Genomic DNA, 144,179 nt, shown 5'->3' with positions numbered 1-144,179 from the left:
TCTACTCAGATGTATTTCTTTATTTCTGTTTACTTTAATTTTATTAATGAAGTTATTTTTTTTATCCAATAAATTATTCAAGATCCAGTGACGTACATTTTTTGCAGGGATTTTTTTCTGACAGTGAAGAATAAAAAAAAAAAAACTTTTTTCATTGCAGCATATGGGTACATGGTCAAAATGGAGCCATCCTCTTGACCCATGTAGTTTAATCCCTTATCTAAAGACATAAATTATGGGGATATGAAATGTACTGAATACTAGGAATGATCACTATCTGTATTCACTATATTTTTTCTCAGGTACCAGTCTTGATGTGACAATGGACGCTTCACATAATTTCTTCTTACTCTTGATGTTTTTGCACTATGTCATAGGTAAGCCTTGTCACTAGTCATTTACTCCCAATTAACAGTTTCTTAATTGTTCTCTTGTGATACTTAGTTTAATGTTTTGTCCATACAGTTTCCAGTGATGACTTTATAAAAATTGTCCCGAACTCCATCGGTAAGATTCCTGTTGAGGTGGGAACAAACTTCACAGCGACATGTCACCTGCTGGAGGGATCTGGTTCCACCTCAGATGACATTGAATGGATTTGGGGAAACGTCAGCATTGAAAAGCAGTATTATCATAAAATAAACGAAAGGTCCGTCAGTGTTACTGTTAACATCACCAGTGACATGAAGGGTTGGTTGCGTTGCCAAGTCACCCTGAAGACCTTGCCAGTCAAACGTACCCATGGAATCTTTCTCGAAGCTGGATGTGAGTGTCTTTTTGTCCCAATCGCATCATGTGTTACTTTCAAATTAAAATTAAAAGTGTTTTAGTTTTGTATGTATTGTAGGGAATAGGGATAGTACGGAGTCCCTAAAGCAGGGGTGCACTTAACAGGTGTGCATGCATTTTAAAAATAAACGATACACAGCAGAAAACGTGGAGGGAAGCGTTTTTTTGAGTACCAACATTTTGGAGACAGGGGCACATTTACTTACTTAAGAAGTATTTTTCTCCATCTCTGGTAAGATAGCAATCATGATGATAAGTGTGTTCATTAATTATTAGGGATGCAACCAGGGCTTGACATTACCCCCTGCCAACCTGCCATTTGTGGGTGTATTTCAGCTGTGGCGTATAACAGTCACTCACACTAGCCACTTTTGCGGGTTAAATTTTAATGTAGTCTTCTCTAAAGGCTTCTCTTATAATCGCTTTGTGCATTATAACCAGTCACACGTGTTTCTTTTGCACTTATGAACACAATGTTTACTACTCAGAAACGTTTAGATTTGTCATCGCTCAAACGGCAGAGTTTTGTTCAGACTCAGAGAGCTCTCTCACTGAAATCTGCACTCTCAACATAAACAAAGCAGAGATGTAGCCTACGTGCGATGAACGTAGGAGATTCATTCATCATACAGTGATTGACTGTTTTGTTCAGCAGCGAAAATAGTTTAAGAAAAAGATCACAGCAGAACCAAAGTGCATCTGATGTGATGTGACTGGCATACATTTTAATTGACACTGAACGTTTGATATTCGTGAATTTAGGGACCACGTCTAAAGATAGACATGACATTGGTACATGTTTATGATTTCAATAGCAGTTGAAGAAAATGACTTATTCATAAAACCAGCTGTAAAGTGTTCATCTAGGTGTCAGGTATGATGCACACCTTTTCAGTTTTTGATATGTAATCAAAATCACAGGAAAATATGGATATGTATTTCAGCAGGCTACTGTATGGGCTTATACACAAAATATGCTAGATTTAAATTGGCTTATGTCATAGCTAATCCAACACTTATGAGAATATTGCTTGAGAATAAATATCATATTTAATATATTTACACCAATTTTTAAAATATTTTTCAGACAAACAGTTTTCTCTGTCTAGATTAAGGAGCTCTACACACAACCTAATCAGAGCTAAATAGGCCTATTTGATGAGATGTCATGTTAAACATTTCATGAAAACTTGACCATGTAGAGTTGTGTGTACAGTGATCATTTACATATAGCAAACAAGAAATTTCCAAACAAAATTTTGGCCAGTGTAAATGCTGAATGGCTAGTAACTTTGGGAAAGCACTAGCCATAGCCCTGGGTGCAACGTATCGCAGTTGATCCGTGATCCGTATGGACCAGGCCCCGCTGTATTAAAGTGGCAGCAGTCTAATATTCCTGTTGTGTGTGTCATTAATGTTAATAAAATAAACAAATACAGCTTTAACAAAGATTAACCTATATTTAATTTCTACTGTGAAAAAATAGTGGAATTTTACATTTAGGCCTAACTATTAATTTCTGTACCTGAATATATTGTTAGACTTTGTTATACAGCATTCATCTCTATTTGTAATTCGTGCATTTGTGCTTATTTAATTATTGACTGGTCACTTGTCTTTAATAATGTTTGAACTTTTTCTGTGGTATTAAAGTACTTGAAGTGACTTTAAGTGTGCCACGTGCAGTGTGAGCATGTCCAGGTGCTCCCTTGAGAACCAGACCCAAAACTTTATGAGCACCCCTGCCCTAAAGGGACACGTTGAAGGAAAAAATAAAGATGAGATGGGAGGGAAATGTTTTATGTCAATTATATGCCAATGCAAACTGTCGAATATCCACTTATCCAGTGTATTTTAAGACGTTTCTGTCAGGAAAAGACAGACATTTCAGCCGTTATAAGCTTTCCCATCACCTTAGATTTAAAATTTTGATCGGGTTAACTGGCACGACAACTTTGAAACAAACCCTATTTGAATTAAATGAGATTTCAAAGATATTTTTCAGCAAATAACTTAATCATACTGAAAGCTCTTGTATGACTTCAGAACATTAGGTTAATAATGACAATATATTTAGTTTTCAATTAACTGACCCTTTAAGAATATTTCATTCGTTTGTTTTATTAAAAATGTTGGAGAAAAGCAGTCTTTCTGTTGTGGGGAATTCCAGAAATGTTTTTCTCTTTCAGATGTTCTCATTATTTAAAAGCTAATGTATTATTTACCCTTTACTTCATTATGTATTCTATGTGTTTCTGTTTATGACCTCCAGACCTTCCATTGAAACCAAAGAATCTGACGTGCATTGCTGTGCAGGAGGGCAATGATATTTCCCCTAACTTAAAATGTTATTGGGAGCCAGGATCACGGGAGCCGCTGCTTGACACCAATTATACCCTTAATGCTGACGAGTACGTGTGTTTAGTAGCTGTTGTACCTGATAACACAGTATCAGTTTTTACAGAATATTTTGTTTTGTTTTTATCAAATTATTTATTTCCTCTTCTTTTGTCTTTTTAAAGAGGAGTCAACACATATAAAGGCATCTGTAATCAGAAGCTTGCAAAAAGTTGCACCGTCAACCTGGGCACTTTTCCAAATCATATGTCTATAAGGGTGTGGGTTGAAGTAAATAACGCACTGGGGTCAGTGCAGTCAGATGACCTTACATGCTCTGATGCTTTGTGTTTTGGTAAGTTTTCAGCTTTCGCAATAGGAAATAATGCATTTTACACTTTATATTGATGTGGAGCTTTAACTATCTTCTTTGCTTTTATTTGTTTTGTAGTGAAACTTAATCCACCATTGGATGTCCAAGCTGTCGCTGAAGTTAACTTCCCCTCATCTCTTATGGTGACTTGGAAACGTCCCATTGACATCTTACAGAAAATCACTTATGTCATCAGATACTGCCAAGTAGACTCCGATGTTTGGCTAGAGGTATGATTTTTTTTATACGTGAATAATGATCGTTAGTAAAAAACCTGATGTGAGCTTATGTTTTGACCTATCAAACATTTTATTTACCTACCAAAGCATTTCATTATGGTTCAATGGGGTTTCTTATTTCAAACAATACCCGGTTTTAAAACATTTTTACCTTGAATTGTTGCCATGTAGTCCTCACTTTAAAAAAGGCACATCCTGTTTTATTAATGAATTTGAACCCTCTTTTAGGTGCCTGAGAGCTTCACCCAAGCGCACACAGATTCATTTAGGCTGCAGTCTCTGGAGCCTTTCACTGAATACGTGGTACAGATGCGATGCACTCAAGAAGGGCTTCAAAGCTACTGGAGTGACTGGAGCGCCAATACTACAATTCGCACGGCAGAAGACAGTATGACCTGTATTATTTCTAAAGTTATTTCAATTTTATAAAGGGGTTGGTTTTATTTAGACAGTATAATGTTTTGAGGACTTAAAGGGGCTATATGTAAGGCTATATGGCTATATGTATAATGACGATTGTTTCAAAGCAGATTCATAGTGTTAAACAGGACACTATTGCAACAAAATTTGATTTGGCTGTACTGTCATTCTGGAGAAAACAGTGATGTTATCAGCTTATCTTAATTTATCATATAGCGACAATGTTGTCAGATCAGTATTATAGTTTATAGAATTAAATAAGACCTAATTAATCCATTTTATATGTATATTTAGTTGAATATCTTAGATTTTAATAATAATAATTTTATTATAATAATAATAATAATAATAATAATTTTAGTGTCCCCAACTGAGCAAGCCAAGCCAAAGGCGGCAAGGACCCAAAACTCCATCAGGGTATGATGGAGAAAAATAAACCTTGGGAGAAACCAGACTCAGTCGGGGTGCCAGTTCTCCTCTGGACTATTATCAAATTATTAGACTGATTTTTTTATGTGAGGGACTCAAAAGGATAGAGAATCAAAAAGAATGTGATTTTTTTTTTTTTTGCTTGTTTATGACGTCATGAAATGGATTCTTATACAATGTTCAGGATAATGCCAAAAGAGCAATTCTGTAGTCAAGTCGTCACCTTTATTTATATAGTGCTTTTTACAATGCAGCTTCACAGTGATAATAGGAAAAACAAAGCAACAAAGTAGGGTTGTGCCGATAGACGATAGTATCGTGTATCGACGATAGGCAGAGAGATCGCCGAAAGCTGAACCTGTTGGCGATTTCAAGGCGATATTTGGCTCGCTCCCCATGAATATAATAAATGAAAAAAAATCATTATTAAATGAAAATATTATGATCATAGTTATTATTATTATTATTATCATCATCATTACATTAATTGTACTTATTCTGCTTAGCCTTACTATTCACATCAACATCAAAGCGCGTGGTGTTGCACTCATAGGCTACGTGCCGCATATATACTACTGCGAGTGCAACACCACGTGCTTTTAAAATGTAAAAATGAGTTGCTCTTCAGTGAAAAAAATGTTTTTTTAAAAACGAAAAAACTACATAGTTTCAGAATTTAATTGCAAGGTGATCAACCTAGCCCTATATTCACAAATTCACATAAGCCACGGCGAAAACGGCATCATCATCATCAGGCTAAAGCATTTTTTTTTTCATAAATGTACATTTATTTTATACTTATAATAATACAATAACAAATTGCTATAATATAATTATAGGCTATAGCCTATACATTTGAACAGAGCAATCAGTCAAAAAGTAAAAGCAGCTTTATTTCAAACGACTTAACGACGGAACAACAATGAACAAAAAATATTGCACTGGCCGTTAAGCTAAGATTTCTTGTTAAAGTGCAGTGAAATACTTAAATGTCAGCAGACAATGTATTTTCTAATAATGTGTTTTAGCCCTTGCCCGATGGGCTACAGAAATAAATAGTCCATTAAAATAGACAGGCTGCGACACCAGGTTGACGGTAGCCTAAAAATAATAAATAACGAAATAGGCTTTAATGAATAAAAACACAATGAAAGAACTCAAATAAAACGGCAAAACAATTAAATCACCTCAAATGTATAGGCTACTCGAATGAACTTATTGCTAAAACAAACACAAGGCCAGAAACAATTAAGACAACAATTATTGTTATGCAATTCAGTTATCTATTCCCAAAAATGTTTTGTATAAAGAAAACCAGCTGGTTTGAGAAGGTTGCGGTGGGGAGTTATGTTGCCCGCTGCACTGAACACGCGTTCCGATGGAGCCCGTTTCACACACACGCCCGTTTCACACACACTCCGTCTGCAGTGCGTGTGCGGTGCGTATTTTTTTCCGTACCCATGTTAACGGATGACAGCTGTCACACTGCACGCGGGTGCTGTCCGTCAGTCCGTTCCAGGAGCGGTGCGTCTGCAGGAGTGCACGGATCGTTTTCGTACCGAGGCTATTTTTTGCTGCGCTGCGTTGCTGCATTAAAACGACAGAACATTGTTCGCATTAAAATAAACAGGTAGGCTATTGACGCGAAAATCTAGTAATTTAACCACAGATGCGTATAACTTAAAATAGCCTATAGGCCTACTCTTGTTTCAAAGTCAACACATGGCTTTTTTTCTCAAGTTAAGCAAGGAAACGAGACTGCAGGATTTCCTTTAAAAGGTTTAAAAACGAGAGAAAAGACGAGAGTCGGCTGTTTTTGAATAGCCTATTGTAAGTTTCTAATTTAAAATGTTTGTGATTTAGGCTATAACCTATGTTTAAATGTTTTGCCACTTGTGTGAGCTAAATCTAAATATGAATAAATTAATTGAATAAAATGCTGTTTATGTAGGCTAGTGACGAGCCATGTTCAGTAAAAACTTTTGGATTTTAAATAAAAAATAATGAATAAATGCTGTGTTTGTGGTATACAACAGCGGACCAGTTGCACACGGATTGCTTCACGGATGAACCTAAATAATACAAACACAACACATCTGGTTAACTAGAAGAGCATCATTTCGATTGTTAAATAAGAGGCGATCTGGCGCTCGTTGCCGCTGTTTTCAGTGCTGCAGATTTCTCTCGTGGCTCGTGCATGTGCAGAGCACTTTAATCTTACTTTTGTATTCGTTCCGGTAAAATCACGAAACAAAATGCACAAAAACTGTCCCTGCTCTTCATGTACAATCAATGATGATATTCGGTTTTAATGAGAAAAAATACGAGGATTTAAAGTGTGCAAATCTATGCCTTTATTCACGTGAAAAATCTGGACACTAACGCTATATTGTGTTTAGATGCATCCCCTTACAATACGCCATAAAGTGTGTATCATATGCACACAAAAAACTGCGTAGCCTACCATTTGTAATTCCACGAGATTGCACACTCGTACTATACGCATTTTCGTGAGACTGTCCCACCCACTTTTTAAAACAAAGTTATGCCACTGAATGCTCCACCCCGACGCGATAAGATCGCGTATCGGCGATCTCACAGGCTGACGATATGACGATTGGAAAATTAGGCATATCGCCCAACACTACAACAAAGTTTGTTTTGGTTGTACATCAGATGGTGTACAGTGTCATTGTACAGTGTCATTGGCCAGTTTAAAGTTCCCTTATTATGCTATTTTATAGTTTTCTGATTTTGTTTTGTTGGTTCCAACAACAGGTTTACATCCATCAAAGGCCCAGTCTGTTGTGATTGGTCTTTGCACTTGTCGGAAGTTTATACAGCCATTACCATAACTGTACTTCAGCTCTGGAGACTTTCTCAGTCCTCAGCGTACACACTGTAAAGACAGTAATGTGACATCGATTTTTACTATATCAATCCGAGTGCGAGTCCGAAGATAAAACATTGTAAGAATTAGTTATTTAACCCAAACCTCCATATTATGTTATCCACATTAAGCTACACTATGTGATGTTGCAACTGTAATTTCTCACTATCAGCATTAGCAAGAGTATGTCCATCAACAAACCCATGAGTATATTTCTAATTTATTGCGGGGCGCATGCGGGAACTGTATCAATAACAGAGCATACATTAACCGAGCACTAATGTGAATGACTGATGTAACAAATGTTTGTAAAACAAATCTGACTCCATCTTTTATCTTTACTCAAAGTAAGAACAACAGACAATCTACATTAATAGACAGTTTAAGGTAATAGGGGCCCACAGCTGCTTGGCAGAAGTATTTCAGTAAGACAGTAATAACATGAGTTAGCCAGAAACGTACACAATATTAACACAAAGACTCCTATTTTGAACACCTGGTATAAAATATATACATCAATAATTAATCATACTTACAGGTTGTGATTTGCTGAAGAGCAAACTGGTCCAAATAAACTGAGTAGTTTCCCATCTTTCAAGAGCAAGCGTTTTGCAAATTCCACATTGAATTCAGAGATTTGAGAAGCAGTCGTCAGTAAAATGGCTTTTTTAAGGGCGGACCGAGTTGTTCACGAGCGGACAATGTACAACACAGGCAGGCATTAGAACCAAATTCGTATTACAGACGACTTGTTTAAGCAGATCAGAGACGACTCTTTCTTTTGGTATACAACAACTTTATTTGTTGTGTACTTTCCACTTTGCAGAACATTTACTTTCACAAACAGTTATATTACACACTGCATGACATGACATATAGTTGGTTCATGTCTGTTGTAAAAGTCATTAGTTATTAGTTTAGTTACTTGGAGAAAACAGTGATGTCATCCAGCTCAGTTCAGTTCTCATACATTGTGTCAATTTAGTACTGTAATGTCAATGTGTCATGCAAAGAAAATAAATTAATTCATACTGTAGTCTCACATGGCCAGATCTTAATAGTCTATAGTCTTAAAAATACTTTATAATCAAACTATTATAATAGTGTAATTTTAATTACCTCATCTGTCAAAGTAATGCTAGTGAAACGCACATCACTATGATCAAATGCTTTCTTAACTGCTGTTTTCTCACCTCTGTCATTTTTTTATTTAAAAAAAATTGTGAGGAAAGCATGCAGCACATGTTTTTATATTCAAATGTATTTACAACTTCTTTTACTTCTATGCAAAGAATGAAATCTTCGCTATGAGTATATCAGGGCCTTGAATCACATTCAGTTTCTTGCGAGTTATGTGTGCACGAGTGCGAGCACAAGCAATAAGCTGCTGGCTGCAGTTCATTTAACAGCCACCGGTGTCGCTAACTAGGGTTTATGAATTCTACATATAGCCCCTTCAAGCTACCATTTTAAAAACTAGTTAGCTACTCTACAAGGTACTAACAAAAATTGTGTACCAATAAGCGGAGATTGAATCTAAACATACCATTGTACTTAACTCAATAATGACTTGGAGGAGATCATTTACAGGACTAACCAATTCAATGGAATGAATAAGACTTGTCAATGCAATATACTAGCGAGTACGTTTGTTTATTCTTAAGTTGCTTGACAGTAAAGAGTGTGCTAACAGAAAAGCATGCGCAAATAACATGACATTAAAAAGTTGTACAAAAAAGCAGCTGAAGTTAGTTGCATCTCTGCTTAATTATTTAAGCAGTATTAGTTAACACTGCTTTAATAATGCGATATTAAGTATTGCTTAATTTTAATCTATTATATAATTGAACATGCATTTGCATTAATATTCATAAGTCAATTTTTACACTATCTTATTTTCTCAGAGCCAGCAAGTGCACCAGATCTGTGGAGAATCATCCAGCCCACTTCTGATAATAGAAATGTCACATTAGTATGGAAGGTATATTCAATTTTTTTCCACCTGCCAAACTAAATCTTTGTTAGTGTAATATTCAGTTGATCTTTAACAATTTATTAAATTGCTACGTTAATATTGTCTCCTATTACAGCCTCCTGTGAAAGCTAATGGAATAATACTTAATTATTCCCTGGGAATCGCTCAAGAACCCAGGATGTATGAAAGACACGTTGTAAAAGCAGATAATGCAACGTTTTTGGTGGAGTTGCCACCAGGAAAAATGGCCAATATTGAAATAACTGCAGTCAATTCAGTTGGAGAGTCTCCTAAAGCAACTTTATTTATTCCAAGATCAGAACAAGGTATATTGAAGACTTTTTTTATTTAGTTACAAATTTTCAAAACTAATCTATCTGACTGACTGACTGACTGACTGACTGATAAAACTGCATCAAAGATGGTCATTGGCCAGAAAAGAGAAAATGGCCATATATGACGTGTGATGATTTTTGTGATTCATCAGAGCTTCCTGGTGTGAATAGTCTGAGCTGGTCGGTTCATGATAAAGAGCTGCAGGTGGAGTGGGATAGAGTTTCTCCTTTTCCTATCGGTGTTCTGCTTTCTGGATACCTGCTGGAGTGGATGTATGTGCATAAAAGCGTGCTTTATCAACAATGGAAGAGAGTTCCTCACAATGTCACCACCACCACACTAACCGGTACCAGCTCTATATTTTCTAAAGCTGATTGTCAGTGCTATAGCTGAGGTATAGATTAAAAAATACTAAATTTGTTGACTTGATCCATGTGTATTACATTGCTCAGTTTGTCCCGTTTATTAGAACAACATTAATTCAGTCCTTAAGTTTGTGTGTAGATATGATGAGGTATAATATTGTCAGTAAACAACTTGCTTAATACTTATTAGACCTGTTTCATGCAACTTGTGTCTGTAGCGTGTTTGTCTGCAGTTATTGCTGTTAACCACTGTGATTTTGACTCTCAAGGGGAAGTCACTGTTTCACTCTGGGTTACTTGGTGTTATAGAACATTCTAGAGCTGCATGATTCTGGATAAATTGAGAATCATATATATATTTTTTTTGGTTAGTTTAAAATAAAGATCTTGATTCTCCCACAATTCTGCAAAGTTCTGACAAAATGTTAATTGCTTGAGTCATTTAAAGGGTACATAACACACCGTTTCTGCCAGTCCGATGTTAATCTTGAGTATTGCATCATTCTTATTTCTCTGAAGAGTCTCTAGTTTTATCAGATTTATAAAAGACAGATATGCTGTACCGATTCTTTCGTGAATTATTCTGAATTCGTGAAAGCGCGCAGTGGGCAGAGCTAAAGAGACACACACATACACACACACACAATACATCATGGCATTATCCCTAGATAACTTTGGATTCACTATACGTTTGTGTGGTTCATTTATATGCACTTGCACGCTGATTGCCAACAAAAGTTTCGACTGACCGATAACAAACAAACACTGATTCCTTAACGCTGAGTTATTTGGAAAGCGGAACAAGGTTTTCTTTCCCTCACAACCAAAAATACACTTCTTTAGTGACATTGTTGGTTTTGGTCTAAAAACAAAATGACAGCACTGCCGACAGTTTTCGTAACCTGTATGAAGATTGTTGATGGGCTCATCCAGGAGAGGTGATTATTAAAGGGATTTTGCCCTTTATGATGTCATACAGAGTCATGCTCGAAAAAAACTTTCCGAAACTTGTTTGAATCCGGAAGAGTGTATTTGGCACAGAAATACTTTGTCATATGTCTAACTAATTTTTCGAAATTTTAGCCATGTTTAGCAACTCTTTAGCAGTGTAAATAAGTCAGAATGCATTAAATAGCATTAGACTCCCTCTTTAAAATGTTTAGTTCATCTGAATTATTTAAAAAAAAAAAAAACTTTGAATGAATGATTAAATGACTCGCTCCTAAACAAGTTTCACTGGTTTCATTACTAGATGAATTAGCGTTTGGAACAAATCTCTCTGATTCAATGACAAATACAGTTTTGGCGCCACCTACTGGCATTATGTAATTGATACAATTATCATTTGAAGCGCCAAGATACTTTCAAAAGATGATTTGCTCTATTTTGACATTAGTGTTTATATCTGAAATATAAACTTTTATCCCTGTACTTCTGTATAATATGAATGATTGTTAAACAGAGATAATAATACTGTGTGGTTGAAAAGACTGCTAGTGAAGCTGTTTCATCCTATAATGACAAATGCTCTCTTTTGATGAGAACGCAGATCTGAATGTTCAATTTATGATTGAGATTGCATGGGGGTTTGAATCAAGATTGCAAACTTTTAACGATTAATCATGCAGCTCTACAACATTCTCAAATACATTAAAGGTGTGTGTGTATTTATAATATGGCACTTGACCATTAAAGGGGTACTTCAGCGCTGGGAAGATGAATCTGTATTTAAACTGGGTCATTAATGTAGTAGAAATGTGAAATTATTTTTGAATTTGGTGCCTTCTAGACTGAGAAAAGACAGAAAATGTATTTTTGTCTCATGGGGATGAAAGACTACAATTCCCAGAATGCTTCGCTACCCTGTGAGGCCATTCTCAAAGCCACCAACTTGATTACTGTGACTGAGTTGGAGAAGACACTACAATTAAAAACTGAACGTGTCTGTTCAATATAACGATTGAGTCACCGCACGAGTATCACAGCACTGAGCACTGACTGCAGGAGTCAGATAAATGAGCTGAATGAGCTCTCATGATGAGAGCTGAGGTAACCGCGACTATACTCGCGGCATACATTCACAACGCGAGTTCAGTCTGATGCGTTTCAGTTCATGCCTTTGCAAGCTTAACTTTCGTAGAAATTAATTTGAGAAGTTAAGACTTACATTGCTCACCATAGCTCCGTTTAAATGAGTGCCTGTAGCTGTGAGCTGAGCTATGAGTGTGATCTCCATCCCCCATGTGTGGTTCAAAACATGCGGAAATGGCTCGCTCTGCTGGCTGTAGTCTTTAGCCTTTGGCCAAACATTCCTCCTATAATGCATATATCGTCAATTTGCGTCATAGGAGGAATTTTTCCAGAAATAAAATGCAATAAATCTCTTGTCTCAGGGGATATGAGGGGGGAAAGCACAATCATTTGAATATAATCCAGGGTTTCTACTGATACAAAGCCAAATGCTAATCGCTGAAGTAACCCTTTAATAGAATCATATTCTAAACACACACACACACACACACACACACACACACACACACACACACACACACAGACACAGACATTCCATAGGCGTAATGGTTTTTGTACAAACTGTATTTTCTATCTGATTGTCTTCACTGCCCCTGTGCCTAAACCTACCCATCACAGGAAACTTTTACTTTCTCAAAAAAAAAACTAATTCTGTATGATTTATAAGCCTTTTGAAAAGTGGGGACATGGGTAATGCCCTAATATTTCACTCTGTCCTTGTAATACCTGTCATACCCATGTCATTATACACATTTGTGTCCTGATATTTCACAAAAACAAGTACACACACACACACACACACACACACACACACACACACACACACACACACACACACACACACACACACACACACAGAGAGAGACACTTCAGTTTGAGTGTTTTTGAGAGCAATGTAGCTACTATTTAAGGTGACCAAAGTCTTTGTCCCTTTCCCAAGGTTTTATAGCAAAGAAAAGGTACAATGTATCAGTGTATCCAATTTACAAGCGTTCTCAATCCATATGGCACATCCAAGCAGGAAGACCAGTAACCGTTGCAGCCTACATTCAACAAGGATGTATGTATTTCAAATATGTCACAAATTTAAATTTCACAGTCAAAGTTAATGCAGTTTTCTCATAAAGGACACATTACTGAACTATACTTTTATAACAGCTTTGTGGTGTGGTTTCTTTTTTCTAGCTCCAGATCAGGGCCCCGTTGCAAATCCAAAAGCCAAGAAAAATAGTGCTGAGGTGACATGGAAGGAAATTCCCCTGGACAGTCAGTGTGGGTTCATCACAAACTACACCATATTCTATAGGACCAAGAACACTGAGCACTGGCAATGTATGTTAAAACATGATGGTTTTGTAATGTGTGATAAAATGAATGTGATGATTTCACAAGCAGATTTGTATTGAATTTTTTTGGCAGCTGAGACGGTGAAAGCCAACATTTACTCGCATGTACTGACTGATCTGGCCAGTGACACAGATTATGTGGTTCACGTCATGGCATCAACAGTAGCAGGCTCCAAGAATGGAACGGACTACAATTTCAAAACAATGAAGTATGGTATGTGTCTTATCCTCATTTTTTAAATGTCATATTAAATGCTTATTGACGCCAGACTTTTATTGTATGGGTGTAACATATACGTATTCACACAATCTATAATCGTATAATCTGAAAACCACGGCCACTGTGAGGAAAAAAAAATCTAACCGTCTCCATTGACTGTGTATTTGTGTGTATTTGTGAAGTGTCCTCCTTGTCATTTTTGATTATAGCAAAAAAAAAAGAACAATGTCTACAAGCTGATATGTGACAAGGTGTACAGAAAACAAACTAAAAAACCCAGAACCAAAAACTCAGATTTTAATAAGCTGTTGACCAAAAAAAACTAGTGTTTAAGGACACAAAAGTGGATACAGGCAATTGAGCGCGACATGTTATATTACACTGAGAACTACGCCCATTGGAGGGGAGTGTAATCAGCGACAGGAAATATATGATATATAAAACTGACATTTGGATATTTGACCCAACAGTGACAAAATGTTTACTGCTCAAGTAGGCATACTGAGTGTCAGGATCAGAAAATATATCCATTCTTCCTGCTTAGGTTTCATATCGTGATGTTTTATTTACAAATTTCGGGAGGAGCACGTCAGATAATTAAAGCTAATTAAGTACTCTGGGTTCGGGGCAAAAATGTGGGCCCTCCCCCAGACAGCACGCCAAATACGCGTAATCTTTACTCTATTTAATTTGATGTAAGAGTGAACTTGTGAATTTTTTATCTCCTTAAACACTTTTTTTTTTTGGCTCGACAGCTTATTAAACTTATTTCTGTGTTTTTTTTAGCTTATTTGCTGTACACCGTCACTTAGTAGCTTTTAGACAATTGCTGTGTTTTTGTTCTATGCCAGAAATGACAAGGAGGCCGTGTCATGCAATACAAAGTCAATTGAGAGCGTTGGATTGCCCCCCCGTGGGCGTGGCCTAAATGCACTCTGTCACTATTGGCGGGGTTAACACGATGACGAATAGAGAATCGTTGGTCTGATTGGTTGAAGGACTATCCAATTGCGTACAGAGTCATTTGAACTATACCTGTTGATCACGCCTCTTATCCAGTAGAAAATACAGAGCAGACTCCCCAGACCAATGTTCAATCTTAAAAGATTGAGCTTGATCTGATGATAGCCAAACAAGGTTAGCTTACTAGTGAAATGAACTCTTTTACTAATTATATGCACTATATTAGCCTATATATATTGATTATATTCTACTTAACCTGTTAGTGATGTTTTGTTTATTTAATATATGTTTAAATAAATGTCATGAATGACAGACGCTGTGTATAAATGGTTATATTTCAACACCAAATTGGAGAAAAAACATGAACACATTTTTTTTATGATTAGATTTAGAAGTTAATGCAAAAACTCCCTTATGTAAATTTGATATGTTTCCATACAATGTTATTTGAGTGTTGATTATTATATCTAAAAATAAATAGCTACTGAATTTAGGCTAATATTTTGGGCTCTGTTGTAACCTTTAATATTATAATCTTCATGTAATAGACACTTTTTTCAGTAAACCACTGTTTAATAAAAAATAAATAAAAAGGAATTTTGGAAAAATGCTGTACCGAACCGTGACTTCCAAACCAAGGTACATACCGAACCATCAGTTTTGTGTACCGCTACACCCCTATTTTGTTGTGATTTTAACAAGAAAAATGCTTGAGCTACAAAAGGATGTGACATGCGTTGATGATTTGTTTCTTGACTGTAGGAGATGGAGAGGTGGAGGTGATTGTAGTTGTGGTTTGCCTCAGCTTCCTGTTCCTGACCGTCTTTATCATAATGTTCTGCCTTCGCAAAAGAGAAGTGTGAGTCATGACTTTTCAGCACTCAGAATGAAACCCAAAGCAAGACTTCAACTTTAACTCTTAACTTCAGTTCAGTTCAGAAAACCCTTAGTCTGGAAATGCGTATGAGATTGCCTAATTGCTTAAACAGTCTTTGTAAACTGTGTACAGACTTTAGAAGTATATTTCAAATGATTAATTCAAAAGTAAATACAGTAAAAAAAAAAAAAAAAAAAAGTCATGTTTTTAACTCATTTAAAATTTTCACTTAATGAAAACAAGAAAGTATTTTATCATTTATTTATATTTCTCGATGGGAGTTACTACTTCCCATTATTACTGACACATCTTTAGGCAGCCTTTATTCCCTACAACGACCACATCTGTCAAGTTCCAAAAAGGACTAAAAAATCTGTTGTGAAACCCAAAAGAGATGTTTAGCAGAATGTTTACTCCAATTTTCTTTCTATATAATGAAAGTAAATTATGACCAGGTGCTGTTAGGCATTCAAAAAAGACAAAAAGGCAGCACTAAAGCACCATAAAGCTAGTGAGTTTATTTAATAGTCCAAACCTTCATGTGCCTTATGTAGGAAAATAAGTGAAATTAAAATGGTTATTCACTGATAATCTTCTCTGGCACAGCTCGTAATTCTCATTCTTGTATATATTTAAACAAGGCGAGTTTAATTTGAATAATGCCACACATGATTGATTCCGACTGTGTGTGTCTTGTTATGGATCACCAGTTTTTACATATTCAAATAGCTTGCATGAGAGTTGGGAGTTATGACGCTGAGGTATATTTTAATGCAAGTGTCCTGAAAAGTACTTTGTGATACTTTTAATAGTGCTTTTTGACATTTGGAGCTGGACAGTTTACCTCATTTAATCAAATAAATCCCACAAGACATAGAAGGACTGTAAAACTAGTCTAATGATATGCCCTTTAGGTAACTTAAAAAAGCACCAAATAAAAAATTAACTAAAATTATGATAGCATTTATGACATTGCTTATAGCCATAAATTGATAATTGCCAAATAGATGTGGAAGTGAATATTAGATATATCACCTAGCATTAATTATAACAGATGTAATTAAATGTTTCTTGGTGCTGTGTGGTGTTGAAGGTCATTATTTCCTCCTCTCTGTTCAGGATTAAGCAGCTGTTGTGGCCGCAGGTCCCAGACCCGTCTGACAGCTCTATTGCCCACTGGTCACCTGATTTCCCTATAAAGGTCAGTGAACTAGAAAACATAAAAATTTCGTATGGGTGAATCTCACAAAAATGTTATATTTTGCACTTGGAAAATGAAACCTTTTGTTTATATCTCCCGGATCTCGTATACAGCTGCAAGAAAAAGCATGTCAACCGCTTGCAGAAACTGTGAAAATGTGAATAATTTGAATAAAATATGTGAGTCTTACAAAATGCATGTTATTTATTATTTAGTACTGTCCTGAATAAGATATTTTACATAAAAGATGTTTACATGTAGTCCAAAAGACAAAAAAATAGCTGAACATTAAAATGACCCCATTCAAAAGCTGATGTACTCTTGATTCTTAATACCTGGAGGATCCACGGCATGTTTTTGTGTTTTGTGATGGTTGTTAGTGAGTCCCTTGTTTGTCCTGGGCAGTTAAACTGCCCAATGTTCTTCAGAAAAGTCCTCCAGGTCCAGAAAATTCTTTAGGTTTCTTGCATCACCATGCACAATCAAGGGACTCAAGCACGACTATTAAAAAAGGTTCAAACATTGTCTCGTTGCGATTAGAACCCTGGTTTCCTGAGGAAATGAGATGCTGCATATGATGAAGATGTGTAATCACACATTGGTGGAGTGTCATCATGTGATGCTTACATTGTAACCAGCGGCGTAGCACCAAATTTTGGGCCCTGGGTATAAACCATCTTGCTGGGCCCCCGTACCAAATACCATAGTGATACAAATGGGTGGGGTATTGCATTTTTACATTTTTATTGAATTTTATTGCAACTATAAAATGACAGGGTACCCTAACCCAAACTAGACATTCAGTCTTTGAATTACTTTTTAAAATAAGTCATTTTCAATCATAAAGATGTGCATTAAACTGAGAACAATCCTGTACTTAATGTAAGAGCGTGTGCAAGCTTTTGCATAACAATGTGGTAAAATAGGTGCTAACTGTTTTCGCGGGGGTTAGATTTTGACAATGGAGGGAAATATACAGTGTTTTCATGTAAACTTCTGACTCTGGGGAGAACTGCAGCAGAACAGCTGCCTGGAGTGGCAGTGTGTTGAGCTCCCAGCTCCCCCTCCGTCTGCCTCTCACAGTTATTTACCCAGAAATATTGTTTGCTCGCTATGTAGGGTGTGATACTATAAAGTATTGGTATATTATTCAAATAGAGTACGAACATAAATGTATGCTATTCTACCTGGAGTAGATATTTATGTTAAAACAATGTCAATGCTCGATGCATTTGGAGCTCACCTTTTTTTCCCAAAAAACTGAGTGAGCAACTGCTTGCCCTCTCATTTGCCTTTTTCTCTTTAATCTTCTTTTATTTTTGTTCTTTGAGCCCCTGATTTTCCTCCCTGTCTTCCTAGTTCGTATCGCGGCTAAAGGCTGCAACATACTCCACAAGAACAGAGAAAAAAGTTCTCACTCCCAGGGCTGCGAGAACAAAATGACGTCATGGTGTGGTGGGGCCCTGCACAGCATGAAAATTACAAGTGTAGTTTTGCATATGGAACTTTTTTATTTGTACATAAATGTTAGTGCATGTATACGTATGTATAGAAAACTGACTTCTAAGCCCCCACCCCCACCCACCCAATGGGTACCACCCCCACCCCCCCACCCCCAGTCTGACCCTGATTGTAACTAGGAAGCTGTAAAGGACACCTGGACCCAAACATCATCAGCTTCTGATTGGCTGAAGGAAGTTTCTGCGACGCGTCACAGCATCTCATTCCCTTCTCAGGGAACCAGTGTTACAGTTGTATCCAAGACATTCCTCTTCCCAACTCTACACTGCGTCTGATGACACTATGGGAATGTCATTACCCACTGTGCCATACTGACAAGTGCCTGTCCTAGTAGTCCCCCTTCGAGGGGTAGTCTCTTTGTGTGGGGAGCTCTAGAATTTAAGATGGTCTCAACAAACTAAGTTGAGAGACCAGAGTTTACAAGTTGGTCCCCAACAGGGGCCAAACCCACAGTTTTCACAACTCCAGCAGGGGGTGAAAGATTGTGCCCCCTGCCTGGGAAAGGAGATCTCTCCTGAGAGGAATCTCCCAAGGGGAGCCGTCGAGGAGTCATTAGGTACGAGAACCGTAATACTGTTCTTGCAAACTCTCTAGGCTTCCCGGAAGCACAAATGACTGCACCATGAGATCCAACCCTAGTGGCGCTGGATGCATGAGAAAGAACCAAAGCGGACAGTACATTGTTTTCACTGCTGCAAACAGACACATACACAAGGCCGAACCTTCCTCAAATCAACTCCACTGTCTTGGAGTGGAGTCTCTATTCCCCGGGCCTTGGTGAATGTCTGCTCCCTGATTCAGATGCCTAGGGATTAGGGATGTCACAGTACCAAAATTACAATAGTCGGTACCAATACCATCAAAATTTGACAGCATTCTGTACCAGTTTTGGTACCACAGCAAAAAAAAAAATGCCATTAAAAAAAGATGATGGCCTCTCCACAGACCCAGAGTTGAGTATCCGTCTAGAGTCGCTCCCCAGCCTGTGAGGGAAGGGTCTGCCCTAAGCATTTAGCGATGACAAGGCACCCCCAGCAACGATAACAAATCTTGTTATTTGGCATGAGATTTAGTTTGGTGGCGTGTGATAGATCCCAAAAGCGTGGTGCTCATGCCAAATGCTTGAATGCTGGCAAGCCTGCTAATACAGTTATTTTAATTTATATAAGTATAAAGGCAGAGTACAACAGTTTTAACCATTATATGTTAAAGGACAACTCCGGTGGAAAATGAACCTAGGGGTAATTAACACATGGCTACCAAGTAGATCGTTCTCTGGGATACGCATGAAAATCGAATATTAGCACAGCGTTCGTGGCTCGACTTCTTGGGACTGTTTTCCAAGATGGCTGCTGTCCGTAAACACGTAATGTACTGTCTTTATAAAGTATCTTCTTATTAAACTGTTTGTACACGTACAAAGTTCTCAATGCTTCGGTTTGCATGTAGGGACCCTCATTATGCTATTGTGTTAGTGTGGGGCTATTTTGAGCCTTGTTAGTGGTATTAACTAGCAATTTAATTTTACTTACCCTTTGCCTCATAGACAAGCGTTATAAGCTAATCTGTTTTTAGAGATAAAACTCTTTACATACACATCCCACAGATCGATACTACTTGGTAACCATCTGTTAATTACCCCTAGGTTCATTTCTCACCAGAGTTATCCTTTAAGGGGGAAATTAATAACATCATTATTTTGAATATTGTGGTCAATTATAACCTGGGCATGTACATATTTAGTTTTGCGAGATTCACCCTTATATAAAGGTCGTCCCTAAATGATGTAACACAAGTAATGGCATAATGCTCAAAACTGCATTTACAGTGTTGGGACGTATTTAAGTAGTCTGGTACACAAAGGTAACGCCTTGTCAACCTCTCAACAGGCCAATATGCCCAAAGAAGACGTTAGTGTGGTGGAAGTGGACGTGTTTGATGGAAAGTCTTTATGCGAGGAAGACAAAGTCGTGCTGCCTCTGAAGAAGGACAAGTATCTCTCTGAGGAGCACAGCAGCGGCATCGGAGGCTCGTCCTGCATGTCGTCCCCCCGCCACAGCGTGTCTGACAGCGACGAGAGCGACTCGGGCCAGACGACGGCCAGCACCGTCCAGTACTCCTCTGTGGTGGCAAGCGGGTACATGGGCCAAACGCCCAACCACCAGCCTCCTGTGTTTGCACGCTCCGAGTCCACACAGCCGCTCCTGGACTGCGAGGAACATCCAGACCTTCTCAACGAGAGTGGTGGCCAATCTAGGAACTCTTACTTCAGACGAGGCAGAGAACTTGAGCCGGGCGCCCTCGAACAGGATTGCGACAAGCCGAATGGAATCTCTCTTGCTTTCTGTCCAGTGCAGGAGGAAGACACGTCTCCTTCCGTAGAGGATTCGCCCCCCTCCGGCGTATGTTACATGCCGCAGCAGAACGGCTATCGACCTCAGTAAAGTTAAACGTTCTTACGGACGCCGGCGCTTTGGAGACAGCCCCAAGCTATTTAGTATCTTTTTTTTTGTCATGAACTTTCATTTAATGGGATTGGTTGATGAACTTAAGTTTCACAATTTAACGGGGTTTGTTGATGAACTTAAGTTTTACTTTTTAATGGGATTGCATAGCTTATGTCAGAAATGTATGGTAACACTAGACCTCTTCCCAATGACGCTGTCTGCACTTCAAGACGTCACACTGCCATGTGCCTTTTATGGACAACCGCTCGTTGCTTTTTTGTGCTTTCTTGTCTAATTGAATTAAGATGTTGCTGTTGTTTTGAACCACATGGATATTTAGTTGTAGCGCTTTTGCTGGCAAGGCGATTGCGAGCCTCAAGTTTCAATTTAGACAGTGTTAATTAGAAAATAATGAACACTTTGTGCCATGGAGCATTATGTTATTGACATGTATTATTGATTTATAGTATAGCGAATATTCAAATTTTTACAACATGCAACAGAATGTCAACCCTAGCTTGAGTTAACCCTGCTTCCATGTTCTCGTCATCATTTTCTCTTGGAAAAAACTAACACTACATTTAAATGTCAGTTATGAAATGCAAGTATTTCATTGTATTCCTTGTCAAATGTATCCATGTATCGGAGTGATTTATGTGTTTATATCATTGCATCACTGGTATATATCACGTATACTAGATTAAACAAAGACTTATTCAAATGTTTTGTAGTCTTATGGTTCTCTAGCGTTACCAAGAATCACTTCCCAAACAGCAACCAAGTCGGACCCCAGATCCGGCCCACATCTGGTACACGTGGGCAGGGGCGTAGCACCAAATTTTGGGCCCTGGGTACAAACCATCTTGCTGGGCCCCCGTACCATGTATGTGTATGTATAGAAAACTGACTTCTAAGGCCCCCCCCCCTGCCTCGGGCCCTGGTTACTCAGTACCCTTTATCCCCCCAGTCCCACGCCCCTGCACGTGGGCCTGATCTATGGCTGTCTGGGCCCTGACCCGTCGACTCCTCCAGACCCCTGAAGGTGTGCTGTGGTATCTGGAACCAAGATGTTAGCCGCAGATCCTTTAAGTCCTGAAAGTTGCTAGGTGGGACCTCCATGGATCACTTTTTTGTTCAGCACATCCCACAATTGCTCGATTGGATTGCGATCTAGGGAATTTGGAGGCTAGATCAACACCTCAAACTTGTGCTGCTCAAACCATTGAAACAGTGCATTATCCTGCTGAAAGAGACCACAGCCACGTACGTGTCAAGGTAACATCCACATGGATGGCAGGACACAAGGTTTCCCAGCAGAACATTGCCCAAAGCATCACACTGCCTCTGCCGGCTAGACTTCTTCCCATAGTGATGCCATGTGTTCCCCAGGTAAGCGACACACACGCACCCGGCCATCCACGTGATGTAAAAGAAATGTGATTCATCAGACCAGGTCACCTTTTTCTATTGCTCCGTGGTCAAGTTCTGGGCTCATGTGCCCACTGTTGGCCAAGTTTTTGGCTCATGTGCCCACTGTTCCTTATTTTGAGCACGTTTGATTGATACGACTGCACACCAGGAACACCACACAAGAGCAGCAGTTTTGGAGATGCTCTGACCCAGTTGTCTAACCATCATAAATTGGCCCTTATCAAACTCGCTCAAATCTTTCCCATTTTTCATCAGCTTTGATCACATGTATACTTGCTGCCTAATATATCCCACACACTTACAGGTTCCATGATGAAGATTTAGTCTGTGTTATTTACTTCACCTGTCAGTGCTCAATGTTATGCCTGATTGGCAGACATAGGTAGATAATAGACATTCTGTTACTTATCGCTAATATTGCATGTCAATTAGCTCTGTCTCATTAAAGTACTAGTTAAGTATTAGTATACAGTTAGGGTTAGTAGAATAAGTTACTGATACGCAGTAGAATGTCTGTTGGGGAGCATCAAAAAGTGTCAGCAGATATTAAGCAGATAGTGTACTAATACTGTAATGACTGATAGGTAACATGTATGTAAAATGTTACTTACAGTTAACATGTCTAAAGGAAACCATCAAAATAAAGTGTTACCATATTTATTATAATTGAGGGAGCTATTATTTATTCTTTCACTAATAGGCTATAAAAAAAGAGCATAATGCTATTTTTTTTTTTTTAAGTACACATTAACATAGAATATCTCATTCAGTATTTTACAAGTCAATCGACAGCTGGGATGTGTTCAGCCCAGGGGCCCTTTTGCCCTGGCTGCCCCCAAGTAGTGGGACAAGACGGAACCCTTTCTTTCAAGGTAAATTAGCAAATGTTTCCATTTATCTCCTTTATCAATATACTGAATGATGCACCGTTATCATCCTGTGCCTGTTGTTTTTAATAGGGGCATTAAAATGATTAGCAGTAGTGCAGCGCAGCGCGATTCTCAATATACATTTAGGAAACTTCATACGACTGCTAGCAAGAAGTGATGCTTTGCAGACACTTTATTACACAAATAACATTGTTACTGAAAATAGTTTTCTTGCAATAAAACCTCATTATCACAACAAATATCAGACATCTCACATTAGCTTTGAAAATGTAGTAAATACAGCTTTAAATATGTAGTATCTTTTTTTCTTATTCTTTTATCAATGCAAAAAAATAACTGAACTCAAATCACAGGTGACAGTAGCAGCTCTTAAATATGTGGCACATTTGTAGTAATATATAGGTGCTGCAGAAGGCGAAATACATAAAAGGCACAAACATACAGAAAATGTTATGACACAAAATGCCTGGATCAATTATATATTAATTGCACTGTTATCAGATTGATAAATTATTGGAAGAGTTTGACTAGCTGTTCATCATTAAAACTAAATAAATAATCTATCTTTACCCTCCTGTTAAAAATAATAATCAAATGTCTTTATACTCAAAATGACCAGTGCTTGGTATCTCCACATGGTCCCTTAAAATCATAAATTAAAGTGGCAGTCGTAGGTCTCAAAGAGAACATTTTCACACAAAAGATAAAATGTTTCAGCAGCTGATACAAACAATTACAGGGATGCTTAAAGTACATCCTGACAGCTCTAGCAGAAGGACTGGCAAGCGACACTCATTAGGACGAGGACACGGGGGGCGGCGGAGCGGAGTATTCTTCGTTCTCAGAGTCGGTACCATCCTCGTCGTCCTTCTCCAGGTCGCTTCCTTCGGTGCTGAGCCTGTCAAAGCCGTGCCGAGTGTAGCCTTTGTGGGAGGCGAAGAAATTCCCTAAGTTCAGGCTTCCTGCAGCTTTGCCTGTGGATGAGAAAGAGGTTTACACAAAACCCCTGCAGCACCTAAACACAAAAACTACTGTAGAACACACACAAAATATACTGTAGAATACACACAAACTATACTGGAGAACACACACAAACTATACTGGAGAACACACACAAACTATACTGGAGAATACACACAAACTATACTGGAGAACACACACAAACTATACTGGAGAACACACACAAACTATACTGGAGAATACACACAAACTATACTGGAGAATACACACAAACTATACTGGAGAATACACACAAACTATACTGGAGAACACACACAAACTATACTGGAGAACACACACAAACTATACTGGAGAACACACACAAACTATACTGGAGAACACACACAAACTATACTGGAGAATACACACAAACTATACTGGAGAATACACACAAACTATACTGGAGAATACACACAAACTATACTGGAGAACACACACAAACTATACTGGAGAACACACACAAACTATACTGGAGAACACACACAAACTATACTGGAGAATACACACAAACTATACTGGAGAATACACACAAACTATACTGGAGAACACACACAAACTATACTGGAGAACACACACAAACTATACTGGAGAACACACACAAACTATACTGGAGAACACACACAAACTATACTGGAGAACACACACAAACTATACTGGAGAACACACACAAACTATACTGGAGAACACACACAAACTATACTGGAGAACACACACAAACTATACTGGAGAACACACACAAACTATACCGGAGAACACACACAAACTATACCGGAGAACACACACAAACTATACCGGAGAACACACACAAACTATACCGGAGAACACACAAACTATACCGGAGAACACACAAACTATACTGGAGAACACACACAAACTATACTGGAGAACACACACAAACTATACCGGAGAACACACACAAACTATACCGGAGAACACACACAAACTATACCGGAGAACACACACAAACTATACCGGAGAACACACACAAACTATACCGGAGAACACACACAAACTATACCGGAGAACACACACAAACTATACCGGAGAACACACACAAACTATACTGGAGAACACACACAAACTATACTGGAGAACACACACAAACTATACTGGAGAACACACACAAACTATACTGGAGAACACACACAAACTATACTGGAGAATACACACAAACTATACTGGAGAATACACACAAACTATACTGGAGAACACACACAAACTATACTGGAGAACACACACAAACTATACTGGAGAACACACACAAACTATACTGGAGAATACACACAAACTATACTGGAGAATACACACAAACTATACTGGAGAACACACACAAACTATACTGGAGAATACACACAAACTATACTGGAGAATACACACAAACTATACTGGAGAACACACACAAACTATACTGGAGAACACACACAAACTATACTGGAGAACACACACAAACTATACTGGAGAATACACACAAACTATACTGGAGAATACACACAAACTATACTGGAGAACACACACAAACTATACTGGAGAATAAGAACTACATTAACTACCGGATGCACAAGAACAACATTGGTTCTTATGTGTCAAGCATGTTTAAACTTCCATTTCAGAGACACACAATCTTTAGATTGAACTATCCCTTTAATAATTCTGTAAAGTTATCACAAATCCGCTTTTTGTTTTGTCATTATGTGGTATGGAGTGTAGATGGCAAGAAGGATTTTAGCATAAGGCTGCAATATAACAAAAATGAAAGGGTCTGAATATTTTCTGACTTTCACAAACTATAATTCTTCGAATCGTGGCAGTACAAATATGATTGTAAAAGTAGACCGAAGACACGCACACACACAATTTATAATCAAAGCCTTAATCAATATTTATCCTCCTTTATTATTAATAATAATAAAAAAAATCCAGTTATGATATTACCTAATTCATAGAACCACTGATTGTTTCTTGTTTTCTTAAGTGTGTATTCGGTCTCTGAGGAGTGACTGAGGGTCTGGCCTAGAGACTGATAGCAACATGTCGTTGTGTGTTTGGATTTTGGAGGCATCGCACACACTCCTAACATGCCAGGAGGACAGAAACAGCGTTTACTTACTTAGCCTGGCTTCAGATATGAAATATGTATTTGTCTTCCATTTAATATATTTTATTCATTTTATATTTCCTTTTACTGAAACACTAAAGAACTATGGTGAATACTGTCTGTACCTCTTACTGAGAGAAAGCACGTTATCAGTATGTTTTGGGCAACTTTTTGGTCAGAACTCAAGCTTAATCAGCTCCAGCCTTGGAGAGACCTTGTGTATCTGTGTATGTGCACAAAATTCTGTGTTACAGATCAGTGTTGAAGGTGTAAAACAGGCATCTTAGGGAGAGAGATAGTATGTTGTTCTGGATAAGCTCCAGATCTGGAAGGTCACTATGTGCCTAATTCTGGGTTGAAAGCGTCAACAAGTGATCTATGGACACGTGCATCTGATTAACTGACAAAGTGTGGAAATTTACCATGACTATTTATTCCACGGACAACTGTTAGTGGTATTATAAAAAAGTGGAAGCAATTGGGAACAACAGAAACTTAACCACAAAGTGGTTAGTCGCCAACTTTCTGCCAATAGCTACAGACCTCCAAACTTCATGTGGCCTTCAGATTAGCTCAAGAACAGTGCATAGAGAGCTTTATGGAATGGGTTTTCATGGCAGAGCAGCTGCAGCCAAGCCTTATATCACCAAATGCTATGGAAAGTGTTAGATGCAGTGGTGTAAAGCCCCGCCACTGAACTCTAGAGCAGTAGAGACGTGTTCTCTGGAGTGATGACTCACACTCCTCTGTCTGGAAATCCGTGGTGTGGGGTTGTTTTTCAGGGGTTGAACTTTCACTAGTTCTAGTGAAAGAAACTCTTAATGCAGCATACCAAGACATTTTGGACAATCTCATGCTCCCAACTTTGTGGAAACAGTTTTGGGATGGCCCCTTTCTGCTCCAAAACATCTGTGCGTCAGTGCGCAAAGCTAAGTCCATAAAGACATAAATGAGCAAGTTTGGTGTGAAGGAACTTGACTGGCCTGCACAAGAGTCCTGACCTCAACCTGACAGAGGGCCCAAACATTTCTGCTTAACCATTGGTTCTCTTTTCTGAGAATCTATAAAAAATAATACCTTACCTCTGATTTTACCCAAGATTCCACCTGTTGATCCTGATGGCTCCAACTTCACTTGACAATCTTCTTAAAAGTAGAAATCGATCAAAAACAATCCAACATGCAACAAGACCGCATTAACAAGGCTGTCATAAACAAATTCCACAATTACCACTGTACATCCTGCCCTTTTTCCAGCGGATAAAGACACCGATGGCGATAACAACTGCCAATGGGATTAGCAGTAGAGTGGTGATGACAGCAGGTGATATGCCCTGAGCGCTCTGATTGGCCACGGTCTGGGGTTTCTTCTCTTTCTCCTTCTCTTCAGGAGCTGCCAGCGGCTGCTGGTGCTGTTTCTGTGGCGGTTCCTCGATCTTCTGCACAGCGGCCACCGGAACCTGGGCTGGAAACTTTGGTAATGACTTCAGCTTAGCCTGCACAAAGGCTTCTGTTTCTAAAACAAAGATAAGAAACCATGAAATATTGATTACGGATTTGATGGAATGCTAAATTGTTATAAAAACAGGTGAAATATGAATGAAATATGTGTTTATAACAAGTTTTTAATGACATTCTAAGGTCCTTATTTCAAGAGCAGCAATAAAGCCATCACAAAGAGCATAGTGTGCCTTCAACCATAAATTATAGGGCAAGTACACTGAACTTCATAACCCTTTTTTTTGCATTATTTTATTTGTCAAAAGGCAAATTTAGGGCACACACACAAGATGCTGTCATGTTACATTTATTACTTTTGTCTGTATCAAACAATGTGATGTTTATAACCATTTATATAAGAATAAATTTTTTATTCCATAAAGTCAAGGTAAAAGGTAAAATGTTTCTTGGGTCAGTCTGGGCCAATAAAGCTTGCTGTCATAAAAATTAAGACAATCCAAGCCGGGTTTAGACTACTCGATATATGCCCGATTTTAGCATGGTGCATTTGACATAGGCTGTTGTGGGGATTCGTAAAAAACAATGGGTGTCGGGACACAAGAAATCTTTTTTTTTTTTTTTTTAATCTTAGTGTGTCGTGTGAGCGACAACCGACGCTGTGTCTGTGTGTGTGTGTGTGTGTGTGTGTGTGTGTGTGTGTGTGTGTGTGTGAGAGTGAGAGAGAGAGTGAGTGAGTGAGTGAGTGAGTGAGTGAGTGAGTGAGAGAGAGAGAGAGAGAGAGAGAGAGAGAGAGAGAGAGAGAGAGAGAGAGAGAGAGAGAGAGAGAGAGAGAGAGAGAGAGAGAGAGAGAGAGAGAGAGAGAGAGAGAGAGAGAGAGAGAGAGAGAGAGAGAGAGAGAGAGAGAGAGAGAGAGATATGGTATTGGTGGTAGTGTCGACGTATCTCGGAAAATAAAATGCATTTGGGGGGTAAAATGTGTGTTATTTTGGCAAGATTGCCTGCTAAAATTTGCATTCCTGGGTCTATATATCAAACTGCTCCATTGGGTTGTGATTATAGGGCGTTTCAACTGAACCAGAAAAGACATCAATTGGATAGACTTACAACCAATCAGAGCAACGGAGCGACGCATTACGTTGTCAAATGTCAACAGAGCTCAGCTGCACTGTGTTGCTAAGTCCACGTTTTTTTTTCCTGCGGGTTGTTTTTCATGTTTGCGGGTTGAAGCGACTATGATTGGGGCGGCAGTGGCTCAGTGGTTCTCAGGTAGGTTGTCTACAAACCGAAAGGTTGGTGGTTCAATCCCCGGTTCCACCTGACCAAGTGTCGAAGTGTCCATGAGCAAGATACCTAACCCCAGCTGCTCCCGACGAGCTGGATGGCGCCTTACATGGCTGACATCGCCGTCGGTGTATGAATGGGTGAATGTGAGGCAAAATGTAAAGCGCTTTGGATGGCCATAGGGTCTGTTAAAAGCGCTATATAAATGCAGTCCATTTACCATTTACCATTATGTAATATATAGACCTATGAGTCCGAATTTTAACAAGCAACCTTGCCAAAATAACACACATTTTACCCCCCAAACACCCTTTTTGTCCAGAGAACTCCCCCGAGAAGCTATCGTTTAGGGCTAGTAGTTGGCGTGTTTTGTTGTAAAAACTTGGCAACCCTGTCTGCAAGCACCCCGGAATATAAACAATCTTTGCCGGTGTTGCAAAAAAAGAATTCAAGGCATTTATTCAAGGCAAGAATTCATAGCACTTACTAACATGATCATCATTTTAGAGAAATAGTGAAGGTGAATGCGTATACGAACAAGCTCTCCAGATTTGAACAAATACAATCCAAGCGCCTTTGGACATGGACGTGCAAAATTACGTTACTGTTGATCATCTGTCCATCATCGTCTAAAGCCCGCCCTGATAATTTCATTAGTCCGAACAGTTTCTGTTCGGGCATGATCACTCCTCTATGGATCGAGGCCAGACCGAACCGCCCGAGCTCAAATGTTGTGGGCGGGGCTGAGTTCAGCTGGCATCCAGGCTAATATATCATATAATTGAGGTCGCTTCAAACCACGGACATGGAAAACAACCCGCGGGAAAAAAACGCAGACTAGGCAACACAGTGCAGATGAGCTCTGTTGACATTTGACAACTAACATCACTAGCATCACTACGTTGCTCTGATTGGTTGTAGGTCTATCCAATTGATGTCTTTCCAGGTTCGGTTTAAACACACCCCATAATTACAGCCAAGTGGAGCAGTATCAGACTCATATTCTGACTAGAATTGAGAATGACCACGTCAGAATAGTGTTATTACGCAATAGAGGAAAGTTTCGTGAAGCAATATGAAAGGTTAGAATGTTTTGTTTTGAAGTGTCTGTTTTTGTAATAAAGTCACCTAAATATACATATATTTAACTAAAATGCCACTAAAAAAAACAACTTAAGAGTATCCAAGATTGTATTGACAAATTATTTATTTCAAACCAAATGTAAAAAAAAAGCACAAACATTAGAATAAGAAAATATATGAAAAAAATGTAAGTAAAACCAATAGCAATAAGGAGAAATGAACAGGAGTTGTGTGTGAAAATCTTTGTGTGTGTGCATGTTTTCGGGTTCACCGCTTCATATCTTGATTTTTTTTCTGCATTTGCCAAATTCTATACACATGGTGTCTGTTGCAATCACACCTTTGTGTGTGGGTGTGTGAAAGTTCGTTTCACAATGCAATTGTTATTTTTTGATTTTGTGACACTCATTTTTTTTAAACTTATGCTGTATTTAAATGATTTTATTGAAAAATTTAAAAATTCATTCATGTTCAATGTTGGGTCGGTTTGGAGTGGACCCCAAAAACCCTGAGTGTGACTTTTTTTTTTTTTTTTTTTTTCATACCTTCAAAACAACCTAATTAAGCCCAGGTTATGATGTGTGTTTAGACAGATGTAACAAAAGTCACAAAAACCAAATGGACCCCAAAGATGGTTAAATGCTGTTGAACAGAGGCAGAGACGCTTCAGCAACTTGGTGAGTACTGGAATTAGCATTTGGCTAGTACAACCATTGTTTGTTTAGACTAATTTCCAGAAGTCAGTCACTAGTTCCGCTTTCTCGATTACATCACACGTAATTTAAGACCGCAAGCGATGATTGGTCAGGAAAGAACGCGTTTCTTTGCATTCATGTCACAAGAAGCATGTATTAGTCAAAAATCGCATAATCATACACATTACCTTCAATTTCTTGGACCTCGATTCCACCTTTTTTAACGGAACGATGTTCTGCTTCTGAAATGTGGAGAAACAAAAAACCTTCAAGCTTATTTTTCCAGACAAAAAGCATTTTGGACACTGATGAACAGTGACAGAAGCACGATAGAATAAGCAACTTTTTCTTCAGATTACCAAACACATGATGATTGCCAAAATAATTGATGATTGCCGGTGAGTAAAACTGTTTCAAATGTCTCTGCTATTGGCTACCGTCGCATGAGTAAACATCAATAAACGACACGATCGCGTGCTTCGTCATTCAAATGCGCTAACGGTTACTCCATTGCTGTTCTATGTATAACGTTACACTAGTCTGACGTGCAAAACCGTTTTGCTTGCTACTGCTAAGGTTTAGTAGCTTACAATAGTCCATAAACCGAATCGTGTCCTCATAAACTGCGAGTAAACAAGCGCAAATGTTGACAGGCCACTAAATACAGTACATACCACAGAGACGGGTGTCCTGCTGTTGCTGTTTCTCCTGTTCAATTTATTTCAGCCTCCGAATGATTCTGGATCATATATCTATTAGCTGGGATAGCCATGGGTTTCTCCACGCTTGAGGACGTCACCGCTTTGTTCGCGATAGTCATTTAGCTCCGCCCACACGATACGCCTCCAGGTGCTCGTTTTTTTCCGGAAAGACTTGGTACAGCCTATATTTCTTTTATAAATATAATAAAACTAAAGACTTTTCGGAGCTATGAAGGTAGAGTACTACTCTATAGGTACTCAAGATTGACATGAGATGTTTCACCCCCCCTTTTAAAAAAAAAAGATGGTACCATTAGTTTAGGGTCCAATTCTCATTTCTCACTATTAAATAGTTGCTTATTAGCATGCATATTATTGGCTGTTTATTACTACTAATAAATCACATATGCCTTATTCTGCATGACCATATTCTATATCCCTTAATCCTGCCCAATACCTAAACTTAACAACTACATTACTAACTATTAATAAGCAGTAATTAGGAGTTTGAGGCAAAAGTAATGGTTAATAGTTATTTAGCTATTTATGTGACCAACAATATGTGCATTCTGTGCAGTGTGTGTATATGTGTGGTGAATGTTGCTCCTGGTAAAGTCTGTGGAGGCAAATTTCACCTACTGAGGACAATAAAGAATAAATCTGCAATCTGATCTAATAGTGAGAATTGTGACCAAACATTTTTCATGTTCATACTTTTATTTTAAATGTTACACACAAGTATGTTGACATATTAGTATATTATAACTTACTTGCAGATTGAACAAACTTCATTACAGAATCTGATGCTGCGTCTCCAACAAAGACACTCCCATCTGCTGTAACAACAATATCATGTGGTATTTTAAATTCCTGCAGGGGAAAAAAACAGACAGGAAAGACTTTAGATATCGGAATAAAATATAAGAATGGGTAATGAGTCGTCAGCATGATATTTTGTGTTGCTGCAATATGGAATATTGCTAATATTGCTTGTATTTTTCCTCATTTGGCAAATCTGTACGACCACAAGCATCTATTAAATTAATAAATGTGAATGTAAGATGTAAAGAGCTGGGAAAACTTGCTTATTGGCAAGAAAATAAACCCTAAAGAAAGATGTGATCATCTTCACATCATTATCACTCAAGACAAGCTTTAAGGTGCAGTAAGCTATTTCTGAGTAATGCTGTTGATATTTAAAAATCACCAAAAGATTATGTGCTGTTAACAACTAGCATACAACTCTCAAGATATCATCATGAGCGCCCCTTCTTGCATGTTTTGGGAGAATGTTGTGTTGTGCTCAGAAGGATATTGTAAATATTTATGAATCAGCACCTGTATATCTGGACTGAAGGAATCCAGGATTTCCTTGGTTGAATAACTGATAACAAACCCTTGAAGAGGAGCAGCCTGTCCATATGGACGCTCTCCATTCACCGCGTAGATGAGACCGCCTGAAACAACACAGTAACACCATTACATTATTAGGCTTGAGATGCTCAGGAGGGCTTGAGCTTTAAAAAAAATATTACATGACATGAATTTATGAAGTCATTATATCAAAGTTTGTTAATTCTTTATTTACTCATACCAAAACCAATGACTCTTTCTTCTGCTGAACACAAAAGGAAAAATATAGCAGCAAGCAGCAGCTACAGGTGAAGCATGATAGTAGCAGATCAGTTACAAGTACATTTAAATCGGAAATGGCATCTCTGGTGATAATCCATTAAAATCCCAATATAGAATTATGACATAATACAACTGCTAATAACTGCGATAACCTGTATTATCACCAAAATAATAGGAAATTGTAAGGGATTGTGAAAATTCCACATATAGGGCAAGATTTACTAAACGGAAAATTGGCATGAACGCATTTCCATAAAAGCGCAGATGGGAGTGGAAAGTTCTGCGCGGAAGATGCAAATTAAAGAACAAAGATACAGCCAGAATATCTCCATAATGACCATCAAGAGAGGCGCAAATTAGCATCTGGTTTAAGACATGCTTTTTTGGGGTGGTAAATAATGGCGCAAATACAAATAAATTCACTAATGCAACCTTGTGTGATTCATTTAAATATTAAATAAAAGCTATTGCCAAAATGTGTGTTATTTTGGCAAGGTTGCCTGCTAAAATTCCCATTCGATGTCATAGATCACAAAATTGAGGTCGCTTCAACCCGCGGAAAAAACGCAGACTTTGCAACACAGTGCAGTTGAGTTCTGTTGACATTTGACAACTAACGTTATGAGTCGCTCCGTTGCTATGATTGGTTGTAGGTCTATCCAATTGATGTCTTTCCTCGTTCGGTTGAAACACGGCCCAATAAGGCTATCTGGGCCCCATCCAGCAGCCCACAATCATGGTGGTGGATCCAGTCAAAGGACGAGTGATCAGAGCTTCAGGCAGATATATGTAAGTCTATGAGATTCTGTTATTGCTCTGTGTCTACAGTTCAGGCAAGCGGCGCAAAGCAATTTGACAGACTAGAATTCTCCTGTTTATAATCGATGAAGCTAAAGTGGAGTTAGACTTATACTGTTTTAGTGAGTTGACTCGTGACAGTAGTAAAACTATTTGTTTTGTCAGTTTTATCATTTATGTTGAGGTTACATTGTATTTTCAATGTCTTTATTTTACATTTTGAATGCTTTTGTAGTTTAATCTTTTAATATTTACTTTGTGTGAAATTGTATTCCTATTTTTGGTTTTTATGCTTGTGAAGAACTTTGAGATGCATATCATGTATGAAAAGTGCTATACAAATAAACATTTATAATTATTAATATATTCAATTCAGCATCAGCCAAGGAATCAATGGAAAATATGTTTGGAGACCACAGTTCAAAAGTTAAAGGCAAAAATATAAATGCAACTTTGACAGTTTGGTAGCACGATAGTTTGACATTTTATATTTAAATGACAACGTAATGATAGAATAAATCAAAAACAGACGTATGCTCTCTTCATGCATACCTTGGATAGGCGAGTATGCGATGGCAAACACTTCTCCTCCAAACATGTCTTTTTTAATCTCCTTCACAAACTCGCCAGTATCTGCCATGAAGCACTGAATCCGTCCATTGTCACGATCAGCCACACACAGCTCCCGTTTATCCGGCAGGAAGGCCAGGCTGTGCGGGATCCAGAACGGGACACGGCGCTTTCTGTCCGAGGAGCCTTTCAGCAAAAATTGATTGTTAATAAAATCTTTAATTTATGCAAACTGCATTGTGAAATATCACCCATGTTTTGGATGTACTGCCTCATTATAAGGCTGTATCATACTTTGCAGCAATATCAAATTATTAATTGCAAAATTTTTGTACTGCTGTAATATCATGTCTGACGAAAAATGTAATAAGAAATAGATTGTACATTTACCTGCTCCCCAGTGTGAGATATATTTGCCCTCTGGTGAGAATTTGAGGATCCTGGAATTGCAATAGCCATCTGAGACATAGACGTTTCCAGTCACAGGGTCCACGGCCACATCTGTAGGTTGGCAGAAATGATTCTTGTCACTTCCTGGTTCAAAAGCTTCTCCCAAGACCAGAAGCTGCTGATCTGTACCGCTACTGCTCAGCTTGAATACCTATATATGGAGAAAGAATACTTCTATCACATCAACTTTATTACAGTTGTAGAAGTCAAATACTGCATTTTGCTTGACTATGATGATGTGTTAATTATTACAAGGATGCACGATATATAGGCTAGCATATCGGTATCAGCTGTTATGTTTATTTTTATTGTTATCATTATTAACCCGATAAGTACATTTAATTTGGCATATATATTTTAAAGCCAAAAGATTGTTTCCGTCAGCTGAGACACAGTCTGATAAGACTGGTTGCCATGACGATTTTGAATTGCAGGAAATATGACTGGAATCCCTTCAAAAAGGAAAATACAATTAAGTGCAATGCAAGTCTATCATATAGGCTATATAAAATTGTTATGAGAAGAAATGTTGTCACTTCTTTGTGTGCCCGTGTTTCAGTGCATTGTTGTGGAAAAAACGTCCACGGATTTATGCTGCCTTCACGTGCTATCGGAAGTTTCCTACTTCCCACTTCAGAAGTCGTGATTACAAGCTTGTTGTGTTCAGGTGCATTGTTGTCGGAAAATATGGAGGACGCCAGGTTCATACTTTTGGCAAACATAGCAGCACAACATGAAAGCATATTGTTTATAATCACATTCACAATAAAGGCATAATGTAGACAATAAAGGCTGCTTAAAGACTAAAATGGCAATAGTTTTCAACCATACATGATCCTATTGTGTAGCTACTTTTACCACACTATCTAGATAGTCAGCTTGCTCACTATTATGGAATGATGGCCAACTAGATGCGATTTTTGATGTGTTTAAAATACACAATATGCTTCAAATGATTATTAATTTATGTAAAAATGTATTACTTTAACGACAAGACAAGACAATTAAATTGTTGTGGGGAAAAAACTAATAAAACACCTGCCACAGCAGAAATTCGTCTCCCATCTGCCATTTTTAACAGTATGCCACGCCCATCTCGGGAACTTGGGTATCAAAATTATTTCTGAACTTCCCAGTGGTAAACACGACATCAGAGGGCGTTCATGTGCAATTTTTACCTCGAAAGCTCGTATAATTACGATACGATAATTCCGATAGCACGTGAAGGCAGCATTACACAATGACTAGCACGGTCTAGTTCACTTGTGCTTTCACAACCTTTTGTGCCATTGTAAGTTGTAATATTAAGTTTATTTTGTGTGTATATATATAGTGGTGGCCAAAATTATTAGAACAATTTGTATATTTAAGAGGTTTCAAATTGTTGTGGTGATACGAATGAAATATGTACAAAGTCATGATTATAGTCTAGAAACCATAAAATAGAGCCATCATAAGGAGATTTAGGTCATTTTCGTTATAAAAAAACAAGCTAGGCTTATTTCATTGTCAATACCACATAATGTTCCTTCACAGAAGAAGCTAAATTACTTGTGTAATCATTGTGTGGTGTGATCGTGGTCCCTAATTATTACATATTATTTATCACACAAATACATTTCCTTTGCCATTCTGAGCAACCTTTTTATGTCCACTGACATATCTGCCTTTTTTATGGACCTCTAGTTAAGTTTGAGACAGAATTTTAACAATACAGCTGAATAATACACTGTGAGAACAGATTGGAGCAGGCGTGATGCTAAAACCTGAAAATCGAATTCCCAGTGGTTGCCTCGAGATTTTCCAGTGAGGTTTTATAATAGGCTTTTCTATTTATGTGTAAAACAATGCTTGAGGTAAACTCGCTAAGTTATGTTTACCAAAGGCTTTATTTCAGTAATATATATAAAAAAGAAAATAAAGTATTATAAAACCCTATAGTAAAATCTTAAAGGAACCAGCCAAAACTTTTATTGTGTAGATACCAACACCAAGCTGACTGACGCTGAAAGAGAGCTCACAGTAATGCTGGTAATACACAAACCTTTACTTTTGTATAGTGCCAGTACACAATCCTAGTAAACTAAGAGCTTCCCAAACTTGAATATGACTTAGCTAAATCACCAACCCAATTAAACCTATATTCTCTTTCCCCCGTTGCCATTTGTATATTAAGATATCTAGTAGTGGGGGTTTCTTATGTTTAACTGAGTGTCTTTACCTGATGAAGTGCTACATCGGTCACCCAGTAATTATCGTCCTTGTCAGTAGTTATTCCATGAGGCAAATAGAAACTGTTCAAACAAACATCTCATTATTAACAACACAATGAATCAAAGACAGAAAAAAATAGCTGTACAGTGTCTACACTGCATAAGAAAACTTAAACACTCTCATTATAATCAATCTCTCAAATGCCTAACTCCACTTCATTGATTATAAACCGGAGAATTCTAGTCTGTCAAATTGCTTTGCGCCGCTTGCCTGAACTGTAGACACAGAGCAATAACAGAATCTCATAGACTTACATATTTCTGCCTGAAGCTCTGATCACTCGTCCTTTGACTGGATCCACCACCATGATTGTGGGCTGCTGGATGGGGCCCAAATCCTTCTGCTGGTAGATGCCATTCATATTAAAGGAGCTGCAGGAGAAAATGACTTGATTATACTATTGCAATTTATTGTTTATCAGCAGTATTTGCACCTTTAGAGAAATAGTTCACCCAAAAATAAAAACCTGTCATGATTTCTTCGTGATGTCCAATGTTTTTCACAAACCTAAAGTAACTTCTTTCTACTTTGGATCAAAAGAAACGGAAATAATCTCTGCTCTTTTCATAAAATCACAATAAATGCGGACGGGTGCTGTATAGCTCCAAAATTTGTAAAAATATGGCTGTCGAATGACATCAGCCCTGCTGAAATATAGCACACAAATCATATGAACCACTTAAATGTTACTTGCGTGTTACAATTGGTACTCAAACTGGAAAATAGAAAATTGGACATTCGGGTGAAAATTTCCCTCTCAGAAAGGACAAAGCAATGAGATTAAATCTTAAGGTTGAGTAAATGATGAAAGATTTTTTTTTTTCTGGATGAATTACTATAATCATAATTCAGTGTGCACAAATTGTAAGGGATAGTTCATCCAAAAATGAACATTCAGTCATCATATGCACCCTAATGTCATTCCAACCACCGTCAGAAGATCCTTATGGAATTATTTTACAATCTCTTCAGAAACATTTTGAAGCTTTAATATTTTGTTTGCATGGATTTTCAATGGCTGGACAAAAAAATATATATATTACTTTGTGTTCTGAAGATGAACAAACTTCTTAAGGATTTTAAAGCACATGAGGGTGAGTAAATGATGACAGATTTTTGGTTGAACTCTCTTTAAGCAACACAATGCAAAAGTAGCATTTCCTTTAAAAGTCCCATGTCATTAATTTTTTTTTCAACATGAATATATGTTCCCCTAGCCTGAATATTATCCCCAAGTGGCTAGAAATTTGGATCGGTGTAAACCGAGTTCTGGCTGTCTTTCTCTGCCTTCGAGAGAATGAGAGCTCAGAAGAGCTGATTTTGAATTCTCCTGTAATGACGTCATACCAGGAAAGGTTTCTTCCCCTTCCTCTGCTTTGCCCGCCCAGAGAATTAGTAGAGAATGGATTCAGTTTATCAGTCGCGATGTCAGCAGCACAGGCTTTACCATATGGATTCGACAGCACAGCCACAAACAGTGAGTAACAGTGTTCATTAATACCTGATCTGGGATCAGTGATGTGTAGATAATCATTCAAGTTCACACAGACTTTCTTTCTAAATTGTTTAATATTGTCAGTCTGGCCATCTTGATTTATCAGTGAATCAAGCCAGTGACTAAAACAATCAACTTCACGTTGTTTCTGTTAGTAGCATGAAACCAATCTGCTATTTAAATGATTAAACTACAGAGAGCAATCAAAGAACACTCTTTATGATGTTCGGATCTGTCAATCACGTATATCTGCAGTCCACTTGTCCAAACTGCTGTTCAGCTGCTCAACAGAAGCTCTTACTGTATTCATGTCGATGTCGTGTTTGTTGTTAGTTGTGGTGAAAGCATTTTGTGAGAGAGCTATCAGATACAAACAAAATCAATTTGTGCACGCACAGCGCTCTCAACAACTCGGTACAATAACACTTTCTAAGCAATCTTTCCCCAGCTCCGTCTCTCTCTCTGGACTGGCAGTGCTGCTGCTGCTGCTGCTCTGACTTAACCACGCCCCCTCCGGCACATAATCTCATTTCAAATGCAAAGATGTCAGCCAATCACAACAGTGGGTGTTTTCACTGAGGTCTCACAGCAGGCACACCCCTTGAAACAGAGCATTCATGCCAGAGGGCTAATATCAGTATAGAAAAAAATCATTTTATTTCTAAATGATGAATTTTCTTTTATGTAAAAACCATACTAACAATATAAGTACACATCAGGAAACATTATAAAATAATAAAAAAATCCATGCCATGGGACCTTTAAATAACCATTCATCAGAGAGAGTTACACTATGCAATAGTGTAAGAGTCAATGATGACTTCATGAGCTCAGTGTTCATTACATTTCTAGATAGAGCTTAATTCTACAACAGCACCGTTTATCACTTAATTTGCACACATTCCCTTAAAAGGTTTTGTTCCTCCAGAGCCTTAGGGTGGAGAATGTTAAAATGTATAGAGTGGCTTTATATTCCAGAACGTACTCCCTTCCCCATATGTGATCTCCTCTGTGGAAGATGATCAGGTCACCATTAGAGTTCAGAGCCAGACCAGACACCTGCCCAAGCTGCAGCTCCGCCTCAGGCCAGTCGGACACCTCCACCAGATGGGCACCTGTGCACACACACACACACACACAAAATAGAATTTTGGTTTGAATTTGAATGTGGAATGAATAAAGAAAGAAAAAAATAACATTTAAAATCCAAACTGAGTTTTCTAGTTTAAAACAACACAGACATCTATCAAAGTTCTTAATAGTTTTGAGCACCCTTGATTTACACAGCTGCAGAGTACAGAGAGAACAGGCTTGTGTCTAAAAATAAAAAGATTGTATAAAAAAAATGTCATTTATTATTGATCCACCATGTATAAATAATAACAATGGCAGACTAATGAAAACAGCCCCAGAATAAGTTTGTCATGTAAAGCGGAATAATGACCACATCAGACTGATGCATCGCTGCATCATAATCACACCGTGTTCATTCGCTGGCCAGAGGAGAACTGCTCCCCATGACTGAGCCGGGTTTCTCCCAAGGTTGTTTTCTCCATTCTGTCACCGGATGGAGTTTGGGTTCTTGCCAGTCGGCTGTGGCTTGCTTAGTTGGGGACACTTAATATTCAGCAATATTACTGATCTGACTGCACTAATGCTGTTGTATGGGAACTGAACTGAGCTGGACGATGACAAGTTTTTTTTGCAGAAATGCTTTAAAGATTATATTATATAATTTAATAATAGATGATCTTTACAATAGAGCTGAATCAAAACTGAAGTAACTTCAGCTGAACGATGCATAATTTTCCTGTTATCACTGTAAAGCTGCTTTGAAACCATCTGTATTGTATAAAGCGCTGTATAAATAAAGGTGACTTGACTTTTACACAGCTAGACGCAACATAACAGAGACATTCTTAATGTGAAACATCATAAGTCAACCTGTACTCGACTTCTGTTCTCTAGTGGGAAATGAGAAATTCATGGGGAATGTAATGCTAAAATTGGATGCTTTGAATGACATACCAGACAACAGTAAGCAAGAGGTGTGTGTTTCTCAAATAACAAACATACACTATGCACTTATACTATACACTATGTCAGCGGTCGGCAACCCTACAGAGGAATAATCCCTGGCACGTGACCATAGCTAAAGAGGTGTTTGTATTTAATTTAAATAAATAAAATCCCTAGAACTTGCATACAGATGTACATTTTAAGGTAATCATTCCTCATTATCACACAAACTAGAACTATAAATATCAAACTAAGAGATTATAACCTGTGCTAGTATACATATCTGACAAACCATTCGTGTGACCAGAGGTGCGTACTCCTGTGATTATCCCTTCGTGTGCCATAGATTGCTGACCAGTGCACTTGGTACTCAACCAAACTTTATAAGTCATTTTGTCATTCAAGATCATAGTCTGATGCCCCTTCTCCTTTGCTTGCTAAGGAAAGCTGCAAAAGGGAATGCAATTCACTTTTTGTAATTTTCAGTATGAACACACTATTCACAATATTTATACTAAAAAAAGGTTAGAACAGAGCACAATCAAGCACATTGGGATGCACTTAAGGTGTATACTGGTGCATAGAATAAAAACAGCAGCAGTGCTTTAATGTGATGTCATACTGTGTGTAAATAATGTTAAGAAAACATGTCTTCCTTTTCTAAGTTGTCCTCAAACAGGTGGACTGGGTGTAAAACGTCAAGATATCAATAACTTGCTCTCTGTTAAAATTTTAAACCTACTTCACACCCAAAGATGTCAACGATGTGTCCCCAGAAGAAATTGTACATACAAGACCTACTTAAAGTGGGTATTAAAGTACAGACTATTTAACAAAATATCAAACCAAGTGGCATTATGTCAAATAAAACAATTAAACAAAATGTTTGTTCGATTTCAAACTAAAAAACAATTTATGTATGGCCTAAAATTAAAGAGAACTGTATTTGCCTAGCATCTGTACTAAGAAATATATACTCATTTTGCATAGGCCACAATTTGGAAATGGAAGAAGCCCATTTAAACAACCAGGACTCTTGCTAGAGTTGGCTGAACAACAAAACTGACGTGAGAAGGGCCTAGTAAAGAGGTGACCAAGCAAGATCTTGATGGTCACTCTGGTTGAGCTCCAGAGATGGAACATATTTGTAGAAGGACAACCATCACTGCAAGACTCCCCTGATTTGAGCAAATAAAAAAAATAAAAATTCTCTGACTGTTCCACGCTTCATGTCTGGAGGAAACAAGCACCGCTCATCACCTCCACAATACCATCCCACCGGTGAAGCATGGTGGTGCTTTAGGAGTGTCTTTCAGTGACTGTGAACAGGTCAGGGTAGGGAAAAAAACTGAATACAGTGAAATACAGAGAGATATCCTTAATGAAAAGTCTAGTCCAGAGTGCTCAAGACCTCAGACTGGGCTGAATGTTTACCATCCAACAAGACAAAAGGACCCCAAGCAAACAGCCAAAGCAATGCCAAAGTGTCTATAGGCATAACTCCCAGCCAGAGCCTGAATTTGAACCCAATTTAACATCTCTTTAGAGACATGGCTGCTAAAAATTCATGTTCATCAACCAACCTGACAAGGCTTAAGAGGATTTGTACAGAAAAATGGCAGAAAATCTCCTAATTCAGAAGTGCAAAGTTTGTTGCATAATACCAAAAAAGACTAATTAAGACTGATTAGTTATAAAATAAAAGAGTTATTGCACAAAAAAAAAAAAAAAATTAGGACTGCAACATAAAATTGTAAAAAATATGGGCTCTGAATTAGGCTTGTGACGAGATCTTGCGATAATCAAATGCAACAATTTTTTCTCATTAAGGTGAAAAGCTGTTTCGCGATAGCATAGAGGAGTTGAATTTGTGGCTTTTACTGCATATGATAATTCATACTCATTAAGTAGAACTAAAGAGAAGTTCATAGGTAGCATTTTTTGATTTGTTTGATTTGATCTACATGTTCTTGTTTAAGAAATTACAGTAACATTTCTGTCGTAAAGAAGTGGCCAAATATTAAAGATGAAGTGAAAATTTGAATGAAATGTTGTTTGGCCAGTATTAAACAAGGCTGTAAAAATTGTAAATTGTAACAACAATCACAGGCCGTTGGACGAGAGCCTGCAGGCATTTGTTAAAATACGTAATAATGTACAGACGTTTATTGTTGTTTATAGTGTGTTACATAATGTATTTTAACAGTGTTGTTCAGTAAAACCACATTATTTGCTTGCTTTTTTTTTTTTAATGGTTATTGCCTTGTTATTATATATGGACTTTAAGTCATTTTAAATGCTATTCACATTGTTATGCATAATTTTAGGAAGAAAAAAAAAATCCAGTCATATTTCATCATTGAAGACTTTGTTCTTGTAAACCCAATATTGTGCATCGTCACACCCCTAGTCTGAAACATTTCTGAATGTATTATGAATGCTTGTGTAGGGTACTACTGACAATCTTTCAGTGAAATTCAGGGAAAACTGACCAAATATACTGATGTCTCATCTGGCTGGGGTGATTTTTTGACCAACGAGATGAAAGCAATGCATCTTGAAGTCGATTCTACAGCAATTCTCATGTTTCAGCTCGTTCATTGGAGAATTATCAATACCACATGCTATAACATTACACACTCAGCCAACAATCTGCGCATCCCATATATAAATGATAGCAGTGAGATGGGTGGAAACAGGCATCAAAAGGAAAACAAATGCATATGTGGGAGACAAACACGTCTCAGTTGACACTGTGGCCCATGGGTTGAAAGCGTACTGTCCACACAACACGTGATACATCAATGTCCTTGCTTTTTGTTGGGGTAAAAAACGAGGCCGAAACCCACCTTGTTTGTCCATTTGAGCCTCCCCTGTGGTTGGCTGTCTGGCGGGTACAGTCCTGCTCCTTGAGGGGCTGACAGTGGACTCTAACTGGTGAAACTTGTGCACTCTGTCCCTCACCAGAATTGCCTCCTCTTTTGTTTTGTAGCCTAAATGTGGCCAGCCCAGGTCTTTTTTTTGCACTATGCTATCAATCTCTGCCATCAGATGTGTCTGGGCTCGGGCTGCATCTGCAGGGTTGTACTTATGCACGTGGACAACATCCTCTCTCTCCCCCAGCAGTTTAGAAAGAAGGGAATAGAGGTCACCTGCACAGGAAGAAACAGAGGAGGAAAAGCGGAAAGACAAAAGAGGAATGGTGGTGTGAAAAGTGAGAAAGTCCAGGAGTGAAGGAAGGGAGGGTGTGCAGGTGATGTATTGGATATACTCAACGGCTGATTATACATTGTGCTATTTTTGCCTGTCCTCCACGGCTATTGCTTATCAGATTGTATGACGCCCTGCACTGAGATCTTGTGTAACAGACAGACTGTGCAATATCAACAGTCTTTTATATCAGACTGTACCACATACAGTTCATCTATTCTGATAATGATGACTAGGTGTTTGTCTTCTGATGTCCTCAATGGCATGTAAAATGAAAATGGTAAGAATGCTGTATTACAAAATGAATTATGTACATGCATGCATATCTGCACAACAGATATCCGAATAAACCATTTTATTCAAAGCCGTTTCATGCTATCATAGAGCCAAGCGCAATCACTATAATATTTCACTGTAATAGTGGTCAAATAATGAAGCTAGAGAATTTACACCTTTTTATGACAATTTGTCAAGATTAAACGTCATAATGATTGTCCATGCACAGACATTTTGAGGGTCACTGGCTCAAACTGAAAAAGAAGGCACCGTACCTTCATACTAGGGGTTACAGACTAGTCGACTTATTTGCTGCTTTGAAACAATCGTTGTACAATCGTCATTGTAAAAGCGCTATATAAATAAAGTTGACTTGACATGACACTTTAAGCTTAATGTCGACTTATCGCTGGTCATGGGCTATAGGACTTAACAGGGTAAGAAATCTTTGAAGTCCACTTTTAAGCTCTTTCCAACAGTTAAAATGACGCAAAGGCAAATTCCAAAAGTGCTCTACAAGATATGCTTGATTATACTATCTGGATGCTCAAAATTGATCCATAAATTGGTCTCATATATAAAACTTTGCGTAGATTTCATCCTAAAAGTGTACGTACGTACAAAAGCTACAATAATTCTGATTTATAAAACCATGCGTACGCCAGAACCCGTGCAAAAATCCCTTTATAAATCACAGCCAGCAGCAGATTGTGCGTACGTGCATCTCCACCCTGTCTCCTCCCTGAAATCACCATATATGGAGCTTACAACGCCTAGTTTTTCACCCATTTAGTGAATTTCTTTCACCCATTTAGTGAGCGTTCCTCATATTTTTCGCGTCCGCTTCTACCTTTCCTCTTCCACAAGTAAAAGACCAAGGGCTGACAACGGCAATGCCATTTGCAACGTTCTGAAATGCACGAATCCGTCTGTGTGGGGAAACGAAAACGACAGCTGATATCTTTATAGCTCTTCCGGTTTCCCGCTTCGAATAACGAAAACAGACTACTGCCACCAGCTAGGACGGAAAGGTATTTCCTCTAACGCAGGCGCAGAACGGACGCACTATTGGCCGTCGGATGTTGAGCGTCGGCTTGGTGTGTCAGGGCAACTTTGGACCGCTTTGGACCCAAGACGCGGCCGACGTGAGCCAACGTGAGCCGACTCAGCAGTTTGCTTTCGTCGCCACTAGTTGATCGGCGTCGGCTTGGTGTGTTCCTAGCTTAACATACACACATACAGAGAGTAGCTCGCACATCAGGTTCAGATCGCGAAAACTACGTTTTAGCATATATTTCTTTCCTTCAGCTTCATTATTAATAGGGAGTATAATTAATTCACATGCAATCACTCTCAATAATGCAGTTATATAAATGTAATCTTTACTGTGCTACTTTACTGTGACCCGTCGCATCCTCCAGGTGGATGATTGAGGAGGTCCAGATTTTGTGTGTATTGGCAACTTTATTAGTTATACCTTGCTAGTAGGGGGTTGGACCCTCTTTTTCAGCATCACGCAGTTGCTGCAGATTTGTCGGCTGCACATCCATGATGCGAATCTCGCATTCCAGCACATCCCAAAGCTGCTCTATTGGATTGAGATCTGGTGACTGTGGAGGCCAGTGAACTAATTTTAATGTTCAAGAAACCAGTTTGAGATGATTTGAGCTTTGTTGCATGGTACGCTATGCTGCTGGAAGTAGCCAGAAGATGGGTATACTGTGGTCATATAAAGGGATGGACATGGCCACAGTACTCAGTAGGCTGGTGATTACACACAATGCTCAATTTGTACTAAAGGGCCCAAAGTGTGGCAAGAAAATATCACGAAAATATGTGGCAAGAAAGTATAATATATAAACCACCAGAAGTAGGCTGAATCGTTGATAGAAAGCAGAACTGATCCATGCTTTCATGTGGTTTACGCCAATTTCAGACCCTATTATCCCGACCCTACCACCTACCATTCCAAGGCTCTATTTACCTGTCATAGTGGTGAAATGTTTCATAGAATTCCACTGGATCTTGGACTAACACAATCAAATACCAATTTTATTAAAACTACTGCTAGACATCTCTTACAGAGTAAGAAGACCCCACTTTCATGTCTTGAAAAAACTTCTCACTGATCCACAAGCTGATTCTTATGAACTACTGCCTTTTACCCATCTTGACTGTCATCCCAAGGTTCACAATAGGGTGGCCATTAAAAAAAACTCCAGATACAACAATGTAATTTACTGGCCATGCCACATAAGTGGCTGGAACAAAGCAGGACAACTCTCCACACACTCTTATACAAAACTGATACAATACTACAACATCCAATTAATACTTATTGACAGAAACAAGTATTCTAAATAACAGCTAGTCTACACAATTTCAGCTGCTAACATGTGAAAGCATACATGATAGTTGCCACTTTTCAATTATGTTTGCACTCCATGCATTCAGAACATTTCAGAAGTGGTTTGGGAAGCAAGTTACGCATAAGTAAAATGTATTCACGGTTGTAATCATAAGCTTTAGATTATGCAAATTAGCTCCATGTGAAGATGCTAATACATAGCATTTATAAATACCATGATATGCACAAGATTATGTCGACACTAGAGAACCAGGTGTTACACTAAATGGGCCTTGTAAGCCTAGCCTATTAGAAGGGGATACAATTTTTTACAATAAGGCTTCATTTTTTTTACATTAGTTAACAACATTAGTTAACATTAACTTAGAATGAACAACACTTCTACAGCATTTATTAATCTTAATTATTATTAATCCAAACATTTACTACAACGTTAAAATCAAGATCTGTTAAAATTAGTTAATGCACTGTCAACAAACTAGGTAGCTGCTGGAAAAGGTGTTAGTGAGGCCGGCAGGAAGTGCTCACCCTGTGGTCTGAGTGGGTCCTAACAAACCAGTATAGTGATGGGGACAATGTACTATAACCAGCACCATCCTTTAGATCCGACTGTTGTCTCTGTGGTCATAAAAAATCCCATGGCACTTCTCGTAAACAGTAGGGGTGTAATCCTGGTGTGTCCTGGCCAAATTCCCTCCATTGGGGCCACCAATCCTGGCCTCCTAATAATCCCCATCCATTAAATTGGCTCTATCAACCTCTCTTCCCTCTACCTCTGTGCTTTTGCATGGTAACAGAATGCTATTCAGTGTCAAATTAGATTTGTAATGGTATTCCAGCAGGTTGTGATCGTGTTTCAGGACAGCCTCTCTCAGTCTTGTTTAATTTCTGTAATCTGAAATTATTTTAAAAAAGTCTTACCCTGATCCAGAACTTCCTCTTCTCTCTTGGGCTGCTGTAGCTCCAAAGACTCCACAGCATCTGTGGAATCATAAGATAAAAAGAAATGAGAATGAAGTACATTTCATTTGCAAAATATTCTGGATTATCAAATAATAATAAAATAGTGATATAATACTATCCTACTATAATATAAGAGTTTGGTCATACTGCCTACCCACACTATTGTCTAAACTATTGCAAAAATCTTGAAATGTGCGTTTTTGGATGGTACCTTTACGAGGAGCTGCCTCATGCTTCATGGACATCATATGGTCTGGACTGACCGGGATGGGAGTATTGGCCTCAGAAGGGATGTTTTGGAACAACTCACTGCTGCCGTCATCTCTGCAGCTCATGTAAGGCACAGCATGGATGTTGTCCATGTAGTACATGATGTAGAAGTTACACATCTCATCATTGGAGGTGCCTCTGTGAGGAAGGTAACAATGGGACATGAACAAAGTACTAGCACAATACACAAATTCAGCTTTAAGTATGAAACAGAACTACAGAAGCTTTTGCTCAAATGACATACCCACAGTCCACCAACCCTCTACATACTGTAAAATGGCAAGATATTTCTCAAAAAAGCTGCTCTTGTTTTTACAACTTAATTAGATAAAGATGCACAATCCAGGATTTTCAGTTACAACTCAAAACTTGGCCTCTTCTAGACTCAGTGAGGTGTTTTGCAAATATTATTTCAAACAGTTATGCTAATAATTAGATGGCTTGCTGTAATTTGCAAGTGAGTTAAGCCATTTTCAGTGATCTCGCTAATAACATTTTAAAACAATTTTAACTCAACGGGCCCTATTTTAACGATCTGAAACGCAAGGGTCAAAGTGCGAAGCGCAAGTCACTTTGTGGGCGGGTCTCGGTCAGAGCGCCATCCAACATTCCCTTTAAAAGCAGGTGCGCAAGTTCCATTATGGATCGCTATTATTATGGCGTATTTACCAGGCGCACGCCAGGAGCGGTTTACAGCCGAGGAGACTGATGTTCTTGTAAGAGCAGTGAAAGACAGAGAAATTGTGTTGTATAGGGATGGGAGAAACCCACCCAAAATAGCATTGGTTAAACAGTTTTTTCAGTTTTTTAGTCGATTTTTTTTCCCCTGGTTCTTGACGGACAAACCTATTTGTCAGATGTCCTAATATACATATATGTCTTACCACTATTGGGCAAACAGGTCTGATCCTTAATTACTACAATTAGCCTGAATAATTTGTAAGATAGATTTATGCCTATTTTTTCACATCTTCGTGGCACACCACAATGATTTCCGTAATCTCATGTGTCAATATTTTTTTAGTGTAACAATTTATCATTTGCAAAAATAACTGTTGCATCTGTGTAGATTACATGAGCAAAGTGTATAGACTAGTTTTTTTCTGGTCAGTGGCGCAATTGTTTAATGGAATAGCAAAATAGCACTAGGGATTGTTTGCGCCAGAAAACGCCTCCTTTTTTGCGCTGAACCGCCTGGGGAGCGCAAGTTCATTCACTAGTTTAGCGACGTGCTTCTGTCGAGGGAAAAGCGCACTTTGCGCGGGTGCAAAATAGGAATAACACATGCGCCGATGTACAAAGTCAATTGCGCTGAGTGCAAGATAGGGCCCAACATGTTAAAGACAGCAGTCAATAAGGCAACAACAATATATCAATATCTAATTGTTTCGAGACAGGGGAACGTCCAGAAACGTCCAGAGTACAACAAAGTAAAGAAAATACATACAGGACTACACCACTACACGCGGCGGATCACAAGTAATGATTGAGAGGGATTATGTTTGAGTCAATACTTTTTGGGGAAAATCCTGCATGTTGCAACTTTTACGGGATACCACACCTATATATTTTTGGTTTGTTTTCAGATGCACTCATAAATACAGAAAAAGTAAACTGTTCCGGCCATTTTACATGTCAGTCAGATTGCACTTTGGTCTTAAACAACACAAACACTTGCACTGCTAGGCAAACTGTATTTTTGTATTGTTGCATTTCAAATTATCAAAACGTTTAAGTATTGACTGACACCAATGATTCTCGAGGCAAAGTTGATAGATTGAGGAGATCTTTCATAAGCTAGGAATGTGTAGATAAAACCATTTACGTACATGTTAAATGTGATAGCGGCCAATGTATTATGCAATTTTTCCCAGTCCACGGTCTCCACACATTATTTCACTTTTTTAAAATTGTATTATTTTTACACAATATATATTTTTCACCTGTTCGATTAGCTATTTCACTCAGAAATTCATCCCTATACACACGCTGACCACAACTTCTATTTAAAGACAACTTCGAGACTAAGACAATGCATTTGTGATGTTTACCACAATTAAAGCACCACCTACTGTCGGATGTACAGTACACCAAAGTTTATACTGAATCTCAGAATTACTCTATATTACTAAAAGTTTTGGAACGCCTGCCTTTACATGCACATGAACTGTAATGACATCCCATTCTTAATCTGTAGGGTTTAATATGGAGTTGGACTACCCTTTACAACTATAACAGCTTCAATTCTTCTGGGAAGGCTTCTCACAAGGTTTAGAGTGTGTTTATAGGAATTCTATGACCATTCTTCTAGATGCGCGTGCATTTGTGAGGTCAGACACTGATGTTGGACGAGATGGCCTGGCTCGCAGTATCTGCTCTAGTTTATCCCAAAGTTGTTCTATCGGGTTGAGGTCATGACTCTGTGCAGTGCAGTTGGAGCATGAAATTGTCCAAAATGTATTGGTATGCATGCAGAAGCATTAAGAGTTCCTTTCACTGGAACTAAGGGGCCATGCCCAACCCCTGAAAACAACCCCACGCCATAATTCCCCGTCAACCAAACTTTACACTTGGTGCAATGCAGTCAAGCAAGTACTGTTCTTCTTGCAACCGCCAAACCCAGACTCATCCATTGGATTGCCAGACAGAGACGCGTGATTTATCACTCCAGAGAACACGTCTCCACTGCTTTGGAGTCCAGAAACCCATTCCTACGCACTGTTCTTGAGCTAATCTGAAGGCCGCACGAAGCTCTGTGATTTTATGTGGCCTACCACTTCGTGGCTGAGCTGCTGTTGATCCCAATTGCTTCCACTTTGTTTTAATACCACTAACAGTAGACTGTGGAATATTTAGCAGTGAGGAAATTTCACGAATGTAATTTAGTAACCTATCACTGTACCATGTTTGAATTCAATGAGCTCCTCAGAGCGACCCATTCTTTCACAAATGTTTGTAGAAGTAGTCTGCATGCCTCTGTCCTTTTTTTACACCTGTGGCCATGGAAGTGATGGGAACACCTGAATTCAATGATTTAGAGTGGTGTCCCAATACTTTTGGCAATATAGTGTACTCAAGTTTAGTGAGATTTGATATTTTGTTGAATAATATAATACTAGATCCTAACAAAACTCCATCCTAATTGGTACAAACATAACAAGGTTCAATAATTTAAATAGGTATAAAAAGGGTTGTGGGGCTTGAATGCCTGATTACACTTCTCATGGGGTGCGCTTACTTTTTTACAATATTGTATGTATAATGGGGCCAGCAATGTATTCATGGCTCTGTGCTTGTGTGCGCATTTCTGGCCTAAGTGGGCAGTTGACAAAGACCAGACTTTAAGTCAACAATCATCTTATCTCGTGGCCTTGAGTTGAGTGTGTGCGTGGGCGAGGGTGGTGGGCTTCCTGGGAGATGCGTCAATGCACTATTGTGTGCTCTCTCTGTCACCATGGTAACAGGAATAGCAGGGCAGAGGCAAACATACATCCAAGGAGTCACGCTCAATTGGGATATGATGAAACACAGAAACATTGACAAGCTGACCTATGCAGTGTGTTTCATCACTAACAGAAACACAAACACAGCCACCACCAGTCTTACTGCGTCACTTTATCAGATAGACGAGTAGTAAAACAGGTGGTCAGAGACAACGACAGGAATCCAACACCATGCAAACAGAGTGAAAGGAAGAAGGTGAAAACGTCAACAGCATGCACAATCATCACTCATCTAACACACTTACTGCCACTGTAACTCTACATAGGAATAAAAAACAAAATGATAAATCTCTTACAAAAAAATCTGACAATTCAATTATCAATTAAAACAATGCTATTAAACTTCACAAAGCAGTGAGTCTCTAAATTTAGTCCAATTTAATCTAGTCAATCTTCGACAAGAACATGAACTTACCCGATTTCGGTATTAGTGGTTCTTCCTTCTCCTGTGAACATACACCGGGCTGCTAGTATGTCTCCATTTTTTATGTCAATGGTGTTGGTGGCTGGATAAAAAGCCTAAACACAAGTTCATCCAAGAGAAATCAAAGTGTTAGTTCAGCCAAAATGGAACATTCTGTCACCATTTATTCACCCTCACTTAATAATAATTTAAAAAAACCCGAAAGACTTTTGTTAAATTGTGGGGAAAAAATTGATGAAAGAGATTTATGTCCCTTCAAATGAAAAGTCTATTACACCACAAAAAGCCTCAAAACGTTTTGATTGCTATAATTGATTTAAACAACACACATTTTTTGATTGCTTGATTTGATTAAAAATGTAACCATAATCTGTATGAAGCGTCACCTTAAGAGACCCGATCGCTGGAACAGATTTAATTTTGACTTTTATTCACAGATAACAGATTAAACAAAAAATTACATTTACAAAAAAAATGCTGCACAGATACATAGGTTATTGAATTCTTTTTTAGGTTAGTTTTCCAGATAATATTTGTACAAAATAAGTACAATTCCAGTACAAAACCCAATACTTTTACTTAGGAAACATGTTAATGCAGTGTACAAGTTACTTTAGATAAAATGTAAATGTGTAAAAGTAACAATGTCTTCATAATAATATACTTAATTTTTCTCACACATTATATGGGCCATTATACATTAAAATATGTAGTTGCTTTTAAATAGACACCCAGTGGTGAAAATCAAGTTTTAATGTTGTTTATATGTCTATGTGGTGGACCTCTGTTTAATGTCTCATATGAAGGATGGGACAGCCTTGTAACCAATCACAACAACGTGCGGGCGGGCTTTAGCATATCATTCATATTTATTTGTATAGCGCTTTTCACAATACATATCGTTTTACAGCTGCTTGACAGAAAATGCATGCATCTACATTACTATTTATATTTACAATTTAATTCATTAACTATGACCGCTCTGAAGCAGGGGAGTCTCCAGAGAAGGTTGTTCTCCCGGTATATTTTTTGATGATATGAAAAATCAGGTACATTTAGCAATAAAATATATGTTATATGCAAACTATATGCCTTTTTCACCTGACTTTATACTAAAGCAAGGGTGTAGAGTTACATTCAAGCTATTTTAAGGAATAAATAATAAATAAAAAATATCAGGAAAAACTTTTAAATATGTAATTATAGTGATCAAAAGTGAGTTTTATTATTGACTACAGGAGGACTCGCAAAAGGTCCATGGCATCAAAAAACCAAGAGCATGATTATTTGGTACAGGTGTGTTTAACTTTCAGTAAACAGGCTCTCCAGGAGAATAGGTTGTCTTAACAAGAAAAGCATACTGGACTCACCATATAAATTCACCATGAAATCAAAATTTACAAAAACATTTTTAAATAATAATTTGCAGCAACATCTATTCTCTTCTCTGATGACAAGGGCGAAGCAACCTGTCACTCATATGAGATCCACCAATAGCAAACAGCAACCATTCAATCAATCACCCACAGACAAAATCAAGCCCCACTCTATATTTGTTCTTATTCCAGAAGCTGTTTCCCTCAGATATGTCACAATAAAAGGGAAGAAAAGACTATCACAACTTTTTAATACTTTAATTTTGAATGCAGGACTGACAGCAGGCAAACATGTGAATCACAATGACATGGGTCATTAACATGACTCACAACACTTATCAGCGAAACACGATGCATTAACTTCCCTCTCTAGTAATCCATCATGCTCAACTTGTTAAACATACCTGTGGCAACAGTGGAGACTGAAGCCCGATCTGAGTCCACTGTCCATTTCGAACCCTGTACCCGCTCACAACTTTACCTGAAGCACAAGATACGCAACATGTATGCCAATTACCATCAAAAGAAAAAACTTAGTAGATACAACCTATATATATATAAATGCAATATCTTACCAAGGCTGTGTGTGTGTGTCCTGAAGGCGAATGGATGCATCGGTAAAGATTTGTAAGTGCAAGCAATGTCTGCATTGGTAACTGCAAATACCAAAAACATCAGACATCATAAATAACATAACATATGCTTATAAGGTGACAAGCATTAATAAACTGATCACAACATTCGAGGTAAAGCTCAGAAGCCTTTAACAACCCCAAATGTCTACAAAATTATTAGTGCCAAACTGGAAAATGGTTGAAATGGTTACAAAGTTGGTACCTTTCTTCCCTGGAGGAATGACAGTGTCCAAAGACATCATCAGATAAATGCCAGCAATAAAGGGCTGTCTGCATAAAGGACACAATATTCATCACATTTAAAGAGATTTCAGTTAAAGATGATGAATAATAAATCGTATATATATATAATAAAATCGACGTGTGTGTATGTGGGATAGTTCACCCAAAAATGAAAATTAGCCCATAATTTACTCACCCTCAAACCATCCTAGGTGTATATTATAATACATTTATTTTGTATAGCGTCTTTAAAAGTTGCTTTCTCAAAGCATACATGATACTATTCTTTCAGATGAATACAATTGTAGTTTAAATTAAAACAATTCCTGGCTCTTCAATGGCAGAAAAAGTGCATCTATCCATTATAAAAGTAATCCACAAGAAATTAGGGCTGTGCGATATGGACAAAAAAACACCATCACGATTTTTTGATTTTTTTTTTTTTCCTGATTTAGATTTTAATCATGATATTGACACAAACAAACATGCTTTACAGTTATAAATGCATTCTGTGTGAATTTGAAACATATTTCCAAAGGAAACAAATCGGAGCTTTATCGAAAAGTTAACACGTCTCTAGAACAGACAAATGGCCTAAATAAATAAATAATGAGACTAAATGATCTTACCAGTGCAATATGCCTCTCTCAATATGAACTCACGTAATTGGTAAATGAGGAGATTTTTATTTTTATTTGTTTAGCTCGTTTCATTTGCAAGCGCCATTGCGAGGAGCATCAGCCTGCCTCAGCTTGTCAAAAATGGCATCTTTATTTCAAACGACCCGACCGACTGCAACCCGAATATCATTAAAAATATTTTTGGAAGACTTGTCCACGAGGTGATGACCGCAGGCATTCGCTCATTTTGGATCAACCCGCGCATCCCTGTTTAATGTGGGTAATCAAAACAACAACAACAAAAAACAACCCAGACTAAAGTCTACAAAATTGGTAAGTTTCCCAGCGCCGCAATAGACATTATTTTTAATGGAAGGATAGGCCTTTTTTTGATTTTGCATGGTGGTAAGTCAAAGGGTTTTTTTCTTGAGTCGTTATATTGGCTTTGAATTTCGTTAGATTTAGTTAATTTTCGTTTCGTTTTTTTAGAAATAAGAACTGAATTTAGAAACAAAATAAACAAAATAAATTATTGATGAAGACAGCGTTGGAGTAAGTGCATGCAAAATAATCCGTTCTCTGAATCAACGGCCTTTGTGAGTGTAGGCTACACAAATAAAAGTAGACAGTTTATAGTTTATAATTATGTCTTGCACATCTCTGGCTAAAAATGTCTACTGTGAGTTATATCCGCTGCCATAGGCTACAGGACAATGTCCATCAGAATGCGCCGACTTCGTCGGCCATATGGGTTAAAGAAATCCTAGCTTATTTAATTAGGATTGTGTAAATATTAGCCTATAATATTTTTTTTATTATTATTTCATATGTTGATGTGTTATGCCCGGTCTGTTTCGTTCTCGCACTAAATTTAGGCAGGCTGCATTCTGATTGGTTCGGATAGCATACTGGGAAGTTGGGGCCAGGAGCGAAAAAATCGTGCTATGAAGCGATTTAGAAATCGCACAAGCTCAAATCGCGATTTTATTACGATTACAATTAATCGTACAGCCCTACAAGAAATCATGGGGTTTTGTAAGAAAAATTTCCATATTTAACATGTTACAACGTAAAATATCTCTCTCCAGGTGGACTGCTTTCCATATCGTATTTATAAGAAATGGATATTATATTTTGGTCTTCAAATTTTGGGCTGCCATTTACTGCCATTGTAATGCTTGGAAGAGCAAGACTTTTTTTATACATATAACTTCGATTGTATTTGTCTGAAAGAAGAATGTCTTCTACACCTAGGTTGGCTTGAGGGTGAGTAAATTAACGTTATATTTTAAAATAACAAGCATCCAGCAGACGGCCTACCTAAGTCAACTTACGCCAAAAGAGTAACCCCTGACGCAATGTACAACATAGTCGAGTAGTGTAAGCTTTGATGCCTCTTGCAGTTCAATTGAATAGGGCTGGGCAATTAACTCAACCTCCTCTTCTGTTATATCGAAATCCTTCGACAATTCTGTTTAAAAATGATCGCTTTAGACTTTTTGTGACAGGTGTTCTCTTTTGCTATATGGTCTGCACTTCCCAGTTTGTCAATATGTCATGCGTCAGGTAAGAGATTACTGTTTCACCGTAAAACAACACATACAGCCGTCTGTTGGAAGCTAGATATTTTAGTTTATAATTTAGTTTAATTTTAGTTTATAAGTTTTAAATATGGACATTGTTTACTATAAAAGCGCATCACATTGCTTCAAAGGGCATTTATTAACCCACGAGAGTCGTATGGATTACTTTTATGATGGCTACTTTTTTGGGGCTTCAAAATCTTAATCCCTATTTACTGTCATTATAAATCTTGACATTTTTTAATAGAACTCCAAAGATATTCATCTGAAGGAAGAAACTCATACACCTAGGATAGCTTGAGGGTGACTAAATCAAGGGGGAGTAAATCATAAAAAAGTAGCCCATTCGAATTGCATGCAATAATTTTCAAGACTTCTGAAGTCATATGCTAACTTTGTGTGACAAATTGACTCAAATTTAAATTGTTATTCACTTATAATCTTCCCATTTGCCTCAGATCTCAAATCTCATTTTGCAGTTGTGTTCAATTCAAAAAGAGTCAGTCATGTCAAGCTTGGCATCATTGTTTGAAGAAAGTCATACAGATTTGGAACAACATGAAGGTGAGTAAACAGTGACAAAATGTTTGGGAGCAACAAATATGTCTTATGAATAAATCACAGATATTTGAAATTATAGCAACAACTTACGGTTTGGAAGTCATTCTTAAAGTGAGTCCTGAGCAGTCTCTATGATGATCTACAATCAAGACAAAGATAAACAGTCACATCGCAAGATGCTGCTTTTCATTGCCGTTACAGCCATAATACAACAGTTTTCAATGGGCAGGACTGCTTAAAAACCGCAGTACTCGCACAGTGATTGACAGGCATCTATGTGCGCACAGAAAATTATCAAAATGATTCTTTTAACTTAACATACATATTCACTTTTCTAAAAAGCATGTCAAGTTTGGTTGATGGAGCTCTCGTTAAAACATGCTGATATCACAATACTGTTGCTTCAGCACTGGATCTACTGTATAGCAGTTTACCTTTGAAATTGTTGACATCACCATAGTGAATTTGCAGCACAAAGTAGTTAATTCTGGTGTCTCCTCCAACTTTAAAGCCAACATCTAAAAAAAGGGGTGCAAATTAAGTTCAGATGTGCTTTTATTGTTTTTCAGAAGAGCCATTTACTCATGATCACTCATACGTTATACTGGCTAAATTCATCTGTTTTGAGACGGAGAGAAGAGGGAGAAATAATGAGGAGAATGGTGAGCACCTTTGGGTAGTTTGGTTGGAGGAGCATTCCTGGCCCAAGCATACATGATCTTGGCCTGATCCCGACAGGTCCCCAGCTCTTTCCCACAATCCCTGAGCAAAAACAACAGCAACAACAATAAGACCAATACAAAGTCAAACTTAGCCTTGTTATTTCTCTTTTAACAAATCAATTCACAATGGTAACATTATAATCTTAAATACATTTTAGTGGGGAAAAAAAAAAAAACAAATGAGAGAAAATTTAGAAAGTAAATGTAAGCAAATAACCCTCCCTCAAACTCCAATGGCATTGGTTGAGCTAATATGTCAGATTGTATATTTATTAAGTTAACACCATGTTAGCACCAGGGGTCTGTTCTTCGTACATCACTAACTCAGTTAGCTGGATTTGATTGTTGACGATTTGGCATGATCTTAGATTGTTTGGTTCTTCAAAGCTCATTCTGGACTTGCTGCCATAGCAACAACAGGTCTATAAACTTAAACCTGCTCACGATCAGACTTATTTCATGTAAACAGGATTTGATTGCATCTTTTTAAGAAGCGTTGATACTTAAAATCTGTCCCACCCACTGCTACTTTATTACAAGAGTTCCTACTGAACAAGGAAATTATTTATTTAAATAACAATAATAATATAACAATTTATTTGAGAATAATTATATAGATTAGTAATGGTGACATATATTATGGGAGTGGCTTGATAGAGCACATGAAACTTAAGAAAGATAGAAAGATAGAAACTTTAGTAGATAGATATATGTTTTTAGTATATTAATGCTGTCATCTAACAAATTGGTTTCAAAGGTAAAATGAAATGAATTGCTAATTAATTTAATTTAAAAAATAAAGCCTGTACAAACACTAGAAATCGTTTATATAAATGATTGAGAATCATGTAAAAAAAAACATTTGTAATGAAATTCTGTTGGTGTATTTTTTAATTATATGTCACCACCACATTGCTGTATGTGGTTTTGAGTATCTATACATCTTCCCTCTTCAGGGAACAAAAGAATGCAGTAATCTGAAACAATTTAATCCAAATATGTAATCCAATTCACAAATTATTTTAAAGAAATGAATTAGTCAGAGTTAAGTTATCACAATTAGAAGGTCTGGCATCTGTCAAATCATCTCAGGTGTATTTAGCAAGGTACAAAGAATAAAAGCTTTTTCTAGCAGTGTCATAAAAATTACAATCCAACAGAATATGTTTAACAATCAAAGGAAATTTCATTAAAAACCAGACTGGTTGATATACTATCAGAAGAAAACGTCTCAGGTTACGTATGCAACCATGGTTCCCTGAGAGGGAACGAGACACTGCGTCGGAACACTGCGAGAACACTTCTGCGTGACTGTGTCATGAAGCACTCGTGAAATCAGTCCAATGGCGTGACGGGACCTTATAAGCGTCATTGACCAGGAAACTATAAATCACCCCTGATCCATACGATGTTAGCTTCTTAAATGTCGGAGCAAGACACAGGCATGCCGGGAGTATGGCAAGGCGACGCAGTGTCTTGTTCCCTCTCAGGGAACCATGGTTGCATTCGTAACCTGAGACGTTCCCTTATCGAGGGAACTTGCACTGCGTCGGAATGCTGCGGGAACTCAATACCCACGCCGCCATAATACCAAGTGCCTGTCTGTGTGAAATCTTAGCGCACTCTCTGTCTCTCTCCAGAACTCCTGGGAGCAGAACCACCAGGAGAAAGGCATACAGATGCGGCCTCTGCCACGTCTGCACCATGGCAACCCCAGAGGGGCTGGATAAGCCAAAAGAGCTCCACCACCTCAGGGTGGAGTCTTCACTTCCCAGATGTCAATCCATGCCTTGACATGAAATCTGCTCCATGATTTACTCATGATTGCCCCCCAGCAGGTGAGGGATGCATCCGTCGTTAGCATCAAGCGACGACAATGAACCCCGACACCGGTCCTTGGGAGAGAGACCCAGGCTTCTTCCACATAACCAAGGCACGAAGGCATCGCCGCGTAACCTTGATCATGCAACAAGGTTTCCCCCTCGGGGAGAACACCTTGGTCTTGAGCCACCACTGCAAGGGTCTCATGTACAGCAGGCCAAAAGTTATCATGTTGGACGCTGCTGCCACCAGACCTAACAATCTCTGAAACTGTTTCACAGTAAGTGACTGGCCTAGCTTTACCTTAATCGTGGCTATGAGAATCGCTTCTACCCGAGTGGGCATTAGATGAGCCTTCGAATCCCAAACTACGCCTAGAAATGTGGTACTCCGTATTGGAGATAAAACTATTTCTTGGCGCTTACCCTCAACCCCGACACTTTCATGCGAGTGAGAACAGCATCTCAATGCTGAAACGCTAATTTGAATCGTCAATTGTCTCTATAGTTCAGAACACGGATGCCCTGAAGTCTCAGAGGAGCCAGAGTTGCATCCACACACTCCGTGAACATGCTGGGAAATAAAGCTAGGCTAAACGGAAGAACGTGATACTGGTGAGCTTTGCCCCCGAAAAGCAAACTTGAGGAACCCCCTGTGTTGAGAAAGGATAGAGACATGGAAGTATGTGTCCTTTAAGTCTATTGTGACAAACCAGTCCTCGGACCTGATTTGACGCACAATCTGTTTCTGTGTGAGCATTTTTTGAAGTTTAGTTTCTTTACCTGCAATTTAACTGACACAGACCTAGAATGAGAAGCAGCCCTCCAAACTTCTTCGGAACTATAAAGTACCGGCTGTAAAACCTTGATTCTCTGCTGTGGGGAGGGACCCTCTCTATAGCCTCTTTTTGCAGAAGAGTCTGCACTTCTTGTTCCATAACCAGAGCATGCTCGGAGCTGACCACTGTGGATACCACCCTATTATTGGGTCTGCGGGACCCAATTAGAGAGGGGGGCAGAAGTTTCCACGCTGGCAGAAAATCTACTAAGGGAACCAGCCTCTCGAGGAAATGTGTGCTCGCTGAGGACCGCTGCGCCCTGAAGCACAAGAGGTGGCTGGGTTGGCAGAACGGCCCCCTGATTGCACCGAAGAAGGGGCGGGCACTTTGTAATGCGGTGAACACTGACCCTTCCGGTGTCAGGACTGTATTTTATTTTTAATGCAGTTCATATAAACCAGACAAGAAAAAACAGTCTGGATGAGAGGCTGCATATAGTGAATAGTATTTATAATTAAATTCCTCAGATTTAAATGAAGCTAAATATCAACCAGACAAGTAAAAACGGTCTGGATGAGAGGCTGAACATAGTGGATAGTATTTATCATTTAAATCCTCAGAATTAAATGCAGCCGAATATCAACCGGACAAGTAAAACAGTTCGGATGAAAGGCTGAATATAATGTATTTAAACAGATAATCTTCTGAAAAGTATTTATCATTCAAATCTTCGGAATCAAATGCAGCCAAATATCAACCAGACAAGTAAAAACGGTCTGGATGAGAGGCTGAATATAGTGTATTAATTCAGATAAACTTCTGAAAAGTATTTATCTTTTAATTCCTCAAAATTAAATGCAGCCAAAGAAGAGACTGAATATAGTGTTAATACCGACATCAACTCAGATGAGTATTTAACATTTAATTAATCAGAAAACATTTACAAAACTTGGTCTACCATAGAATGGTAACAAGTCTGCAAACACATACTTAGTTTGCACGATCATAAGAGAGAGAGAAAGGGAAATTCCCGTCTGCTCAATTCCCCACGTATATATATTGCGGACCCATAATCAACACATTGCCTCAGCAAATGCGAGATCTGAGCCGCGATCTGTAGCAATTAGATTCTTATTGTAGATGGAGACCCATAATCAATGCGATGCCTCAGCAAACGCGTGATCTGAGCCAGTAGACTCAACCTCGTAATCTAAACGCTGCCTCGGCAAATGCGAGATCCGAGAATCGAGTCACCGAATCTATATTGCAGACCCGTGATCTACACGCTGCCTCAGCAAACGCGAGATCCGAGCCAAGGACCTTTGTTGAGCTTCTCCCCTAGCTCGAGAAGATAGTCCACAGGAGGAGACTCTCGATAGTACATGTTGCACGTCGGGAATTTTATGAATGTACACCGCCAGCTCCTTTTACTAGAGCTGACCGTGCAGCATTCGCCACGCCAAACAAACAACACATTAATCGTGTGTATTCCCACTCGTAATGAAGCGGGTGTAGGGAGGACCACACGATCAAAAATGCTGTCTGCTCGCCATTATATCTCCGGCCTATATGCATTTCTTATGCTCGTTCTTTTTTTTGGAAAATAGACAGACAGAGACAGTTTCACACAGAACGCTTGCTGAAGACATCAGAAGCTAACATCGTTTGGGTCAGGGGTGCTTTTTAGTTTCCTGGTCAACGACGTCACCTGCCTATGACGTCCCTTCAGGCCATAGGACTGATTTCACGAGTGCTTCATGACACGGTCACGCAGAAGCGTTCTCGCAGCGTTCTGACGCAGTGCCAGTTCCCTCGATAAGGGAACTGGAAGAAAACTTTTTAGAGGTTTAATTGAGTTTTTTTTTTTTTTTTATCTCAATGATTTCATCAATAGTTCTGTGGGCGGTATACAGAGACAGATTGTTTTTCTTAAATATTATTAGAAAAAAAAAAACTATTATATTTACTACAGGTTCTACATTTAAAAATTTCCGTCCAACTTGGGTTCTGATGTGCACATTTTACAAAAAACTTCTAATTTCTGCCTTATACAAAAATGTTGACATGCGGTGTATATAGATATTTTCCCAACATAAAACAACAACAACAAAAATAAACCCACTGCATTGGGGCTGCACATGACTCATGCTCTCTTCAAATCTAATTTAATTTTAGACTTTTGCTGGTTTGGCATACTAATTAGTCTATTTTCATGCAGAGCTTCAAAACCTGACGTCTAACACTATGAGAGAGTGCAGGCCATGAGACACAGCCTGCAGTATCTGCATGATGAATGTTTGAAAATACATTAAAGGGAAAAGCTATAGGAATACAGGAAACTGCAGAGTATAGACTCACGGCAAGGGAATAAGGCCATTGTGATTAAAATGAGGCAGAAATGCGGTAAATTTTAAATATCTTCTTTTATTATATATAATAAAAGATATATACACCAATATATTCACTCTCCCTACTCTGAACATGTCCAAACCATCTCAACCTGGACTCTCTAACTTTGTCTCCAAAACATCTCACATGTGCTGTCCCTCTGATGTACTCCACCCATTCCAACCTGCTGCACACGCTTCTTCACCATTTATTCCACACTCCCCACTGCTCTGGAATGTTGACCCTAAGTACTTAAAATCATGCACTTTCTTTACCCTCTTCTCCCTGTAACCTCACGGTTCCACTTGGTTCCCTCTCATTCACACACATGTATTCTGTCTTTCTGCAACTAACCTTCATTCCTCTTCTCTCCAGAGCAAACCTCCACCTCTCTAGACTTTCCTTCACCTGCTCTCACTACAGATCACAATGTCATCCCCAAACATCACCATGGAGATTCCTGTCAGCTTGTCCATCACCACCGCAAACAAGAAGGGGCTCAGAGCCGATCCTTGATGCAGTCCCATCTACACAGTGACGTCCTCTGTCTCACCTACGGCACACCTACGGCACACCTTACCACTGTCATACTGCTCTCATACATATCCTGGACCACTCTAACATACTTCTCTGCCACTCCAGACCTCCTCATACAATACTACATCTACTGTCATATGCTTTCTCTAAATCTAAAAATGCAGCTCTTTCTAACCCTCACTGTACTTCTCTATTAACATTCTCAAAGCAAATAATGCATCTGTAGTGCTCTTTCTTGGCATGAAACCATACTGCTGCTCACAAATGTCCACATCTCCCCTTAGCCTTGCTTCCACTACTCTTTCCCACAACTTTATTGTATGGCTCAGCAGCTTAATACCTAGTTTCCACAACTGATCTGCACATCTCCCTTGTTCTTAAAAATTGGCACCAAACACTTCTCTTCCATTCCTCAGGCATCATCTCACTCTCTAAAACCTTGTTGAACAGCTTAGTTAAAAACTCTACTGCCATTTCTCCTAGACACTTCCATACCTCCACTGGTATGTCATCAGGACAAACTGCCTTTCCTCTCTTCATCTTCTTCAAAGCTCTCCTAACTTCACCCATGCTAATACTTTCTACTTCCTGGTCAACAATATTTGCCTCTACAACTCTTATCTCCCTGTCATTTTCCTCATTCATCAGTTCCTCAAAGCACTCTGTCACTTGTCAGAACATTTTCATATATTTATATTTATAATATATTTTATTTTATAATATATTAATATACTTTAATAATTTTAAACATATTTTAGCTTTATTAAAGAGTATATAAAAAATACTTTTTCCCATTGGCAACTAAATCTGTTTGACAGCTTTATATAGAGTTGCCATGTAATGAGGTTTGTTTATCAGGTGATATTTATTGAGACATTTTAAAGTCCTTTATTTCTAAGCACGCAACCTATGGAAACTGAAGAAAGAATGAGAACCCCCTCCCTTCAGGTCATCTCAGATGCTGCTGTCGTCAAGGTGCATATGGTTGCCACAGTAACAGGCAGTTTTATCACTTTTCTTCATCTTTCCATGTCGAAAGCTGCTTTCGTTGCACATATTAGCCAAAGAATTCAATTTAATTTAGCTAATAATGCAGCAGTGTTACATTACAGGCCAGAGGAAAGCTCAGATGAGATTTAACAACGCATTTGCTCAAATTGTTTTCAAAATTATATGACTAGTACACTGAAATCATTCTTTTTTTTTTTAGGTTTGCATTTGAGGTAAGGGCAAATCCATATTTCTACACAAAGGTAAGGCTTAATATATATGTGTGCTGGTACAAAGACCAATGCCATTAAAATGGTAATGGTTCTTGAGCCACTAGCATCACCAAATAGAAATGCAAGAATATGATATGTTTCCCAAACACACCTAGAGCCTCATACACATCGGTCACTCACAAGACAAACAGGTACTGTAATCCCGCCTTTAACTCCCTTCAGTTTGAATCAGAAGTCAACATGTCAAGCTCTCAAACAAAGAGATCAATGTTTTGAAAGTGTCACAAGGCCACAGTGTTTACAATCTTCAGGAACTCAATGGTCGTGATTATTTACTGTTGACTATGTGCTGAAAACAGGGAGAGGAGTTCCATCTTTTAACAGAAAACAAATGAAACTCTTCATCTTTAACTATACTTGCAGTTTCTGCAAATGTTGACATTAAACAGAATTAAAATAAGGATGCGCTTGCCAAGATTTTAATGTTTTTGAAAGGCTGCATTTACTTATTTAATTAAACTGTATTATTGTGAAGTATTTTTACAATTTAAAAATATATCTTAAAATATAATGATCAAAGATGCATTTCAGCATAATTTCTCCAGTCTTCTTCAGTGTCACACAATCCTTTAGAAATCATTCTAATATGTTGTTTTGCTGCTTAAGAAACATTTATTATTATCATTGAAAATGGTTATTTTTGTGTAGATAATGTTTTCAGGATTATTTTATGAGTAGAAAGTTCAGCATTTAGTTGTAATAGAGCATTTTCTGTATCAAAGTAAAATCCATACTGTCCCTTTTGATCAATTTAAAGCTACACTGTGTGATATTTTCCCCCATCTAGCAGTGAAAAGGTATATGACCGTCCAGTGAATAATAGTTTCTGTTTCTCTCAATTCTGATTTCGCTTTAACTCCTACGGAGGCCAATTTAGTCCAAGATTAACATGGCAATCCCCCTCTTCACATTCGACATGGTGCCATTGAGTGTTGAAACGCAAAAGGCAAAGCTTGAATTTAGGGGAATGTCCCTCTTTGGCTAATGTACTTTCAAGATGGAGGGGCAACACGGCGACCGGCATTCGAACCCCTCACCCGTATGTATTTTCAATGGCATATTATAAACTTACGAGAATACTTTATTACTTGAAAGAAGTAAATATACATTAATGAGCACATATATTTTTGAAAGAACTAAGTGTTTTTAGCTAAGGATAAACAAAAAAAGTTACACAGTGTAGCTTTAATGTGTCCTTGCTGACTAAAACTATTCATTTCTTTTAGAAAAAAAAACCTTTTCAACAGTAGTGATACAGTATGTATGCAGTCATCCCAACCAGCCTGGCAATGTTTTTATAGATACACTTACAGTTGTGTCTGCAAATTAGGCTGGGACAAAATAAAGTATGATATCATCACAAAAAAATGTCAGATGTGACTCACCAATATCCTTGAGTAGCATAAGGAGTTTTACAGCCATATAAAATCATGTGGTGGGCTGTGTCCATACTGGCATGAGGAACAAAGTCCACTGAGAAAAGAAAAACATTTTTAAAGTCAGTAATGAAAATGATATGGTAAGCATCTTGAAAGAAAATCAAATGTATCTTGATAAATCGGCATCATAGCATTTCTGCACAGAAACAACTACTGGAAAGTCAGGTCTCTTTAAAAGAGATCTCATTTTCAAAGCTGGCAGAAGCTATATAACCCCTAAATCAATCACTGACAACTGTAACAAGATCTGGTGCAAGAAAACAATTCTCACTCAGAAACTGCTAATACATTCCACAAATAATTACAAAGAAATGGCAAGTAACACATTTAATCAAACATGAAATTTCAAAGAAGACTGAAATAGCATTTTCTGGTTTATTTTAACTTTAAAAAACAGCATAGGTTTGCATGAAACCTTTATGAAGATTTGAAAGGGCGACTGCTGTTTGCTTAGCATATAAACCACAATGAACATTAATATGCTATGCTAAAAGTGATTGATACCTTCAGGAAAGCCCTCTCTCTCTCTATTGTGGTTATGAATAATAGATGGGATGTTTGATTGATGGCAATAGCAAGACAGACATAATGCATCTCTCCGAAGTCTGGGTGGATGTGCTTTCTTTAAAGACCACCACAACGTAACAACACAATAATGGACAGTTACAGATTCAAAACAAGTCAGTCCACAGACTCCACACGACCGGTCAACAATAACAGTGAAATAATTTTCACAATACCTCAACTTGCTTCATTAGATGGTTATTGTTAAATGGAATCATCATGCAGTTTAATAAGTGAGGTGTTGATTCAATAACTGAATGATTAGTATGATTTATTTAAACCAGTAACTACTGTAACTACTACAGGTGTGTAGCGACTACGAAATATCAGACATATAATTACTTGAAAAAAAAACGATTCTATAAATGAAGATGCACCCCAGGACATTGGATGTATGATTATAACTCACTGTAAAAGTGTATCTTTTGAATGTGCATATGATATGTCTGAATTATCTGAATGATTGTGTATATGATATGTCCATATCTGTGCAACATATTAGTCTGTGCAACATAAAGAATCTTTAATAGTTTCTTCATCAGCAACCAATTCAGTAACATATACAATCAATTTGCTTGAGATCATAAAAATTTCCCTCCAACACCTCAAGTCGTGTGCAACTCCATGGACTCAAAATAACTGCGAGTTCATCATATCTTCTCAAGTTAATGCAGAACAAATCAATTGCAACTTCAACACCATCGGACCGAACTATCAAGACTTTCTTCTGTGATTTTACATCTGATGCTCTTCAACAGCTAAGGCTAAAGTAATGTACCAAAATCTATGTGTAGTTAGTAAAACTGTTAACCCATTTGTTCAGGCAAAGGATCTGGCAGTCACAGATGGTTCTCCCAGGTGTTTTCATAGCTTCATCTATCTGTTCTGACCCGGTTCTTCAACCACTTTAACTTAAAATATAACCCATGAATGTTTTTGTTTTGTGTGTGTGTGTTTCTGTTTAGTTTTGTAGTGTTTGTGATTTAGTTAATAATAATTGTGCACATTACATATCTGGTTCTGACTCGCTGCCTGCAAACAAATTGTCACTTAAATGATTGATCTTGTTACGCACACAGAGTAATTATCTCCGAACAGAAACAGTTCGGACCAATGAAATCATCAGAGCGGGCTTAAGACGATGACGGACAGATGATAAACAGTAACGTAATCATGCACGTCATTAATGGGGCTTGGATTATATTTGTTCGAATCCTAAACGGAGAGCTTGTTTGTATATGCATTCACCTTCACAATTTCTCTCAAAAAATTATGATCATGTTGGGTAAGTACTCTGTGTACAACACCGGCAAAGATCGTGTATTCCAGTGCGCGTGCAGACAGGGTTGCAAAGTTTTTACAACAAAACCCGCCAACTACTAGCCCAAACAATAGCTTCTCGGGGGGTTCTCCAGGAAAAATGGCATTTGGGGGGGTAATATGTGTGTTATTTTGGCAAAGTTGCCTGCTAAAATTCGCAATCATGGGTTTATATATCACATAATAGTCGCTTCAACCCGCGAACATAGAAAACAACCCGCAGAAAAAAACGCGGACTTGGCAACACGGTGCAGTTGAGCTCTGTTGACATTTGACAATGCGTCGCTTCGTTGCTCTGATTGGTTGTAGGTCTATCCAATTGATGCTTTTCCTGGTTAGGTTGAAACACACCCCATAATCACAGCCCAATGGAGCAGTTTTAGACTCATATTCTGACTAGAATTGAGTATGACCACGTCAGGCTAATTAATATAAAGAACATCAAATAATCTTTAAAGCCTGGATGAACCATCACTAGTACCCATACAGAAAATGATCAACTGTACAAGACAACCAAAGGTCTTCAACATGCACTTATTTTAATGGCAGAGAGTGTTGAGGTTGAATTGTGAAGGTGAATTTCAACGAATACAAACAGCCTGCCATTAGTCATTGGTCACAACCACTCAGTATAGGATTCAATGGCCTGGATGACTTGTGTAAAGATCTGCTTAAGCACACAGCAGGTCACAGAGAATCTGATACAGCGAGTCTCGTATGAAAATTAAACTGGAGAGACTGGCATCAACAAGATTATATCTTTAAAGCCTGACCAGATTAAACATTCACGTCATCATCAGCATCACAGACAGAAAATAGTGTAAGGCCGCCCAAATCGTCCCAATGGAGGCTAACGATCGGCGGGTGAAGTTCGCTGCGCGTTCGTCTTTTCAGCGGGGAAAAGGGGATTTTATTCCAATTCCTCGTTATCTGACTCCATTTAATTATAATTTAGAATTTAGGTTAGAATGCCAATTGGTTATTTGGTCATTTATATTTAATAGTTTAACTACACATTTAATTATTCCGTTTAACCCTTTGTTGAAATTATGTCCGTTCATAACCTGAATAATTCCAGAGCAAGTCAGAATCAATCAAAGTATAACAATTTATTAACAATCAGGTAAATGTATAACGCCAATTACATAATCAATTCAAAGGTATACTTCACATCAAATACCCTAAAGTAAAGAATGAGATGTATACCGGACTTATCAAGGTTACATAATGCTGCATGGGTTAAAACGTCCAGCATTACGGGCTGACCTGAGTACAGTATCGAGCCCTGAGCTCTTTGCAACATTTCCTTAAATACCCAAAACCAGATACATACCCAGAACCATTTGAAACTCTTTCAAATGGAAACACCAGTTAACAATAGGAATTTGCATTGATCAGGTCCTATAGACCTGATTAGAAGAGAGGCCAAATGGCTGAAAGCCACACCCACCATACACCAAGGAAAGATATCTTTAAACCCTTAAAACATTTATGATGTTCTAGTTTACTTCTGTGGAGTTGAGATATTTGTACCAGTCGCACTGAGACATTTCAAATGATATCAAACACATATAATACTGCATTGTGAGGATTGACATTGTAACAAAGAGATTTCTGGTGCATTTCAGGTGATCTCAAGTTTGTGGGAGCAGTAGTTTGGGGGAAGTTTCATGTGAAAGGAAAGGCATGTAAATTAGAGTCATTCATAGATGATTCACTCAGTGTGATGTCGTCTCGGACAGAGACTCTAACTCTATGAATAAGCTCAGATGCTAATTTCCTTTATTTTCTCAGAGAGTCCTTGTTCTTCATTCAGACATTTCGGCATATACTAGTTTTTTCAGTCTTACAGTTCCACCTCTTGATCCCAATGGGTCAAACTCTGGTGGTCCTATGGGATCACTGTTAGACGTTGGTTAGACGTTGGTTCAATCCTTGAGATGACGAAATTGTCTTAGCAGCTGCAGAGCCCTTTGGAAGGTTCTTTGTTCACCTGCAGGACACCGTCTTACCAGGTGTGTGTAGCTTGAGTTTAAGCTGGTGGGTGAATGTGTTCAGGTGTTCTACCTGTGGTTCAGCACAGCATGTTCATAGAGTCAGTCTCGGACCTTGGTGAATGTTCAGTTAACGTGTCACTTCTTCATGGGGAAGCTTCTGCTTCTGCACCTTCCCGATAATCTGACTCTCCTTGTGTAATTCTCACACCTCCAATGGTGTGGTTCACTGGGTAGATTTCAATGGGTGGAAGGCTTCTCCGTAGTTGACACCTGAAAAGAGTCTTAATGTCCACTTAACGACTGAACACTGATGAACTTAAAGCCATAGAGAAATGCATAAGAACATACAATGCAAGAAAACAAAAATAAAAAACAATGTGGGTTCACGTCAGCAGTGCGATTGGTACACCTTCTCTCAAGTGTTTTTTTAAGGTCATAATTGGTGGGGTGGTATTTAATCACCTAATTCTTCACTATCACTGTGATAAAGTGACAGCGGAATTTAAGTATTCTTGGTCTGGATTACCTAAGGAAATGCAGCAAAAAGTCAGTGCAGTTTATATATTAAAATAGATGATATGCATATAATAATAACATCATCAATAATATTCAATATTCAATCACAATTATGAAGATATACATATATATATAATAACCACTGTGTTTGTTCAGGAATCTTCCAATGCAATTAAGGCAGATCTAAATATGTTTAGTCATACAATAATGGAGATTGTGTATTCCTTGTCACAGTGTGTGTGTGTGTGTGTGCGTGAGTGTGTGTTTGCGTGTGCGTGTGCGTGTGAGTGTGTGTGTGTGAGAGAGAGACTTTGAGAGACTGTGAGAGAGTGAGTGTGTGTGTGTCTGTGTGTGTGTGTGTGTGTGTGTGTGTGTCTTCGTTAGATTGTCATCATGTGACCAACTCTACTATCCTGTGTGTTTGAAGCTATTTGGATCTGTTGGTGTGAAAAGATGGACAATAGATCTTTAGTGAAGTAACACTTTTGGACTCTATGCCATCTATGATGTGTAGTGTACAACCTGGACAGATTTGATCTGTTTCAGGTGATATGAGGGTGTAGTGAAGGAGGTGTGTGTTCTGTGTTCTGTGTTTGTTTTTGGGAGATGGGTGGAGTCTTATCAATAACAATCTGTGTTGCAAAATTTAGTTCCAGTGCTACACTGGTAGGTCATTTTGTGAAGTGTGAATGACCCCATTAAGTGTTTTCGCACCCATCTCCATCATTCCAGGTTGTTCTGACAATTCCATTGTTTTGGCTCTGATGGGGGTGTTAGCCCCATCTTGGTGTCCATCCTACAAGGAATTGCAGTTGTAAACCTGAGACAAAAATAATGCAGAGAATCACAGTTAATTCTGACATTATCAACAGCTTCACAGTCAGGTTTGGACTTATTTGAATGGCACTATTATGTCTGTTGCAATTTTCATCCTGGCTGTCACATGAAACAGAGTTTCATCGGCCAGGTCTGAATCGTTGCTGTTGTTTTAGTACAGTGTGTGACACCTTAAAACTGTTCTTACAGTCGAGCTTTCACAGTCTGCTGTGAGCATTAGAGACCCCAGTTCTGCTGGAGAATTTTTCTGGATTAATCAGAGCTTTTATCGCTCATATTGTCATGAATTCTGATGGGTTGGTTCCCATGGCTTTATTTCCAGTTGCTCTCCTTACAGTCAGATCTGTGGGCAGAAATTGATTCACCTGTTTTGGTGTTGTCTGCTTTGAATTTTGTTTTACGGTGTCGCACACACATTTGATTATTTGAGGTCTCTGTGACCTGTAAAAAAATTGAGGTACTTCTGTGGTGAAGGGTGAATTGGTTTGCTATTATCAGTGCCACACATATAGCTGTGTTCTTGTACAGGCAAAAGATAACAGCACAACCCCTCCCTTTTGGCACTGGGAATTGAACCAATGCAACACAAGATTAAAATCGAATACATTTCTTTATGCATTACCTCAATATTTTATCTGACTCAATAATGTAAACGTTTTAATTATTTCTAATACTTTATAAATATGAATAAATGTCTGATTATTCTGCTTAACTCTTTACTTTATTGAAATCATTCATTAGGTTCTTAGAGTCACAGGGTCTTCGCACTTTCCAGTATGCGGGCCCATAATCACAAACTTATCAGTCTTGGTCAAGTAGACAGAGGTTAAATCTTTTATATTGAGTTATAGTCAGTAAACTAAGATTCCGATAACATGAGTATTCACAAACTCGTCAGTCTTGGTCGTCAGTAGAGGCCATACGACTGATATCTTGGACGCCCGTGCTACACGTTGATCATTCCAAGATATTTTTGTTCAGTCCCCTTGGGTTTGAATTCTCGTAATTAATGCAAACTGCTTTCAATCAGAGGCCCATGACCATCACCACAGATTCAAGTGACCAACTTACTATCTCTAATGGTGACTTTCTATAATCATGCCATGGTTTTCCACGTCTACGTAATTTAGAGCAATATTACAACAATCAGGAATTAGGGTTGCCCTATTTAGATTGGTCTAACAATTTGTTATTGTTCTAAACGGAAGACGTCTTTAGTCTTTCAACCCGCAGTCCAAGTCTACGTATCTGAACGCCAATGTGTTAGTCGGAGCTCTAAAACATCAGCCTGGTGTGCTTTTATGCTCCACCGAAAAACTGTGTTCTAGTCCGTGTTACTAACCTGAGCGTAGTCTTGTGGTGTCATGGATGTACATGATCCACTGAGTTATTAACACAACATACGTTATAGCATTTTCATGGTTAATGCAATTGAATAACACTGTAGCCACATGGCAATCCTATGCTCCACCTGGGAGACAAACAAATTCAACAAAGAACCACATTTATTCAGTTTTTCTCAAGATACATGGTCTAGAATGCATATAGCATCTACAACCTTTATCCTAAGTGTTTCATACACTTACAGTAAAGCAATCTTGTGTTTTAAAGAATAAACTTAAATAGCCTAGGTGTTTTTATTAACACAAACAACTATCGTGTGTTCAATGCGCACGTGTTTAGTACAATTACAAATTTGAAAATGCATACGAACTAATACCAAGCGTTAGGCGGAACTCTAAAATCTCAGTCGGCGTGCCTCAAAGCTCCACCCAAAAACTGAACTCCAGTCCGTTACTAACCTGACAGATTTGCGGTAACAATACATCCTAATGAACTAAAATCAATAATTTCAGAGTAAATCAAAATTAAATCGAACGCAACAACATATTTGTCAAAGTGTCTTAAAGATAATGATTTTGATTCGGCCCTGCAGTCACAACTGGCTGGCATGTACATTGATTGCACGACAACAGTCAGGCTTAAGTTCAATGAGCGACTCTGTTGCTGTTAACATCCAATGAACTAGCAGCACATGCTGAGTGCAGTCAAATTCCTGCTCGAATTCTGTTTTGAGTGAGGTTTCGGATTTTATTTTCATGCCAATACATTTGAATATGAAAGACTGGTTCAAGACTGATGCAAGCACATTCGTTGTATCTCTTTTTAGATTACAAATGCCTAATTGCTTGATTTAGTCTATTTACAGACTAATCTGCTCAGTGCACAGTGGCAATTTTAACTGAATTTACAAAATGTGATAGATTTAGGTGTTACTTATTTGGCTAAACGCTCCCATTGAACATAGAGAGAAAGTCTTTGTTCTCCGAGTGGGCGTGGTACGCCCCGTGGGCTCGCTGAGCCACTCAGAAACATCATGAGGTTTCTTAACAAAAATACAGTAACAACATCACTATCATTCTGTGTATCAATCTTAGATTTGAATCGTACCACCTCTTAATCATTTGTAGCCACGAGTAATTTAGCTGTGTAGCAATAATAGCTGTAGCCAATTTTGATCAAACAAAAAGTTCTCTTCATTTTTACATGTTGCATATGCATCAGCCTGTTTTTCCCAACTTTGTTTTTCATAAACAAATGCATCAACGTGCGTGTTTATCAAATCACAAATGCCTTCCAATTGTTTACAAACTTAGATTTTTAATTCTATTGTTTGCTCGTTCTCATCGTGTGTTGCTAGTTTGTTGCAGCTAATAAAACAACGGAGAAAGCATTTAGCTGATTTTAAAAACGCTCTAGTTTACAAATGCTTATCGAGTCTCAGGAAATAGTTTGGAAGATGTTTTTCCAATTTAGGTTTAGTTGTTGTAGGTCTACGCAGACAAAGAAATATTTTAAAATCCATAACACGAGTTTCAATTCCTCTACTGCGCTGTCGCTATCATGTCCCTGGTATGTGATGTATCTAAATTCTTAAACCCCACCGGATTGCGGTTCCGGTCTAACATTGGGTATTCCGACCCATTCTATTAATGTGTCTATATGGGATGCGTCTGTTTTTCCCTAAACATTTCTAAAAGGGCAAAAAGAATTTTACTTACCAGAACAGCTGAAGAAAGAGAAGTGCAAACCTCTTGTTGATTTTAAAATCGAATACTTCGCTGAAAAGACGTTGCTCGTAAGAGAGTTGCAACATCACGTCGGGGTCACCAAATTGTAAGGCCGCCCAAATCGTCCCAATGGAGGCTAACGATCGGCGGGTGAAGTTCGCTGCGCGTTCGTCTTTTCAGCGGGGAAAAGGGGATTTTATTCCAATTCCTCGTTATCTGACTCCATTTAATTATAATTTAGAATTTAGGTTAGAATGCCAATTGGTTATTTGGTCATTTATATTTAATAGTTTAACTACACATTTAATTATTCCGTTTAACCCTTTGTTGAAATTATGTCCGTTCATAACCTGAATAATTCCAGAGCAAGTCAGAATCAATCAAAGTATAACAATTTATTAACAATCAGGTAAATGTATAACGCCAATTACATAATCAATTCAAAGGTATACTTCACATCAAATACCCTAAAGTAAAGAATGAGATGTATACCGGACTTATCAAGGTTACATAATGCTGCATGGGTTAAAACGTCCAGCATTACGGGCTGACCTGAGTACAGTATCGAGCCCTGAGCTCTTTGCAACATTTCCTTAAATACCCAAAACCAGATACATACCCAGAACCATTTGAAACTCTTTCAAATGGAAACACCAGTTAACAATAGGAATTTGCATTGATCAGGTCCTATAGACCTGATTAGAAGAGAGGCCAAATGGCTGAAAGCCACACCCACCATACACCAAGGAAAGATATCTTTAAACCCTTAAAACATTTATGATGTTCTAGTTTACTTCTGTGGAGTTGAGATATTTGTACCAGTCGCACTGAGACATTTCAAATGATATCAAACACATATAATACTGCATTGTGAGGATTGACATTGTAACAAAGAGATTTCTGGTGCATTTCAGGTGATCTCAAGTTTGTGGGAGCAGTAGTTTGGGGGAAGTTTCATGTGAAAGGAAAGGCATGTAAATTAGAGTCATTCATAGATGATTCACTCAGTGTGATGTCGTCTCGGACAGAGACTCTAACTCTATGAATAAGCTCAGATGCTAATTTCCTTTATTTTCTCAGAGAGTCCTTGTTCTTCATTCAGACATTTCGGCATATACTAGTTTTTTCAGTCTTACAATAGCATTCAAGCATATTAATTCAGGTTGGCAGCCACTCCTTGTCCAAACAATCCAGTGCATATGCACTCATAAAAATAATGGTGGCAGGTTTCATTCATTGTGTACTTAAGAACTCATGACTCCCTTCTGGTCTCAAATCTGGTCTATTTGTAGATGGTTCAAGTGGTGAGTCATACTTCTTGTTCTCTTGAATTATGTTTGGATGTTCTTGAGCTAAAACTTTTGATCATCTACTCACCTATGTAGGCATCCCGTGATGTGGGGACAGGAACAGCCATACAGTAGTAGCTGTCAGACTGTTAAGAAACAAATATTAGACAGTTTATATCATACACATGCATATTCATTGCTAACCACATACAAAACGCATTAGGGTTCTGGGTCATTGATTCAACAGTTCAGTGAAATCAATACAATGAATTCCTCCACAATAGGATATCTGGATTTGATGTTATAGTAACTATAATATATTATTAAAATATCATATACTCATTTACAATTGTCTACAGTCTACAGCATCTCAAATATTTTTTTATTTTAAAAAATCCTGCTATTTAACACCATGCAATAATTATCACATAACTTTGATACATTGTGTGTGCTATTAACTGAATGGTCAATGTGATGGCTGACAACGTGGCCACACAGCAAGGCGGTAACTAAGCCACACCCACACAGACATGCATCTTTTTCTTTTGTTCGTTTACACATTATGGTGCTAGTTTTTTTTTGTGTGTGTGTGTATATTTCATGATTAAATATTTTGTTGCAGATCACATTGTAAATTTCATAATAAAGACAGACACAGATTTGGTTCAGGTTCACCATTTTATTTCTAATTTACACTTATGCCACACATGACTAGTTTGGGTGCACACTTTCTAGTTATTAGTGGTATATTATGTTAACATTTGTTTCTTTTGAGTTTAAGTTACCTACATGTGGAAAGCGGAGGTTTGATGCTGTCTGGGCAAAGCGCTGCACTTCTATGGAGGTCCGTTTTAGTAAGATTGTTTGTTTATCTTGTTTTTTTGGCCCCACTTTATATTAGGTGGCCTTAAATACTATGTACTTACATTAAAAAAATAAGTACAATGTACTTACTGTGTTCATATTGTATTGCTAAACACCTTTGCTGCATTGAGGTGGGATACGGATAGAGTTAGGGACAGGTGTGGTGGTGTGGGTCAGTTTAAGGGTAGGGTTAGGTGTAAGGGAAGTGCCATCTGTGTAATTACAAATGTAATAATTATTTATTTTAATAAGTATTTTTTAAAATGTTAGTACAATGTAAAAACATGTATGTACACATTTAGTGCATTGCATCAAATTATTAATTAAAAAGTTAGTACATAGTAGTTAAGGCCACCTAATATAAAGTGGGTCCATTTATTTTTGGTTATTATATTTGTTTGTATATATTAACTTGTTTATGACCTGTTGGTTTATTGTTGGTGAATTAATTAAGTAACTTCTTTGTCACGTAGTCTCATTTATTCTAATTGTGTTAATGGATGTTTGTTGTTCCCTTTGTGTGTATAATGGACTAGTCCTTTGTGTATAAGTTTCCCCATGTGTGGCATTTGGAAGGCCATGTTTTTTTCTTTGTTTAGTTTGGTTTGATTATTGTTAAGTTTGGTTCTGTTCAGTGTAACCATTGTTTTGGGCCCAGACCTGACTTTATTTTCATTCAGTTTTTCGAGTAATTTAATTTGTTTACTTTGGTTTTCTTCATTGAAATTTTGTTTTTTTGGTTGGAAATCCTCTGTTCTTTGCCCTTGACTGCTTAGTCCCTCACAGTCAAATAATTCTTTTTTGCAACTATACTAGGATTAGAAAAGGTTTTATTTACATGATGCATAATTTTTTTCCAATTGTGGAACAAAATTTTGGGTCAACTATTATTGCATTATTACAACGAACTAGCATGCTCTCACACATTTTTTTTAAAAGACCCCCTGTGGTGAAAATCAAGTTTTCAATATTGTTCATATGTCCATGTTGAAGCAAGGGTGTAGTTACATTCAAGCCACTTTAAGGTAATGTTTAAATGCCATTTTGGTGATCAAAGATGAGTTTTAATGGATATAATTATTGACTACAAGGGAGCACAAACGCAGATGTATAGGACCTTCTAAAGCTTTAATTTTCTTGTTTTTCAACCAATCCGAGATAGGGTTGCTTGTAACTGTCTCGTGTTCTTTATTTAGAAAAATCCTCTTTCTCCAGATCAGTGCACTCAGCACCATCAGCCATACAACATTAGCTTAAATCTGCAGCAATGAGTACAGCTCTGTTCTTTTTGAACAGAGTGCGAGGAGATACAGTCCTAGCCATGCAGAAAAAGATGTTAATACAATACATAATGAATACTCTGGTGGCCCTTTAAAGATCAAATACAACAGAACAAATGTGCCTTTTGGGACAATACTTGTCTGATGTTTAAAGGTTCATGATATTCATGAGATTTTAACAAAGGTGTTTATGTTGCTCATCAGAAGACAATGGCTGCGTTCCATTTGACAGGATCCCTATGCAGTGTTCACTGCTCCCTAATCCCTGAGCACGGTACATCAGTTGAAGTTGAAATCACTGATAATAATAGCTCCTTTGGAATGCCTTGCAATGTCATCAAAGAAAAGGCAACAACAGGGTCCCGCGAATTGATATAAGATAAATAAATTACTTATCAAAATCATAATAGGCATATACTGTACATATATAAACAGTATGTATCTAAAAAAATGCCTTTAGTGTGTTGCATATTGTTATTAATAGTTGAATTAGTAGTATTATTATCTTAATAATAATTAATATGATCTACTACTATATTTTTTTTTAAAGAAACACTAAATGACCAACAATATCTTAAGCACCACCACCAGTTCTAAGTTCAGTTAATATTGAATATTATATATATGCAGGTCCTTCTCAAAAAATTAGCATATTGTGATAAAGTTCATTATTTTCCATAATGTATTGACAAAAATTAAACTTTCATATATTTTAGATTTATTACACACCAATATTTCAGGTCTTTTATTGTTTTAATACTGATGATTTTGGCATACAGCTCATGAAAAGTCTCAAAAAATTAGCATATAATGAAAAGGTTCTCTAAACGAGTTATTAAACTAACCATCTGAATCAACTAATTAACTCTAAACACCTGCAAAAGATTCCTGAGGCTTTTAAAAACTCCCAGCCTGGTTCAATTCTCAAAACCACAATCATGGGTAAGACTGCCGACCTGACTGCTGTACAGAAGGCCATCATTGACACCCTCAAGCGAGAGGGTAAGACACAGAAAGAAATTTCTGAACGAATAGGCTGTTCCCAGAGTGCTGTATCAAGGCACCTCAGTGGGAAGTTGGGAAGGAAAAAGTGTGGCAGAAAACGCTGCACAACGAGAAGAGGTGACCGGACCCTGAGGAAGATTGTGGAGAAGGACCGATTCCAGACCTTGGGGGACCTGCGGAAGCAGTGGGCTGAGTCTGGAGTAGAAACATCCAGAGCCACCGTGCACAGGCGTGTGCAGGAAATGGGCTACAGGTGCCGCATTCCCCAGGTCAAGCCACTTTTGGGGTACAGAGAAGCAGCACTGGACTGTTGCTCAGTGGTCCAAAGTACTTTTTTCGGATGAAAGCAAATTTTGCATGTCATTCAGAAATCAAGGTGCCAGAGTCTGGAGGAAGACTGGGGAGAGGGAAATGCCAAAATGCCCGAAGTCCAGTGTCAAGTACCCACAGTCATTGATGGTCTGGGGTGACATGTCAGCTGCTGGTGTTGGTCCACTTTGTTTTATCAAGGGCAGGGTCAATGCAGCTAGCTATCAGGAGATATTGGAGCACTTCATGCTTCCATCTGCTGAAAAGCTTTATGGAGATGAAGATTTCATTTTTCAGCACGACCTGGCACCTGCTCACAGTGCCAAAACCACTGGTAAATGGTTTACTGACCATGGTATTACTGTGCTCAATTGGCCTGCCAACTCTCCTGACCTGAACCTCATAGAGAATCTGTGGGATATTGTGAAGAGAAAGTTGAGAGACGCAAGACCCAACACTCTGGATGAGCATAAGGCCGCTATCGAAGCATCTTGGGCCTCCATAACACCTCAGCAGTGCCACAGGCTGATTGCCTCCATGCCACGCCGCATTGAAGCAGTAATTTCTGCAAGATTCCCGACCAAGTATTGAGTGCATAACTGAACATAATTATTTGAAGGTTGACTTTTTATTGTATTAAAAGCACTTTTCTTTTATTGGTCGGATGAAATATGTTTTTTTTTAGATAGGAATTTTGGGTTTTCATGAGCTGTATGCCAAAATCATCAGTATTAAAACAATAAAAGACCTGAAATATTTCAGTTGGTGTGCAATGAATCTAAAATATATGAAAGTTTAATTTTTATCATTACATTATGGAAAATAATGAACTTTATAACAATATGCAATTTTTTTTAAAAGGACCTATAATATATATATATATATATATATATATATATATATATATATATATATATATATATATATATATATATATATATATATATATATATATATATATATATATATATATTACACACACACACACACACTCACCTAAGGATTATTAGGAACTGTTTAGTTTCTCATTAATGCAATTATCTAATCAATCAATCACATGGCAGTTGCTTCAATGCATTTAGGGGTGTGGTCCTGGTCAAGACAATCTCCTGAACTCCAAACTGAATGTCAGAATTGGAAAGAAAGGTGATTAAACAATTCTGAGCATGGCATGGATGTTGGTGCCAGACGGGCCGGTCTGAGTATTTCACAATCTGCTCAGTTACTGGGATTTTCATGCACAACCATTTCTAGGGTTTACAAAGAATGGTGTGAAAAGGGAAAAACATGCAGCAGTCCTGTGGGCGAAAATGCCTTGTTGATGCTAGAGGTCAGAGGAGAATGGGCCGACTGATTCAAGCTGATAGAAGAGCAACTTTGACTGAAATAACCACTCATTACAACCGAGGTATGCAGTAAAGCATTTGTGAAGCCACAACACGCACAACCTTAAGGCGGATGGGCTACAATTGGGCATCGTTTAAATGCCACGGCCTACCTGAGCATTGTTTCTGATCATATCCATCTCTTTATGACCACCATGTTCCCATTCTCTGATGGCTATTTCCAGCTGGATAATCCACCATGTTACAACTCTTGAATCATTTCAAATTGGTTTCTTGAACATGACAAGGAGTTCACTTTACTAAAATGGCCCCCACAGTCACCAGATCTCAACCCAATAGAGCATCTTTGGGATGTGGTGGAACGGGAGCATTGTGCCCTGGATGTGCATCGCACAAATCTCCATCAACTGCAAGATGCTATACTATTAATATGGGCCAACATTTCTAAAGAATGTTTTCAGCACCTTGTTGAATCAATGCCACGTAGAATTAAGGCAGGGGGGTACAGTATTAGTATGGTGTTCCTAATAATCCTTTAGGTGATATATATTATATATATATATATATATATATATATATATATATATATATATATATATATATATATATATATATATATATAAAATACTGTGTATAATTATTATGTAAATATAAATACACATACATTGATGTATATATTAAGAAATATTTGCATGTATATATTGTATCTATAATTATATTATATATAAATATTTATATTTATATATAAATATAAAAACTTAATATATAAGTATACACAGTACACACACATATTATATAAACACTAACTGTGATTAATCGTGATTACTTGATTTGACAGCACTAATATAAATAAAGCAGTATATCTATCAGTCTGGTGAGTAAACTAAAAATGTACTAGCCAATGCCAATTATATTGCCAAGGAGTGTGTAGAGGGTTGTATGATAAAACTAAAGACTCTTCAAAGAGATATGAAGGATGCAATACTACTCTATAGGTAATCAAGATTAAAGGTGCACTATGCAACTTTCCGTCCACTGGAGGGCGCCTATTCTAAACAAAGGCATAGTTTGATGACGCCAAGTGTGAGCGCAGTATCTTGGGACATGTGGTCTTCACCTCACAGCCGGTGAAAAATAGGACTCGGGCAGAAATCATGTTGATGGATGTGATTATTAATGGTACTTTAGTGTAAAGCAGAGCAGGACTGAGTGTTGTGGAGCTGAGCACTGCAAAAATTGCTCAAATATTTTTACTGCAAAAATACTACATAGTGCACCTTTAATGTGAGATTGACAGAAACTGCGTGTGTTATGTACCCTTATTTGTAATTTGCCTTAAGAAATATGCAAATTACAAAGAAGATGTAAAGAAATCTTACCTCTGTTGGAATCACTCCTGGTATGCGAATATCGAGTGAAAAATTGTATGGATTGGACAGGACAAAAGGCTGCCTGGTCCTTGAGCAGTCATTGGGGTCTAACCAGGCATTTTCCTGAAACCTACCAACAACAACAAAAAAACAGAGATTGCTATGTGAGTGATAGGGACTATGGAAGAGCTTTCTTTTAATGATTAATCATGCAGCTCTAATGGTATAAACATTTTTGAAACCATAAAAGTTTATTTATAAATAATAACTATATTGTGATATATGGTAAACTTATCAACAAAAAACAATAATAATTATAAGACTCGCATCTCCGCATTGTCATATCGCCCACCCCTAATTCTATTAAACACAGACATATAGTCATAGATCTGTATCGTAATACTACTTTAAGGTAAATAAAAAGTTTGTGTCCATGGTACATGTACCGGTGTTTACTATAGTAACTATAATATACTATAGTAATACTAAAGTAACTGCATACCTACCAGTGATGCGCAGGTCAATGTATAAACAACCCGCACCCGACCAACGTTTTCAAATAACCCGCCCACAACTCGGACCGCAAAAAAAAAGAACAAAATATTGTACCCGACCCACTTCCTGACACGCATTTTTGAAAAGTAGTAAATGCTCCGGTATGAAAGTAACATCACGGTTATAGTGACCTAATTTATCAGTTATCAATATTACCACGGTTTTGTTCAATTGAGATAGTGTTCAAAAAGAACCAGTGCACACACTGAAAACATTTAAACACGTTTTATATTTGAAAAAGAACAAACAACAAATGAATCAAGCAGCTCTATGCACTTTTTTAAAGCAAGATTGTATTCTGTGGGATTTCCTTCATTATATTGGCCGTCGTCAATAGCACCACAATGCATAAATAATAATTTGGTGTAAATATAATCTCTAATATTATCTTCATGTTAAAGCAATATTCTCATCAGTGTCCTATATCAGCTATGATGCATTTAAATCTAGCATATTTTGTGTGCGAGTTCAAACAGTATCCCAGTAAAATAAATCCTATCCATATTTTCATATGACAGTTTATTTTATTAAATATCAAAAATCCAAAAGGTGTGCATTATACCCGACACCTAGATGAACACTTTACAGTCAGTTATATATAAATACACATACCAATGTTGTATGTAACTTTAGAGACGGTCCCTAAATTTGAAAATCTCGAACAGCAAGCCAGCTTTATGCCAGTCATATCAGATGCGCTACACTCTAAAAAATAATTCAGTGGCTTAGTAAATATCACAGTAATAATTAACTTTATTAACTTAATAAAATCTCTCAATATCATTTACTTGATGGTTTTAGTTAAACATACCAAAATAATTGACTAAAAATCCAACAGTTAATTTTGTCTAAAATTTATAGTTATATTTAAGTTTTTTTCACTAAAATAATTTAGTATTCAAATAACCAATTATTTATTTTAAATATACTTAATACATTTGTGAAATTTATTTCAAAATATTTGAGAATGGAGAATTAAACCGATATGTTTTAAGAACCACAAATATTACTTAATTAAAATCAAGATTATTAATATTTAACACACACTGAAGAAATTGAGTAAATTTACTGGATTAAAACAATGCGCCCCTCCCCCACCCTCTGACCTGACCACAGCTCGACGGTTGAGTGAGTGCGGATATTTGAATTCTCCTCAGTCACCAGAGCAGTTTCTTCTTCTCAGCGTCGCAGAATTGGGGCATTTCCTCTGTGAAATTCAGGTTTGTATGTTTTGTTTTATCTATATAATCATTACTGTGCTAAAAGGCATTTTGTTTAATTTGAAAACAACATCTAGGGACGCAGTGTGAGTCACCTTAAGTGTGGCGTTGGTCTTTGAAATGCCTGCTGTGTTGCTCAAAACACAAAACTTTATTCGTAAAGATAATGAATATAATGAATTTGGATGATACAATCTTATTTAAACTGGGAACTGTTTGTTTATTGTCAGGTTATGGAGTCTGGCGCCTCGCAACATCTTTCAGCTACGAATGAAACCGGTCTCAAGTTCAAAGTCCACCCGCAGACCGTAACGTTAGTCCATCTCAGGCTCGAGAAACAGCGCTGATATGGTGGAAATGGGATAACAGACCAGTTGATTACACTTGAATTACTTTTAAATGTTTCATTTTTACTTCTAAAATGTCTGTTACATGAGTTTAAATGTTGTAAAATAACTGTTATTCTTTACATGTCAAAACAGTAATATATGCTGTAACGTTATTGCTGTACTCGTCGACAATAAAGGCCATGTCATGTAACTTATAAGTGTGTTTGTGTGGACTGTGGAGTATTTTACAAAGGTTTAGAGGAAATTAAAATTATACTATACAAGTTAGTAATACTCATAAATAAAAACAGTTCATATTAGTCATAAGTATTTGTTTTTAAATGCTTTTTACCCAATTTTTTCTACTCAATTGAATTTGTTAATGTAACAAATGCAGTTACTCAGATCTACTTAATTTTTTTACTTACATTTACTCAGTTCATATGGTGTCTATAATTGATTTCACAGCTTTAAAATGTACTCAATTTTTTTAGTGTAAAAATGTTTCACCAAAAAAATTGAGTAAATCATAGTATTAGTTTTTAGAGTGTATGGTTCTGCGGTGTTTGTTTTAAACTATTTTCGCTGCTGAAATAGGTTAGAACAAAAACATTCAACCATATGCTGAATGAATCTCCTGCGTAACATGTTGGGAAATTGGGCATTTTGTCCCGCGTCATTTTTATTTCAAACGGCCCGACCAACCGCGACCCGAATATCATAAAAAATATTTTTGGATGACTTCACCGCAGGTACCCTCAGATTGGATCAACACGCACATCACTGATACCTACAATAAACCAACACGAAACCAAAATAATCGAACCCAAAACCTACAGCAAGTACATGCTGTTAATTAATACTCCTCAGTACTAATTTGTGCAATTACACTGTAACAAGGACACATTATTTTGCATTGAGACATACATCCAACTGACAGATTATTAAGGGGTCAAGTGCACTAAATGATTGAAGTCCTACACAAATCACTAAAGAAGTCTATGGTTTTCACAGATTTTTGATTAAACATTACAGGGTCAAAACATGAAAAATTATACTGATGGATGGAATTTTCGCATTAAGATCTATAACATGCATTTCGAAATTCTATTCGTTTTTTTTTCATTTCATGCTGACAAAGAAAAAGAAAAGCCTCACCTCTTGAACCTGTACATGGGGTTTTGGATACTGCGGCTGTGGCACTGAAAGATGAGCGCAAACACGAATATGCCGCACCCCAGCATGCCCATCTCTGACCGGACGGAAGAACGATCAACAATAGAACTGAAAGTAAGCCGATGCGTTTTCCGCGTCAATCCTGCCCTACCGCCATAAGCAACGGCGACACTCAGCGACTGCAGGCTGCTCCGGTTCTCCTGCTCCTCTGATTCTCTCTTTCTGCTCTCCTCACTTGCTCAATCTCTTCAAAAAAGTGCCATAAAAACAGTCCACGTCTCAGTCGCCTCCACTCTGAATAAAACAAGGGCTGTCCAGATACAGTGACACCACCAAATGAGATGAAAAAGAAGAGGGAAAAGGCTTTCTGGTCCTTAGGCTGGGCAGAGCATATCACGAATGCAACATCAGGCTTCCGTCACGACCTGCAAAATCAGCAGTTGAAAAACAAGAGAACAGATATTAAAATACTGACTTTAAAAATATATATTGCAGCACTTTAAGAATAATCAGTAGGATTGATTTTTACATCCCCTACCAACATTCATGAAATATACATGCACAGAGTCTGTCTCTGAAGAGAGACAGTGGGAATGTGTGGAGAGAGGGGAAGTGAGAGAGCACACAATAATCTAATCAAAGAGGATTCCCATAACAATACTCTCGGCTTGCTCCCTAGGAGACACAGGAAGTGAAGGGGCCTTAGCAGTGTGACTGGAGATGTCACTTTAGTGGGGCGCACTATAATGAATATCTCTGCTGCAAGATCTCAGTTTGATTAGGAAGTGCTCAGAGGTATTCTCTGCGAGACGTCAATGACCAGGGCTGAGCCACTGGGAATTACGGGAGTGCATTTTCAACATGTCGTGTGTTTATCCTGAGAGCACCATCACAATATGTCCACATTCAGTGTCAACTGGATGCCAAAACAGACGCTGCCAAGCTAATCGTGACTGATATCATTTTTGTAATGGCAGATGTCTCATGATGACGATGAGAAGCCTAACCAAAGAAAGATAAATAAAGCAAACAGCTGAAAAAAACTACCAGACAGGGAAGAACTGGACGGCTTTCAGAAATGGGCTTACAGTCTTTCAATGTAAGCTGAACTAATCGCTGAAATAATCCTCTTGACACACGCTGTTGGAAATTAACATATTAAGAAGTAGCTGCTCTGTCTTTCTGGGGCATATGATAATAATATTTTTTTTAAATGTACACCTAAACAGACAAGCAAATTCAGGTTCCTTCCCTTGGATATTCTGAGATATAAACTGCCATTTTGAAAAATGTCAACATTTTCAAATAATAAACCTCTGTACAAGTCATTAACAAATGAATGTAAAGTAAATCATAAAGCCTTTTATCTATTCTCTTTTCTTGCTAAATTAATTAAATACTTAATTTAAACTGTCCATTTTATTGTAAAAGGAAAAAAAAAGTTTACTTTATTATTGCCCTTTTTCATTTTCACATCATATACACTGAATACATGAAAATAGAATTTCTTTTTTAAACAGAAACAATAAAGCACAAAAGGCTGTGCTATATTGTGAATACAGTAGCACTTGCAGCTGAAGTGTGGTCCAACGGAGGAATTTTGCACAAGTTAGTCTGGTCCAAGATGGCACTCCTAGCTTTTGTCTTGTAAGCCAGAGAAGGCTTTTACCTACCCAACGTATAAAAAGCTAGTTTGATAAGTTGTCAATAAAAGAAGGCAGCTGTCTGTGTCTTAATGGAAATTCTTTACAAAACAATGTACTTCCATGTTTTATCAAATTCATACTCTAAATCAAAGAAAACAGCAATCGTATGAATCCTATATCTATTGAGCATCCACATAGAGCATCACTTATAAGATGATTGGACTACATTATACATATACATAGTTCATTAACCATTCTCTTCATGGTTTTACATAAACACTTTGAAGGCTATGAGACACGAATGGTTCATTGAACCTTCCTTGCTTTTGGAATATGAAGGATTTCCACTGCTTTCCAAGAAATGATTTAAAGTAAGTATAAGACATTACGAGGTAAATTCTTTAAAAACTGATTGTGAATGTTGTCCAAGCCATATCGTGATCTGTTTATTGCCCTAAGGAAATAAAATGTTGGTTATACGATTATATGAAACGAAACCTGAATTGCTCAAAAAGCCCATTTGCAAACATATTAGAAATTTCTTGTTTTTTGGTTAATATTTAATAGTATCATATATTTATAACGCTGAATTTGAGAGCCAATCAAACCGCAAATCAGCCTCCAAACCTTCACTTAAGTCTTTGATGAAATGCTACCCTCAGTATTTCATTTTATTTAATGAAGTTCCCAATTGTTCTGAAGAAAGACTTTTTTACCTTCTCTGCTCTTATTTTCCAGTTGTCTTTAAACTATGCCAAAACTATGCATTTGGTGATATTTGTGGAATATTAAAATTTTATATGGACTGTAAATTCTAAATATCTCTCATAAATTAACACAGGACTGAGTTTTTTTTTTAGCTTTTTTAGGCCCTTCTCCTCTTCCTCTAAGAATTAGAATAAGTAGAAAATGGTAATTTGCACTCAAACTCTTTATTAAGCTACTATACATTATTTAAGCCTATTTTATTTACACTCTTAGAAGAAAAGGTTCTATATAGAACCTTAAAAGGGTCTGCGCTACGTAGTTGGAACCCCTAAAAGGTTCACTGCAAAAAAATGCTTTTCTTCCTTAGTATTTTTGTCTTGTTTCTAGTCCAAACATCTAAATATTCTTAAAACAAGAAGTATTTACTAGACAAGCAAAATTAATTGTCTTATTTTGGGAAAAAATAACTCAAAATGAAGAGAGTTTTTGCTAAGATAAGAAATGCATTTTTTTCTTTGATAAGAAATGCAGGTTTTTTTTTTTGTTTTTTGTTTTTTTTTGCTGTGTTCTATGCCAAAAGGGTTCTTTCTTGTCATTATAGAACCCTTTTAGCATAAAAGGGCCTTTGGAATATTTTCTTCTAAGAGTATACTGATATTTTAACTGTATCAGTTCTGTGAGAAAAGAGGAAAAGGTCAGCATAAAAATACATTAGCAATTGCATTTCAGCCATCACAGATCGACCCCAACTTCAATCTTTTTATATCAAAACAGAAGCTGTCAGAAAGCGCATACTCTGTTGTGCGTTCACTAGGTATGAATCATCTCACGCGCAAGTCTGCACGTCATCCAGCACCTGTTATGAAATGTTAAACTATCAGTCTGCAATCTCAAATAACGGATAAAAACACTCCTGTAATCCATGGAAACATCTACTTTTCAGCATCCCATGATGCTTTTTACTTTCCAAGAAATCTGTCCTAATTTCCTAAATAGCCATACATTTTTGATGAGGATGGCTTATGGATGGTGGGAGACAAGTATCACTCTGAGAAACAAACAGCCATCCAATGATCCCCTGCACCTTCTCAAACATACCATTGATCAACCTGCAAATATCAATCTGTCACACGGCAGAGTCTCTCAGAAGTCACAGTAAATTATCACTGACGCAATAAATCCACTCAAACCACCGCACTATATAGAGCTGCTCTTGTCACGAAGCATTCTCTCTGCCAACACTTGCATTAAACGCACTGTCACATAGGGAACAATAGAGTCAATGAGAAGGAGAAAAGACAAAAATTCATAACAGACTGCCTACCTCACTTGCTCGTCACATTAAGATCTGAATCACGGCAGAAAATGAGAGAGTACTCGAGAAAAGAGATGCTTCGGTGCAGCCTGACTCATAGAGAGAGAGAGAGGGAGGGAGAGAGAGAGAGGGAGGGAGAGAGAGAGAGAGAGAGAGAGAGAGAGAGAGATGGGGGGAGAAAAGAGAGACAGTCTAGCATGCTGGTTGACATCATCATCACACCCAAGACCTGAGAAGGTAACTATGGTAACCGCTGCACACCCACAGACATTCACCATCAGTTACCATAGTTACCATCCCCATGAGTCCTTCCCTCCACATTGATCCATCCATGTTTAAGCAGCCGTTATCTGTCATCCACACTGTGAAAACATAGTGGCTACGCCCACGTAGTCAGCGTTGGAGACTAACAACTGAAAGAAATCACAAACTGCTGATTTATTATGTTTGATTAAATGAGTATAGCATTATAATTTAGGTTTATTGCTGAAATTCATACATGCACGAATATATAAATAGTATAACATTGGGAGAATGACTCTGATTACATCACTGACAATGCTTCATGGGAGTGGGTGGTTGCCGAGCTCTTTTGACGCAGTATCTGTAGCCATGGTAACAGCAGCTTTGGTGGAGCTCTTTTCAAGATTCATGGGTAATGTAGTTCTTCACTGGGGATTTGGGTATTGCCTTTTTAATCAAGTTAAAAAAAACTCTGATTTATAGCATAAGCATTAATCATCACTTAAGAGTACTTTCAGAGCTTAAGGTAGTTCTTTGTTGAAAGCTATGCTATACAATTCAATTTAAAAGTGCTTTTTATTTTAAAGTGGCATTCAGCCATGTCCTTAAATTCAGAGCAATCCATAATTACAGGATTGTATTAGTTTGTTGTGTATTTTAGTGTAATTCTACTAAAATCCCAGATATTTGCTATAGCACCATTTGATTAATTTCATTACTGTCTCCTTGCTGTACACCAACCAATAAGGTAAGAACAGTGTTGAGAAGGTTACTTTGGCAAGTAACAATATGTTACAGATTACAAGTTACTTTTATATTAAAGTAATTTCAATTACTTAAAGGGTTACTTCAGCGATTAGCATATGGCTTTGTATCAGTAGAAACCCTGGAGAATATTCAAATTATTGTGCTTTCCCCCCTCTTATCTCCCTGAGACGAGAGATTTATGCATTTTATTTCTGGAAAAATTCCTCCAATGATGCAAAATTACGATTTTTGCATCATAGGAGGAATGTTTGCCCAGAGGCTAAAGACTACAGCCAGCAGAGGGAGCTATTTCCGCATGTTTTGAATCTGCGCATGGGGGATGGTAGATAACACTCAGCTGGCAGGGAGAGCTCAGCTTGCAGACAGGATCATTTAAACGGAGCTATGGTGAGCAATGTAAGTCTTTTAACTTCTCAAATTCATTTCCATAAAAGTTAAGCTTGCAAAGGCATGAAGTGAAACGCGTGCCAGACTGAACTCCTGTGTGAATGTATGCCGCGAGTGTAGTCGCGATTACCTCAGCTCTCATCACTCGTGCAGTTAGTGCTCAGGGCTGTGACACTCGCGCGGTGACTCACTCATTATATTGAACAGACACGTTCAGTTTTTAATTGTAGTGTCTTCTAACTCAGTCACAGTAATGAAGTTGGTGGTGTTGGGAATGGCCTCACAGGGCAGCGAAGCATTCTGGGAATTGTAGTCTTTCATCCCCATGGGACAAAAATACATTTTCTGTCTTTTCTCAGTCTAGAAGACACCAAATTCAAAAATAATTTCACATTTCTACTGCACTGATGACCCAGTTTAAATACAGATTCATCTTCCCAGCGCTGAAGTACCCCTTTAATGTAACTGATTACATTAGATTATGTTTCTACATTTTCTCAACTGTTAATCATTTTCAAACATTTAAACCAGGCAAGGTTAACCTCTTTAAGAGAAAATACAAAATTCTAGATCATTAAACTGTAATGAAAACATGACTTTTTTTCATACGTAAAAAAGTAAAAATTTGCATAATAATTCATTTTGCCACTGTGTATGTGAATGGAAAACATTATATCATATAAAACTTCTCAACTTTATAAAAGTCTCATTCATGAATTTTAACAAATATACAAATAATTTGCGCGTAAAATTGGCCTACAGTGAGGAAAATAAGTATTTGAACACCCTGCTATTTTTGCAAGTTCTCCCACTTAGATATCATGGAGGGGTCTGAAGTGAGGGGACAACATTCTTGAAGTGAACAAGTATGAGAATAATGATGATTTTAACATTTTAAAGATGTCATGAACTGGCTTTTTATTTTTTTTATACTGTCATCTGAGGTCAACTAATGATGTTTGTGTGCTTTTTAAATTAAAAATATCATATCTAATAAGTAATAGGCTATTTTGTACACTGGTTTTGAGACTCTCCAAAACGCTGGGTTCAAAACCATGGGCGTGACGCACTGGAGACTTGGAAGTAATACCAGTTTCTACGCAAGATTGATAAATGAGGGCCAATATGTTTCAAAATGAGAGATTAAAAAATAAAAACTAATAATACAAATAAAAACAGGCAAGCAGGTCAGCGGGAGGTTGGCTGCTGTCCCCAACACTGGCCTAAAAAAAACACTGGCAAGAGAAACCTAAAAGCATGCAACCAATGAAATGCTTGATGACATCACAGAAAATAATTCATTCAAATTGCCATTTAATCTTCTGTATAAAAATTATATCAGGGTATATAATTCAGGGATAATTCTCACTATTAACCTTATATTTTGCCTCAATAAACTCCTAATTACTGTTTATTAATAGTCAGTAAGGTTGTCAAGTTTAGGTATTGGTAGGAGGATTAAGGGATGTAGAATATGGTCATGCAGAATAAGGCATTAACATGATTTATAAGTACTAATAAACAGCTAATATCCATGTATGCATGCTAATAAGCAACTAGTGAGAAAAGGATGAAACTAAAGTGTTACCAAAAATATACATTGTGTCAACATCACAGGATGTGACCCTTTAAACTGTGTTGAAAGCCGTGACTTGCAAGGCATTCTCTGCAGTCAATGTTTCAGTAGCAGCATTAAAAAATGTCCCTCTTGTGCTTTTTCAGATATAACCTGATATATATAGTAATTAATATAGCTGTTCGTAAATGTAAAAGGTCTGCAAACATGTTTAAAGCCCAAAGATAAATGGAGTTATTGTCTCTCCTAAGAAAAGAAAAGAACTGAACTGCCTGAAACAAGTCGACAGTTATTCTGGTCTTACTTCCTGTTACATACCTACACTCAAAAAAAAAAACATTAGCTGTTTGTTAAGTTTATTTAAAGGACTCACACTCAAGCCATCCTAGTCAACTATCTGACTAATATTTAAAAAATGTCCTGACTAATCCAAGTATTATAATGGCAGCCCAAAACTTGAACCCCTAAAAACTGCATTATAAAAGTAATCTGCACAGCTCCAGGGGTTTATAAAGGCCTTCTGAAGTGAATCAATATCTTTGTGTAAGAAAAATATCCATATTTAAAACTTTATAAAGAATATCCAGCTTCCAGTGGCTGCCTCTCGCAGTTCAAACACTAAACGCTTTTTTCTGTAAGTTGAATACGGAAGGCGTTCCAACGGAAGATATTTTACTTTATATCATGTTAAATATAGAATTTTTCCTTTAATAACAATATTATTTCCTTTAATAAAGATTTGTAGTCAAATCTATCCCTTTAAATTAAATAAGCTAAAACAACACAAATCTTTAGTTGTTGTCATTTGCACTCAATTGTATTAAATTCAATTATATTTCTAAAATGTTACGTTAACAAAAAACATTCGTGTTAGGGCTACATGAATCATTTCTAGTTCCCAGCATGCTTTGCATCGGGATAGATCAGGAGTACATTTTGAAATTAAGACCTGTTTAATTTGTTGTTTTTTTATTTAGTAAAGGGAAAGGCGTGTTTTAACGTTTGATGTTCAGTTATATTTGAGTTTATGTTATGTCAGTGAGTTAATTAATGCAAAAGAGTAACATCACAATGAGTAAACCACAGAATATAATTCTGATGTGTAGCAAAAGATTATTGAGCTTCGCAAAATAGAAAGTGTCTCTAGAGCTAAAGCATTGAAAATCCCCATTTCCACCATCAGGGCAATAATTAAGAAGTTGCAATCAACAGGAAAAGTTACGAATCTGCCTGGAAGAGGACGTGTCTGACTTAACGTGTCTTTGGGTCAGAAAGGTTCTATGGTCAGAAAAGAGCTTTTTTGGCAGCAAACCCTGGTTAAATGCAGGACAATAAATACAACAAAGGGTAATCCAAAGCATAATAAATGATACAACATAACAGATTATAGACGATAAAAGGCACGACAATACAAGTTTTAGGCTAGTTTAACGTCAACGAGGACGATGTAAAAATCATGTTCTTGATTTTTTTATTTTTTTTACTTCAATCAAGATCATTAAAAATTTATTAAAACCTAAACATTTATAGCAACAGATATTATATTGTTGCCACCTTTATAGCTCTCATTTAATAACCGCTCGGTTTTAGAACAAGTTATGTTTTCACATTTGCTATAAAATACAATTTCGTAACAGTTTTAATAAGTTCTTAAATCTCACATATTCAGTATAAAATCCGAAAGTATTTTTTTTAATGGCTAGGTTGCTTTGCTAACCGATGACGTCGTGTGAAGTTCTGTGAACTTCACAGAAACGGTTCAAAAACGGAGACAGCACTAATATGATAAACGACAGGCTTATTTAAGACTTATAAGAGAACATGAGATGTTTATATACCCTCTTCAAAGACATGGCTGTTATTTACCTTAATTTGCTGTTCTTGTTTTGTCACGTTCAGTGTTCATTCAGACCAGTGTAATCGATAAATGAGCTCCTGAGTGAGAAAACCACGTGATGGTGCATGAGTAACGTTAGGCCTACATTTCTTTTGAATTTTTATTTATTTGTTTATTTATTAATTTATTATTCAGCTTCCACAAAAAGGACATTTAATATTAAACGGAATTTGGGGGATACAAACACCCTTACATCGTAGAAGGTAAAATATTAGGATACATTCTACAAATCACTTTTTTTCAGCATGAGGAATGGTTTTATACATTTCTTATTTGTAGTAATTTAATTAAATAATTCATAATTATTTATATTTACAGAAAAACCTTAAGGAGGGTATATGAAACTTCCCAAGTATAATTATTAATTTCAATCTGCTATCAATTATATTGGAGTCGTACTGTCCAAGAAGCCTTAATCTATTTTGATTATTAAATGTATCAAAAAATAGCATAGATGCCTGCTTCCAAAAGTCTTCTGAAAACTAAATAATTGAGTTCTATATAATAATTCAAATTTAAAATAGAAAAAAAACTTAAATTGGCAAAGATGTTTAAATGTAAATAAATTAATAATAATAAAAAAAATATTTTAATCGAAAAGTAAGCTGATTGTTTAAACCAGGGGGTTTCAAACTGGGGTCCGGGGACCCCCAGGGGTTCTCCAGAAGGTTATAAGGGGTCCCCAGACAATTTCAGAGAATAAAAAGACAAAGCAATAATGGATAGAGTATACTCTAACTATTTTTATTTCTATATATTTCTAACTAATTTCTAAATGTTTCTCTCATTTCTTGTCGTATACATACTTTCCAGAATTGCATACATTTGCTATGCATTTTTCTAGTGAGTTTTTCTCACTCCTTTATCTCGCTCACTGGGGTTGTAGGCAAGACCGTAAACTGCTTAGATACAATTATTGTGAAAGTTGCTTATATAATTTTTAATTGAAAATGTTCTTCAGGTTTATACATCCAACATTAAGTAGGCTATAGCCAATTTAAATTGGGAAACAATATGTTGTATTTAAATATCGCACACTTAGGCCTACTATTTATCTAACAGTTAAAATGGATAAATTAATTTTAGGAAAAGGGTCCCTCACAAAGGTTCATCATATTTGGGGGTCCTTGGCGTCATAAAGTTTGAAAACTGCAATTAAAGAAAGAAAGAAAGAAAGAAAGAAAGAAAGAAAGAAAGAAAGAAAGAAAGAAAGAAAGAAAGAAAGAAAGAAAGAAAGAAAGAAAGAAAGAAAGAAAGAAAGAAAGAAAGACAACCGGCGACTAAGTGACTCAAAACATTACAAACTTGAATTTTTAAGCAAAAAACTACAAAAGATCCAAAAACAAAGATGAGTCAAAAAGTTCTAATCCAAAGGTATTTAATAAAAGAATGAACAGAATAATAACCGAATATCCAACATAGCATAACTGCTTGCACTTAACACAAACAGCAAATAAAATGCTGGGATAATGAACTAAATTAGAAGCAGCTGTCCATAGAAACTAAGGATGCAAAAATACAGTTAGTCCATGGTTCAATACATGCTTCGGTTTTCAACCACGGTTTTCGTTTCGTTTCATTTTTTTATTCTATTCTTAGGTGACAGGAACAGAAAGAGGTTAAGGAGAAAATGTTTTTATTTCAATACTCTTTTTTATTTCAATTAAAAGACTTGAAAAACCTTACTTAAACTTAAAACTTTGTCTTTTGATGTTTTATTAACATCATTTAGATGTAAACTGTCCCTTTAAAGGTCCACTGAAATCAAAATGTACGTTTTTTAGCTTTTGGTATGACTGTGTTAGCTTTAAAGTTATTAATAAGCTGATATGTTCCAAAACTATGACAAAATTTGCATTTAGGAGATATAAGCATTCAAAATTTACAGTGTCCCACGAATCTCAGATTTTGGTGACATCATCGCAGACTTGTCCAATCAAAATGCTCTCTAGAATCTAAAGCCTGCCCCCTTACACTGCTGAAGCTGCGGCTGAAATCGGTCAGTTGTTAACACACATTTACTAATTTCTACATGGTGAACAGCACATAGCACACTATATATGCGATAGGAAATGATTCAGTGTAAATATGCTTTCATTTGAGGCGAATAAAGTCTGTTTTCACGTTAGTTTCACACACCACAGCAGCGCACACAACCCAACGGCTCTGGTTTAAATTTAGACTACAGACACGAGAGCGCAGCGCGGATCATATGCGCGAGTCCGCGCTGACAACAAACATATCGACCCATTTAAATTCTGCACAGAATGCTGCATTTCAAAAGCGATATGGAGGAGATTATGATGGTAAACATAGGAAACTGGCTTTACCAAACAGAAAGGTCCGCTCTTGCGCTCTTGCGCTCTAGTCAAACTGTATATTAACAAAACGCTATTGGCTGTTTCAAAAAAGGGGAGGCGGTGTTAACAGCTGAAGCCGTTTCAGGGGAAATTACATCAAGACAATGAATAATGCAGCGCGTTTCAAGGCACTTCAGTGGGCCTTTAAGGACAAGTGTTCACTAGCTGCGCTGCTGTCAATATAAGACCTGCTAGCATACAGACACACAATTTTACTTTCACTTTAGACATAACCGACTGTGTTTATGTTAAAGGTCCCGTTCTTCGCGATTCCATCTTTCAAACTTTAGTTAGTGTGAAATGTTGCTGTTAGAGCATAAATAATACCAATTAATCAAAGTTCAATGCCAAGCGAGATATTTTATTTAACAGAAGTTCCCTTTCAACGCCTACAGCGAACAGCCGGTTTGGACTACACCCCTGCACTTCCTTGCATGAATGACGTCACTAGAACCGTTTGTTGACTAACCCTCCGCCCACAAGAACACGCAAAAAAGAGGGCGTGGTCTTGTTGCTCTCCCACGTGGAGAACAAGGGGGTAATCTAGCGCTCGGAAAGCGTTCCACCCCTAGGGGCTGCCATTGCTAACCAAGCCATCCCCTGCTGTTAGCATCCCATTGACTCCCATTCATTTTTGAGTCACTTTGACAGTGAATAACTTTACATCTGAGACGTTTAAAGACTCCATTTGTCCATTGTTTATTTCTAAAGAAACACGACAATGCCGTAGAACGCCGTAGAAGGCAATGGGATCGCTCCGTCCATTTCTTTTACTGTCTATGGTGGAGAAGAGCGCACATTCAGCGTTTGCATCTCCCCGTTATGGTAAGAGGCGGGACCTTTCCGGGCAAAGTGTGCTAAGCTGCTGTCCAATCACAACACGGGAAGCGCTGGCCCAATCAGAACTCGTTACGTGTTTATGAAGGAGGGACTTCATAGAACAAGGAAATCATCAGGCCGTTTTTAGGACAGAGGAAATAGCGGTGTACAGAAAAGTAAATTGTGTGAAAAATACTGTGGTTTTTTACACGCGAAACATGAACTCATGTTATATTGCACACTGTAAACATAATCAAAGCTTCGAAAACACGCAAAGAACGGGACCTTTAACTTTGTGTATTTGACAGTATTAGCGCAGTAAGACAACTTAGTCCAGTAATTACGTGTGTTTGACAGGCTTTCAGTGTGCTCGCTCAGCGCATGTAAAACAGTGTATGCAAGCAAATTTTATTTTAACCGGCAAGGCTTTAAAACACATGCAAATAATAAACTTTTATAATTGTGAATAACTATAGTGTTCTGTGAAAAACTCTCTTACACCAGCATTTCAAGCGTGGCTAAACACCCCCTAACTTTAGTGCATATGATTGGATTTTTGCTCATATGAGCGCGTAGACTCATAAAGAAATAGAAATTAATTAAAAGCAAAACCAGAAGAAGAAAAAACGCAATTCACAATCACGTATTGAACCGTGAATGCCATACTGAACAGTTCAATATTATATTAAGAATTGTGGCATCCCTAATAGAAACAATGATTCGTGGGAAAATGTGACAAAGGAGAACATGACTGAGAAAAACGAATTAAAACTCCATGATAATAAAACCAACTTCACAGAACCGTGACAACTGTGTACTTGACGGCTTTAGTAAGGAAAAGAACTACAGTCCCATGAAGCATAAAAGCACTCATTTAAAAATGTTTTTGGAGTATGAGGTCTCAACACGGAACAAGATTGGACGTTTCTAAATTTGTGGGTGTTTTCAAACTGATGGATGTTTATGAATCACGCAATTAAAATAATCCCCCCTCCACACTGTGATGTGGGCATATCAGGTAACACGGTTAAAACGTCCCTCTGTTTATGGCCACGCACACTGATGTGGTAACGCCTATTACTGACCTGCAGAGACATATACTTGAATTTTTAAAGGTGCCCTAGAATGAGTTGAAACAATATGTTGTTCTCTGATATCTACATAGAGGGTATGTGACTTATTTAAGGGCAAAACTTGTCCAGATACAGTTTTACAGTTTTACACCCTAGAAATTGTCTCTAGGTGGCCAAGAAATCTAGACGCACCCTAGCGGCAGCAAATCTAATCTGACGCGAGTGTCGTCTAGTAATTCTCAATACACTTCTGAGCTGTAAAAACCAAACTCTGGTCAGGCCAATCACATCGTGTGTAGAGTCGGTGGGCAGGCTTAATGTAATGATGGCAGAGTTGCGTGCTACTTGTAAACAAAGAAGCTGGCAAACGGTGGTCTAAGCTTTTCTTTGAGTAAAGAACAAAGAACCGCACTGAAATCTTCTTAAGAAGGGAAAATGTGTTCGGAAGAGTTTTGGCGACCGGATACGGTGAAAGTTTAATCTATCAACTAGGTCCGCTTCTTCGTTGCTCTGGTTGGTTGTAGCGCTATCCAATTGCGTGCAGAGGGAGTTTGAAAGACAACCGTTTATCCCGGCCCTCAGATTGAGCCCTGTCAATGGTGAGTTTCCAGACCAAACATCTTGATGTGGGTCTGACTTGAGGATGTAATAATCTGTTTTTGCCTTATTTTGAAGGGTCATGAATATTAATGTTGAGCTCTGCTCTGATTGGCTTATTTCAGTAGCTCACACAAATTCAGTTGTTCAGCGGTCAGGACCCACAGTCATGAGTCCTGACCATCCTGACAGAACACAGACCGACTTACTTAGCCTAGAAATCTAGACGCACCCTAGCGGCAGCAAATTTAATTTGCCCGCAAGTGTCGTCTAGGAACTCTCAATACCCTTCTGAGCTGTGTGCCTCAAAATCTGGACGGCCCAATCACATCATGTATAGAGTCGGCGGGCGGGGCCATAATGACGACGGCCGAGTTGCGTTTGCGTGCTTCTAGTAAACACAGAAACTGGCGAACGGCTGCGGTCTTTCGAATCAGCTCTGACCGCGACTCTGGAAGACTTGGAGTTAAGCTTTTCTCTGAGAAAAGAACAAAGAGCGGCACTGAAGTCATTCTTAAAAAGGGAAGATGTGTTCGTAGTTTAGCCGACCGGAAACGGCGCATGTTTAATCAGTTAGCGAGCTCTGCTTCACCTTCGTTGCTCTGGTTGGTGGTAGCGCTATCCTATCGCGTGCAGAGGGAGTTTGAAAGACAACCGTTTATCCCGCCCCTCGGATTGAGTCCTGTCTATGGTGAGTTTCCAGACCAAACATCTTGATGTGGGTCTGGCTTGTCAGGCTACGACTGAATGACACTTTAAGCCAAACATCTTAAAAGGAGATTGCTAAAATGCAGCTTACGTGTTTACTGGTGTTTTCAGATCATCCGTGCACGAGAAAGAGCTTATGTGCATATGGTTGCCAGATTGGACATATTTAGGTAGAACACCAGATAATATACGTGTTCTTTTCACAGAAAAGTTCTGATTGGGGGATTTCAATTACTGACTGGCAAACACGAACACTCGAACGCTCTTCTTCCCCCCCCCCCCCCCCCCCCCCCGACAAAACCAAAACCAGTGCTTTTTGTTCAAGTTTTTATTTTTTAAACTACATTTTAGACTTTTCTTTTTTTTGTCAATAATATTGCATGTTTATATAACGTTAGTCACAATGTAGGCTACGCAGTGACTGTGATGTACTCTGAAATATAAGCAGGCAAAAACATCATACTTCAGTTCTCAAAAATATAAGTATATATTTTTTACTATATGAATATCCTTGTCAAATGACTGTCATTTTAACTTATATGTTGGAGAAGATTATGTTAGCTAGAAGGATCGAGTGAGCGATCTGTAAGCAACTAAACTATGAAGTATCTATGGTTGTATTTTGTAATACAAAATAAAAATAACCTTTGCCATTAGACACACTATTTAGTTTTGTATGGTACTTGGAGTTCCCTATTGTTACTGTACTAGCATCTTGTGTTATCTAGACAATGGTGTCTCTCTAAGGAACTTTCAATTTAATCCACACTGTTGTTTAGACAGTCAATAAGCGGATAAATCAATTCTTACTGCTTGCAGGAATATATTTGGAATTTCCCCTTTCTTCAGTTGGGCATGAGCAAACAAACGATTTATCGTGGTGCCCCCCTCAGCACTTGGTGCCCTACGCGCAGCCTTTAAAAAAAGATGTAAAAAAAAGTAGTCAAACCTTTTTTGCATTTCAGAACCTTAGGAAATGGACAGCGGCCGACACAACACACACACCTATTTAATTGATAATAAAGTAACATATCTTTCAAATCAGGACAGCGCCACTTCTCACAAATACAGACAGGTTTGGAGATGAAAAGTTTAACTGAGACGTAACCGCGATCAGCTTCGTGGGAAATTAAGAATCAATGTCACACAAGTCCACACAGTAAAATTGGTGGATAAGATATTGGAGCAGGCGACTGACAGCTACACATAGCACCAACTTCAATGTTTATTTTAAAGGTCCCGTTTTTCATGTGTTTTTGAAGCCTTGATTATGTTTACAGTGTGCAATATAACATGAGTTCATGTTTCGCGTGTAAAAAAACACAGTATTTTTCACACAATTTACTTTTCTGTACACCACTTTTTTCTCTGTCCTAAAAACCATAGACATAATATACGTAGACGCCTCATGGTGTGCTGGAGCGTGATCCAGCGTGATCCAGTGTCGCCGCCAAATTGGTTGGTCTCTCCACTCAACGCTAGCATTCAGAGTCAATTGGAGTCAACGGAGAGCAAGCAATTATGCCCGTATTTTGTGCAGCTTACGGTTGCAATAACGCAATATTGATACCAGATCGCATGGGATTACATTTCACAAGTAAGATTGAACAATAATTTTGGTTATTTTACAATTTATACATCATTATCATTTCATGCTTGTGTCATTTGTGGTGTCTGTTCACAAAGTAAGGCTGCACCACATCGCAGAATTAACTACCCTGGAGTTACAGAGTGCAAGCATATGCAAGAAGCTGTGCAAAACAGTTCTTTTTAAAGAATTTCAGCTCCCCAGTCCCAGTTGAAAGCCTGACAGGGTAATGTAAGATGCTGGAATGACCTGGAATTATAACGTTTACTTTAGGCCTTTAAAAAAACAATTCTGAGCTGGTATATATGGGAGTTATGATCATTGTAGTTGAGAATACATCTTCCTCAGTAGAAATAAATGTGGGGGGGGAGGGGTTGGGGGTGACGCATTGGGGACCCATCCAAGATGGCGCAGCACTGATACGTCCGCTTCAATTGGCATCGTCAGTCTATGAGGCGTCTACGTATATTAGAACTATGCTAAAAACGGCCTGATGATTTCCTTGTTCTATGAAGTGCCTCCTTCAGAAATACGTAACTCGAAAAGCGTTCCACCCATAGGGGCGGCCATTGCTAACCAAGCCATCACCTGCTTTTAGCATCCCATTGACTCCCATTTATTTTTGAGTCACTTTGACAGTGAATAACTTTACATCTGATGCGTTTAAAGACTCCATTTGTCCATTGTTTATTTCTAAAGAAACACGACAATGCATAAAAGGCTCCATTACCTTGTATCTTACACTATCGCCCCGTAGAAGCTGTTTTTGTAAAAATAGGCTAACGATTGCGTCATAACCAACACGACTCCGTCGCACAGTTGAGAAATTACCGTATAGACAGGAGGAGATGCTCAGAAACAATATTTTACTGTCTATGAGACAGTCGGGGGGACGTGGAGACATAGAGTCTGATGAAGTCAAGGGAGAAGAATGGGGAGAAGCCCATAGTGAGCCCAAAGCAACGGGAGAAAATATTTAAACAACGTGATTCAGATTTTACTTTCCACAACTACTAGAAGACCTACAACTGTCAGACAGGTTGCTCACGTCACATCTACGTCGTCAAGCTCGGTCTGAGTCTGCGCAGTTCGCTCAGCCATCAGGAAGTGAGTGCTTCTAATTGACTTCATTTTCCGCCGTTGACGTCTATGGGATCGCTGTGTCCATTTCTTTTACTGTCTATGGAAAGGTCCCGGTAAGACCACTCTAGAACACTTTTTGCGTGTTCTTGTGGGCGGAGTCAACAAACTGTTCTAGTGACGTCATTACATCCGTGCACTTCCTGCTGTAGTCCAAACCGGCCGTTCGCTGTAGGCTTTGAAAGGGAACTTCTGGTAAATAAAATATCTCGCTTGGCATTGAACTTTGAGCGTTATAATTTTACAGGTATTATTTATGCTCTAACAGCAACATTACACACTAACTAAAGTTTGAAAGATGGAATCGCGAAGAACGGGACCTTTAAATGAATGTAGCCTACTGGCAGTCTGGCACACGTGGGTGCTCCGTATTTTCCGTGGGTGCTCAAGCCCCGGAGCAACCACGGTATCGGCGCCTATGGATTCGGCTGCATAGTTTTGCCTGACAATGAATGCAAATGTTGGCCGTGTATTAATGATCTCAGCGATTGAGTCACAGTTGGTGTTATGTTGAGAATCACTTATTTTTTCGTGGTGTTTTTCCTGCACGAGATTTACATAAGAAGGAGGAGGCAATGGTGTTTGAGACAGTATGTGATGTCCATGTACTGAAAGCTTATTATTTCACAATGCAAAGTTAATTCATTTTTTTATTCTAGGGCACCTTTAAGTTTTTTAGAGCAAAAGGAGACTGACTTAGGCCCTGTCCACACGAACACGGGTATTTTCAAAACCGCAGCTTTTTCTACGCGGTTTGGCTGTTCGTCCACACGCAAACGCTGTATCCGGTTACTAAAACCGGACTTTTTTGAAAACTCCGGCCAGGGTGAAGATTTTTAGAAACTCCGGTTACAGCGTTGTCGTGTAGATGGTGAAACCGGAGATTTCGGTTTTTTAAATTGAAGTGCGCGCCGTTCTCTCCTTTGTTTGACGTCAGATTTTCCACATCTCCTTTTGATTTACGTGAGTCGATTCTATGCGGTGGACTCCACTAACAGCGCTTATCACATGTTTATCCTACAGATGTTCAGTTATTTAATTGTATTGCAGAACAAAGGCGCCAGAATGCAATAATACAAAATAGTAAAGCAAGTGTGTGAAGCTATACAGTCCACTTCGGCCCTGCACCTGTGTATACAGTTACCTGTCACTGAGTCCAAAGTAAAGGAACTCGTAGAAGTGTTTCACTTGAGCTCATGGCATCCCTCAGTCAGTGCAATGTGCATCGGTGCAGTGAATGGGACCCATGTGGAAATCAGGCAGCCAATCATAGCGTAGTTTTGCGTTCTCATGTGGACAGATTTTTTTTAAAAACCGTGCTTGTGTGGACGCGATTGTTTTTTAAAACGGAGGAGGAAAAACTCCGGTAATAAAAATACCCGTGTACGTGTGGACTAGGCCTTAATTATGTCATTTGCAGTGCTTCATGGGAGTGGGTGGAGCTATTACCCAAGATAGTGAGGTGAACACAGCTGACCCAAATTAACTAATCACAGTAACCAAAGAACTCTCTTCACCTGTCAGTTGTTATGGCGTTATGCCTGAGCAGTGAAGCATTTATTAAAAAAATAATACATTTACAGCATATTTATAAAAGATAATTTCTAACATCATTACGCATTATTAAATTGATTATTGTATTTTTATGTTAAACTATCATATTTATAAAATACTTATTATACTTACTTATACTTATATACTTATACTTATATATTATACTTCATACTTATAAAAATTATACAAGATCAGGTCAATTCAACATAGTTGTATAAAAAAAACATAATATTCATAAGGTTAAATCATATCTTTGAATAAGTCATCATAATGATTTTTTTAATAGGGGATTAAATCAAATATAAAAAAAATTCAGCAACACAAATAGCAAAGCATAAAGGTGACTAAAGTTATTTGCTTGTGAATGAAGAATTTTGTATACTATTATTAGCGTATTGGTGAAGTTATTGGCTCCTGTGCGCGTCATTCGCTTACTCACACACACACACATACAGAGAGAGAGAGAGAGAGAGAGAGAGAGAGAGAGAGAGAGAGAGAGAGAGAGAGAGAGAGAGCTGTTGTTCTGTTGAGATGGGGGAGTGTGCGCTACAGCAGGGCACGTTTTCTTCTCATCTCCAAAAATATCAATGTGCGAAATGCGGTTTACACGGAAACGGTGGACTATATGCACTATAAGCATTCTTCTGATATTCTACAAAACGACAGATATTGGCAGAAATGGAGTGCATCAGAAAATTGGATTGACAGGGTAAGGGCTCTTCTACTGGCTACAGCTTAAAAGGGCTCGCGCTGTTATAATGAGTAGTATTGAAGTCTCATTAATACCTACGTGACCTATCTCCTTAGGCACTCATTTATGTTTATATAAACATAATTGTGTGAGTGTGTGTGTGTGTGTGTGTGTGTGTGTGTGTGTGTGTGTGTGTGTGTGTGTGTGTGTGTGTGTGTGTGTGTGTGTGTGTGTGTGTGTGTGTGTGTGTGTGTGTGTGTGTGTGTGTGTGCATTAAATACATGTATAATTCATTTGTATCGTAAACCTCCTGTCGTAACTACAGTTCGTGTGCCTTGCTGTTGTTTCGCCTCAATTTAATTAAGATCGATTCACGCTGTCCTTTGAGTTGAAATACCGGTAGTCGTTTTATAGCCTACTTAAACCCTGCTGTGCACCTAATTGTATTGAATGTGCACTTGACAAATAACAAGTAGATTTGTACTTACAAGTAATAACATGTAACAAATGAAGTAGATTTGGCTACTTCAAATCTGAAAATTGTATTAAAAAAAAAAAAAGTAAAAAAAAAAGCTGTAATTCCAGATGATGTAGGCTAATATTAATGATATACAAGGCAACGGAGTACACTTTCATGACTGTTTCTTAAGTACACTTTAAAAAGTACACTTACAAGAAAGGCACATTAAAAGTAGGCATACCGTAAAGTACATTTAAATCATTATGTTTTATAACATTGCATACAAGTTTAAAAGGAAATTAAATTACATAGCCTATAAAGATATAGGCAAACTTATTAGGTCAAAAAGCCTCAAGTTCAACGAATTGTTTTTAAAGTAAATGCAATATAATGCCGTTTCATTAATGTGTAAGTAACATGCAATTGTGTGTCTGAAAACATTAAACGTTACATTCAGTTTGGGTTTCATTCAAAGAAGGGGTGTCCAATTCTGCTTTGCCAATTTCATACACTTTAGTTCCAGTACAACTGCCTGGAAGCTTCTAATGATCCTGAAGACCTTGATTAGCTGGTTCAGGTGTGTTTATTTGGGGTTAAATCTAAATTTTAAATCTAAATTTCTAAATAAAAAACCTTCAAAATGGTTCTTCAGGGGCAGTATTGGACACCCCTGATTTAAAGTATTGTTTCAGCTAAAAGTACTCTTTTCAAAAGTATTTTAAGTCAACTTTTTTCAGGGCCTACATAGCTACAAAATATAAAACTTTATTTAATTTTTTGATTTCCTGTCATTGACAAATGTAGCCTAACTATTTAAATACTTGCGTAAGTAGATTAAGCATTACAATGGCCAAACATATGTATCAAAAGGAGGTACACATTTTTGGGGACTTTTGAAAAGATGTAATGTGTAACTTTTGAGCTGGATGCTAAGTTTGAAAAGCAAATTTAGCTTATTCATTGAAGATCTTGAACTTGTTTTGTTCCAGGAAGTGAAAAAAATGCAGTCAAGTTCATACTTGCTGATTTGCTTCGCTATAAGCGCACTGCATTGGGGTGATTTTAATTTTTCACAACAGATCATGAGATCACCAGTCTTATGATAAAAACTTATGATAAAACACATTTCAAAACAGAGCTTACTTTGTGATTTGGCTGTGGTGTGTGTGTGTGTGTGTGTGTGTGTGTGTGTGGGTGTGCGTGTGCGTGTGCGTGTGCATGTGTGTGTGTGTATATGAAAGAGCTGTCAGGTAAGTGAGAGGGCAGCAGACAGCTTATGCTATTCAGATGTGGTTTCCTTTTGTTTCATGCAGAGTTGTTGCACATGATTTAAAAACAGAAGTGGAAAAAAAGCCACAGTAAATGTCAACTGCATCTAAAGTTGAGCCTCCCGTTGGGTTTCGATTTGATTTCATAAGATACAAATCTTTTCGCATGTGTGCAGAGACAGTTTGCTCATTTGCAAATTTGTACACACCACCAAAACTGTGTTTACAGTCATTATGATGAAGAGTTCCAGAAGAACATGTTGTTTAAAACGTTCACAAAAATAAAATTATTAAGTTTAAGTTTGTTTTGTTATCTCTTTGCTTTTCAAGTAAATGTATCTTGATTAAAAATATGTTTAGAAATTTCCACTGAAAACGAGACAAAAGTACAGTCAGAAAATCACTTTTTGCAGTGTAACTAACGCGTGGATGACGCGTAATAAGAGGCGTGGTTCTAAAGCAAGCTGGATTTACTAACTAAAACGAAACTTAGGAACACAGGAATCCAAAGGATATAGCACAGCTTTTTACACAAACATAGAAAAAGCTAAATAAGAATACTGAAACAGATATTCTTGACAATGAGAACAAGAAACAGAAGTACAGGGTTATTATTGTTAACTAAAACTGAAACTAAAACCATACAAAAACATTTTCTTTAAATAAAATAAATAACAAATCTTGAAATAAAACAAACATTTACTTAAATACTTATTTTCAGCAAGTTCAGACAGTAGCCATGGCAACATTTTTGTTTACTTGAATGGTCTCACTTTATATTGTCTTGATAGCTGTGAATTTACATGGTAACTAAATGTGTACTTAGTATGTAACCACAGTGTAAGTGCACATATTTATGTAATTACACACATAAAAACCCACATGGCATGTGCAAGGACAAAACAGGACATTGGTTAACACTTTTTTCACTTTTCACAGTAAGTAGACATGTATTCCCACAAGATTTTCCACTTCCACATGCAGTCTTCAATACTGCAGTTACCAGTTTGAAATACCATTTGAAAAAATCCTTGATGAGTCCTTTGTGCCTACAATGTATTTATGACTGGCAGGACTAATGTTGAATTAGAACTAATTTCAATTGTGATATACCAGTTTACTTCTATGGTAATTGTATGGTATGTTGATGTAGTAGCTTCAACCAACTTTAGTTTTTTAACATGGTGAAAAAAAGACCTTCCCTTTCATTTTGTATTTCTCAGGTCAGATGTGCATGTACCTTTTTTCTCGTAAGCGATGTTATACTCATCTTCTTTATCGTCTATGGCCACAAACTTCTCTCTTGACTTCCTGCAAACGCTGACCTGTTTTTCTTTTCTGTTTCCTCAGCCACTTGATGCTAACTTGTAAAAAGTATGTGGCCATAGACGATAAAGGTCCCACTTTAAATTAGGCGGCATTAACTACTATGTACTTACATCAAAAAATGAGTATAATGTGCTTATTGTGTTCATGTTGTATTTCAAAACACGTTTGCTGATATTTAGGTGGGATATGGGTAAAGTTAAGGAGTTTAAGGGTAGGTTTAGGTGTAAGGAAACTATTAACAGTGTAAATATAGATGTAATTACATGCAGATTTTTTTTAAATGTAAGAACAAAATAAAAACTTGTATTTGGATGTACACAAAATGTGCATTGTAAGTGCAAAACAAGTGAAATGTTAGTACATATTTGTTAAGGCCACCTAATATAAAGTGGGTCCACAAATTCTTGTGGCAAAAAACAAAACTACCTTTCTGAGCATTCTGGACAATGTTGTTGAAGTTTTTGAAAAATGTAGACCCTAGGAAAATATTTTTTATTTCCATAAAGTTTCAGTGTATACTGGTAACTGCAGTATTGAAGACTGTGCGTGGAAGTGGAAACACTTCTAAATATATATTGTTATTACAAAATGTAGTTACATGTACTAATACACATGTACTAATGTAATTCCTCTTGTACTAACTGAAGTGAAAAAGTGTCATAACCAATATCCTGTTGTTACACATGCGTACTTACACATAACATTCAGTGGGTTGTTACTTGTTACATGTGTGTAGTTACACAAAAATGAGAGCTGTACATACTATGAACAAATGTTACTTACACTGTGGCTACATACTAGTTACACATCTACACGGGCCACTTAATGTATAAAACTATTTTATCCTTCCTGTTTATTGTTTTGATTCTTGGATTAAATACCTATTTAAGTATCTTCGTCCCCGTGCGCTTTTCCATAAAGCCACCCCCTATGACAAAATACATACAGATAATTCAGATGGATTTAACAGTATGCTAATGCAAATGGTTACAGTGTCTCCAGATCCAAGGACTGCCGCATTGCCTATACAAATGGTCACAAGGTTTCCAGTGAGTCCGTTCCTGAGTGTGAAATTCCTGAGTCTGTTCCAGTAAAAGAAATTCCCAAATCTCTTCCAGTGAGAGAAATTCCAGGGTGTTCATAATGACTCAAACATTTATGTTGGTCTGGGCCACAAACAGATCCACACCACCCCCTGATCATAGTCCAGAGTGCGCTCCAGTTTCAGCTCCAGCCCCTGAGACCACTGGAGTCCGCTCCAGTGTTGGTTCAGGCCACTGAGTCCATTCCAGCTCATAAACCCACTCCAGAGTCTGCTCCAGTTCACAACTCTTTAGCTTCTCCCAAGAAAATGTTGGTAGGGGGGGCTGTCCCCAGCTATAGTGGCTAAACCAAACTCTGGCTGATCCTCCATGGCTCCCTGAACTGCTACCCTGACGGCTTCCTGAGCCTCCAGCTCCTCTCTGGCGCCCCATGCAAAAAGCGACGCCCTGGAGGCTTCCCATCCTGCTAGTACTACCTGGTCATTCCATTCTACAGCCTTGTGTCAGCCTCCAGGAAACCCACCCCCACATGATGTGCACAATCAGTACAAAGAAACTAAACAATAACACAGGAAAATTCAGCAAATTTTGAAACCCTCAACCTTCCCCAGGTCCACCTGTATATAATTCCTGTATGCTATTTAATTAGCAAGTCCTGTACTTGTTCTGCAGTAGCAGAAATAAAAGCAGCAGCAGCAACAATAACCAACCGCAGCAACTGTAGCAGCAATAACAGCAGTAGCAATAGCCAACAGCAGCAGCAGTAACGACAACAATAACAGCAGCAGCAATAACTGCATGAGTAGCAATAACTGATGTTACGAACCCCACTAAGAAGAATGCTCGTAAAAGTGGGTAAGCAACATAAAAGGACACGCGAAACAGAAAGTGCCATTGAAAATCATTTATTAATGACCCTACAGCGCTCACGTGTCAAGTGCTACATAGAAAGAAACAATATCAACTCAAACATACTCAAACAAACATACCAATAACAAATTAGTGCAAGAAAAACATAAGACAAACGTCACAGCTGGTCAGCTACCACAATGTCAGGATGCACACAAAGCCCATAGGAACACAGGCTGTCACCACAATGTTTCATCCAGTGACGGGGTTTGGTCAGGCGGCCAGAATCACATGACAGCACGCACTCAGGTCCTCTGTCGTCTCCTCTCTTTCTCCCCTCATATATCCAACTCCAAACATTAACAAACGAGCGACAGGTGTACAGGGGCGGAGCTCACCCTCAGAAGAAAATCAAACCACAATCAATAAACATACTGATAATAATATATAAAATATATTATAGAATGATTATTCATAATATTACTAAGTAATAATAATAATGATAATGAAAAAGAAGAATAAATATGACCATAACACTGACAGCAGGAGCAGCAATAACTGTAGCAGTAGCAATAACCAATAGCAGTAGCAGCAGCAATAACTTCAGTAGTAGCAGCAGCAATAACCGCAGAAGTACTAGCAATAACATCAGCAGCAGTATCAATAAAAGCACCAACAATAACAAACAGCAGCTGCAATAACTGTAGCAGCAGAAATAACAAACAACAGCAGGAGCAATAACCAACAGCAGATGCAATAACAGCAGTATCAATAACTGCAATAGCAGCAATAACAAACAGCAGCAGAAATAATTGCAGCAGCAATAACAGCAGCCACAAGCGCAATAAATGTAGCAGCAGCAATAACCAACAGCAGCAAGAGCAATAACGAAACGGCAGAAGCAATAGCAGCAGCAGAAATAACAAACAGAACAAGCAATAACCAACAGGATCACCAATAACAGCAGCAGCAATAACAAACAGAATAAGCAATAACCAACAGGATCATCAATAACAGCAGCAGCAATAACCAACAGAAGCAGCAACAATAACAGCAGCAGCAATAACCAACAGCAGCAACAATAACGGCAGCAGCAATAACAAACAGCAGGAGCAATAACCAACAGCAGCAATAACAAACAGCAGCAGCAATAACCAACAGCAGAAACAATAACAAACAGCAGGAGCAATAACAGCAGCAGCAATAACAAACAGCAGAAGCAATAACAGCAGCAGCAATAACAAACAGCAGGAGCAATAAAAGCAGCAGCAATAACAAACAGCAGGAGCAATAACAGCAGCAGCAATAACAGCAGCAGCAATAACAAACAGCAAGAGCAATAACAGCAGCAGCAGCAGCAATAACAGCAGCAACAATAACAAACAGCAGGAGCAATAACCAACAGCAGCAGCAATAACAGCAGCAACAATAACAAACAGCAGGAGCAATAACAGCAGCAGCAATAACAGCAGCAGCAATAACAAACAGCAGCAGCAATAACAGCAGCAGCAATAACAAACAGCAGGAGCAATGACAGCAGCAGCAATAACAAACAGCAGAAGCAATAACACCAGCAGCAATAACAAACAGCAGAAGCAATAACAACAGCAACAATAACAAACAGCAGGAGCAATAACAGCAGCAGCAATAACAAACAGCAGAAGCAATAACAGCAGCAACAATAACAAACAGCAGGAGCAATAACAGCAGCAGCAATAATAGCAGCAGGAGCAATAACAGCAGGAGCAATAACAGCAGCAGAAATAACAGCAGCAGCAATAACAAACAGCAGGAGTAATAACAGCAGCAATAAAAACAGCAGGAGCAATAACAGCAGCAGCAATAACAGCAGCTGCAACAATAACAGCAATAATGGCAACAGCAGCAGTAACGGCAGCAGCACCAATAAAAAACAAAAGCAGCAAATAATAAACAGCAGCAATGATAACTGTAGTAGCAGCAATAAAAAAAAAACAACAGCAGCAGGAACAATATCATATGACGGCAGCAGCAGCAATAATAAACAGCAGTAGTGATAACTGTAGTAACAGCAATAACAAACAGCAGCAGCAGGAACAATATCATATAACGGCAGCAGCAGCAATAATAAACAGCAGCAGTGATAACTGTAGTAACAGCAATAACAAACAGCAGCAGCAGGAACAATATCATATAACGGCAGCAGCAGCAATAATAAACAGCAGCAGTGATAACTGTAGTAACAGCAATAACAAACAGCAGCAGCAGGAACAATATCATATAACGGCAGCAGCAGCAATAATAAACAGCAGCAGTGATAACTGTAGTAGCAGCAATAACAAACAGCAGCAGTGATAACTGTAGTAGCAGCAATAATAAACAGCAGCAGTGATAACTGTAGTAGCAGCAATAACAAACAGCAGCAGCAACAATAACAGCAGCAGGAGCAATATCAAACAGAAGCAGCAATAACTGCAGTAGCAACAATATCAAACAGCAGCACCAACAATAACAGTAGCAGCAATAATAAGCATTAAAAAAGAAGTTTTAAGACATGTTATACTGTGCCCCAAAAACACAAAATGTGTAAACCTCCAATACAACTATATGTTAATTATTACATCACAAATAAATCTCTCAATCAAGTGACTGTGTCTACAGTATTACGCACGTTTTACACAACATATAATATTATTATTATTTCAAATAAACTTTTATATTATTATTATTATTTAAAATTATTATTGCCCCTGGATCAGTAAGGAATTCTTGTAATAAAGTAGCGGCTGGGATAGATTTTAAGTATCACCTCAAGATGCTATCTAATCCTGTTTATATGAAATAAGCTGCTCCCGAGCAGGTTTAAGCTTACGGACCTGTTGCTATGACAGCAAGTCCAGGATGAGCGTCGAAGAACCAAACAATCCGAGATCATGCCAAATCAACAATAAAATCCAGCTAATTGAGTTAGCGATGTACAAAGAATGGACCCAAGGGCAGAAACCTGACAACATGAGCACAGTATTGAACCCAATATACAAGTATCAGTCCTGTTGCATATGCTGTAGTTACTATACCACTCTCTATTTCCCTTTAAAAAGGAACTCTAGGACAAGAAGTTCAAGACTGATGGCCAATGGCTCAGAGACACTTTTCGGCAATGGTTTAAGTGATCTGAGTGACCTGGGAGTTCAATGGAAGTTTAATACCACCCTTGTGACCATGATAAGGTGAGTAACCTGCACTATATTAAAAAAGTTTTGTTAGGTAATCTAAAAATGTTCTTCATGTGATACAAGTAGGCCTACGTTAATCATAGGCATAGAGTTGAGAGGGAGGAGTCCTGATCCTGTCCTATCCAGTTCTCATCCAATAGCTTCATTGCAGTCAAATAAATACTATTACTGAATATTAAGTGTCCCCAACTAAGCAAAGCAAAGGCAACAGTGGCAAGGAACTCAAACTCCAACAAGTGACAGAAATGGAGAAAAAAAAAACCTTAGGAGAATCCAGGGCCAATTCTCCTTTGCCCAAATCAAATTATGATCCCAGGCTGCATCTCAAGTCAGATTGTCTATCCTATAACTTTCTCAGAGCATGACATTATAGTTTCCCTTTTAGTGTATGCTTTTCAAGCTAGTATGGTTATGAACTAATGAGAAATGTCAGTATTAGCCTGTAATCTATTCCTCTTTTATTTGTTTCAACATGTGGAAAGGAAGGACATACTTCGCTACTTGGATGCGGAGAGAGATGTGTCTGTTATCAAGAGCAGTTTTAAACCAGGCGATATCATCCACTACGTTCTGAACAGACACATGACGTTCAATGTCTCTCGTACTCTATACAGTTTACTTCCCGAAGTCTCTCCTCTAAAGAACAAGACGTTCAAAACATGTGCTGTGGTGGGAAACTCGGGCATTCTCCTAAAGAGCGGATGTGGGAAGGAAATAGACAGCCATAATTTTATTATACGGTAATGTATTTTCTTTTTTTGCAGTAATCTAATCATTACCGTCTTATGGCAAGGCAGAGTCTATTAAGGTCTAAATGGTCATTTACCTCTCACTGTATCAGTTTTTTCACCCTAGTGACTTGAATACTATCTGATCCAATTTTTGGAAACCAACTTGTTCATGGACACAAGTTTTTAGAAATTTTTAGGAATTAATTTAGAAACTTTATATCCCTTGGACAATTCAGTAATATTTTCACAGTAATATTTTCAATGTTTTCACCCCAAAATGAAAATCCTCACCATCATGTCATTTATATTTTAGTATCAAGTATGTTAAATAATTAATTTGTTTTGTTTTTGTTATCAACAAAGGTTTAGTAATTTTGTAGTACTTGTGTCATATACACAAGTACTACAAAATTAACTAACTACAAAATAACTTTTTTTGGTTTTTAGTTATTTTAGTATCTCAACTTTAGAAATTAGAAATGTTACCTTGGTCAACTGAAATAAAATAAGTTACATTATTTTTATATATATATATATATATATATATATATATATATATATATATATATATATATATATATATATATATATATATATATATATATATATAACTTTGACGTTTGAATTATTAACAAAAAAAAGGTTTTCCCAGACTAATAGTGGTTCTGCAATTTTTCCCTGGTTTCAAAACCACCTCGCTGGATATAACCTGCTTTTCATTTTCATAATACTTGAACGGTTGGTGACAAATCCTCAGAAAAACTCCTTAGATCAATAAGCTAATGCTTACCTATGATGACTTGACAGCTGAGCGCAAGCGTGTCAATGTCACATTTGCATAGACTGTACTATATGAATTCATGATTGGTTGACTACCAAATTAAAATATTAAACAGAATGCACCATTATTGTCATGAAAATGAAAGTACACAGGATCAGAATACAAAGCGATTTTAATAATACAATAAAATCATGAGCAGACAGAAGGTGTAACTGCGTGCGTGAAACAAGGGTAAACACACAAACAATCGACCTACCACTGAGAGTGCATAGCGAGGAACGTAAATAATACATGATGGTGATGAACTAAATGATGATGAGTTAGTGTCCATGGAAACATGTCCATGGTGTGTCTGATTAAAACAAACTAAAAGTTCATGAAAATAGATCTATGAACAAACAAAACTGAATGCGTGTGACAGTTAAAGGAACTGTATGTAAGAAATGTATTTCAATTAATCATTAAATGGCCCTGATATGCCACTAGACATTAAGAAATCATGTTGTTGTTGCAGCGTTCAACTGATGTTGATGTTGACAAGTTGTGTTTTGGCCTGAAGCGCCACCCGCCACCTATCGACCAATCACGAAGTCAGTAGTGTTTCAGCATCCGGGTTTCCAGCTCTGCTCTAGTTACCACAGCTGCAGCTACAAACGTTCCTGCTGGATCCTGCAGCCTATCTGGCAACCTCGAGTCAGGGGGAGGGGGAGAGAGGATAGTGATTGCAGTACTAGTTTTGGCCACAATCTTTCATACACTTCCTTTGGGGGGGGGGGGGGGGGGGGTGAAATGTTGTTTCATGCCTACTGAGCTTTTTACACTGTTAAAGACTTGGATTCCCATCCTAAACAGACAAAGTTTCAAAAACTAATGTTGGACGTTTGATGGAGTATTTCTGTGTCAAAAATACTCCTTCTGGTTTCTCACAAGTTTCGGAGAGTTTTTTTCGAGTATGGTTCGACTTGACGTTAATAGAACGGAAGGTCCTTGTATGGGCCGTACGGGCTCTTCTCCCGGTAGGGTGCGCGCGCGCGTCACTAGAGCGAGAGAGAGGAAATGCACGCCGTAAACAGTCTCTCAGGTGCAGATCCAGTCGTCCATGAACACTTATGTTGCGCGCCGCGCTCCACTTTATTCCTATGGGTGACGTCGAGCGACTTCAACGCTTCAGCACAGCATTCCGGGAAGGCAGCGCTGCATTTGAACCGATTTGAACGCAGAAATGACGGGAAGCTTCACAGCATCGCTTCAGTCACTTCTCAAAGTTGATTTCCAACGCCACTGCTGTCACAGGACTTCACCAAATCATACCAAAGAAGTGTGTTTTTGACAGAGCGGTCCCAGTGATAAAAGGTTCGGTCCTGCTTTGGAAGCAGCCGGTGAGTAAAACTGCTTCAAATGTCTCTGCTATTGGCTCGTCGCGTGAGTAAACATCAGTAAACGACACGATCGCGGTTACTCCATTGTTGTTCTATGCATACCGTTACACTAGTCTGACGTGCAAAACTGTTTTGCTTGCTACTGCTAAGGTTTAGTCGCATACAATAATCCATAAACCGAATCGTGTCCTCATAAACTGCGAGTAGACAGAAATGTTGACAGGCCCCTAAATACAGTACATACCACAGAGACGGACGTCCTGCTGTTGCTGTTTCTCCTGTTCAATTTATTTCTGCCTCAGATTTAATTCTGGATCATTATCTGTATTAGCTGAGATAGCGATGGGCTTCTCCACGCTTGAGGACGTCACCACTTTGTTCGCGATCGTCATTCTTTAGCTCCGCCCACACGATACGCCTCCAGGCGCTCGTTTTTTTCCGGAAAGACTCGGTACAGCCTATATTTCTTTTATAAATATGATAAAACTAAAGACTTTTCGGAGATATGAAGGATGCAATACTACTCTATAGGTACTCAAGATTGACATGAGATTGACTGAAACTGAGTGTTTCACCCCCCCCCCCCCCCCTTTAATGGTAATTTCAAATAAGAGTTTTGGTACAGAATAATTAAAGTTGATTTTATTTTAGTTTTTTGTTTATTATCCTGTTAAAATTTCGTTTGTTTCCAGTTTTTGATTTCATTCCTTGAACCGGTTCGTAGCCTTGCATAAAAGTAATATGTACAACTTGTCTTGTCTACAAGTCAACTATAAACTATATCTTTGCGTGAGCAACAATCTTTAAAGCTACACTGTGTGATATTTTCCCCCATCTAATGGTAAAAAGGTATATGACCATCCAGTGAATATTAGTTTCTGTTCCTCTCAATTCTGATTTCGTTTTAACTCCTACGGTGGCTGATTTAGTCCAAGATTAACATGGCAATCCCCCTCTTCACATTTGACACGGTGCCATCGAGTGTTAAAATGTGAAAGGCGAAGCTTGAATTTACGGGTATGTCCCTCTTTGGCTAATGTACTTTCAAGATGGAGGGGCAACATGGCGACCGGCATTCGAACCCCTCACCCGTATGTATTTTCAATGGCATATTATAAACTTATGAGAATACTTTATAACTTGAAAGAAGTAAATATACATTAATGAGCACTTATATTTTTGAAAGAACTAAGTGTTTTTAGCTAACAATAAACTAAAAAAGTTACACAGTGTAGCTTTAATTAGAATTAATTATTCACAGATAAACTTTCCTTCAAATCTCATCGCACTTGCTTTTCCACAAGTTTTTCTTGTCTTATATCGAAATCCTAAACTGTTGTTTGTTAGCTATATCCTTCATTTTGCTTTTGTAAATTGTAGGACATTTTTTTTCTCGTCAAAACAGAGACCAGGAGACATGGAATATCTTTCAAGCTGTCGTTACTCTTTATTGAAACACGCACTGTTTGGTCGCAAAGACTGTAGTTAAGACTCTAGGTTACATTTAGGGGGAGGAAGTACACACAGTTAGAGGCAGAGACATTCTAAACAAAGCAGTGACCAGTTCTAATCCAATCAGTATAACACTGTGATTCAAATGCATAGATGCCAATCCAATCATTTTGACAGTTCAAAAATTGGACCGGGGCTCCTAGAGTCATTAAAGACAAAAGGTGAGAATCTCAGTAATCTGGCTCATTTGACTTACAATAAAGAGAACAGGAAATGGCAGAAATATCTTGCTGGGAAACTTTGCAGAAAAGAATCATTAATCTGATGTCATCATATTTACCTTAAATGCTAAATACGGTGTACTTTCCTTAGTTTCTTAGATTCTTAAGTTTGTAATCCCACACAATTCAGAAGTCACCCTTCCACCAGAACTCGACTCATAAATGCGCATACGGCTGTTGCCGGAGGTCATTGGTTATAGTTTTAAAAGTTTTGAATATGGATATTTTTCCATTTGCTTCAGGAGGCCTTTTATTAAATTCACCCAAAATTGAGATTGATGTCATTAATGACTCACCATAATGTCGTTCCACACCCGTAAGACCTCCGTTCATCTTCAGAACACAGTTTAAGATATTTTATATTTAGTCCGAGGACGTATCCATGTGTATACACACTTTACTGTCCATGTCCAGAAAAGTAATAAAACCATCATCAAAGTAGTCCATATGTGACATTAGTTAGTTAATTAGAATCTCTTGAAGCATCAAAAATACATTTTGGTCCAAAAATAAAACTTGACTTTATTCAGCATTGTCTTCTCTTCCTTGTTTGTGTTCAAACCTCAAATAAACATTCAAACGGTTATGAATCAGTGAATCGATCAATGATTCGGATTGCCAATGTCACATGATTTCAGCAGTTTGGCACGCAATCTATATCCCTCCTCGTTTCCTCGCTCCTCCGTCCTCCATCCTATGACCCGGAAACCGATGGAGTTCAGCCATCTTGTAAGAGATCTCAATTCTCTAATTGCACCGCGAGGATGGAGGAGTAAGGAGGCTTCCTGAGGAGTCATGAGCAAGAATACACAGGTGGATACTTTGCGGAAGTGTTTTATCAACTAAATGTGATGCACGCATTAATTCTCCTCCCCCTTCATATCGTGCCACAGTTTATTCGTCATTATTATTATGTTTACATGTACAAGACACAAATGTTTGTCAAATAAAAACAACTCACAGTTGCAGAATTATATCAAAGCACAAGAAAATTAACGAAACAAATAGAGAAACAAATAGAAACCAATACCATACAATGAATAAAAAGCAGTTAATAACTGGAATTTGTTGTTAATAATAACAGGTAATATTAATTAAAATATGGACAAATGTGGTATTTTGTGGAGGCTGAAGATCACAATATAAATATATATCTCTATTGTTCAAGAATCCTGACTAAATCCGTCATCATTAATTGATGGCGCTTTGAAGTTACGTTATAGGGAGCGAGGATATATCATTTCACTTGATTCAATTCCTCCGTCCTCGCATCTTTTTCTCGCGTCCTTCCCTCGCATCCTGAAGGGGTGGAGCTAAGGAGCGAGGAAAGGAAGCTAGGAAAGGAAACAATGATGCACAAATAAGAATTGGGAAGCACCCATCCATTTCATTTTTGGGTGAACTAACCCTTTAACCCCCTGGAGGCATGTGGAGTATGGTGGTTGGATTGACTGTGTTTGGCTGACGGAAGAAAGTCTTATACTGCTAGGATGGCTTGAGGATGAGTAAATGATGGGACCATTTTCATTTTTGGGTGAACTATCCCTTTAAGTTTCACATGGTTAAATAGGATTTTTTGATCCACCTTAGCCTCAGTTCACATTATTAAAAAGCAGTAACATCTGTGTTTAATAAATAAAGTAAGGCATATTCATTTGGAAGTTTATTCCTTAAACTGTAATTTCCATAATCTTATTTTCTACCCATTTCACTAAGACAAGAACCCTTTTCTTTGGTTCTCGAGCAGATGTAACCTCGCACCTCTACAGGATTTTGCAGATGATGTGGGTTTACGGTCAGACTTCACCACTATGAACCCCTCTGTGGTCCAGCGGGTGTACAGAGGTCTGCGAGATGAAACGGAGCGGGAGAACTTCATACTGCGTTTACAGCAGCTGAACAACAGCGTGCTCTGGATTCCTGCCTTCATGGTGAAGGTTGGCGAGAGGAACGTGGAAATCGTGAACGAGCTCATTCTTAAACATAAACTGAAAGTGCGCACGGCCTATCCTTCGCTCCGTTTCATCCGTGATGTACGACGGTGAGTTATACAATTTCCAATATGTTGTATTATATGTAGTAAAGTAAAATTTAAAATTGAAATTCAGAAAAAATGTATATCACTGTAATTTTAGAAAATGAACTAGAAAAGGAAAGTACTTTAAAAGTCTTGACAAATTTTTTTTTTAAAAAGCCTTAAAGGTGTCATGAACAAGCTTTTTTATATATATATACTGTTGTTTGAGGTCAACTAAAGATGTTCCTGTGGTTTTTATATTCAAAAACATCATAACTTATAAGTAACAGGATATTTTCTACACTGTTTTTGAGGCTCTCTCCTGAACGCTGGGTTTTGATGGGCGGGCACTGAAGACTTAGAAGTAAACACCCACGGCTAGGACTGGATAAGATTTGCATATTTAATGAGCTTCAGCTCCCCTGTCAGTTCAGTTCACATGAGGGAGAGATTGTTTTGAAAGCGTAAACGTCTTTATCAAACAAACACAATGATTTATTTCTCATCCACCCGCGATTGATTTAAATATTATTTTTGTATTACGTGGCCTGCCCGATTGGGGATGATTGGATTGGCTTTTATCATGAGAGCTCTTACCTCAGCACATTCATCACGATGAGTGTAATCTTACTCCTGCTGCATTTGTGACTCTCACTCAGTGGCTAAATCAAATTATATTGAACAGACACGTTCAGTTTTTAATTGTAGTGTCTGTTCTCTAACTGAACTGATTATATGAAGATGAACGCGGTGGTGAGAAAGTGATCAGGGATTCAGTAGCGGTGGCTTTGGAGGTGGCCTCACTGGGCAGCGAAGCATTCTAGGAATTGTTGTCTTTCATCCCCATGAGACAAAAATACATTTTCTGTCTTTTCTCAGTATAGAAAGTAAATAATTTCACATTTTTACAACATTAATGACCCAGTTTACATATTCATATTCATATTCACCGCTGAAGTACTCCTTTAATCTTGTGAATTGGCAAGTTTCGTCCGGGCTTGAAGAAATATAGAGCCAAGTATTGTCAGCATAACAATGAAAACTAACGCCATGCTTCCTAATGATATCTCCCAGTGGTAGCATATACAGTGTGAAAAGCAAAGGTACTAACACTGAGCCTCGCGGTACTCCATACTGAACTTGTGATCAGTGTGGCATCTCTTCATTTACAGCTAAAAACTGATAACAGTCAGATAAGTACAATTTAAACTATGCCAATGCAATTCCTAATTCCAAAATAATTTTTGAGTCTATTACAAAAGCATGTTGTGATCGATAGTATCAAAATCTCAAGGGAAAGCTTATTTCTCAATACATCACCCCTTTAACGTTTGATGTTTTTTTTTCCCCTTTGTTGAAGTTTCATATTTAATAAATATATTTTATGGATGCACCGATACTTTATTATACTTTATTTAAAAGCCGATAACTGATATATTGGGAAATAATTCACATTCTTTTGCAGTATTGTTTTTATTTTTTATTTTACATGAGATTTGCTCTGCACATTTTTCACTTAACTGTATTTTCCTCTTCAAAGGGATTCCAATCATATTTCAAGCAATTCATAACCATCAATGGTGACCAGCGCAAATCTGAATTGTCTCAGCTGAGGGATATAATCCATAATTTATCAGCTTTAAAGGGATCCCATGGTGTTGAGACTTGTATATTTTATATTTGGACCATGGGCGGCGCCATCTTGTTTGCGTTCTAGGTTGATGACGTAGAATGGTTGAACTCCTCAATCAGCTGGCGTTACCCGTAGCTATTTTTACCACAATGCAACTCGAAAATTGTTTCAGAGTTAAACAAAACCAATGAATTGCTTTGTAATTGTACTTAAAACACACTCAAACATACATGTGCACACAAACTCACCTACACAAGTCACAAACAGATCGGCGGGCGCGCACACACACCTGAGAGACTGCGCTGTCTCAATCGAGATGTTGGGCTGCTCAGTCTCCACGACAGGGTCTGAATCTGAAATCGACCCCTATACCCTGAAATAGGGGATTATTTGAAGGGACGGCCATTTGTAGTGTTGTCCGACATCATAGTGGACATGTTCGAGTGCAGTCATTCAGTCTCACGTTCACCGCAATAACGAGTGTACAGCCGATTTACAAACAGCTGTCCGACTTCACGCACTCGTCTTCATTCACTCCTTCAAGTTGTATTAGTGAACAAAAGTAGGGAATGCTATTTGTGTCTTAAAAATGAAAGTTTAAAGATTGAGGTTAATTCACTGAGCGTGCTCAAACTTTAAAACCATTCCCATGCATCATCACCAAAACATCCTGCCTCTCTTCCTCACGTTACCCTATCCCATCGTCCTACCTAGATATTTCCCTCTGCTGTATACATTAGGCATTACAGTTAATCTACTGCATATCAACAGTCTATCTATCAACACACAGACTCACACACACAGACTCACTGACAGACTCACACACACCCCAACAGATCGGCGCGAACACACACATACCCACTGCGCGCGCGCATACATAACCCTCAATCACTATTCCCTGTGTTGATATCATAGATAGACTGAGTTGCGTTGTGGTAAAAATAGCTACGGGTAACGCCAGCTGATTGAGGAGTTCAACCATTCTACGTCATCAACCTAGAACGCAAACAAGATGGCGCCGCCCATGGTTCAAATATAAAATCGATTTTTTAAATAACGTAGATCTTTCATGGGTTTTCTACTACATATTTCAGTAAGAGACATTGTTTATGTTATATTAAGCCATACAAGTCTCAACACCATGGGATCCCTTTAATGTATCGGCCTATGTTACTTATCAGGTTGACGTTAAAAATGAATATATATTGGCCGATACCAATATGGTGGCTGATATGTCGTGCATTCCTAATGATTTTGGTGGAAGAACACGTAATTTCCCAGAATGCATTAACTGATATGATACAATAACTGATAATACTTAAATACTAATACTAATACAACTACTAAAATAACTTGTTGTTGCTGATACCATTAAGCGATCATTTTAACCTTTTAAAATGATAAAGGTAGGTTTGTATTCATACAATCCGGTTAATTCGTACAAATTTGTACAACATTGCTTGTACGAATTTGTACGTTTTTTGCTAAACCGTATGTGTTTTACGATTCGTATGAATTTGTATGAATGACCTACCCCTTACCCTGCCCCTAAATCTACACAGGTCACTGGGGTTTAGACAAATCGAACAAATTTGTATGAGTGAGGTTGTTCGAAATGTCCTCCTCATAAAATACTTACAAATTAGTCCTGAGATAGTGTTGGGTAGGCAGTTTCACTTTTTATAAAGAGGAGTTGTGTTTTACAGTTCTAGTAGTTAGTTAGTATAGAAGTTTTTAGAGACTTGATGACCTCTATATGACAATATATTGATATGATTCCCCATTTCATGACCTCTCTCAAACTTGCCAATTGCATATGAAATTCTTCTTTTATATATATATATATATATATATATATATATATATATATATATATATATATATATATATATATATATATATATATATTATATATATATATATATATATATATATATACACAAGTCTTCTCCTTGTATGAGCTGAAAGTTTAGAGGGACGGCCAGGTCTTGGTAAATTTGCAGTGATCTGATACTCCTTCCATTTCAATATTATAGCTTGCACAGTGCTCCTTGGGATGTTTAAAGCTTGGGAAATCGTTTTGTACCCAAATCTGGCTTTAAACTTCTCCACAACAGTATCTCGGACCTGCCTGGTGTGTTCCTTGTTCTTCATGATGCTCTCTGCACTTTAAATGGACCTCTGAGACTATCACAGTGCAGGTGCATTTATACGGAGACTTGATTACACACAGGTGGATTCTATATTTCATCATTAGTCATTTAGGTCAACATTGGATCATTCAGAGATCCTCACTGAACTTCTGGAGAGAGTTCGCTGCACTAAAAGTAAAGGGGCCGAACTTTTTTCAGTTTTTTATTCAATTTCAAATTTGTCAATTTTTCAGTTTTTTTAAAATTTATTTTTATTTGTTAAAAAAGTTTGAAATATCCAATAAATTGTATTCCTCTTCATGATTGTGTCCCACTTGTTCTTGATTCTTCACAAAAAAATACAATACAAGTTTTATATCTTTATGTTTGAAGCCTGAAATGTGACAAAAGGTTGCAAAGTTCAAGGGGGCCGAATACTTTCGCAAGGCACTGTATATGTATTAAATAACATTAAATACAATATAGATTAGCGCATTAGTGAGTAAATTCATTAAAATGTAAGTTAACTGTATTTGCTTCTTTGTTACTGTATGTCCCTTTATAGTATGTTATTTTTTAGCAATATACATATTTTTGGTTAAGAAATTTAAAAAAAAGTACAAACTGAATGCACTTTATGTCTATCACACATTCAAAATATTTTTCATTTCAACCAAAAATATTCAAGCCACCATTCAAATAATTATAGTGTAAATGTTATTACACTAAATACTTAACCATGTATTTTTTATTTCTTAGGTACTGGCTTACAAATAAGATATATATCAAACGACCCACTACTGGATTATTGATGTACACAATGGCTACAAGCTTCTGTGATGAAATCTACCTGTATGGATTCTGGCCTTTTCCAGAAGACACCAACGGAAATTCTGTTAAATATCATTACTACGATGCACTAACATATCGCTATTTATCCAATGCGGGTCCCCACCGCATGCCATTGGAGTTCAAAACGCTGCAAAGACTGCATAACAAGGGTGCACTGAAACTGACAACGTCTAAATGCACCTATTCTTAACACTCGGACGGACGGACATGCTGTACTCATGAGCACCTTTACTAGGATAAGACAATGAGTGTGCCTTCAACTGAAAGCTGTGACCTGTTCTTCTTGTGAGACTTGAAACTAGTTTACTATAGAAAATGTGCAATGTTTGAGATACTGAATAATCTACTCTTGTTTCAATATGACAGATGAAACAGTCATGCTTAGTGTTTGATATTTTACGATCTCGTCTGAAAATGTCTTACACAGAAGATGCCAAATACTGTTTGTGAGATTGTTTGTTTGTTTGTCAGTACTGTACTTTTTTTAAACTTAAATATTTAATGATAGTATGATAGATTATATGGGCTTCAAAACCTTTTAAAACTACTGTAAAAAAAAATTCAGGTCTCCAATTGAAAATGTTCTAGTGACTGATCACATCTAAAATTTTGAATTTCTGTGAATTAAAATGCATCAATTCACAGAAATTCAATTTAGCCATCTGAAAAAATTAGATGTGATCAGTCACCAGAAAATGTTCAATTGGAGACATGATTTTTTGTTTTACAGTGTACTTCAGACATTCTGGACAGCCTTTCTCAAGCCAACATCCAACATTTTATAGTCTAATGTTCCAAGATTCTCAACGACATGTGACATGTCCACACATTTCCCAAAAAAAACCCCCAAAAAAACATGTGTGTAAAATAAACATTTTTTGAATTTTCTGTGGATTATAATCAAAGCACCAAAGCCGGGTTAAGTGACTAATAATTATGATGATAATTGTAAATTATCCGCTTTTATAAATTATACTGATTTCAAAGACATTTCTGGTGTGGTGTCGATGAACTTTATGGTTAAAACTGACTGAACATACATGATGTCAAAATATATGTTAAAACAGTCTTTCTTAATCAAATGTACTGTATGTTAGAATGTGTTGGCATGCCTGAAAAAGACATTAATTTATAGTTCAGAATAGTTCTGTTGTTCTACTTCAGTGTTTTTTAAATGTTTTATTGATGTTTTAATGTATTGTATTTGTATTTTTAAACAGATGCTGGATGAATTTCTAAGTGTTTTATACTGTTTGTATTGCTGCATTTTTGACAGCTTTAAAGTTCAATTCAGTTTGCCAAATTTCTATGTGGAAATACATTTTATACATAAGCAAAAAATACATCAAATCCAAAAAAATTGATTTGAATTGTTGACATTTCTGATGACTGATTACTTGATTTCAGTTTGGCCTACATATAACATACTGTATAGTAAGTACGTACATTTTATTTATATAGCGCATTTAAACATGGCAGAACTATCCAAAATGCTGAACAGAGTAAAGAGAAAATAAAAAAAGAATAAAATAGAGACAGGGTGACAGCAGACAAAACAAACAGTAAAACATATGTATAATAATATTAAAATGGCAGGGAATATAGATACGTTTTCAATTTTGACTTAAAATGGTAATGGAAGATGCAAGGTGGATGCTCAGAGGTGCAAGAAAACTGTGAACAGATATGCCGACTTCGTTCACTATGTACACAGAGCCTATTGGCTCCATAGATGGGGGCGGCAACAGAAAAAGCTCTATTTCCCTTAGTTTTAGACGAGAGTGAGGGATGGATAAAAGAACCCTGTCTAAAAATCTAAGCTTCGGTCCACACTCCAGTACAGTAGGTGGCGGTAATGCACCACGGAAGTTGGATGCCAACCGCTGTTAAACATCAAAGAAGAAGAAGAATCTTAGAAATCTGGAAGATGCCTGAGGAGTAAAGATTTTTAAGATAACAAGGAGCTTAATCATTAAGAGCTTTAAAAAACAAATCAGTTCAAACTGAATTCTAAAACGGATCAGGAGCTAATCAAGCGAAGCCAAAACTGAGGTGACATGATCATATATTTTTTTGTCCCGGTCAGCAGCCTTGCAGCTGCATTTTGCACCATCTGGAGGCGTGTAAACGACGACTGAGAAAGACACAGGTACAATGAGTTATAATAGGTAAGGTAATAAAAGCATGAATAACTTCAGTACCAAGTCGCTACAGAAATTTTAAAAATGTGACGGATTCTCTGATTGGCTGTTGTGTTCACACGCTCAACATAAATGTCTGTGATTGGCTACAACAATCAGCGCTTGTTGTTAATATACATCTCTGGCGCTCTTCACCGAGTGCTTACAAAAATACACTGGAGCATTTGAGCGCAGGCGTCTATCAGCAGATCCCTAATATATATCCGCTTATAGACACTCACTTTCTGTCATCTCAGTTTTATTTCCATGAAGTTTGTGGAGCAAAAATGTATCAAACCTCAGTGTACAGACTACAACTATTAATAATAGTTTTTTCTGTTTTGTTCATCTCTATTTAAGTGAAATATATGTTTACGTATATTTATTCCTTTTATATAGATGTATTTTTTATTTTGCATGTGCACAAAACAAATGTAGGTATTTATACTGGCTCATAGATACTTATACATTCTAATTTAGCCATTTTTTGAGTATTTATGGGCTGTTCTGAATCAATAAATCCGATCAATCGAGGATCCACCTCACAGTTTCCAGGAATAAAAGGATCTGCTGCTAATGTTTTCTGCTGCTGTGTGTGGGTATATAAATTCAAAACAAAATATTTCACCCCTCAATGACACCCTTGACCAGTCAGAATATTCCAGAGAACTGTGTAATCATAAAACTTATAGTACAAGAACAACTTATATGAGGTAGAACATAATGCAAGTCTGTATTTTGGCAAGCTTTCTTAATAGCATAGGATATTAACATGCAATACAAGCACTTAAATGAACAGATTACATCAAATTCTAAGCTAATCATTAGGGAATATTTACACTTGGTCCCTTCAAACGTTTCACTGATCACATAGTTATCCAATCCTTAAGTGTGTAAATGCCCAGCAATACGAGGAGTGACCAGGTGTAAATACTCTTAGTTTTTTTTAATAATTATTTTCCAACTGTAAACTGGAACTGTAAACACCCTGTACTAATTAAAATATGAATACAAAAAGCCAGAAATGTATCCTTATTCATATAAAGAATAGGCAAATTCATAATATTACCATAAAATTTTTAAAAATGAGCTAAGTTGTGCAGTAAGATATATTACTGCAGGCCATATAACTAAATGATTTATGGAACTGACCCAGACAGCAAAAAACAAGACAATGTGTGTTATGTACAATAGCAGTGGCCGTGTCTTTACATAGCTATCAAATGCTGGAAATAAACAACATAAGAATTGAGAGTATGTGACACAAAAAGGTTTACAGGAACGTAGGCCTGAATGCAAAGAAAACCATTTGATTGGAACAAATAATTCATCTTGAACCTCTATATAACAAACTTGATATATCAATCTGTTAACTGGCTGTGATCTGATGATTTCCTAATACTGTATGTACTTTGTAGTATGAATTAGGCTTCTACTTCTATTTATATGAGTCTAGATACCATCACAGCACAGCATGCAGTGTATCTGGTTGCCATGACAACTTCATGCGCTCGCTGTTGCTCTGTCGTCACAGTACCTCTGTAAGCCTATACATAGGCGTAGGCTCTTCACCATCACATTCCCTCCCCTCCACCGCTAAACTTGTTGTGAAACAAAACTCCTCTTTTGACAAGACCTGTCTTGTTCACATTCTCGTTTCCTCAGGTGGACGACTCATGTAGTCTTGAATTGCTTGATGCAATGGCAGCCATTTTCCTATAGAAGATTTTATTGCACTGATCCATCTAGGGACATAATAGAGAAAATAATGTTAATTCATCAGTAAGTTCTTTAGTTCCTGATATGTCATCACTGTTGATAATGAAATGACCTTACAGACATACATGAAAATTTCACTAAATATTATTTGTATTATTCATTAATATAGCAACACCCACACTGATGTTTCAACTAAAATTTAGTATTCAGTACCTTGGCCAACCTTGGTAAAGACAGTGTAAAATGTAATTTACATATTAATAAGCTACACTTGTTACCAGAGCCTTTTCATCAGTTCTGGGGAACAGGCCTTCATACAATAAATTATCATTCACAATCTGCAGGTAATAAGCTGCTTAATCACTCAATAACAAACATTAGCCTATAGGAAAATATTAGCCTAGAAATGTAGACGCACCCTACGGCAGCAAATCTAATTCAATCTGCAGCGAGTGTCGTCAAGCAACTCTCCTTAGACTTGCGGTGGGCAGGCTTAACGTAATGAAAGCAGAGTTACGGAGGTTCCCCGTGCTAATTGAAAATCGGTCTTTCAATCAGCTTTGGCTGAGACTCTACAAGATTTGGAGTTAAGATTTTCTTTAAGAAAAGAACGGCACTCAAATCATTCTTAAGAAGGGAAGGTGTGTTCAGAGTTTTGCCAACAGGATACAGCGAAAGTTTAATCCGCTTCACATTGCTCTGGTTGGTTGTAGCGCTATCCTATCGTGTGCAGAGGGATTTTGAAAGACAACCGTTTATCCCGCCCCTCAGATTGAGCCCTGTTAATTGTGAGTTATTGTCAGGCTAGGAAAATACAGCATATATGCAGCTTAAATATCCAACCCATCTAGTGCTCTTTTTGTTTTTTGTCTGTTAAAGTATCTTGTTAATATTTCAGTGTATGAATCCACTTCATCCATTGTTTCAGTCCCGTTAAGCCATTTAGATCAATACAGTGATTCATTCATTAATCTGGCATGTCGGGTCGGTATGGTAATCTCCATCATCAGACAAGGATTTATCTATTGACGCACCTGCTCGTTAGTAAGGCTGAGAACGTCTAGGTTACGACCTGGTGCCCTAAGAAGGGGAATGAGATGCTTTGTCTTGGTATTGATGCTGTGGGGGATCGTCATCAGTATGACTGGTGTCTGAGGCACGTGTAAACAAACAATAATTATTGGCAGACGGCAATCTATGATGTCACAAGCGAAGCGGCAATGATAAAAGTGCCTGAGTTACATGTCATCAGCTCTTTTGTTTGAAGGAGGTGTGCAGGCAAGCCCGAAATACGGCAACGAGACACTTTGTCTCTTTCCTCTTCTCAGGAAACCAAGGTTACAGTAGTGGTTTCCTTTCTAAAACCCTATTTGCACAGGATTAGTATTATCTAGGGACCTCTGTGATTTAGAAATGACTCCCCCACATCTGAATTTTGCGTGGCACATTCGCACGGGATAAGCAAAGCCTGTGATTTTACTCGAATTTATTGATTATCTCCCAGATATGATGTCAAGACTTGCAAATGTTTTTTCTTTATAGATATAGTTGTATGAAATCATAAACAGGCCTATAAATCAATATCTTTTTGATATTTTCATAGTAATATAGTAGTTAGAGAACAGACGCTACAATTAAAAACTGAACTGAGCACAGACCAGCGGCAGGAGTCAGATTTTTTTTATCAGGTGTGAGAAGCTGGTAATATACGCCGGAAGATTTACATTTAGCTTTCAAAGCTAAATGTAAAAGCGCCCATTTAAGAGAGCTTGTCATTGTACTGTTCTGTTGTTATTGTTGTTATGTTTTTCATTAAGAATAGTATTGATATTAAACACACTATTCAAGCAATTTGCTCCCAAATTGGTACTCATTCTAAAGTGAAAGTAGGACCAGTGCAGGAATTCATAACGGTGCGCAATATGAATGCAGCCTCCATTCACTGTGAAAGCTAAAGATAGAAATGCGCCAGGAAACTATATATGATCCGCCTTATCCTGGCCAAATCACAGATGTCGATTTGCACGGGACTACTATTATTACAGGATCTCCGTGTTCGATGAAATATGGTACGTAATTTGCGGGGGAATTTTTACTTTACAAATTACAGACATGGCCGAGTCGCACAGGAATAAGATCACAACATTCTCTGCAATTATTACAAAATCACCAGAGATCCCCAGATAATACTAATCCTAATGCAAAGGCTTTAGAGGTACTTCAACATACTGTCTTGGTATTCACACTATGGAGAACCAATACTCACAACACCATGCTGAGGGAACACCTGCCTCATTAGTAGGGCTAGGTATTGTTCAAAATCTTTCGTTTCGGTGCCAATTTCGATCCCTCACGGTTCCTAATGATACTTTTTTCAATACCACATGCAACCGCCTAGCAGCAAAAGCTAACATGCATTAAGTGGTAGTCAACGTTATGGGGATGCATTCGGTTTAAGTAGTGAAATTACACTTAACTATCAAGTATTTTTAAAAAAAATCAAAATTCAAAAAATGTTCTACCCCATGGGCGCATCCAATGCGACTCATATGGTGTCACTACTCCCTAAGCCAGAATTCCCCAATGCAAGGATATATTCCAAGCGTTCAAGACAAGACCCGGCTGTAGCCCTATATGGACCCGAGAGCAGAGCTGTAAAGGGGAAAATTACCAACATAACCTCAGCTATGTCAGGCATATCTTACAAGTAAGCATTTCCAACTACAATCTTCGGTACTACCACATCTATAGCAGGACCTCAGCAAATTGGAGCTTACATCCCTTCTGCAAGACCCAACAATAGTTGGGGAGGGAGATATTCTTGTGAATTGCCCGTCATAGTTCTGCTCACCTTGCTCTACCCTACGGGCGTGTTCAGTCACAGTGCATGTTCAGTCTGGCGTGTTTTCAGTTTATTCCTTTGGAAGCTTAACATTCATAGAAGTTAATTTGAGAAGTTGAAACTTATTTTACTCCGCCGGCCGCACTGTTTACATGAATGCCTGAGGCTGCAGCTGCAATTTCCCATCCCCCATGTGAGAGTTGAAAACATGCAGAAATAGCTCCCTCTGCTGGCTGTAGTCTTTAGCCTCTGGCCAAAAATTCCTCCGATGATGCAAATTGACGATTTGCGTTCTACTGATACAAAGCCATATGCTAATCGCTGAAGTAACCTTTAACTATATTTAAAACCTAGTTCATTACCGTTTGTTCTCATTTGCATTCTCTGCACAGAGGTAGAACACTTTAAACTCTTCAGATGGAGGTCTGAGCTCAATCGTGGATCTTTTGGATCCCAGTGGCTGATCCCTCACTGTATAACCATGCAGGTAGATTCCTCCTGCAATAAGACAAATGAGAGAGATATTATTCAAAGAATAACAAGCTACAGATATACCAAATTAAAAAAAACATTTGCATACTGAGCAAATACAATATGTACTTGCATACATATTGCAACTGAGCTTTGTAGCAATGAATATTTAAAAAGTTGACTGTAAAGGAGAATTTTGTTTGGGAGTAAATCACTAATGGGAGGTGACGTGGGATGACTGTGAAATGTGTAAAACATTGGAATGGGATTATAGATTAAAAGCATTTCTTGAACAATTCTTTAATTTGGCAACAAAAAGTAACCTATTAAATGTTTAATTACAGGATCCATTGGCTCCCTAGTCAACTTATTTTATCTGGAGTCCTGATTTATAAAGAGATCATTCTCGTGTGAATTTGTTTTATTAGCAGCTGTACAGTAATATGGCAGTTCAAACCATTCAGATATTTGTATTGGCAGTTCCCAAACGTACCGATGGCGCAGGTTGACCGAATGCTCACATAGAAATAGAGGCATCCATCTTTCAGGACACAGTAGTGCTGTACCCATGAGTCCTTGTTCCTGTCCAGCTGGTGGAGCAACCCAAGGCATTCTGGGTTCTTGACTGCTAGTGGGGGCAGATTTGAGTTGTGTCGCGTGACGTCCACCCACACGTGATTCTGCTTCAACAATAACCATCATTAGTATTACCATAACAGTCTAAATCAGCCAATGGTATTGTGTTTAGCAAGACACTGATTTATTAATTGATCCTGTGTATTCCATAGGTGTATTCACATTAACAGAGCTGCCATGAAGAATGGAAAACCTCATTCTAAGTGCAAAAATGAGTAGGAAATTACCTGAGTAATAGGATGAACAGCTCGACCCATAGCCTCCACCCACCTGAGAAACAAACAAATGCAAATTGAAGAACATATTGGCTTTTACAACCAATGATTCCCAGAAGTTTGCTTTTTTTGAATGAATTTGAATGGTCAATTTTGGTTGTGACTTGTAATTCCTTGTGAAATCTGTCAGCTAAAATATAAATTCTCCTCATTGGTGTTGCAAATTAGCCCTGGCTAAAACACTGATGCATGCATCAGATTATTCTTTATTTAATAATCGATGTCGATTTTGTATCTGTCCCTATTCAAATAAACAACAATAAATTATAGGATTAAAGCATATTGGATTAAGATATTTGATTAAAGATGGATTTTTTGCACACTTAATAATGTTGTATTAATGGGATAGTTCACCCAAAAATGAAAATTCGCCCATGATTTACTCACCCTCAAGTCATCCTAGGTGTATATGACATTCTTCTTTCAGACAAATTAAAGTCGAGTTATATTAAGAAAGTCCTGGCTAATCCAAGTTTTATAATGGCATTGATTGTTGTACTGCTTTTTTGAAGTCCATAAAAATGCATCTGTCCATCAAATAACGTGCTCCACACTGCTCCGGGAGGTTAATAAAGGCCTTCTGAAGCAAATCGTTGCATTTGTGTAAGAAAAATATCCATATTCAAAACTTTTTTAATTAAAATTTCAGCCAATCACCTAACATGGAAAAAACTGTTGAAAGTGCCTTCTCAGAGTTCGAGATGCATACGCGACGGTGTAACTTTTTTCATAAACTGAATATGGAAAGAGATCGGCCGAAACTCTACTTTGCAAAGTTCTAAATATGGATATTTTTCTAACACAAACACATCAATTCACCTCCAGATACATTTATTAACCTCCCGGCGCCGTGTGAAGCACGTTCGGCTACTGGACGGACAGATGCATTTATGGACTTCAAAAACAGAGATCATCCCTGCCATTATAAAGCTTGGATTAGCCAGGACTTTAATATAACTCCACTTTTATTCGGCTGAAGGAAAAATGTCATATACACCTAGGATGACTTGAGGGTGAGTAAATCATGGGCTAATTTTCATTTTTGGGTGAACTTTCCTTTTAATGTTGTATTTATAAATAATTTGATCTTTTATTTTTCAGAAAGCACCATGTCCTCACCTTTTCATCTCTTGGTTGGATGTAGCATACAAGTAGTAAACTCGGTTCCCAGAGACAGGGCAGCATCTGAACACAAATGGCTTTCCTAAACTGGTGTCGGCCTCCACCAGCGCCCCTTCCAGACTCAACACAGACAGAGCTCTGCTCTTCCCTTCATCCTGCCAAGAAGAAGCAAAAGCTTGATTTTGTGTCACTGCACATTTAGGTTTTCCAGGCAAAAAAACAAAAAAACAACAAAAAAAAACGTATGGATAAGACAAAAAACTGAACTTACACGCTTGTTTCTGTAGTAATAGAGGCAGCAGTCATGTCTGAGCACAAACCACCGCTTTCTCCAGCCCTTCAGCAAACTGGATTGAGTTCGCTTATGCAAGTAACCCCTGCATGTTGGCCGTGGAGTGTTAGGCATTCGACCAATATCTGAGCCAATGGTCAGAGTTAAAATGTCTGGGCCTTTAAACAGAAAACATTTTAAAAGTGTTTAGTTTTTAATCACTCAGTTATGTTGACCTCAAGCCCCTAAAGAGCAATACATTTCCATGTAAATCATGAGCGATGCGAGCATGATTTCAATGTTTTAAATTAGAATAGATATTGAAACAGGCATCATACACTTGCTGACTTCATTATTGGTTACAGAGAAAAATTGGGAAGCAAACGAAAACAATACAAATATTTGTCTATGAATATCCACTGTAATATGCATAAGAATACAATTACCTATTGGTGCATTTAGCTAATATATTATGTATAATGCTTTATCATTTTTATTTTTTCTGGAAAGGCTTTATACACTGGCAAATTTTGAACTTTTGCAGTACAATCGACTTGGATGTTTAAGTTATTTCAACTTAAATTATGTTAAACTGACTTTAAAAAATGAGTTACATCTTGTATAACTAATAAAAACAATTTTACCATTTCTTAACTTATTTTGATGAGTTAAAACAATGTAAAAACTTGTTGTCATAACTTATTGAACATATAATTTTTTACAGTGTATGGGCAAGAATCTAACTGTTACGTATGCATTTTTATTTTATGTTTGAATGAATATAACTACTATACTCAGAGTTGTCATGACAGAACTTGGATTTAAAAATGAATAATAATCTCTAATAATGTTGTACCTTGCCGTGCGAGGTCAGCCGCTTCTGAGTGTGGTACACTAGTGACATCAGTGCCGTTTACTGCCAGCACACAGTCTCCAACCTGCAGCCCTGCCTCCTCCGCTGCTCCGTCTGAAGCAGAGCACACCAACATCTTACTTCATATGAGGTCTCCACATTTTGAAAAAAATGCCACTTACAGCACACTCAGATTCAAACTGTATGATTGCATTGTCCATTTGGGTTTTAGTTCATAAGTATTATGATTACAGATGGCACGATAATATAGCTGTTAAAACCTAAGGATGTTTTCACCAAAAATCTCCCCAGCTCACAGGGAACATTCTAAGAATTTAGGCTAATCTGCTGGCAAAGTTATGAAAAAGTTAATCTGTTAACAGTAACAAAATGTATGTTGAAAGTTAAACGTTGGCACAAAAAAAATATTTATACATTATTCATTGAAAAATTAGGTGCACATTTGTCTAACATTTTTGTTTTGAACATTCATAGAACAATTAGAAATAACATTTTCATAACTTAATGTGAACATTATCAAAAAGTTCTTAGAACAAATCTTTGTCAGCTGGGTTAAGGATAAAAGTTGCTTTTATTGTGGAAACTTAGAAGCAATTTTTGCCATGTGTCAACTTTTTAATATTACATTTTAATGGTAAAAGTAGCTCCTAGACCCAGTACAGCTTTTGTATCCTTATTACTCTGAAGTACTAACAACTATCCAAAGCATTCCTGCTGTTGCCAATCCATGGCACAACTTAGTAAATATATTGGAATATTACAGTGACATCTATCTTTTAAGTGTTACTGAAACATACAATTTGTATAAAGATAAAGCTGAACCCCCTAGCCTGGTTAAAACCAAACCTCAGTAGTAACTGTACTTGCAGAGCAAATCTAAATTTGCCAGTTGTCTGGGTTTTGCCAGGCTATGAACCCCCTAAACATAACCCTCAATGGGAAATGGCAGATTGTATGAAAACAAACAAATTATATTCCAATTCACCAAAGTGAAAAATAATCATAATGACAGTCATTTGGGTCATCTCGGAAGGCTAATTCACCACGATTATAGGACCACAAACAGGATAGCTTTTTTGGCAAATTAATCCCTAAAATCTAGAAAACCTAAAATTCCCTTTATGCATTAGACTGATATTATTTCACAGTGACTTACGTCCTTCAAACTATTCCTTTTTACAAATTTAATTTTAAGCTTGCTTTAACACACATTTGTTGTGGTGCTGATCAGTTATGTAATCGTGCAAACTTACTTGTATCCACCTCAGTAACCACAATGGGTTTGGAGAACTGAATTCGGAAGCCCCAGGGATACTCGCCCATGCCTTTACCGATTTTTACTGTCCGCTCACGAACTGAAATACATAATGCATCTTTAAACACTGTACTATAAAATCACAAATACCCAGCTCTAGCCTATATCTTAGAATGCCAAGAACCCACTTGCTGCTGGTCGGGAACAGTTGGTTAGACAGTGTGGACTGTCATTCTGGTTAACATCATCTCCATGGTATATCCATGATACCGAGTGAAACGTTTCTGTGTAAAATCCTCTGTCCTCGATATCTCGCATTGATATGTCCACTGAACGAGTGTCCTCAGAGTTAATTGTGTCTTAATAACAGAAAAGATTTGTGGTCAACATTTTGATAGTCAATAGTTATTATCAATACAACACATTTCTCCTTACAAACCAAATATATACCAGAAACCATGGATATCAAACACATGGTTATAAGCTAAATTCAATCCATTAGGCCATTATGTAGGACAATTTAATTAGTACATTATGTGCTTCCTTTTATTTTAATCTAAAGTGAGTTAAAACAGCATATAGTTGATTTTGGACTTTATTTACTGCAGAAGAGCATATTCAATGTAAACTCCTTGGTTACACTAACAAATTAAAGAATCTACACCCAAAAGTAAATATTTAGTCCAGTAAATCGTGCAACCAAAAAATATTTTGACATTCCTGCCATGTATTGCAGATTGCACATAAACTTCCTCAGTCAGACAATTCACATAAAGCAAATTAAATGAGCATATAAGCGATTACCTGATTCCTCAGTGATATTGCTAGTTATGGAACCTCCTCCTGCAGAACTGCGTTGTTTGCTCTCCTTGAAGAGCTTCCGTCTCTTTGCCCAGTGGTCTGAATGTTCCTCTGAATCTTTATGAATGGAATCTGTTGGAGGCCTGAGGTGCTCTTTAACCTCTAATGAATCTATAAATGATAAACAAATTAATAGGCTGTATTACAACAACAGTGTAAAGCCAAAGCCAACAAAACAATGTTTTTGTGGTTTTCATCCGGTTGCCATTTTCAAAACCCAGATTTTGATTAAATGATGACCCAACACAGTGCCAAATTTGATCATCATGCTTTTATACTGCATACATGATGATATGCAAACCGATTCAAATGACAGATTGAATAGGAACCGTTACTTCTTGGTTTCTAAATGTCTTTAAAATTGGTTTGAGCAAATTGGGATAAGCACAAACCACATTTTACTTCATGAGTTCACACTTACAAATAAGTTGGAGAGTTTATAGATAACATAGATGAGTTTGACTAAGATTATATATGGCTTGCCTTCGTTGGGTAGATATGTTGATTATTGATTGTAGACAGCTGGTGATATAGAGTATTTGTTAATTACTGATTATAGACAGCTGGTAACACTTGAGTAGCTTTTTTGACGAGTTCCTCCCGACCTATGTTAATACATGCATAATACAAACATAATTTGTTGCAAATAAACCCACATTTTATGTAGTATGGGTCACACTGTAAAATATTATTTAAAAATTAAGTTACCTGGTTGCCTTGAAAATTTGAGTTCATTGAAATAATAAAAATGAGTTAATACAATGAACATTTTTGAGAATCGACAACCTTTATTCAAATATTATTAAATGATTTTGTAAGCATATTGGGTAATTGTATGTGTTTTATTTGTGGTGATGCAGTGCAACATGCCAAGTTGTGCTATTTTAATGATTTATCAAATTAATTGTGTGGTTCAGATACAATAATATTTTGAGTTTATATTTATTAAACTAATTTCCTTCATTGATTTAGCTCAAAGTTTTTATTTCAATAAGCTCAATTTTAAGGCAAACAGGTCACTTACTTTTTTTAAGTTAAACCAACAAAAAAATGTACAGTGTACTTTTGCCCATTGATTTGGGTACAAAGCTTTTGATGTTAACATTATGGGAAGCATTTTCTCTTTTAATTTGATAAGATAATTTAACCATGCACTCTTAACTATACTTTAGAGTCGGTGCAGCATGCATTCTGATGTTATTAATCCAGTTTTGAGTTAAAACCATTCACATGAAATGATTTTCACAAATGTTTTAATTAAAAAAAATGTCTCTGCCCTTGTGATTAGGGCAGATATTTCTATAACACCAATTAGGCTAGGATAAAAAACGCCTCAGATTAAAACTTTAACCCTGGGTTCCTGAGAAGATGAACGAGATGCATGGAGTTGAGTTGATACCTTCAGCATGCCCAGTGTCTGAACATGTGTACCAAACATTAATCATTGGCTGACGGCAGTCTATAATGTCTCGAGCTGAGTGCTTAAACTGCTTATTTTAATTAAATAATTTATTAATTGTATAATTGAATAAAGAAAAATATAATAGTGATTATCTTAAAATGAGGATAAATTTGCATTTGGCAGTAGGCGGACATAATAATTCAAAACCTTCACCCATGAGAGAGTGAACAGGTCACAGTAGCTTTCAATCTCTTTTGCATTCAGAAATATTATTATTATTATTATTATTATTTATTATTTATTATTATTATTATTACTACTACTACTACTTTCCTCAACTCTATTAGGACAGGCCTTATTAGACTGTGACTCTCCGGAGAAAACCACTGCTAAGAAAACATAAAATATTTCAGTGCTTACTTTTTGAGGCACTTTGCCGTTCAGACAAATCATTTATATAAATTTTGGGTGTCATACAGACATCCACACATATTTTATCCAAGTATTCATTTGTTTGCTCTTCTCCAGTCAGCTGACAGGGCATGTCCATCTGTAAGGTCAGCTCAGAGTTTGCAGAGGTTGTGGTTTTTTGTGGTTGGGAGGAATTCTGGAGCTCTTCCACAGCTTCTCTGATGCTGCCCAGGTCCTCTATTGGAGACCCAGTAGGAGACTCACTCACAGGACTCAAAGCCTCTATTGGAAGTTCCTCTGAAATGTCCTCATCAAGCGAGAAGACATATTTGCCATGTAGAAATCTCTGCTCACAATCTCCAGTGATTATTGTCATTACTGAACCTCTTCGTTTCTTTGGGGCATCAGCCTCATCTCTGTCACACATGTTATGATTGACACTGTTGGATGTTCCTTCGTTGATTTTTTCTTCAGAGTTGCTTAGTGAAGGTGGGATGACATGGATAAAAAGTTCCCTTTGATGGCTGTCCATGTTGTCACCTGCAGAAATCGACTCATCCAGCTCCACCATCTCCTCTTCAAAGCCACTTTCATTGACTTCATTCAGCTCAAGTTGGCCTGCTTGATCAACAAACATTAAACCAGCAGCGATAGCATCCGAACCCGGTTGCATCATCTCATCTAGCTGCGGTGGCCCATGGTACTGTTCACCTCTAAAGAAGACTTCTTCTGGACTCTCATCTGACCTGCATGGATAAAAAGGGTTTTTGATCGTGCTATAAGCCTTACATTTGGGATTAAATGAGTCAGGACCAGTTGTAGAGCTTGAGCTTGGTCGATAGCTGCTGCTACTGGAAGATTTGCGGCTCCCAAGTGGACGAAGTCTTTCGTCTTCGACATAGAATCTACCCCTCCTCTCTGCTTGAGAGGGAAGTGACTGCATGAAAAACGAAGAGAGTGTGCCAGAGGAAAATGACTCTCTGTATGAGGGAATGCTATCTCTGGCCTGACTCATATTATATGCCACTCCCGGGTAAGTCTTTCGTCTTTTGGGTGGTATATCCATATAGCCTGGAGGATGCGTTTTGGTTTCTAGGATGGCAATGCTGTTATTGCGTAAACGAGTCTTCCTTTCATGATTGTCTATGAAGTTTTTAGTGAAAGAAGATCTATTCATTGAAACTCTGGGATTCATGAATACATTTTCCTCAGGACTCAAGTCGGATAGCCGTTCACAGCACCTGTTGTCCGCATCCAGTGTATTCTGGCATATCAACTTTTTGCACAAGGTAACCTCAGATGCTGTCTGTGTGAAATTATTGTTATCATGGTCAATGAATATTTCCCTGGGACTGATCTGACATGATGCAACATTTTCTGCAAGAAAATCCAGTGTGCTACCATTATTATCAGCAAATTCATCAGGGGGAGGGATATCCCATAATGCCTCGTTACTGAGACTGGTAGGCAGTGGCAGCTGTTTCTGAAGTTGCCAGAAATCAGAGGGTGATGAACAACAGGAAGATCCATCAACCAATGTGAAATCAGTGTCAGTCTGGCCCCCTGGGTTATTTTTACAACAGCCTTTACAGCAATTCACTTCTTCGGGCTCGTCCCATGAGCTCAGACTCTTGGAAGTATGTGTTGACTCAGCATTGAGCTCTGCAATGCTAATCTTATAGCTTACATTATCACTGACATTTAGTTTGTAATCTGCTCCATGTTGGTTCCATGAATAGATTGTGGGATTTTTAGAATTTTGACGTTTCTCGGTTCGGCTTCTAAAATGAGTCTCTTCTCTTTTGTCTTTGTGTTTTTGAAGAATAATTGTTGTCTTGATATTTGAGTCATCCGACGTCACCACTTCATTGATCTCAAGCCTCATATTTGCGGTCATGCCCTTGACCTCAGTGGTTGTGACTGCTACCACACTACTGACTGATCCTCTTACAGAAGCCTCATGGCATCGTTCAAACACAACTCTGGGAGAAGACAGTCCAAAGTTATCAAAGGTCACCGAATGTGTTACTTTTAATCCCGGATCTCTGTCCACTGGTTCTAAGATTGACTTTTGTCTGTCTTTATTCTTTTTTTCCTGGAAAATATCTTCGCAGCTCCCTGGTCTGTTTTCTTTCTCTGTGGTTGGAGTCTCTGTCTCCTTCTCATCTTCAGACTCTGACAGTTTATGCTCTTTACAGAAAGAGTCTGTTTCTCCTTTCTCTGCGGTTTCCTCCCCATGAACCTCAGTGTCCACCATAGTGTGCCTTTGAAAGTTATATGGAGAGAGGCATTCTGTACAGAAAAGAAAAGAGGTTTAGATGCATCACATTACTCATACCTTTCTTGATATCTTATTTGTAACACAACCAACAATCCTTTATTTTTTAAAGGAAAAGCCACATTTAATTTATTAATCATAAAGTTGCATAAAGTCCCTATGAAATTAAAATTGACTAATCTTATTATTTTATGGAATATTGCAGTATTTATTAAATAATTTTTCTGTGCACATCTTATCTCATCTCTTCTTTGATGACGAGGGTGGGGCAACCTATATATATGTCAGGATGTCATTACAAAAAGCTCTAGTGACCTTTATTTTTTGCAAATGCCTCTAGGTTTGATATTTTGTACAACTTTCTTTGTATAATGACTTGTTGTTTTTTTTGTTTGTTTTTTCCAGCTTAGTGTCATAATACTTTTTTGTCCAATAACTCTTACGTTCTAAAGGCCCACTAACATTAAGAACGGTAACTATAACGATAACTATATTAGTGTCCAGACTGTCCACACCAGCGGTCACATTGCTATTCTTTTATATTTAGAAAGATTTTTAGATAAGTTTACCATTATCATTTTAGTTATTGTCCTTGGTTTTAAAAATAATTATAATTCTAAATAAAATGTATAAGTACTTACTTGGGAAAAAATCTTTAAAATGAATATGCAATGTACAATACAAATACAGTATAAAAAAGTATAGACTTTTCTAAGAGAGTTTTTCCTAAGTATACTTTTCACCCAGTAGAAATTATCAGTATTATTTATATTTATATTGTGTGTATTTTTTTGTTTTTTTTGCTATTCCAATTCACATATTGGTGTGATGCTGAGTGCTATATAAACAGGCCTAATCCGGCACCTGTTTTACAGGATGTGCTGCAGGCATGGGTTAAGCGTGACTCAGACAGTGTTTAGAGGATTATTCTCCACACATGGCCCACGAGCCACATATAGATCAACACTCACGTTTACTGCTGCTGGAGCTCTTCCTCCTGCGACTGTTTCTCCTCTTCCTCCTACTCATTCTGATGTATGACGTGACATCTGCAATCCTTTTAACTAAAAAAAGGGGGAAAAACTTAAAATTGTAGTTTGAATATGGTATTGTTCATTTATACATACATACATATGTATAAATATATATATATATATATATATATATATATATATATATATATATATATATATATATATATATATATACATAAATGAATGACTAAATTAATGAATTAATCCAAGCTAATATAAATATATACAACCTAAAATTGTAAAAATGTATTATTATATGTAGAAATCAACATTACTCTAGATTAATAAATGAAGTAAAGCGTATTATGGCATACATTAAATAATGTTAACAGATTGTTTGAATATACTTTTGCATTTAGTGGTTTATTTTAAAATATACAAATTCATTTAAATTCATTCAAGTCCAAATATTAAATGTGCTCTCTCTAAATTAATATAACAATAAAAGTTGTATGCATTAAAGTCAGTCAACAAACAGACATTTAAATGCGGCAATTTCAGCATTTATTCATAATTCATGTAATTTCTCATTTCATTTTATTGGTTTGACATTCTGAATTAGTTTGTTTCTGGAAGATGGGAAATATGATGACAAGTTTTATGCGTCTGCCTCACCAAATTTTGAAAGAGTCAGCATCGTCCTAACCTTGCCATGACAAACACTATACGTACAAAGAGGTACTTCCAAAAAAAACAAAAAAACATATATTCTTACCTTAGGGCAGTCAGGTATGTTCCCACAGTGGTGTCTTTAGAGAAGTAATGATGAAAAGGCGGTATTTGCACAAACAGAAGCATTAGCTGATATCAGAGCACTGCTCCACTTCTTATTGTTCTATTCTTGACATAAAGCCCAGAAGGAGATTAATTGATCTAATCCCAAGAAGCTCCTCAGACCCAACCCTGTGTCAGTATAAGAAACACCCTTTAGAAAGACAGATAGCCAATAGTTTTTCCCCCCCTTTTTTGCAATGAAACATTTCTTTCTTTCTTTCTTTCTTTCTTTCTTTCTTTCTTTCTTTCTTTCTTTCTTTCTTTCTTTCTTTCTTTCTTTCTTTCTTTCTTTCTTTCTTTCTTTCTTTCTTTCTTTCTTTCTTTCTTTCTTTCTTTTATAATTTTTTTTTGAAATAATAATTAATAAATAGAAAAAATGAAATACATTACTTGTCAAATAGGCAAATTAATAGACATATCAGTAATTTTGACTCCAAACTTTTACAGGAGAATTGTAATAAAATATATATTTTTAATAATAAAATAATATAAATTATTTTATTTACTTCATGTTCACGCATGTAGCCTATGTCTTTGTATTTTGTATTTTTATTTTTAATTCTTTACCATGAAATTGATCAATTAATGACCATTGGGTTGCTTATGAAATATTAAATTTTTACGAAAGAAAAAAAACGGGGAAAAAACCCTTAAAATGATCAGTTTTTCTGGATATTTATCTAGGTGTTAGGGGCACAATTCTGTGTGTGTAAGCTGACACTAAAAGTGTAATACCATATTGTTTATTTTATCAAGCCTTCATTTATGTGTGGAAATATTCACATTTATGCTGAAATTATTAATTATATTTGCCCATTTCTTTAAAACTGCTCTCTGTTGTAGACACACCTCTGTGTGTATGCGTGTGTAAGTGACCATGTTTGTTCCACATCCTAGTATCTCATTTATGTGTAGTACCTAGTATTTATTTTTGACAAATGAAAAGTCTTTTCCCCCTCATTTGCAATGTGGGTCATTTTGACCCTGAACACCCTTAAAACAAACTCGTTTTTACACCCCTTCAGAACAACTAAATCAAAACCAGATTTTTGTGTGTGTGTAGATAATGTCACAAAATTAACACAACAATTCATATGTGGGAACATTAAATTAAACTATATAAAAGTGTGACCATATGATGTGTCTGCAATGTTCCCTCTAGAGACCACAGCATCTTTCTAATAATCAATCATTGTTGACAACATTTATATTTGTTATATTTAACAACATTTAAAAAATGTATCAAACCTATTCAATACATCTATTTATAAGTTCTGAGTCCAGGATTGAAAATACTTTTTATTATTATTCTTTATTTAACACAATATCATGTATCAACCCCCACATTCCCCATGACACATAGACAACTATAAAAATGAATAAATAACATAAAATGCAAACAATTCCAAACTCACAGTTATAAACATGCTTTATTGGCTTATTGGATTGGTTGTCAACTTGAAATTATAATAGAAATACATATACCATTGAACTTGTGCTGTAAACTGAATACTACCTGTTGCAAAACTTCTTTAATAAAATATTGTTGTGAACTCCAGATATAGCTCACCCCAGAAAAACTATTTAATGGCAAACACGTTGAAGATTAACAGACAGGCTGTCAATTCATTAAGCGATAAGCTGTTTCACGAGTTCACACTTACAAATAATCAGATAGATTAAAAGGAGTAGGCGTATTTGGCATGCTGTCCGAGGGGAGGCTCCGACTTCAGAAACTGGCCCAAACCCAGAGTACTCCCCATATCCCTGGCTGGGATAGGAACCAGCTGAGAGTGAGGGGTCAGGGGGGCGGTGGAATGCAGATAACTGTTGAGGAACATAGGTGAGTTGTATGTATATTATTTTTGTAATGTATTATTATCACAAAAAGTATTCAAATACCTCTCCAAATCTTTGAATTCTGGTGTACCAATCACTTCCATGGACAAAACCAAGCACCTAGGCATGCAGACTGCTTCTACAAGCATTTGTGAATGAATGGGTCCTTCTCAGGAGCTCAATGAATTCAACCATGGAACTGTGATAGGGTGCCACCTGTGCAATAAGTGCATTCGTGAGGAACTTGACTGAAACTTGACTCTGCTTGCACAGAGTCCTGACCTCAATCCGATAGAACACCTTTGGGATGAATTAGAGCAGAGACTGTGAGCCAGGCCTCCTCGTCCAACATGAGTGTCTGAACTCACAAATCTGTTCTAGAAGAATTGTCAAAAATGACCATAAACACATACTAACACGCTACCACACTACTTTTACTTATGCCTTCCCATAAGAGTTGAAGCTGTTATAGCTGCAAAGGGAGGGCCAACTCCATATTAAACCCTACAGATTAAGAATGGAATGTCATTAAAGTGAGTCTATGTAAAATTGTGGCCAAAATGGTACTGCAATCACTTTCAAATGACTGTAGAGCGGTAGATAGAGCTCCCCCTTTCCCTGACTTGAGGTTGCCAGATAGGCTACTGGACCCAGCAGGAACGTTTGTAGCTGCAGCTGTGGTAACTAGAGCAGATCTGGCAACCCAGATACCGAAACACTACTGACTTCGTGATTGGTCGATAGGTGGAGGGTGGAGCTTCAAAACACAACATGTCAACAT

At 37.5% G+C, this 144,179-nt stretch overlaps 5 protein-coding genes across 8 annotated transcripts in view; 2 read left to right on the top strand and 3 right to left on the bottom strand.

Annotated features, from left to right (window-relative positions):
* il6st (interleukin 6 cytokine family signal transduce) overlaps positions 1-21,480 on the top strand; it is a 24,801-nt gene extending 3,321 nt beyond the window's left edge. The window contains exons 2-16 of the mRNA XM_067432733.1: positions 303-377; positions 466-765; positions 3,062-3,200; positions 3,312-3,481; positions 3,578-3,729; positions 3,967-4,126; positions 9,382-9,458; positions 9,568-9,778; positions 9,940-10,134; positions 13,125-13,244; positions 13,370-13,516; positions 13,604-13,744; positions 15,476-15,572; positions 16,710-16,791; positions 20,202-21,480. Of these exons, the coding sequence (XP_067288834.1) occupies positions 323-377; positions 466-765; positions 3,062-3,200; positions 3,312-3,481; positions 3,578-3,729; positions 3,967-4,126; positions 9,382-9,458; positions 9,568-9,778; positions 9,940-10,134; positions 13,125-13,244; positions 13,370-13,516; positions 13,604-13,744; positions 15,476-15,572; positions 16,710-16,791; positions 20,202-20,756 (2,601 nt within the window). The 5' untranslated portion in view covers positions 303-322 and the 3' untranslated portion in view covers positions 20,757-21,480. The remainder of the gene's footprint in view (positions 1-302; positions 378-465; positions 766-3,061; positions 3,201-3,311; positions 3,482-3,577; positions 3,730-3,966; positions 4,127-9,381; positions 9,459-9,567; positions 9,779-9,939; positions 10,135-13,124; positions 13,245-13,369; positions 13,517-13,603; positions 13,745-15,475; positions 15,573-16,709; positions 16,792-20,201) is intronic.
* A 1,754-nt stretch (positions 21,481-23,234) lies between these two features.
* pam (peptidylglycine alpha-amidating monooxygenase) lies at positions 23,235-93,252 on the bottom strand. 3 transcript variants are annotated; one of them, XM_067434036.1, is made up of 27 exons: positions 93,172-93,206; positions 88,341-88,420; positions 84,645-85,087; positions 81,392-81,512; positions 75,297-75,354; positions 65,561-65,648; positions 57,317-57,408; positions 57,081-57,164; positions 56,737-56,785; positions 53,863-53,930; positions 53,601-53,681; positions 53,430-53,506; positions 51,641-51,744; positions 47,664-47,860; positions 47,411-47,470; positions 43,485-43,787; positions 39,602-39,731; positions 37,376-37,492; positions 37,069-37,141; positions 34,788-34,998; positions 34,380-34,583; positions 32,733-32,851; positions 32,165-32,264; positions 30,882-30,935; positions 27,405-27,689; positions 27,257-27,316; positions 23,235-24,054 (listed from the first exon to the last, which is right to left on the bottom strand). In XM_067434036.1, exons 3-27 carry the CDS (start codon positions 84,734-84,736, stop codon positions 23,876-23,878), a joined length of 3,006 nt encoding a protein of 1,001 aa, XP_067290137.1. In that variant the 5' UTR covers positions 84,737-85,087; positions 88,341-88,420; positions 93,172-93,206; the 3' UTR covers positions 23,235-23,875. The 3 variants fall into 3 exon arrangements, with proteins under 3 accessions (XP_067290137.1, XP_067290138.1, XP_067290139.1); XM_067434037.1 differs by lacking the exon at positions 88,341-88,420 and having other exon boundaries at positions 93,172-93,252; XM_067434038.1 differs by lacking the exon at positions 43,485-43,787 and having other exon boundaries at positions 93,172-93,204.
* A 10,309-nt stretch (positions 93,253-103,561) lies between these two features.
* st8sia4 (ST8 alpha-N-acetyl-neuraminide alpha-2,8-sialyltransferase 4) lies at positions 103,562-123,990 on the top strand. 2 transcript variants are annotated; one of them, XM_067433768.1, is made up of 5 exons: positions 103,562-103,750; positions 111,762-111,890; positions 112,511-112,636; positions 118,268-118,561; positions 123,062-123,990. In XM_067433768.1, the coding sequence occupies exons 1-5, from the start codon at positions 103,629-103,631 to the stop codon at positions 123,342-123,344; spliced, it is 954 nt and encodes a 317-aa protein (XP_067289869.1). In that variant the 5' UTR covers positions 103,562-103,628; the 3' UTR covers positions 123,345-123,990. The 2 variants fall into 2 exon arrangements, with proteins under 2 accessions (XP_067289869.1, XP_067289868.1); XM_067433767.1 differs by having other exon boundaries at positions 112,379-112,636.
* A 708-nt stretch (positions 123,991-124,698) lies between these two features.
* Positions 124,699-137,868, bottom strand: LOC137062370 (uncharacterized). Its single transcript, XM_067433258.1, has 11 exons — positions 137,483-137,868; positions 135,604-135,771; positions 134,988-135,158; positions 134,798-134,899; positions 133,527-133,637; positions 132,671-132,849; positions 132,397-132,554; positions 131,230-131,272; positions 130,860-131,046; positions 130,258-130,393; positions 124,699-127,079 (listed from the first exon to the last, which is right to left on the bottom strand). Exons 1-11 carry the CDS (start codon positions 137,847-137,849, stop codon positions 126,980-126,982), a joined length of 1,722 nt encoding a protein of 573 aa, XP_067289359.1. The 5' UTR covers positions 137,850-137,868; the 3' UTR covers positions 124,699-126,979.
* On the bottom strand, positions 137,849-141,596 carry LOC137063174 (uncharacterized). The gene is made up of 4 exons (XM_067434243.1): positions 141,501-141,596; positions 140,723-140,815; positions 138,014-139,765; positions 137,849-137,889 (listed from the first exon to the last, which is right to left on the bottom strand). The coding sequence occupies exons 2-4, from the start codon at positions 140,778-140,780 to the stop codon at positions 137,849-137,851; spliced, it is 1,851 nt and encodes a 616-aa protein (XP_067290344.1). The 5' UTR covers positions 140,781-140,815; positions 141,501-141,596.
* Positions 141,597-144,179: the final 2,583 nt, after the last annotated feature.

Source organism: Pseudorasbora parva, chromosome 23 (genome assembly GCF_024679245.1).
Source record: "Pseudorasbora parva isolate DD20220531a chromosome 23, ASM2467924v1, whole genome shotgun sequence".
NCBI lineage: Eukaryota > Metazoa > Chordata > Actinopteri > Cypriniformes > Gobionidae > Pseudorasbora > Pseudorasbora parva.
The sequence above is the reverse complement of the archived record's forward strand: the minus strand, read 5'-3'. Positions and strand labels throughout refer to the sequence as shown.

Excerpts from the sequence above, each read along its gene's own strand:
- pam (XM_067434037.1), bottom strand. The coding sequence starts at position 84,736 with ATGGGCATGCTGGGGTGCGGCATATTCGTGTTTGCGCTCATCTTTCAG. Across the intron at positions 32,852-34,379 it reads CGCATACTCGCCTATCCAAG|GCGGTCTCATCTACGCGGTG; the intron begins GTATGCATGAAG and ends GTGTTGTTTCAG. Across the intron at positions 30,936-32,164 it reads GAAGTTTGTTCAATCTGCAA|AAGCAGAACATCGTTCCGTT; the intron begins GTAAGTTATAAT and ends TCCACATTTCAG.
- st8sia4 (XM_067433767.1), top strand. The coding sequence starts at position 103,629 with ATGTGCGAAATGCGGTTTACACGGAAACGGTGGACTATATGCACTATA. Across the intron at positions 112,637-118,267 it reads AGCCATAATTTTATTATACG|ATGTAACCTCGCACCTCTAC; the intron begins GTAATGTATTTT and ends GTTCTCGAGCAG. Across the intron at positions 118,562-123,061 it reads TTCATCCGTGATGTACGACG|GTACTGGCTTACAAATAAGA; the intron begins GTGAGTTATACA and ends TTTATTTCTTAG.
- LOC137062370 (XM_067433258.1), bottom strand. The coding sequence starts at position 137,849 with ATGACAATAATCACTGGAGATTGTGAGCAGAGATTTCTACATGGCAAA. Across the intron at positions 133,638-134,797 it reads GGTTACTGAGGTGGATACAA|ACGGAGCAGCGGAGGAGGCA; the intron begins GTAAGTTTGCAC and ends GCTCTGCTTCAG. Across the intron at positions 131,273-132,396 it reads TCCAACCAAGAGATGAAAAG|GTGGGTGGAGGCTATGGGTC; the intron begins GTGAGGACATGG and ends TTTGTTTCTCAG.
- LOC137063174 (XM_067434243.1), bottom strand. The coding sequence starts at position 140,780 with ATGAGTAGGAGGAAGAGGAGAAACAGTCGCAGGAGGAAGAGCTCCAGC. Across the intron at positions 139,766-140,722 it reads GAGCTCCAGCAGCAGTAAAC|AATGCCTCTCTCCATATAAC; the intron begins GTGAGTGTTGAT and ends TTTTCTGTACAG. Across the intron at positions 137,890-138,013 it reads GGATGAGTCGATTTCTGCAG|AGATGAGGCTGATGCCCCAA; the intron begins GTGACAACATGG and ends CATGTGTGACAG.